Genomic DNA, 107,848 nt, shown 5'->3' with positions numbered 1-107,848 from the left:
CGCCCCAACCACCCTTCCTTTGGCGAGGAATTCCAATACCTATCGAATACCTATCTGATGGAGAAGCTATCGAAAAGTTAGAAATTAGCTAGAAAAGGAGAGTTCTTAAAAGAACTGGCCAATCAAGAGACGAAGAACCTAACAAAATGTCAATGCATGTGAGATGATACACATGTTTTCTAGAAACGAAATTGGAATGTGCAACTGCACGTACGAATCCTGATTACTAAAGTATCAATATGTACTTTATTATTAATTGTTCCTTCTTAAATAAATACTTGCATTATGACAGTGCCTAAACAAGACACTCGTACAAAACGAAGAAAGGATCCTGAAGATCCAACCAGAAATGTGCAACTGCACGTATGGACCTTGCATATTCGAATACTAATATGTATCTTAATATTAATCATTCCCACTTAAATTTACGCACACGTTTCGGTAATATTTCAGAAACGGCAGGAGAACGCCCTGTATACATTTGTACTTATGTATGTATATTCTAACGCAATCTGTAGAAACATGAAGAAATATGAGGGAATATTTTCTTCTTGGTGTCTTCGTCGATCCCACGATGTTTTTCCAAAAACAAAAACTCATATCCAATAAAATATATAACTCGTATAAAACAAATAAATATGAAAAGATATTTTCTTCTTGGTGTCTTTATTAATCCCACGATGTTTTCCTGAAACATAAATCAGACGATAAATAAAATTGTATGAAATATTTCTCTAAGAACGATCAAGATGGAATCCGTGTACCATTTCCAATTCGATTCTTCGATGATTATATGTATATTCTGTAACAAGAACTTGTTCGAACGATTAACAGCTGAAATGAATGTGTATTAATGAACATAGAAAAAAATAACTATAGACTGATGTAAAAGTGATATTATCAAATTAATATTTGAACTAAAGTTCAACGTTCCACGAGTAAAAATTTATATTAAAAAGTTTAAAAACATAAATATTACGTGAAATTGAAAGAAAAATTAAATTCGTCTCAGTGTTAAGACAAGTAGATTTTATTTTTCGTTTCGATTATCAAATAAAAAAATTTGTCAAGACGTATATATTGCATGAATTATATTTTACTGTATTGGAAACTAAATTAGGTTCGCAAAGAAAAAGCAATAACGAACGAAAATATCGATTCTACGCGGAAATGAACTCTCAATATGAAATATCCAATTTGCCATTTTGCATATCCTTTCGATACAAGCATTCTATTTTCCATCGATTAAAACAATGATCGCGAACAAACTTTGATTTATGCAAAGAATACAGAATATTTATAAAAAAATTCACTATTTATAAATAACAATTGAGTTCCAACGGTTATTATATCCCGTAAAAATTACCAACTCTAATAATGAATAATTAGTGATATAGATATCTATATAGCAATCGTAAATTCAATCTACAATAAAATTAATCATAATATAGAATTTTTAAATGCATCAGAAATCTGTGATTAAAATACATTCCCATACATTACAGATTTTAACACGTTACGAAGAATAAAACAATTGGTCTATTTACAACAGTATTTTGAAGCAGTATTTCTTTTGAGAATAAACTCATAATTGGAATAAACGTCCACTCGTCTGAAATTCAAACAACCCGTGAGTGGACCATTCGTTCTTTCGCAACGCTAATTTATAAAATAAAAAACTATACGCGAATGGTGCTTGTTATTCGTAAAATGAACCACACAGGGTTCTTTTATTAATTAAATCGCGTGCACCCATATTCGATCATGCGCAACACTAATTTTAATAACGATGTTGAGCCTTTCGAGGCTTTGCAGATCTCAGCTTGCTTCTTCATGATCGTTGGTGCAATGGCCAGCGTTTTGGCCGGCATTTGGGCATTGAATCGCAACTCTAATTAATAAAAAACGCGACAAGTCAAGATCGCAACGCTAATTTATAATATAAAAATTCCAAACGCGATTTCTAACGATAAAAGCAACCGCGAATGGTGATTATTCGCAACGCTACCCTGAAAAGTAAACGCGAAAAATAGTAATTCGCAACGCTAAGAGCAAACCGATCGGTTGATTCGCAACGCTATTCTTAAATAACGATAAAAGCAATCGCGTATGGAATTCGCCACGCTATCCTGAAAAGGAAACGCGAAAAATAGGAATTCGCAACTCTACGAGCAAACGCGATTATTGTATATTCGCGACTCTATCTTTGATGGAAATATATTTATGTTTCGCAACGCTAATGCAAATCGCGTTGCCCAAAAACGCTGGATCAGGTGCTGGCGTCTTCTTTTTAGTTGTAGCTAGAAAAACATACATGCACAAAATAAACTAACTACATCGAGCTACTTCAAACTACAATAGAGTGGCACATATGGGGATGAAGTTAGACGTTTTGAATATCGCAACACTACGGGGGCAACAACGCGATAAATCAACAATCGCAACGCTAATTTATAATAGAGAAAATTCCAAACGCGACTTGTAAGAATAAAAGCAACCGCGAATGGTGATTATTCGCAACGCTACCTTGAAAAGCAAACGCGAAAAATAGTGATTCGCTACTCTAATTCGCAATCGCGTTTACTAAAAATTCGCGACGCTATTTTTAAAGCAAACGCCCGGTTCCTAGGTTTGCGTAAAGACAATCGCGAATCGTGTTTATTCGCAACACTGATACATCAACGCGATAAATATTTGTTCGCGACTCTACGAGCAAACGCGAACATTGTATATTATTCGCAACTCTAACTTTAATCAGGGGTTAATAGTACATGTAAATGCACATGTACTGGGCCACAAAATAAACTAACTACTGCTAGTACTACAATCGGGGTAGAATTTGGGCATTGAAAATATCGCAACGCTAAATAAAAAATCGCACGATTGATCAAGATCGCAACGCTAATTTATAACATGAAAATTAGAAACGCGGTTGACATCCATTATAATATATGTATAAAAGAGTAAAAAAGCAACGCGAATCGTGATTGTTCGCAACGCTACCCTGAAAAGGAAACGCGAAAAATGATAATTCGCAACTCTACGAGCAATCGCGTTTATCGATAATTCGCAACGCTATTTTTAAGCAAACATTCGGTACCTAAGTACTGAAGCAAAAAACCAATCGCGTATCGTGTCAAGGCGCAACACTACCCTGAAAAGGAAACGCGAAAAATAGGAATTCGCAACTCTAAAAGCAAACGCGATTATTGGATATTCGCAACTCTATGTGTATCATAACCGCGAGTTATGGGGAGGGATGGCTGGCATGTATGGTGCAATCATGTACCATCGGGTACATGCATACGTGAGAAAGTCAGAAAAATAAAGTAACTACAACTACGGACGAGTTAAGTGAGAAAGTAGTAATAGGAATGACTTTCCATTCTCATCCGAGGATGAAGATGAAAAGCCATTTGTTGCAGCCCACTCTTGAGACAGTTTGTCAGGGCCTCTTCGGCTCATCGAGAGCCTTTTCTTTCTTCGGCGGTCCTGCCGATGCCTGAAACTTACGAAAGACCGGGCTCGAGATTTCGTGCGATACGTAGTCTTCCAACAATATACGAATCGTTGAAAGAGCAAACGTGGTCATCTCGAGGGGAACGAACGTTTCGAAAGGGACCTGATCACGACCGCGAGCGCGAGAGAGCGACTCGAAGAGTCGAAAATAAAGCCGAAACAAACAGCACAAGTGCGCAACACCGTTTGAATCAGCAACATTTCTACTCTCGAAATCGTAACTACAGAAACAGAACTGCCACGCGAAAACGCGCCTACCCGATCTACATATAACTAATGTGGACAGTCCTGCCCTGACCCTACCTACTTAGGTTTAAATACACACACACCAGACAATAAGTTACCTACTTACCTACCTAACCCTATATTTAAAAAATTGCAAAACTCAGTCTCTCAAACAAACACTCCACGGATTCTCATTCTGAATGTCCGGGCGCGACCTAAACTAGAGAGGACTCCCTCCGGGAGGGTTCCTCCGACACCCGGACACAACACTTCATTCACACTCTAATTGTGGACTTACTAGTTTCTGAGACTGACAAAGGCTAGTGATCTTTGCGTTCTTATATTATACATATAGATAAACGTTTGTATAGAACGTTTCAATATATGGAATATAGTCTTTAATAAAATCTATTGTATAGATGTATCATTCAAGATTGAAAAATATTAAGATTCAAATCCATTAAGATCAACGGTATTCAAATAAATGATAAATTGAAATTTGATATTATTATTGATAAAAATCTAATGTTATAAAATTCTGTATGTAAATTGCCACAACCTAACCACACACACACACACACACATGTGGACAGTACGTCGCGCACGATTCACTAGCCAATGTCAGTCGTCGATATGTCGTTGAATTGTTATAAATAAATTCATCGTGCCCCGTTGCCTTCGCTCGTGCAAATAGCACCTGGGCATGTGCATGAACTTAGGCAACGAACACGGAAAAATTAGTCTGAAAATCCTGACTAGAAAAACTGGTTAATAGCTAAACGGTATTTCGTATCTAATTGTTAGTTAAAATGACTCGACTTGTTATATGTAATATATCAATAATAAAATAGGATAATATTGAAAAATACTACTATTCGATAAAACTATTATAATTGAAATTGAATTATTTAAAATGAAAGACTCTACTTGAGATTTCATGATAAAAGAATTTACTTTAAAAATTGAAATGAATTCATTAAATTGTCAATAAAAATATTCAATTATCCTTGATCGATTCTGTCGTCAAAGTAAACTTTTTTAAAAGATGAAACTAGTATAAAATGCATGTTACTTTGACTCAAAAATCGACCTGTCGCGAAATGCCTTCTTGCACGTTAAATCGCATGATAAATATAATGTTTTCACATTATATTGATTCATTTTCTATTCGACCATACAACTCGTATAAAGTTAAGAATAATATTTCATATATTCTATAAAGATTGTATATTTGTAAAAATTTTATAATAATCATAATCTGTACTATTCATTTGTAACGTTAAGAAACGCGAGTGCAAGAAGACCCTAAAACCTGCTCTAAAAAATATAACAGTTGATGTTATTATAATATTCACTTAACTCGTGAAAAATAGCAAGTATACAACTGGGTCACCCGTGTTGATTCGGATCTTTCATCCTACAACATGGTTGGGGACCAGAGGAAACAAAATAGCATGCGACTTACCAGTGATGGACTTCAAGTCCTCGAAATCATGGTCCTGCTGGTTAGATTCAGGTCCAGAGACTGTAACAAAAATGCAAGAAAACAATTAGAATCGATTGTGAAAATTATAGAGATTTTTAATTAACAAATTTATTAGTATAAATTTATACTTACGTTGTTTGCTCGTGGAGCATCGGCCAATAGTCCTCTTCGGTGATGCACCGACTCTAATTCCGGTAACGAGGAGTTTAAATTTCAAATTGAAAAAATAATTAATTTGATTGGAAAATTAAATTAAATTAGATTACCGCGACCGAAGATTGAAATCGGCGAACAAATGATTCTATTATCGCGATTGAGAAAACAAGGAGAGCCACGATGCTCTGTAAGTAATTAAACACTGCTTCTATTCTCGCGTTTGCCTAACATCGCGAACGACAACGTGCTCGGGGTCACTTTGCCCCGAGAAACAAACTTGTTGCTACGCACGATCACCGAGTCTATACCGGCCGCATTGCGCGCGGCCAACAAATTGCCTGGAAAGAAAACAGCTGAAAAGAAAGGGACAGGAGACAAGAAAGAAACGCAACAAGCACACCTGTGCTTTGCCTATCGATTTTTCTTTTTCTTCTTACTAGAATTCGACAACGGAAACACTGCTTTACTTAGCACTGCTGTTGTATATAGTTTATCATGTAAAAGATCAATGCCACGAAGGCGAAATATTCCCAATCAATGAGAATTTCAACTTATAAATACTACATATATCACCAAGTTTCATAGTTAGAGTTGTAAGCATGATTATATTTATTTTATCGAACGTTAGAATATCCCGTAATTTTTTACGCAGTTACTACGTTTTCTTAAACTTGCATCGAAATATACATATATGCAAATTGCAATTACAACAATTCATAAAGAGATATAAACGATCAATTGAATAAATAATAGTCGAAAATATTTAATCGCGATCAGAATACAGTCTAATATAAACTATTGCAATTTATCGTTGATATCTACCGACGCCATTTTTCTATACTTCGATACATGTATATCGAAGTAGATAGAAAGTTTGTTAACTATTTTAATATTTTATCTTAACAATGACCGATCACAAAATTAAAATCATGCTTGCAACGGATAACTTAATAAAGCGATAAATATTAATATGGATGTAAATTTTTATTGTAATTATTTAAACGTTACCAATAATACCCTTCAAAAAATTTGTCGACTCGCCTGCCATCTGTTATGGTGTACTACTTTACGCGCCAATGAAATTTTCCATGGCGTCGAATTTCAATCAGAGACTGCAACAGAAATGAAATAGAAATTAAATCATAATTAAACAATAATTGATAATAACGAAGAGATATTAAAAGGTTTAGAAAGACGTGTATGTAGGTAAGTATGTACTTACCTCGTTGGTCGCGAAACGCCGACACGTCTTGGCAGGTTCCAACAAGTCTTATTATTTCTTAATTTCGAGTTCCAATAAGAGACTGTAACAGAAACGAAATACATAACGATGCATTAAAGTACGCAAACGATTATTAGAATTAAGTAATGATTAAATCGAAACCGTATTGCAAGAGATCGTAAGTAGTACATCATAATAGGCGAGCAGTAATAGTGGAAGTACATATAAAGAGGTTAGAAATACGCACCTTGGTCGCGAAACGCCGATACGTCTCGACACGTCTTGCTATGTTTATTTTCAAAGTATGAATGATGGCCGACCTCTGTGCTCGGCAACGCTCGCGAATTAGGCGGCGGGGTGGGGGAAGCTCCGATGTCTCGCGAAGCTTGTTGGTACATACATATTACGAACCCGATGGATGCCTGAAATAGAAACCGCGGATAGACTGATTTCAGCAAATTATTTACAACTTTAACTAGTCAAGGAAACGCGAATAATTCGTACTTTTAAACTCGTATGCATTTACACGTAGTACTTAAACTAATTCAGTGCCTAGTTTCTCAACTGACCGCCATCCATGAGAGGAGGCCGCTAAAATCAACTTGGAATTGTGAGGTCGGTATGGCAGTCAGATTCAGCCGCGAAACTCCTATAAGGTGAAAAGTCTGCTCGTATAAGTACCTCGTCCGTGGTGTAAGCTGTCAACTCGTATACCGTGTGTCTGGGTTCGAACGACAGACAATTCGTTACACAAGACGACGTAAGAGGGCAGCTCCAGATGGATCGCGAGTAAATTATTTGCGTCACGCGCACTACGGGGACACAGCTGAGCTAACGAGCAGACGTTATATTCAATTTAATTCTCTTGGGCTCTAAAGCCCCATAATTCTATCGATGTCACGCGCAACATTACCAACAACCTACAGAAACCGATCATAGTACAGGAATTCTTTTATTTTTTTACGGAATAAAAGCTATACGGCCCAAAGTATACAGAGCCCAAAGATTGAGTAATGAACCGATCAACCGATTAATAATTAAGCACAGCCGTTTCAAACACGAAAACTCGTTCGCAAAACTCGTTTAAATAGAATAATTCATAATTCGCGACGCTAATGACATACCGTTATCAATTCTTATTCGCGACACTAAGTATGTATGTACTCTAAAAGAAAACGCGAAAAATATTTATTCTTCTCGACTCTAACAGTAATCAATCATGATATATATGTAAGTACATATATTGATATTAGTCGCAACGCTATCCTAGAAGCAACCCCGATTAATATTCGTATTCCGTGACGCTAATAAAATCGCGTATTAAATAATACGCAATAGTAATTTTACTAACGCGGAAAGCCGATCCGTAACTGCGAGCGATTCGGAACATTTCGATAACAATAAATAAAAAGTACATACTCAATTAGTAGACGACGCGAAACCTGTCACTGTACCGCATCGCACCAGTTTCCAGAGGACGAATGAGGAGCAGGGAGCAGGTCCGGACACGTTTACAGCGCGAATTTAATGGGGAGAGGGCTCGGGGTATGGAGGTGTCTCGTCACATAGACAAACGTCTCGACTTTTCATGTGTACATATCTTCGAAAGAAAGGTTAACCCTTATATGTATCTCGAATAACTGAAAATAAATAAAATAAGAGGTATACCGGAGAAATAATTAATTACTTGATGATTTATTACCGTTATACTGTTGTGACGTGAGAATGCAAAGCAGCCAATTATTGGCGCTGCTTGACCATCGAATATCGATTTGTTTTGAGATACAGAAGTAACTAGATCGATTGAAATATATTAATTATAATGATAGAAACGTATGTGTAAATATTAACTTTCATCGTAAATTTCAATCAGTATCTCATATAAAAGTTTCTTTTCTTTCTATTAAATGTTCTAAAGATATTTGTTTTAATTCTCACTAGATTTTCATAGCAATCTTTTTCGACGAGGTGTCGATAACACTAAACTTGGCACAGTTATGGTAAGGAGTCTGGTACAGGCATAGACGAAATGTGGAGTAGACGTCAGACGCAATATTTTTTACGTAACACATGGATCAAGGCACAGACAATGCATACCAGTGACGGGTAAAGCAATACTTTTTCGTATCACACGGACAAGGAATTAAGGAATTCGTGTGGCCACCAGCTCCAAGGTGAAGTCGAGTGGCCGGCGACCGAGAATATAAACACAACCTAACCGAGCGTTCGGAAGACAACAAGCGTATCCGATTACTGACCCTGGCTTACGAATTCTAGCAATGGTAAGAATAAAATTACTTTTAAAACATATTATAGAATACATAAAAAAATAGGAACAAACGAGTAATAGACTGGAACTACATATACTTGATGGGAGTCAATATCCTACGATGTAAAGTACAAATATCGTGGGAAAAAAAATGTTTTTGTGTATTCTATACATATTTTTCATCTATTGTTGTTCAAGTCACACAAATTTACATCAAAAGCATTGATTAAAGTTTCGATGAAATATTAATATATTAATGTTTTGATGGTCAAGCAGCGCCAATGATTGGCTGCTTTGCATTCTGACGTCACAACAGTATAACGATAATAAATGATCAAGTAATTAATTATTTCTCCGGTATACCTCTATTTATTTTATTTATTTTCAGTTATTCGAGATATAATGGTGTTAACCTTTCTTTCGAAGATATACATATAGTACACATCATAAGTCGAGACGTTGGTCTACGTGACGAGACACCTCCCCATACCCGGCGCCCCCAAATTCGCGCTGTAAACGTGTCCGGACCTGCTCCCTGCTCCTCATTCGTCCTCTGGAAACTGGTGCGATGCGGTACAGTGACAGGTTTCGCGTCTACCTAATTGAGTATGTACTTTTTATTTATTGTTATCGAAATGTTCCGAATCGCTCGCAGTACTCATCGTTACTCTCAATTGTTAACAAGTATGTATCTATTAGAAATTGAACCGAAATTGGGAAAAAGCTCGAGTCCAGAGGATCCAGAGAACCTCTTGGATGACTTCGCTGCTGACTATGTTGCTGACTTCGCTGACGGCAGTAGCCTCGTCGTCTTACGAGGTGCTTACATTCTAGATTGGTGAGTCGCGTGCCAATTTTTATTCCTCTGATACCCGATCACGTCGTAGGACAAAAAGGTCCGAAAAAAGTGCGTAGGAATTTAAGGGTATGTCTATTCATAAAAAATGATTGTAATTGACCCCCGCAAGTGAAAGTAATTTTTTTAGAACGATTTGAAATTTTTCAATTTCGCCGAAAATTTCAGCATCTATCCCTGTTGATTTTTCTTAAAAATTCGTTTTTGATTTTTAATCAATTTGCTTGACTCGCTACGGAAATGTTGTTTAGTACTTTTTTGTAGGTACCCATGAATTCTACTTCCCCCCATCGTCCGTGAACCAAATTAATTGTTAGATGTATGTGAACAGACGCGGTATAGAAATAGACGAGTCGAGTAGTAGCGCAAAGTATCGAACAACATTTCCGATATTACGGTAGAATTGAAACGAAAAAGACATTTTAAAGAAAAATCGACAGGGGATAGGTGTTAAAATTTAGTCGGCGAAAAAGAAAAATTCAGAGGTGTCCCATGGAGGAAGCCGTTTCGCTTATTCGATCGGAATAATTGTCAGCTGTCCGTTTCGATGTTTATTTGCCGCTCGAACTCGACCAGTTTCGTTCGGGTCGCGGCATTTTTCCACCAAAGAAAAATCGCAAGAAAACTTTTTTTTCAGTCTCTCGGTATCCAAAAATCTCTTTCTCGTCCGTTTAGTTGTTTGAAAAACGTTAGCACTACGGTTCAAACAGCTATATGTACGATCGAGAAATTTCATAAATTTTTTACTATTTCTCGAGATACGTTTATACGTTTACGCGTCGCTAAAAATTCGATATTTTGCTTCGAAGAGCATCCGATTTTGGATGAAATGACTTGCAGATGAACGAACTTGCTTGTCGTTGCTCTCGTCCAAGTTGAAAAATATTGGCCGCTGCACGAAACAATGTCCAACCTTTTCTCGCAACTATTTCGCTTTCGTTTCCTATGTTTCCCGTCTAACATCCAAACGATCGAACGTATCGGAAAGAATTAGGATGAATAAAATGTCACGAGTAAGATAGGAAATGATCTCTTTATTAGGAATGTTTAAATTGTAATTTCTCGCGACACGTCGGTCGAAAGTACACGTAAGTTAGGACGGACACTTAGGTAGCTACATACGTGTCCGTTTCGATATTTTTGTCCGTATTAACTCAACGCCGGTGAAGATTTACCAGTTATTATATCTATCAATTTATCCAGCGTCATGTCCTTGAGGAGTTGGTTCAACTCGTTGATAACGAGCGGGCTGACGGTTTGCGAGAGTTGTTCTTGGTAGTCCTCGATCAGTTGTGGCGTTATATCGGAAACGATGCTGCTCACGAGTTTCGAGAGTTCTGCGTCGTTATTCAATCCGGTGATTTGAAACTGTACGAGAGAGAAAAAGGCAAAGCGTTGGGCAATCATGTTGTTGCTTCGTTCGAAAGATTAACGTTTCGGGAGTCATTCTACTTACTTGAAGTTGTTTCAAATGAACGTGCAAGCTCAGGTTTTTAACATACAATTTCCTCTCATCGTTTATGCTCAGTTTCACGTCTACCTTTACCGTAAGATCTTTACCTTGAACCCTGAAAATTACGTGAAACGAATCAATTCCACGCCTCTCTTTGACACGTAATTCTCCTGTTAGGTAGGTACATATTATTAACAGGATAGTCAGGATTCTCCGAGATATCGATCAAACGATCGAAACGCATTGTAACCGTAGAGGAGTCAGAGTTGGTTCGCGCGGTGTAGGCAAGCAAGCTAAGAACGCTTGTATTCGATGTTGGTAACGCTCCCTCCTCCCTCCAGTCACTAGGATACTACATTGCCATCCGTGGATCGACAGGGACGCGTACTCGATCGATTTAAACGTTTTCTTCTAACGTTTCTAAGTTTCGTTTCGTGTCTCTTTTGGTTTACGGTATAACAAGAAGCGTATATGTACATATTTCTACCGTTTGTTTGATCGTTCATGATGAACGGGAAAAGGATATACATACATACGTATGTACCTACTTGAGCGTAGAATGGAAGACCGGTAATTGGACGATGCGTTTAAATCATGTAATCGATAAATATTAAACTTACATAATAATTCCGTCTCCGTAGATGGATATTAAATCGGCGAGTTTTCCGTTTACGTTGTATTTGGTCATAAGATCGATCTCGTTCCACGTAAGACTGATGTTTGCTAGAAATCCAGCCAGCTTGAAGTCTCCCTGATTCACGGTATACGAGGATAAACCGTGCACGCGAAAATTATCCAACGCTCCTTTCAATCTGTTTACGAAAATAACCAACGATCGTGTTGATCCTTTTGGTAAATATCCTTTTTGTAAGTAGATACTGACCGAAACCCGTTGTCGCGTCGCGTCGCCTCGCGTCGCCTCGCGTCGCCTCGCGTCGCCTCGCGTCGCCTCGCGTCGCCTCGCGTCGCCTCGCGTCGCGTGCGCGTCGGCTACTTTTTCAAATACTTACTCGATCACTCCTTTCGCGTTCAAGTCCACGTTCACGTGCTCCTTTTGAAGAGGATCGAGAACGGGAATGCCCAAGTCTTGATTTCCGGTCTTCAGGGTATCCTTAAGTTTCTCAAGGAATCCAACAAGCATTCCACCTTTGGTGTCATAATCCTCGATGTCGATGCTCTCTTAAAGGATAAGAACCGTTAGGTTGATACGAGACCGAGCAACAAGTTCGATTCCGATGGAGAAAGAGACAACACTCACGTTCCCCATTGACTTCCCCGTGCATAAATGCATGGCAAGAGACCAAGATCAGTACCGCGGAGAGATGCATATTCCTGCGAAGCGAAACAAGGCACAGCTAGAAAATGCAAAGCTCGAAGCTCGAAGCTCGAAGCTCGAAGCTCGGTCTCCGGAATCGAATCGAATCGCTCGAGTAATCGATCGAAATTAAAAACTAGAAAGAGAAACGAGGAACGTGTTCGGAGACGTTCTTATATCCTCTGCGATTATTTTTTAAACCTTACATTCTCTTTCTTTTAGCGGCGTTATTTTTCTTCCCGAAATCTTTCTTCGCGGATAAAACGCTGGCCGGCAAATCGAACCTTGAAACTTTTCATTTCGCCCTAGTCTAATTAAACCGCGCGAGTTCCTTTCTACGTTACGGACCTTAACGAACTCTTACTTTTCGCGACTCAAATTTTCATACGTTTCGAACGATCATTTTTTTTTTTTATTAGATTCCTAGCCAAAATACGCTTATTTCCTAATCTCTATCGTTATCGTTCCCGTTCTTCTTCTAATTATAATCGTTATTAACAATTACAATCTTTGAATAAAAAGTACACGATATAAAATAAAATCCATCCATGTACATAAATACCGATGTGAGCGTAGACAAGTTGACAGGACGGTTTAAAATATAGTGAACCGTGTTTCGTTAGACCGGTGGGAGAAGAATTTGGTTTAAATATCAGCCCATAAATATAATACTTACGATTTCGATTATCGCAGAATGTTCGACCGAGTAAGTACTTACTGGGTTGCGTCGGTGATCGTCCGTTATATATCGTCCGGTATCGTTTTCTCGAACTTTGCAATCTCTTATCGGATTCCCTCTATCCAAGGTACGATCGTTTAATCGGATCGACGAAACAACGAGTCGTATCGATCCATCACGAGATCGTTTTGCCAGCACAGTTGCGTTCTTCGAATCGATCGTAAACCCCGATTTTTACGAACGTTCTCTTTCCGTTAGCAACGTATCCCGTTAGCTGTCAATTCTATCGGTCCTATTATTATTTATTTATTTATTTATTTATTTAATTATTTAGTTAGTTACGGATGAGCCAAGAGAGAGAAAAAAAAGGGAAATATAGAGAGTAAGAGAAATAAAAATGGAAAAGAAGAAATATGTAACGAGAGGATCGTAGGTGCGCGCAAAGAAATTTCTATTTTGGTATTTCGAACCAGTGAATTTTCTACGGGTTTCCTTAAATTACGTTTCTATGTTATCGGATAGGAATAAAGTCGAAAGATGTCCGGTAGATGTGAAATACCGATTTGTCTCGTTCGCGTAACGAGGGGTACGGTGCGGATCCCGTGCTCCAAGATAGTCTTTCTCTATTGATAGTGAAATCGCTGCACTCGGTTCACCAGGCCTCGCGATTAACTTTATTTCGTTTCGGAGTAGGTACTTTTTAACGCGCATATGCACACCAACAGCCAACTAGGACACGAATTTCACAAGATAATACAAGATAATAAATTCAGTTAGAAATCTTTAAAAACAATTGTCGTGTATTTTAAGAAATATAATCGAGTTCGATAGACAATCAAGATATTCGATCGCGAATTAATCGGGGCTCGGGTGGGTAGAATCGATCAAAGTGTTTTTCTTTATCAAGGTCCGTAAAGGAAGGAAATTTTACTCGACGAATCGATCATCCTCGCGAACAAATTTATATTCTATTTTCCGGCATTTTATTTCGATCTAGGCCGGATCGTTGTTGCTCGGTGGAAGGTAGTTTACCAGCGGACTAGATCTTGCGATCGTTTTTCTTGGTTGGTTGGTTGGTTGGTTGGTTGGTTGGTTGGTTGGTTGGTTGGTGAGGCGGGATGGTGGACGGGACGCGGAACCCGATCCTTGTAGTTTATTTGCTCCGAGGGTAGCATCCTGCTGGCGTCGCGTCGTGTCTATCTCGTTGCTCCGATTCTAGTTTTTCAATAACCGTCGTGTATTTACGCCGTCGACGATCGATACCATGCGGCGAATCTCATGGCCAGCGAAAATAGCCGTCTCGAAATTATGGAAATTCACGGTTCGTTGATTCGTGTTTGGATAACGACCGGTCACGCGTATCCTTTGGTAGCCGATCTATGCCCGTGCTCCGGAGCTACGCATCGCATCGATAACTCAAACTGTTCAGCAGGACCAAGCTGAATTTTTTGCTTCGCGAAATCAACGATCGATTCATTTGCCTGCGGACAAGTGTCTCGCACGAATAGAGAACCTCGTCACGGGCACGTTTTACATATTAAGGGAGCTGTTACGGACCCAACAACCAGATCACAGTAAAAATCGACTATATTTCACATTATCGATCCGCGTTCTATCGCTAATTTTCATTATATTTTTAGATGACAGTTTTCGTTCCGTTCGTAAAATAAACCAAAGAGTAATCTCTATTCAAGTTAAAGATTATAACAAGGTTAATTGTTTTATTTTGACTGGTAAAGCTCGAAACCTGTAAAATAATCTTTTATCGGTAGGTGAACGACTCTCCTACTCCCGTATTCTCTCCGCGTAGAAATTCTGTGGCAGGGGTGACATACATAAGTTTGGAGGTCGTTGGTTTCCAGCTATACGCCTGCATGAAATTCTCTTTCTCTACGACTTATCTTGTAATTAATTTGCCCGTCGAGGATGAGAAGGTTTACTACTGGTCAGGTAGTGGATACCACCGGGCATAAATCGACGAGCCAGCGGCATTCGAACGGAATTTCCAGCAACTGCGACAAACGAACGGGGGTCACTGCAGCCATCGGGGATATATGTATGTACATACGTATGTATATTTACATATGTACAACACCGTATGTTTTTTTTGTTGACGCGGCGTTCTAGAGCTGAAAGACTTATGACATAGTAGCCTTGAGCGATCGATTCGATGGTTTAGGGTCGAAGGAAAATGTTTCGACCGTTCGACGATGATGAATATTTGTGTTCTAGTAGGTTGAACACTGATAGAAATCTTTAGGAGCGAAAGACAGCGAACGAACACAACATGTATGTATCCAGGTTGATCGAGAAACGATTCGACGGTCGACGGTCGACGGTCGACGGTCGACGGTCGACGGTCGACGATTCTGGCGTCAAGGTAATTTCAAGGTTACGATGTTACATCTAGAAATCGTTAAGTAGAGAGCGAAGAAATTGAAAGGATAGGAAAGGAAAGACAGAGAGTTTTTGACAACTCCGATGGACGATTCGCGTGTATCTGTAGGTATCTGTAGGTATCTGTTTAGGTTTCGGGTGCTAGTTGCGATATGGTTGGTTCGATCGGTACGCCGCGACGCGACGCTATGGCAGAGTTTTCGTCGTTGAAAGAAGAAAAGAGAGAGAAGCTGGAGGAACGAGATGCAACGAAAGGAGAATAAGGGAGAGGAATAGGTTGGCGGATGATAGTGCGCAAGAAAGAAGGTGAACCAGGGGTGGGCCAGGAGCGTCGGAGAGGTGGGTGGACGTGCAGCAGCGGGGTAGTTGAGCCAAGGGTGAGAAGGAGGAACGTAGGGGCTAGAGGATCGAGAGGGGGATTGGCAGAGGGGAGAATGGGGGGTGGAGGTGGAGTAGAGCGAAGTTAAGAGGGGATGCCAGGCCAGTTCACCATTACTAGCTGCTGCTCGAATCGTCAGTGCGGCCTGAACGGTTAACCGGCCTACTTCTCTTTTTTCACGGTTATCGTCGTCTCCGATTCCTTCTCTTGTTCTTGTGATTTCCGTCGTCGTCGTCGTCGTCACGTTGTCACCGTCTTGGTTGCCCTCCAGCTTTTACCAGCAACGATCACGTTTCTAACTACACAGAGGAAAAGAGGAAAAGAGGAAAAGAGGAAAAGAGGGAAAGAGGGAAAGAGGGAAAGAGGGAAAGAGCGAAAGAGCTCTTTCCATAGCGAGAGAGGAATCGTCCGTGTCCATGGTCGGCTCGTGCCTCGGTGTGTTCGACTTGTCTCGATAACAAGCTCGAGAACCTGAGCCCGACCAACACCGTCCAACGAAGGATAACGAAAGCTGGAGAGAGAGAGTGAAGCCAAGGGCTGCCCGTTGTCAGGGTCGAGGAAAGCCGAGCGACGATCAGTTTCAACGCTCGGAGGGGAACCGCGCACGTTTCCGTGCCAACCTCGCCTCCTGGTACTCGTCGCCGTCGTCGAACTGGACACAGGAACGGAAGAGCTGGCGACGGTGTTTGTTCTCTTGGAAATTCGTAAGTTCCTCTTTCACGAACATTTATTCCCCTCGCGTCTGCTTACCGATCGAATCTGCGTCTCTCGGTAGTTCGCCCCGCGTACCTACTCGCCGCCGCTTCCCTGCTTCTCTACTCTCTATAGATATACATATTTTAATACTCGTAATAGAAGAGAAGAGTAATTGTTATTCACGTGTAACTGGTAGGATAACGAGCCAGGGTAGAAAAAGTGTTGGACGATCGAACGAGATCACGAGTAGTATAAATGGCGAGAGATCAAGAGTGGATTTCGGGTCTACTTAACTGTGGCGCGCGCGTCAGTTCCGGCCGGCACGGTTTTTCACGCGGTCGGTTCCTTGTGGAAAACGGTAGACACGGTAGACACGGTCGACACGGTCGACGGCCTATTTCTCTATCAGTTCCTGTTTAAAATATCATGCTCACAGGTTTGTTACGCGCGAGGCATTGGCTCGTAGTTGGCGTCCGATCGAGTAGCTCTTTGAAGCTGTTCGAGGGAGGACCTTGGCGCTCTTTCCCTCTTGTATCGGTGCGCATCGAGACGACGAGTCCGCTTTCCTCGTGGACGACGGTCCTCGCATCCGGGAACAGACGAGACACGAACCTCTGTCACGATGCACCGCTTAACCCTCGTGCAGCGAACTGTCTGTCGCAGACACTGTTCCTCTTCCGTCTTGTTTCAATGCGCACAGTTATCCCGCGGAGACACTCGTTTACCCTGCTAAATATGTACCTCCAATCGTCGAGCAATTACTTTACAACAGGACCACGACCAACCTTTCATCTTCTCTATTTCGCATTTTTATCCGATCACGGTTACAGACCCACCACACCTAACGGCCAAATATTCTTTCCTATTTTCTTTTCCCCTCCTTCTTATTTACTCCTATTTACTTGTTTCTCGATACCTTTTTAATGCTTCGACTAAAATAACAGTTACTTACGCGTTCGATGCCGCGTTTACTTACAATTAGGTACTACGTACATTTTACACGTAAAATTTCATCAAACTTTACGACGGAAAAATCGATCAAGTTGCTCCTCGTTATCTTCTTTCCCGCAATCTGTCTTCGAACAAACCTATTTTATTTTATTTACCACTTGGATTAGAACGGTCGATACCGCTTTCGGATGTAAGCCGAGGAAAGCGAGCAGACGTTTTGGCAACCTTGCAACTAGCTTCTTTTCGAGAAAATTGCGCACCGATATCGAGCTCGACGAAACGTCGGAACACTTTCCGCAAAGGACATTCTTTACGCCCGGAAACCTCCACCAGTAATTATCCAAATAACAACAACAACAACAATAATAATAATAATAATAATAATAATAATAATAATAATAACAATAATAATAATAATAGCAATCCTATCCTTTTCAATCGTCGTCTTTTCGCGAATACAATTGATAAACTTTCCCTAAAAGTAACTAGTTTTACTAGAACTCGCCATTAAATTAATCTGGCCCTTGTACGATTCGAGTTATCGTTTCTTACATACATGAAGAAAATTGTTGACCAATATATGTATGTATACTGAGGTCTGGGTTAGAAAAACATATAAAAATAATCGAAATATGTAATTAAATCAGCACCGAAAACACAGTTACAGTTACCGAATAATTACACGGTTACGTGTATACTTTTTTTTTTCTTTTTTTATTATTATTTAATTAGTTTGTATTTTTTGTTATAGCTGCGACTCGTTCGAGTCCCGGGAGTCGGCGAAAAGATTTATAAATGTTTCGTTTAATAGGGTCGTAGTGTTGTTCCATGGACAAAAATAGTCGAATCATTGGAAACGTGAGGATATTTAACAAGTTGCAGTCCGACCTATCGATGAATCGCACGGGCGTGAACGCGTTAAGGGAAAAAGCTCTGTATCGATCCAGCGAAGAGGCAGTAGAATACATATCGATATCGAGTAAAGATCGTTCCGCAACAGTCCTATTAGTACGCGTGAGTTACGGCGCAAAGCTATGCAGGATCTACGATAAGATCAGCGAACGGATATAGAGGAATATGTGGCACGGATTAACGGTGACTAGGCCTGCCAGCTTCGGCGATAAATTTCGATAGGCTTAAGCCCGCTGGATACACTCGAGATCGAAGATCGGATTTTCTTAGTCGAGGTCAACCGATAAATATCGTCGCATAGTCGTACACGGTGAAGGACGCTCCGTTCTTCGTGCCACTATCCAGTCATTTTATCGCTTAACCAACTATTCTAATCTCGTCTCTCGTCAATTCGAATCACTGTTTCAGAAAATATGTACTAGCCATTCTTTGTCCAGCCCTTTTTCAATTCCTTATTCAGAATCGGACATTCACTTTCAGTTTGCAACACGGAACTGTGCTTACTTTTATTCCAACAATTATTTATTCGTTTCAACAGAATGTTATAAAATGTCTGTAGATACGCGCGTGGAAATAAACCAAGGTATTGTGTGTCCGAACGTAAAAAGTTCATAGAATTTTATGATTTTTTCGACGATACTTTTTCGAGCATTGTTTAAAGAAAGCAGTTTATTCGAGCGCGAAAAAAGGAAAATTGATGTTGCCTTCTCGAGAAGGCAAATCGATTAGAGTAGCCGTGTTGAACTCGATGCCCAATTGGGCAAATTGCAGCGTGGTCGGATGGCGGCCGATGGGCGACGGGCGATGGGCGATGGGCGCGCAGGTTTTGCTTGCTACGACCGATAAACGCGAGAGCGCGAACAGGGCCATCGTTTCATGGTGTACGGTTAAATCTGTGAATGCGAGGTGCGCCTCTATCCCTGTATGTACTCGTTGCTTTCCTACTGCTCTGCAGTAACCCACCCCAACCAACGTGAGTCACGTCGCATGCCCACCACCGAGCCCGAACAACTTTTCTACCCTGACAAAACGTGCCAATGCCCGAATTCTGGCCAGTTGGCCCTGGCTGGATTATACCTATCGCGAGCTAGTTTCGTCGCTCGCACAGAGACCTACAAAAGCTCCGGGAGGATGCTTTGGAGAATGCTTTGCGCAAAAGATAGTCGACAAAATGCCCAAACTAGCATTTCATTCGAGAAAGATATTTCTTTTTTAATTTAGTCGATAAATTATCAAACTATTCGTACGAGTCGGACCAATGATAATACTAAAGTTTCCCAGTCTCGATCTACGAAGGATTTTCCGCTACCTTGTCGCTGTGCTCTGTCGCTGGCGTTTTAAATTACGCGAATCTGATAATATCAACAACTACTCTCTAGTAATGTACCATAGTTTTTTAAAATTGTTCCAATTTATAGACGCTTTAGGATTTCGTGTCAGTCTCCCCCTTGAGCGATCGTATCGTGATTGTTCACCCCGGTGGCCGAGAGAACGCGACGACGTGGCGAGGCTCGATCATCCCACGAAAGAGAAACGAATCGTCGAATTCGGTGATTGCGTTGGTTGAGTTATTGATCGGTAATCGACGAATCGATCGAGATCAGGACGCGCGCTATCGGATTTTTTCCCAATAATCGCTTTGGTCTCGTAAAGAGGAATAATGTATGTGTGTTGCAAATGTAAAAGCAAACACGCGATACAGTATTTGTCGAGTGAGTCTGCACCGGACCCACGGTTATTGCATCGTTAAGATAATTGGAGAAATGAAACGTAGCGTTACTTACGGATCGAATACCAAACGATGGACATTCGATGCGTTGAACCTATGGAATAACATTTCTTCCTCCCTTCTCTGTCCACTTTCTCGCACCGTCTCCGTGAATTCGCGTATTACAAAACGGCAAATTGAATGGTTAAACACGCGTCGCGTCCTCTAACATGTTTAGCATTCGGGAAACACGGCATGGCTCGTCGAGGGCTGAATAAAAAGAAAAAAAACAAAGAAAAACAATGAAAAGGTTGTACGCGTGAGAAAAGTAAAATTTACGTGCGCAGGGAGTTGGCTTTCCCCGTGGTTTCGCGAGCCCGAAGCTTTGTCGGATCAAGGATCGTGTGAAAAGGTCTGCAACGAGAGATCTCGCGTGTATGTTTACTTGGAAGCGACAGTGGAGAGAGAACGAGAAAAGTGTAGACGGTGAAGCAATGCGCAACGCGCAACGCGCGCGCAAAGTAAACGTTGGACACACACAGGTGGCCTTTGCTTTCGTTTGAACTCGCAATCAGTGCCGAACTAAAAATAGGAACCGTGACCTAACTACGCTCGATTCCACAATTATGCATTTCCTCCCGTTGTCCAGCTATTTTTCGCTTCCCGCGACCGAATCAATGCGCCGTTAATACAGCTGCCGTCTGTGTGTCGCGACTACGTCGTTCGGTCGCGCCGCGCCGCGCCGCGCCACGCCGCGCCACGCCGTTATACACCCTCACCATGTATGCATGTGTACACGCGTCGCTGAAAGTGAGATGAATTTCAGACGGGTCGAGGAAAACAGACTCGAGTCGTCTATCTCGTTATATCTACGTACATACATATACATAGATTTTTATTCGATTTATTTGCCACCGACGACGAACGACTCCAAGGAAACTGCTATTTTACAATTCTCCAATCACTCCAACTACCGCTCGAACCACAAAACATTGGGATATTATATCAAAGATTATAATAAACTAATTATGAAAAGCAAACACCATTATTAATTATACATATATATATATATATATGTGTTAGATAGTTTTCCGAGAACTAATAATAGATTTTATGCATAGAAATCACGTTTAATAGGTAAACTCTTTAAGATCGAGGCAGGGAATATACGCATGGTTAGGCTCGCGGTCAGGTAGCCTTAGGTAAAACGGTTATAAAAGCTATCGGAATGGAATCTGCCCTTCGTCCGAAGAGGTATTAAAAGATCGTGTATACATATATCAGTGGATAGGAATACAAAGACAGAAAAAACCATTGCCACCACGTTGCTGGTAAACTTCGGTTTAAATGAACCCCTTGCCTTATATCGTAATATCGGCTGAAACTCGATTCTCGTGCTTACGATTTACGAACCAAGCGTGAGAAATGCAAGTCGCATTCGAGACGCGGTTATGACCGAAACATGACAGAAAGAAGGGAATAGGGGGTAGGGAAAGTTGGAATAACAAAACGTAAACACTAGGTTATGCACGCGATCGTGTCAAAGAACGTGCTGAAAAAGAGCATCTTCTCTTCGCAAATTACTACCGTCACAGAGTGCACGCAAATTTTACTAAACTTTCCACAACGATCTCTTTATTTCTCTATATGTATATTTAATGTAAGTTCCGTTAAAAAATATCTATCGTGCTTGGCAAAAAGGAGATGGGATCACGATCGGTTCATATTTTGCTCGATGAATCGATGTTGTTTACGAATTTGTTCTTTATCGTGAATATGGTACGATCGTAAAAATGATCCGTCAAAGTCGGTGTCGATGCCGCAAAAATATCCTCGATGAAACGTTTCTCGATTCGTTTAAGTAGGCCCGGGCCTCGACTTCTACTCGATCGGCAAAAGTAGATTGGACCTTTGTTTCAGCGAATGAAAATATCAATGCTCCACTATCGACTCGAGTAGATTTGCAAGTTGAAATCGTAACGCAAGGATTTTGAATGGTTCGATGGTTGGTCGAACAATTACGATTCCTTTCGTTTCTTTCCGATTTCTTTCGATTCGCGCGCGTGTGTGTGCAAAGACACGCGATTTTTTGACGACCCGCGCCACACCGCACCGCACCGTATCGTTTTCTCGAGTCACGTTCGCGCGTTAATTAATTCTCGACCATTTCGATTAATCTTGGCAAACTTTTCGACAGACCTACCACCTTCTGATTTCACCTGACGGAAATAAATCGGAATTATGAAACTTTGCCGAGAATTACATCGAAGTTGCATTTAAATTCTATAGAGAATCTGTTCTGATAGACGTTGAATAAACTTAGGTAGTCGAATCGGTCGTTCATTGGGTCAGTCGTACAATTTTACATATGAGAAATTGTACGAAACGTCCACGCACCTACCTTACGATTCTCATTCGGATCGTTAAGTCTATAATAGGAATTGTGAAAAGAAACCGAGACCGATAGGATCGAATTTCTGTTGAGAATTTATCAGTTTTGAATTCGATGTTTGTTCGTGACGACCAGAGCGTTTCGATAACGATAATTTAGTCAAGGTCATCGATTAAATTTAACGTTATCGAACAAGTTCGACGCTACCCAACGAAGGAAGCGTATTTTCGAAACCGAACGGCAGCTTTTACTGTTGCTGTTGATGACCTTTGAAAAAGAAGTACATCTCGATATCGACAAGTGTCGAGATCAACGGTTCGATAAGATCGCTGGCCTTTATTCGCACGTCCCCGTTATCATCGTCTTCTATCTGCGCGCGTCTGCAATTTAAAGATGGTCGTGTCTTCTCCTTTTCTGCTCGCCCTTACACTCGATTCGCTGCCGAACCTTTAAACAGATTATCTCTCTTCGTTTCGAACAAAAAACAGAGTTATCGTTATTTCACTTCCGTTTTTTCCCCCCAACTCACCGAGGAAATTGAAAAAAAAATAAAAAAAAACAGTTGAAAAGATGGATTTCAACTCGAATAAAGAAACAGACTCGTATACGAAACTATTCCAACGCGCTTACATTTGTAACGTTCAACCAATGAAATATGTAACCGAGACATTTCTTATACATAATATAAGAAGGTGTAATTTTAAAGATAACGCACGGTAGTTTTGATTTATTTACTATTTTTTTAACGCGCCGAGTACCTAGAAACATCATTATTCGCTGAAAATATAGTTATACGAATCGAAACAAGTTCGAACATGCTTGATAGAATTTTGTCGAGGCATAAAAGTTTGTCATTATTTGGGCTCGTTTTCGGGCCGGTATACGGTTGATCGAACGAAACGTTGAAGGCGTGCGCGAGTACCGCGGTATTTTTCACGCAACAGACACCTCGTTGGGTCCAATAACTCGCAACGTTCTCGCGTCGTTGAGGACGACGTCAAGAACGACGTCAAGGACGACGTCAAGGACGACGTTGAGGAGGACGTTGAGGAGGACGTCGAGGAACGAAACAAACTGAAAAAAAGTAATTTCCTGTCGAGTGTAGGTGGGGATGGGAAAAAAGTGTCTGACGCACGAATTCACAGTAAGCGTATAAAGAAAGCGGTCGTCAATAATGAAAAGGTGGCAGACGATGGTGCGGCGGCGGTGGCGGTGGCGGTGGCGGTGGCGGTGGCGGTGGCGGTGGCGGTGGCGGTGGCGGTGGCGGCGACGCGAAACGGAAAGGTCGTGGCACGGTATAATATTCATAAAGCTTGTAGGCCAGCCCGAGAAATTGGACGGCGCCGCGACGAAAAAGTAAAACGAAACGAAGGGGCAGCCGATTTGCAAATTTCAAGTCGGACGTTCTACGTTGGAATAAAGATTAGAATTGTTCGTTGTATCATAGTTGACGTCTGTAGTATCTTGAAAACTCGTAACGCTTAATCGGCTATAATATTGGACAGTTTTTGAGAGAGGATTATCGAGCACGGAAACAGAGAAAAGGAAATAAAAAATTGAATAGTCGTCGATATGTGCGCGTAAGCGTGCAAGTTGAGAAATGGCCCGAGGATATTAGAGGGTCACGTTCCTTTCAGGAGAAAGCACCAGCACCGGCACAGCACCAGCACCAGCGACTGCGACTGCGACTGCGACTGCGACTGCGACTAGAACCGGCTGCCACCAACCCTCGCGGTCCTATTACGCCATCACATTCTCCAAGATCTCTATCTAACCGGGTTAATCTATCTTTTCCGTACGACTTACTCGTGACCCCTTCGCCTACACCGCCGGCGAATCAACCTGCCCCTTTTCTAGGGCTTTGTGTCAGTCGACACAGCCCCTAACTGTTTATATCATTCCGGTATATTCTGGCTGGAGCATCGCGTGACGAAAGCATCAGGCTTCCTCCAACTAGTAACTATACTCGCTACTCGATTGTTCTGCCGCGCCACGCCACGCCACGCCACGCCACGCCGCAATATAACCTATTCCGTGACATTATTTTGGCTCTGAAAACTCTCACGGTTCCATTCGTTCAACGCATATATCGAACGTTCGTACGATAGCTAAAAATTAAGACATCTTTCGAGATTAGATGTCTCGATTAGTTGGTTTTCGCAGCAAAATCCTGTCTTCAAATCAAACTCTTTAAACATATGAAATTTCATTTATTTCCATAGAGCCCGATTGCTTTTATTTTATTTTTCTTCCTTTTTATACATGTATAGGTATGTATAGGAAAATTGAAATAAATAAATGCGAAAAAATAGCACGGTATCAAGAGTGTTTCCACGATCACTCGCAGCCCTCTTCATTGTGTTACGTTTCTTCAATGTTCCGGCTGGGATCTTTTATCTCTTAGAGGGTGAGGCATTTTTTTATCACGACGTGCGTTTGTATTAGTATTTTTCAACCAAATGACCGTCGGTGGGTACCTTTTCCATCCTTTTGCAACAAATGATTTTCAAAGGCACCATCGAAACGCTCGATAGGAAAATACTGACGCAAACGTTCGCGGTTCATGGTCCTTGCTAATTCGTTACCGAACGTGTAAGCGATACAAAAGTTCCTTCTTCGCTACGTGCTGTAGACGCGAAAGCGTACCGAAAGTTTGTAAAATAGACTAGTGGAGAAGGAAAAGGCGAGTGGACACCAAGTCGGACATCGAGTGGACATGCCGCGACGATCGATGTTAGTTTAGGCTGTTGATTTTATTTCTGTTTTTTATTTCTTCAGCGTGTTGATAAACATTAGGCAAGTTTAAACATTGCGACGATTTTTCCATTCAAATCCTTTTTTAACGTACAAACTGTATCGTATTACGTATATGTTTTGTTTGCTTCCGTACAACTTGTGGTCCCTTGATTTCTTGCGCATGTCTTGGACATCGTGCAACTTGCGCGCACAGCAAACGTTCTTTTTTCCTAATAGAAATTGATCGAATCTTACCGAACGTTATCTTGTGCGCGAGTAAGTGGCATTTTTTCTTCGGGAATCGGAAAAGAAATCTTTTCTCGTATTCGTTCTTTGATGCGCGAGAGTTAAATCGAGGAAGAAAGAAACAAGCGTGTCTGACCACGAACGATTTTTCCTTGTACCGGAGCTGCATTGCGGCTGCAGCAGTTCCCGACGCGACGCGACGCGACGCGACGCGACGCGACGCATTGCCACCGTGCACTAGCGTCGAAAGGCTGCGTCGAACGCGATCACCCCGACAGTCCGCGCTCGATCGAATAGATTTCCTTTCTTCAAACCTTACAATTCGACGCGTCAACTTGTTTCACCACTCTTAAACAGTTTCGGGAACCAAGAATGTATGTATGCGTGTAGGATCTAGAAACTGATAATAACATTTTTCAAAGAGCATTCGATCGAGCGTTTACAGAGGAATATTTGTTTAGAAAATGTTGCAGAGGTACCTACTCGTAACCGTTAACGATTTCTATGAAGAAACGACGCGACGCGACGCGTGAAAAATAGTTTTCGCGAGGTCGCCGCCCATACCGAAGGTAAAAGAACCTCATCGACGCGGCGCGGCGTGGCGTGGCGTGGCGTGGCGTGGCGTGGCGTGGCGTGGCGTGGCATGGCGTGGCGTGGCGTGGCGTGGCGGTATTTTCGTTGACCATTCTCCCTGCTAAAAGTCTGATGTCTTGGCGGGATTTTGTATGCTCGGGGTCGTGAGCTTTTTCTCCAAGAAACAGGAAATGTTTATCAAGCGTGTTAACGTCCCGAGCATCAGCTCCAGGGAACTAGAGCTTTCAAGGAGCGAAGAGCTCTCCAGGAAGAAGAAGAAGAAGAAGAAGAAGAAGAAGAAGAGGAAGACCAACCGTGCTCGCGCTTCTTTGAGCACAAACCTGACGATTAACACTTGACTCATCCGAGTCGGGGTGTGTTCCAACAGCTTTTCAATCTGTAGAGCGGCTCGAGCTTCCCCGGAGACGCTTTGATATCGCGGAGAAACTTGAATCGCGAGCCAATAACTATAAACCATTCCCGGCAATCTATTTGCTTGCTTTACTCTTTCAGATTTCTTATCGAGACTTTCGGCTTTTCCGAATTATCGCTCGAGTCTAGTGAAAAAGTAAAGAAACCGGATCGTTTAAAGCGGAACTAAAAGCTAAGGGGGCCGGTTACTTGAAAATATATTCATGTTCTTGTTTTAGTTTACAAGAGAATCAATATCTTGATTAATATTTCTAGCAAAGGAGTATGCAACGGTATCGAAAACGACTCGAGCCTCGATGCGACGAGAAAGAGTCTCTTTGGGTTGTAAACGCGTTTCTTTTCCTCGATCTTTCAACGTTAGAACAGAGAACTCGTGATTAGCGGTTGCGGGTCATCGATCGATATCTCACGGAAGTCGGTAAATAACATTGGGTCAAGTATTCGCCGTTGTACGGGACGAAGCTTTTTCCTAGGTGTTATCGAGGGGCCTCGGAAAAATTCGGTCGAGCGTTCAACCGAACGATCGCGGTCGTTTCGCCACCACGGGGTACGTTTCCCATCGCCATCGCAATCGCAATCGCCATCGCAATCGTAATCGCAATCGTAATCGCAATCGTAATCGCAATCGTAATCGCAATCGTAATCGCAATCGTAATCGCAATCGTAATCGCAATCGTAATCGCAATACGTATCGTACTGCGTCCAAACATTTTTTCCAAATAAAACGCGATATTTAAACGTGGAAAGTAGCGCGCCGTTAGGGACTTTGTTCCGAGTGAAAAGTAATCGAGAGGAAAATATGTTTCTTAAAGAATAGAAAAGTTTTAGCCGTTTCAGGTTTGATCCGTGCATGGATCGATTTACGTAAATTGTGATTATTACCTAAGTCACGTACCAATATAAGAGTTTGGTTTATTTGGAGAAAAAAGTGAAACCGATCGATCGCAAAAGCGTATAGGAACATGCTAAGAGAAGAAAAGATTTGAAAAGGGAGACACGACGAGAATCGGATGGAAATTCAGTTGCGCGAAAGAACGGCCGGAGGCTGCGTTCTTCGTTTACCCGTCGACTTCGTTTCCGAATCTATCCGATACACCAGCGTTTCATACAAATTCGTACAACCTTTCTAACAATCTGAATTCGGTTTTTATTTAAATGTTCAGCGACGTATGTACATACCTTGTACCGTTGGATATTACGACCACTTTTCTCCAACAATTACCAATACATTTGTCAAGTTGTAAACAGTCGTTTGGAAACAGCGACGACCGAAACTGCGGAGCAAGGGCTAGAATCGTTGCAAATAAACATCCTCTCGGGAAGTATTAGAACGTTTGTTTTGTTCTTCCGACGGTGCGCAGTTCCCTCCGACGAACCTATTTATTTACTTTGCTTCGACGAAAACAAATTTCAGAGCATGGTTCTATGGTTATTTGTTCGGAAGTTCCAGCTCCGCTCGAACCACGGATAACCATAAATTGTCTAATTTGCTGGCGATCTTGCGGTCGATTTGGTCCGCGCAACGTTTTTCAGAATTTTGTGCGTCGCGTCGCGACACGACACGACGCCAATTGTATATTTCTATTCGAAGGCGTTGACGGTCAGGCGAAAATATGACGCAGGGCTTAAGGAGTCAGTCAATGCGAGAGTGTCTGAGGAAGTTTGAATGCCAAGGCAAGAGCGGACAGACCGGGGCATTAGCTTGCGAACCTCGGTCGTCGAAAGATTAAAACGTTTGAAAAAGCAACGCGAAGTTTGATTTTATCAAGTACGGCTCGCCTCTCCCTACACCATGAAACTCGAAATGATGCGTCACACCGTACCATGCCGTCGAACGAAACTCGATATGACTTTCCGTCGACGAGGATGGCGACACCTTGCCTCGTTATTATTTTAATATATGCCAGAGGTAGCTCGTAGTAGCGACAGTAACGAGCGTCGAAACGGTGTCGCGCGGTTTAAGAAGAGTAGAGAGACCTTTCGTTTTAACGACTTCCTAAAGGCAGTCCTCGGACATGGGTACAGGTTAGGTTAATATTTGGCTAGGTCGTACTAACCGGGTCAAGGATCTACCCATTTGCCGTATCCTCCTGATCCTTCGATGTCCTAGTCCGGAGTTTTTTTATTCGACTCGTCGAGGCTGAATTTCTCTGAAAAGGAAACTACGAGGTACAAGTTCCGAAGCAGCAGCCTCGACCTCGGCCGACAAGACCGTTTCCTCGATTGCTTTATACATCAGACAATAACCTCTACAAATATCTACGGGATACATTGACACGTGCACGCACGCACGCACGCACGCACGCACGCACGCACGCACGAGATGCGCTCTCGGTTGCGTTGTGAGTGTAGTGTGGTTTTGTGCGCGCGCCAGCCCATAAATGTGTTTGGCTGCACACCACGCAGAGTTGCACCGTGCTACGAATCTGCTGGTTTCTACTGCAGATACGTTGCGGTTCTTGCCTCTTTCTCTCTCTCTCTCTCTCTTTCCCTCTTGGTGTTGCTGTTGCCTTTGCCCGTTGCTCCTTGCACTATCTCTATCTTTCTTTCTCCGCGTATTACTCGCTCACCGGCCGAACGTGATACATTGTCCCTGCCAAATTCATGCATCGACCGAAAACTTGCTCGGCATTGCGAGGAAAACAACGAAGCCCTGGCCTCCGACTGTCCGATTACACCGACACGTGACACAGGATATTGCCGGCTGCCAGACTGGCACGTTTCTTTGCCTCCCTCTTCGCGCAGTGCTCCACTTTCACGGTAATCGCTACGAATCAAGATGAAATCGCGATTGTTGGCCATTTCTCCGACAACCCTACCTCTATACCTATCTCGTTCCGACCAATTTCTCTTCTTCGCTTATTTCGATCGATCATTTTATTTTATTACCTTCGAAATATCGAAATCTTCGATTTCTCGACAATTGTGTTTCTCGGGCGACGTCACACTGACGACCATACGATATTCAAACAATTATTTCGTAGATGGATTTACAAGTACATTGTAGATACTATCTCGGAACAGTACTAAATTGTTCGAAAGACGAACCAGTCCAAGCCCCTTCCCTTCCTATTGCGACCTACCGTGGACAAATATTTTTCATTTACATTTCCATTCTCGAATACTATTCAGCCGCGTTTACATTTATAACTTTTTAATCGGATTCGTGTCAAGCTGTGTTGTAGTACTTTGTCGATACGCCGTTAAAACAAATTATTCGCAACAGACACGCGGCACAGACATATCTTTAAAGTTTCCCATTAAATTTAAAACGGTTTCAAAAATTTCTATTCGTTTCTGGTTCGCCTTATAGATAAACCAGCAGCCCATTTTCGTCCGCCTGCTGTCTAATTCTAGATGTCTGTTCTACAAGTTCTTACTTTCCAACGCGATTACGGAAGCTCGATTAATCGAGTCGATTTTTCGCGCGATTATCGCCAGACGGCCCAACGTGTCTTCTCGTTGCTTACGCTGAAATACCATTTAAATTTTTACAAAACTATAACAGATAACTTGTATATTTATTTTCTTATCTTGAAAAAAGTTTGACTTTTACAACAGTTCTGTCAGCGTAAATAACCAATGACAAAGAAATTTTGATAAATCTTGTAGGGAAAATTGTTCCGCGCAGTGTTCAATCCTAATACCGAATAGATGTTACGCTATAATTGGCCAATTAAAATTTCAAATCGATAGTTAAGTTCGAGCGGAAAACTAGTGTCGGAGATAAAATTGATCAGTGAGTTGAAAAACCGGTGAACGTGACTAGCTTCGGTACCGATCAACATATGTATCTCTGACCACTTTGGGCAAACTCGTTGCTTGGAGCCGGTGACTTCGCAAACTGTTAAAGCATTAACTAGTGGCAAGCCCAGTGGCGATACCAATTCAAACGGTATAAATTTCGAAAAGATAGTGATTAAAAATTCTTCTGCCGACGCTTCGTGACTTTTCGTTACGAACTCTGAGCAAAACGGTCAATATAACGAGCGAGCCAGTTATTAAAACTGTTTTAAAATTTATTTTTTCCTTGGAATAGATTTCGTTTTCGCGTCGAAACAATTGTTGCACGTTTTTTCGATATTAAAATGTCTGTAAAGAAAAGAAGCGATCCTGAAAAGCGACGGAAAAAGCAAAGTTTCCATCGTGCCTGAAATCTCTGGCTCTGGTCTTCGTATACGAGAAAGGATTAACGACATCGCACGGGGATCGGTGCATCGAGGATAGAAAACGGGAAGATACATAAGTACGTATGTAGATCCGAGATGCTGAATAGCGACTAATTTCCGAGGCAACGAATTGAAAATTAATCCCGACAGATTGTTTGTCGCTGGTTTTATCGCGGTCGATTTTCTCATTACGTTGTGTCCGCGACTCGTCGTGGCTTACGTTGTTCGAAATATTGCTGACAAATTCATATCGTGTTCCACGAAGCACATTTACAGCCATATTGCGCATGCGCAATCCTTTTAATCCGGTAGTTGTAAATTGGTACGATACGAGACGACGAGTCGAGAGAAAACGAGACCCGAACAAACCATACACGTGGCATTAAAATTACATACGTAGAAGGTCGGAGCATGCGGGGAACTCGAACCGTGGTTAAAAAGTTTCTTCTCGAACGAATACCATTAATTAATAAATGACGATTTTTAACCTTACAGATCGTAGTATTACGCAACTTGTTTCACCCTTTCCTCGAATTTTAGTCGCGACGATCAAGATTTATCTCTCGATTCCTTCGAGGTTTTTCTCTCTAAGGATTTTCACAACAAACAGATTGTACCTTGAACGCGCCTATCAGACTGGAGGTTAATATTACCAGTGGTATCGAAGCAATTTCTTCATCCGATACTCGGCGTAATTACCTTGCGTTTGCTCGCTAGAGCTACCTAGAGATCCTAGAACGCAAGCAAATTGTCAACCGAGGCGTTTCGAAATCGGACGCTCGTTTCTCGTACCTGAGCCTGCGATCGAACGAATAGAGGTCGTAGCTAATTGAGCTTGCCGCGTAATTAGAGATGGGGTGTCGCATGGCGCAAAGCGGATGTTCGGTACGCGGAACTACCCTGCGAAAAAGCACACTACATACTCGTAGGTAGTGAAGACGCGCGACGCGTTCGGGACCGTTCGGGACCGTTCGGGACCGTACGGAACAATTGAATTTGTTTCCGTGTAATTCGTGCTCGGAGGAAACTCGAACTCCTCGCCTCTAATTAATTTACCGCTATCGCGCACTTTGGTCGAAAGTGTGCTCGAAGAATTCGACCTCGTGCCACCGAGGAGCGGAGAGGAGCAGAGCAGAGCAGAGCAGAGCAGAGCAGAGCAGAGCAGAGCAGAGCAGAGCAGAGCAGAGCAGAGCAGAGCAGAGCAGAGCAGAGCAGAGCAGAGCAGAGCAGAGCACGACCTTTTTTTCCCCGGCCACTGTACATCGCGTGCAGATTCGTCGAAACTGTACAAAACGAACAACTGAGAGAAACAAGATATTGTCGTGATAGAAAGAAAGAAATCCTGCCAATTCGACGCAATCTTTCGAGCTCTAATAATGCAAAGTTGCGTTGCGATTCTGCTAGACTATCTCACCCTCGACCGACCCGACCGTCACCGTGTTGCGCATCCCGTTCAACTATGGCGATTCACACGTGCACCATGCAACTTGTAAAACTCTACGACGCGTTTCTTTTTTCTCCAAAGCACCGAGAAAATAACTCTCGAAACATACAGTCGAGATAAGGTAGCTAAGATAGATTCGACAGAGAAGCTGTTTACGTTATCTCACGCTGCATGTTATTCTATACCAAAATTCCGACTATGAAATATCAATGAAAGGCAATTTTCATTTGGTCGATTCGTTCGATAATCGATTAAGAAATAGTCGTGCTGCAACGCGATAAGAAAGTGGTTTGATCGTGATTTATAGGAGAGAAAGAGCGGTAGAGGAGTAAGACGGTTGCACGAGGTGGTCCGGGAGCTGGGGGGTGGTGGTGACCTAGAGATGTCACTGGGTTAGCGTGCCCATGGGCCATCCATAACCCTGATATACCGGTGATACACATTCGGTTCTGTCCTGTCATAGGCTGGCATACAGCCCTGCAGATAAATACACCGATGCATCTACATACGGACGTTCCACGTTCCACTTATCCATTCTTGTATATGGTATCCTCGGGCTGCACACGCAAACCTTGATTCGCGGTATACGCGACGCGTATACTTTTACTCGTATAATCGACGTCAGGCTTTTTCAAACAGCTTTTTAGGATACGTCCAAGGTTGCGTCTCCGATACTCGAAACATCTCTACCAAGAATATTCAGCCATTCAGATATTATGTAGAATCGGTAATCTATCGGTAATATCGCCTCGATGCGCTTTTCGATTTATTATCCATTTAATTGTTCGAGCTTATAGATTTCACTTCTACTCGTGTACCTATTGTTAGTTGGGCTGATTTCGAGAACGTTCCTAAGTGGTTTCAACCATGTGCTTATTTGCGACATGACAAGCCGCGTGGATTGAAACGGCCTTGGACAAATTCGGAGCATTTCATCGGTGCTAAATTATCGTTTGGTTCAAACGAAAATTCCATTACGAAACGACTAAAGTTTACATTTAGTTTAAGTAGGTATCGCCTTTTTGAAAAATGTTTCGAGACGGGTTTCGGGATAGAGCGTACGTGTAGATTCGGTGAAAACCCGCCTGGCGACGCTACTCAACGAGGTCTGCGTAGAAAAATATGTATACATATGTACATACATATGTATGCCGATGATCCAGTCGAACGGCTGACGATCCCCTTCCCCTAACAAAATACCGTATTTTAAAATGTTTCCGTCCTCCTGTTCGCTTCCAGCGACCCGTGCATCTGCAGCGAGCTTTCTAACCGTATCCGAAACTCTGTACTATACCTATAGTAACCCACGTAATCGGGTTACTCAGGCACGATATGCACGATGACACGCAGAAACACGGTTTACCCGCTCTGGGAGCAAGTTGCAGAATCTTGGTCGAAACTATGCAGCGTTGGGCAAAAAGGCGGTCGACGAGCGGGCAACGACTACCTTTCTAATTCAAACTATGCACCGTTCATTACATTCCATTTTCTACAACGATCTTTCTACAATTGCGTTTCTCACAAAAATAGTTTTAACAACGAACCAACGATTATGAAATTTTCATAGATGTAAGATACGACGCAAACAATATTAGAAATGAAATTACACATGACATTTCATTACCAACGAGTAAGTTATTTCTAGCCCCTTGTTTTATACGTAACAAGGGGTATACCCGAACCGAGTAAACATAGTAAAAGTGTCTCGAAAGCAAATTGAATTTGGTATCTAGCAATCGATAGGCCTCTCGAAGAAAACATTTCTTGCCAACTTTCAACCACTGATACATCTTCCTAATAAAACACGCGGGCTGTAAACAATTAACTAAATTGTTCGTAATTGATCGTTCGTAAATAATGGAATTTTTGGATTGATTAAAACGGTACGTATAGAAAATTTATAAAGGAATAAATCTGATAAAAACGGTGAAATCGGTGAATTGGTAAATATATAGGAAAAATATAGAAAATTGTTTGGTCGATAAAAAATGGAAATTACAAAGTTATTTATTAATGTAAGATTTAAGAAAGAAACGTCACGCTGATAAGCTATTATTATCCATGTCTGCTTCTAATCCGTTCCATGAGGGTGTTAACCTGCTTTTTCCCAGTGCTCGAGGATGTCGATTCTTGGTTGGTACGGGTTACGCTAACGCTAAAAGCTGATAACCTGGATTTTCACTCGGGTTAGGCACTGGGTAGAATCTCCGATCCGCAGCAGTGCGATCACGTTTTTATCCGACCGGCAACGAACGTACAAAATTAAAAATGGACATTTGACCGAACTACGGCTCGCTTGAAATAAAAACGAGAATAACAGACGACGGAAATGTACAACTATTCTACCTTGTGATCCGAATTATTTAATTTATTTATTGAAAGCGTTCAAATCACACGTAAGTACAGTCGATGAAAAGAAACGCTATAAAAACGTTTGCAAAATATTGCGCGTCTATCGTAGCTACTCATCAGGTACGTACAAACGGACGGATAGAAATTTAAAATATGTACATCGATCGAGCTTTCTAATGTCGCGTAATCGAACGGACAACGTTACCGAACACACAGATAATCGCAGTTATGGTAGTCGCGCGTTCCAAACGTATTAAATAAAAAAAAACGATAGATTCGACTTAAAATTCCGGATCGGTAAACCGTATATGTAGACGAGATTCCGTTTCTTGTATAGCGATGAATCGACGCGACGCGACGCGACGCGACGCGACGCGACGGTCGCGAGGGAAATTTATTCGAACCGATAGGAAAACGTTCAACTAGAAACAGTTTCGTTTAAACCGTTTTTTTCGTGATCAACGGAGCGGAATAATAACTGGCATTCTAGCACCGGCAGCCAGGAACAATGATTCCCATTGCAGTTTTATTTAAAAGCCGCGACCGGCCAACCGGTGGACCAGCATTGTTATCGCGGATAACCAGTGAACCGCGAATTCGTCGCGTGTTTCAATGCTCGCTTTTTCTGGGGCAATGTTTAAAGACTCCTTATGTGCATTGTTCGAACGATGGAAAGGTTCCTCCTCCTCTCTAGGTTATCGGGAACGAGAAATATGCTCGCGAGTACAAGGCAGCACGGTCGCTTATACAAAAACTTAAATACGAATGTTTTCGAATACATACCTACGTCGATATTTAAGAAATCGAGAATAAGGAAATAACATGTTTTTCGCTCGCACCTTTGTTTACGAGAAAATCGACTTTGAGTATTGTATGTAGAAGAAGCGTGCATTACGGTACGACTTTGATACCGGTACAAGTAGAAAGAGAGCGATTAATGGTCGGACGCCTCAGAGAAATTCTATTAAATTCCACGCGTATCGACAACAATGAGACATTTTCAAACGAAATATTCGCAAAAACAAACCCTCGAACAAAAATATATTATTATATTTTTCCATCTGATTTTTAAACGTAGAATCATCCCTTGGCCGGCCGACCGGCCGCCGGTTCTACACGATCTATATGTATACATATAGAATATAATTCTTAATAATATCACCGATTTGGATTTTGATTATCGAATAAAGTTTGGAATTACCGTCGAAGCACGGGAGAGGGAGCAAGTTATTTCGTCCTGATTTCGAAGAAAGCAAGAAGAATTCTCGGATGAAAAATACGAAGGTTGGAAAACATCGGGTGTACGAGCCCATTGTTTCCCCAGTGAACAGTATTAATTTCACCGGGTACTCGGCGAGGGGAAGCCGCGAGGGGTTGGCAGGACAGCGAGCAGAATGGACGAACAGAAATTTCCGAGCATCATTGTATTCGCGGGCAAACAAACTCCGCGTAAGCAGATCGCGCGGAGAGAGAGGCAAATTGGGTGCACGAACTCGATAATTCGCTTCTACGCGGAATTCTCTTCTTTCCTCTCTCGAATCTTTCTTCTATCTTTCTGCTTGCAATACTTTTTCCTTTTATTTATCTTCCAACGTTTCTTCAAAATGACTCTCGATGGAAAAAACGTATGTACATATGTACGTCTAGACTCTTGTATCGGGAGAAACTCTTTCGAGTAAAACGTTTCTGCATCGTTCTCGTTGCTTACCTTCTTCCATCTATGTACTTGCTTGTAAAAATATCAGACGCTCGTCAATCTCGGGAAACTGCGAGGATGATCTATTATCTTTCCTCCGTTAATATCTCGACGATCCGACGTAAAACGGAAGCGACAAAATAATTATCGAGCTAAAGACTTGTCTGGCTTTTGGAGAAGAAGCGCGGGATACAAGGCTGGAAGCAAATATCTTGCTGGTGCGATCCAAATTCATTATCCACGTTCCCGCGAGGCGAAGCATGGCATGGCGTGGCATAGCGTGGCGTGGCGTGGCGTGGCGTGGCGTGTGGCGCGGATAAACGAGGTGCCGCACAAGCCAACGTCGAAATGAATTCCGAAAGTAGAGCGTACGCTTATTAGAAATTCCTGGATTACTCTAGTGTACGCGTGGACCCGGTTTATTTGGACGGCGCAAGTCGACCGAGAGAGAAATTCGCGTAGAACTTTTGGCCAATGGACCGGCTCGGCGGCGCGGCGGCGCGGCGGCGTGGCGCAAGCAATTCGGAAATACCAAACAGAGTGAAAGTAGAGTAACCAGGCCTATGCTCGAGCAGCTTAAGAACGAGATATATGTATATGGTTTCATTAAAGGCCGGATTCGGCGTCGAATTCGCATGCGTTTTCGCATTTTACGTGCTCGTTTCTTCTCTCGACCCCACCGACCTTTTTCCCTACCTCTTCGAGAGGCTATTCTTCTTCCAACTATTTATACAGAATATAATACATTATCCATTTTATCCATTGCTATCTCTCGTTATACCAACTGTACAAGTTTTAGCCATTTCTCTTCTTTCGTAATTCGTCGTTAACGTGGATTAATTAAAACCTAAATTTCACAACACTATTGCAACAACAACATATGGAAAGGTGGTTGTTGTTGGTGTTACGAGTAACTTGGATTATGATTTTTTAAATAGCATTATCTGTAATACTATTTAAAATGAAATTAGTGTGGCATTTAACGCGATCAGGGCCGAATAGATTACTCGTAAAATTGTGCGTTGAAAATTGGTCGGGGGTAACCGGGCAATCGAGTTCTACATATAGACGCTTCGGTAAAATCATATTCGATAAAATGTAATTATCTTAAAAAGAAGGCGTTATACAAACTAATTTTATTCTTCGCTTTCGACTTGTATTACAGTTGTACCATAAATAAAGGAACATTCTGGAGGAGAGATAAAGTAACCGTTTCGAATGTGGAATGCAAAACTGGCGATAATACGAGTCCTGCTATTTGAAAGGATTCGCTGGAAATAAATGAGAAATAATTGTCATCTCGGTTCTTAAAAGTTTGTTCTCGTTTCTCGTCCCGATATTCAAGATACACGTGAAACGAGACCAGGCTTTCAATTTCTTAGAGAGTCGTTGTCGAGCGCGCGCGGATATACATACATACAATATTCGTGGAAATATCTCGAGAAGAAATATTTTCCAAGAACGAACGGTTTTCCAAGAACGAGAACGACGGTTCTCCTAATGGCTCGAAGACAACACGAATAGAAAGGTCTTGTCCTCTGAAAAGACTTTCCTAAAGAAGGAAATCTTGTCTCCTTCTCGGTATTTACTTGCTCGATTCTTCGAGAACGCGTTCCGACGTCTACAACGCCGGATTAAATTTCTCGTTCCTTTTGTCCGATTCTCGTTGAATTCGGGTCAGGTATTCCCGCGACTCTGTTCTAGAAACGATCGAATCGAGAATCCCGAGAAAATCCCTCAACGAAACGATCCTTTCGTCGAAAGAACAAAATTACCCGGTTACTTAAATAGGGAAGATCGCGTCGGATCTATCGAGCAATCGAATTTTTCACTTACGCAACCCTAAAGTTGATCGTTGACTCGAATTGTTCCAGCCAAGCGATGATCCGTGAACTGGGAATGTAGACGGAAGGGTGGGGAAAGCGGATCTGCCCCTCGCAGGATCGAAGGAAGGATCCTCCACCTCCACCTCCACCTCCACCTCCACCTCCGCCATCATCTTCGTCGTTACCTCATCCTCGAACAATTTCAACCTCCGCAACCACTTGGACACTGTAAGTATCGGGGACCATCTTTTTACCATCTTTTCTCTTTTAATCGAAATTCAGATTAATCCGTCGAGATCGTTTACCGCTCTACGTCTACCGTTCCTCCCTCTTTCATCCGTTTCTTCGATATAATCCGATCGCTAGATTTCAATGTCCAACATTACAAACTTTTCTTTACAAATAAACGAGAATAATGTAATGGTACATTATTTCCGCTACTACAAATGATTCTACAAAGATCGATAAGAAAATATTAATAGTGAGTGCTGTAGGTATCGATAATGGTTATTTGTTAAATTACCTAACCAAAGTAGGTATCTAAGATGATAGGATAATGGTAGGAAACCGCTTGAAACGATGGATCGAATAGAGAGAAACTGTGAAAACAGTTTGCGCAAATATGTACGCTATTCGATTTTCTTTCCAACTTGCAACTATGTACTTTGTTACTTTGGTAATTTTAAATAGGAAACCGAGTTAGTATAACTGCTGTTATTTCACAAATAACTACCGTGGCGTTCAAACCAGTAACGAACAGGTACTCGAAGCAGGAAATGGCAGCCTAGCCTTGTCTTTGATGTAACGTACCAACTCGCGAAATGTAATTTAGCCGAAGCAACTGCTCGATCGAAACAACCATTTCGCTATACTTAATTCTGACCACTGTATCCACATATGTATGTATACATATACGTATACGTATAGCGTACATACCTGTTAGCACGTAATCGAAGAAACGTGCGTGCCTAACCGAACATTTTAAACTACGATTTACAATAGTCTTCCATCTACCATAGATAGATTATTATAGTGAAATTGTCAGATAATCAAGTGGAAAGAAATCGATTGAAAAATTGGCAGCTCTTTATCAAAAGAATTGTACCGCAAGCACTTTTCGAAGCGATTTCTCTTTCCGAACGTATGTATTTTGTTCGATCTCATATCTCGGCGTATCTGAAAATCTCCCCGAGTTGGAGAAATGGCGCGCTATCGCGTTATCGAATGAACGCGAATTAGCATGACCGAAGAAGAGAGAAGAGAGCCGCGAAAACAAGTAACTAATTGGTCCGGAGCAAGGAAGCGAATCGAACTCTGAAATGAAAGCAGTCGGTCTAATTGGGACTCTCTACCGTGTACTATTCGTCACATCGCGCCGCCAAGGGGAGTGGATGGAGTCAATTAATGTCGCGTCTCGAAATGTACACGGTGTCCGTTTCCAATAATAAGGTTCCGTTCAACAAGACTCGTGGAAAAAACCGCCAACTTACCGTTCTAATAAATTTCATCGCATTAAATCTTCGTTTAGAAATTGCATAAACTGTTTGATTTCGTTGCCCCTCTTACATCCACGATTCTAGAAACGATTTTCTCCATCGAACCAGCCAACTTGAACCTTTGCTTTCTTATATGTCGTCTACTATTTTTACTCTATCCCATTCGATACGTGTACGTTCCATAGATCTCTACGGTTCTTTTAAACATATCTATCTATACAGTTTCTTATACATACTATTTTTCCATATTCTTGTTCCACGTAACAGCATTTTTACCGCGTTAAGTATGATTACGAATTGGGTGTTGGATTAACTCTAGAAATAAATAAACAAAGACATAAATATTAACGCGTTTACTGGGTTTTTCGCGATATCATGTCACGCGGTCACGATTTCAAGTCATTACGATCAAGCGGAATGAAATCTCGAGCCGTACCGCGTCGCGCCGGGAGAATCCCAACGGGAGTAGCCAGTAGTCTATTCACCTTGTTTAATTGTCCGACTGGAATTCTCTTACTTGCCGTCCTGTTTTTACCTATTCAAAATTATGCCAACTAATTTTCCATTACTCTTATTATAATAATAAACCTTTATTTTATTTTATTTAATTTCATTTCATTTATAATATCTTAATCGATCGTTGTCTGCGATAGGAGGATAATCCTTCTGATAACCGAAACAAACGAACGAACAAATAAACATTTACTTGACCAAAGTTGCTTTCTAAATAGAATCACAATAGTTTTGTGTTGAATTTATCCGATCGGGAGAGAGAGAGGTTGATTAGCACGACTCGTAACGCGAAGAATGCTCCTGGAACGAGCATTTCGGCGAATACATATATCGTAAAGCAAACCGAAGCGAACCGAACGGAAGCGAACCGAACGGAAGCGAAGCGAAGCGGAGCAAAGCCAAGCGGTGGATCGCGTGGAAAGCGAGTCAGACGAGGGCGGGTATCGAGAGAAACACGGAAAGAGTCTGGCAAAGAGCATAAATAAACGAGAGGTATAGCTGTATCGATCAGCCAGGATGAACCGCGGCCGCGGGCCTCTGGGCCGCGTGGTTGCCAGCTTCGATGTCCGGTTGTCCCGAAGGAACGCGCAACTCGCGGAAAAAAACAGCTCGAAAAGAGCCCTCTGTAACTCCGCCAGTACCGCACCGCACCGCACCGCACCGCACCGCACCGCACCGCACCGCACCGCACCGCACCGCACCGCACCGCACCGCACCGCATCGCATCTCATCGTAACCACATCGCCCTCTTGCACTCTCTTTTCTTTGCCAGAGTATGCCCGCTAATTGAATTTCGTGGCAGAAACGAGTCTGACTAGCGTCGTCTTTTTCCATTCGGTGCTTCTTATTCGTCTGTGCTTAATATCGATAGAAGGAGTACACTGATCTTGAATAAAACCAGGAAACGATTACGAAAAACACATTCTTGTCTCGACAAAATTTCAATATAATATTAAGTAGACGGCTGCTTGTATCGTATTGATCGATTTTCATAAATTTCTTTGTTACGGTGGTCTACTTTTCTCGAAATATTTCATACGTATAGGTACATGTACTATAACTCACTGTAAACATCGATTGAAATCAATTTACGATACTTGCGTTACAGCCAACATCAACTTTATTCATCCGAAGAATCGTAATTTTACAGTACGATTGTACTATACAAACTATCGTTCAAAGCGATCCATGGTTCAATTTTGTGTCGTAGCAGTTACATTAAGTTTAAAAAAGTAAAAAGTGGTGGCTCTAATTGTAAAATCGACACGGCGCGATATCTCACTCGGAGAAGCCGTAATATAGAAAGCCATAAAGACATTAACCTTTTCGGTATAGCAACGCCGCTCCGCTCCGCGCCGGTCGAAAAGGACCTATGCGGTTCTGACGTACGATTCGCGAAACGTTTATGCGGTTCGATCGTTCGAGCTGCCAACAACACGTGCCAAACTAATAATACGTATTTCATTATTTGGGATATACATATTTATTCTTTTCAATATCATTTAATATTTTCGAGTAAAATAGCATAGGAACTGGAAAAAAATAAAACCTAATTTGTTTGTTTTTTTTTTTTAATTTTAAAATTTTTTACAAACAATGTTTATTTAACGATCGAATAGAGCCACGTTCGTTCAGACAGTTGATACGATTTTACAAAAAATGGTAATGATTAGACTTGAAATTCGTTGCACGCATCGATGTATTTTTTTGTTAGAAGAAAGAACAAGTGTCCGAGGTAGTGGAAACGGTTTGTTAACGCATCGCTTGCTACTTCGATAACGATAACGTACGTTCTACGATAAATGTTTTTCAAGAGCAGTTGCTTTCGCTTTTGTCCAACTACATAGTACATATGTACTTACATATGAAACTGAATTTTTTACGAAGCTCATACGTCGCCGACGCCGAAGAGTTTATCGGTCGTTGCATGATGCTGCCATCGCGACAAGTGGGACAACTACTACTAGCTGTTTGCAGTGACTTGATGTCGCGATCTCTGTATCTCTCTGTACCTCGATGAAAAGGCACCTCGCACCGTGTACTCGAAACTTGTTCTTTCTATATAGTATATGTATAACATATCGGTGTGAATGTGCATCGAAGGGAGTAGGGTTTTTAATTTTAATCGGGCCTGGGTAAGCGTGGCAGTGATCCTGGAGCAAACGGATCGCATTCGTAAAAGGAAACAGTGATTCTTCTCGACGAAAGCGTCGCACGATTGCGTGCGAGCTTCACTTTTGGTGAGTCTAACAATACCAAGAAAAACAAACGGAAAACTAATTGTATCGTAATTGCGTATGCAATATCGTTGAACGACATCGATGATTTTTCCAAATAATCGTCCGTTTTTTTCGCGGCACGATCTATCGTTTTTTCGAGTACAGTTTGAAAAGATCAGTCAGTTTCCTTTCCCGGTGAGTTAATTACCGAATAACCGACCGCTCGACGATAAATCATAATTCCCGACGACACTAATACCCTGTTGTAAAACGCTGTTCTCTCACGAACGCTTCCGCGTGTAACACCTCGTCTCGTTGCTACGTGCAATCGCGCGCGCCTGACCATCGCTTCACACAACCGAACACGTAGGAAATGACCAATCAACGCGGACCTTCGTATACATATAACTGTACGATATACATATGTATGTACGTATTTCCTTCTGACGTGTGAAAGATGCAGAGCACAGCACACAGCGCTAGTAATCGCTGTCCAATGAAACGATAACCGGAATTACGAACACTAGTACTTACGAGAAAGAAGATTTTTGCGACGAGAGAAGCGTGAAAAGGTGAAAGATAGAAACGCCTGGTTCGGAATATAAATTTCGAATATCGACGATGCGAGTAAACGTGTAACGTAATTATTGTTAGCAGAGAAATGTATATTTCATTTATTTCCGTAACGTTTTAAACCGATAGGAAAAATTCGTAAGGTTACGTTATCAACGACACGTTTAAAGAAACGAAAATCTCAATATTTTGTCCGTCAAGGTTTTAGGTAAGTACTCGTGCCGGCCAGTAAACAGGACTGTTTAACCGATCATATTTATCCAAACGAGAATTACTGTTCCAACCTTGCCGAAACAATTCGGAACATTATAGCGATTATGTACATATAATAGATGTGTGCTAGAACGACGTTTCGGTTATCAGGCTTACCTTGGGATTTGAACAAATTTATGAGAAAACGGATATCTTTCTATTTCTTTTCGATAGGTTCGCTCCTATAAAATCGCCAGCTCGTTGGTTAACCGTTAACGTACGAAGGTAAATTGTTTCGCAGAAACGAACGAGCGCATTAGCGAACGTAATCGAGAAAAAGCCAAACAATTTCTAAAACATACATATGTATATCGTTTCGTAAATATACGAAACTTGTTAAATATGGTAGATGAGATGTTGGAGGTGATGTTAGATATAGAGGATACGTAGGAGAGCGAAAGATGCTTCTAATTGGACGAATAAACGATGGAAACTTGATCGGTGAAAGCAATAGAACAACACGATACGAGCTAGACGTCCTCGAACAAAAGACAACACCACATTATCTCCAATTATGTAGTCGAATGGCGGGGCTCGAATCGATTGCAGACCGAGGCGCATCCCCGAGCCAACTTTGACCAAAGAAAGCAACAATCGTTTCCGAACGATCTGTTTGGTACAAAGAGCTTGCATCGGAACAAACCGTCGCCCCGCCGTCGCCCCGCCGTCGCCCCGCCGTCACCCCGCCGTCACCCCGCCGTCACCCCGCCGTCACCCCGCCGTCACCCCGCCGTCACCCCGCCGTCGCGTCGCGACACGTCGCGCGTTAAAGTGGCCCAAGTACTTACTTACTTACTTACTATCCGTTTGCCCGGAGTTATCTGCAAAGTGCTCGATTCTCAATGTGCATTTCAGTTATGTATTTCGAGACAGGCAGTTTCACCAAGAAAACAAAAACAATTACTTACCGTTCGAGACTGGCTTAGCAAGCTTTACGAATCTGGAGGTCCTTGATTCTCGGCATTTTACTCGAACCGTTATAGGACTAGACCGATCACGCAAATCTATCGTTTTCATCAAAATATATCGAGATATCAAAATCTTGATGTACATCGTTCTATACATATATTATACATATGTACATATGTGCGCGAATGGTAAGTATGAATTCGAATCGTAGAAATGACTAACTTTCAAAGTGGAAGATCATCCATCGAATGTATCGTTTTATGATTAAATTAAAATTAAGTACGTATAATATAGATAACGGATAAAAATATTAGATATTCGATAGAAACCGTTAAATAAGTACGAGTCACGCGATAGTCAGCAGCATCACTGCCGACCATCATCAAATCTGTAAAATATTTCGAAAAAATTGGTGACTACGGAAGACGCGTTAGGGAGAAAGGATGCAATGTAATACGGTGTTTCAGGCGAGGACACGATGCCGATAAACCAAAGTTCCTTGGCAAAATTCAAAGCCCTGATGGTGCTCAGCTTAACGGTGCTTATCCACCTGAACGTCTGCTGGTGTTCGCCGTCCCACAGGAGTAGACACCACGCGGACATGTCCCACGAGGATGCGAAAGGTTTCAGAACGAGCGAAGAACTACCGAGGCCGGCCGCCCTCAATTCGAACGACGATCCGTTGGTGGTCGAGACCAAGAAAGGCAAGGTCATGGGCAAGACCATGACTGCTACCACTGGAAAGGAGGTCGACGCCTGGTTCGGAATCCCTTACGCGCAGAAACCTCTCGGTAGGTTCAAACTACTCGATCTAATTAACCATTAAACGGAGACGGCGCGGCGCGGCGCGGCGCGGCGCAACGTGGCGCAACGTGGCGCAACGCGGCGCCGCGCCGCGCCGCGCCGTGCCGGAGTGTGTACCGGGGTGTACGCGTGTCGTTTCTCCGTTTCTCCGTTTCTCCGTTTCTCCGTTTCTCCGTTTCTCCGTTTCTCCGTTTCTCCATTTCTCCGTTTCTCCATTTCTCTCCTCTGTCCCGAATACCAACATTTCTTCCTCGAACGTTCTATACATACACCGATTACTTTAAAACGTTCGCGGACAATTCATCACGCTAATGGCTGAATATCTGCAAAACATCGAGGCCGAACCATACTTTTCCATTTATCCGACCCGGACGAAGTTAAATAGAAACCAATCGATACAAGTTAAAAACCTTTGTTATTTCTTATTAGGCAATTTTTCATAATATAGTATTATCGGTGAGTTAGTGGGATGTTGTTGATAAAAATAACACCAAAGACGGTCGTGTTTTAATCGGCAAAGCTTGTGCAACTCGATAAAAACCAATATAATGCCAATATATGTATGTAGATGGTAGGAGTACGTGTGAGGAACGAATCGAACGCAATGAGGGGGTTGGCTTCTGTTGCAGGACCTTTGAGATTTCGACATCCGAGACCGGCGGAGCGGTGGTCGGGGATTCTGAACGCCACGCAGCTACCAAATAGCTGCGTGCAGATTCTGGACACAGTGTTTGGCGACTTCTCAGGCGCGACTATGTGGAATCCAAACACTCCTCTGAGCGAAGATTGCCTTTACGTGAACGTGGCCGCGCCACGGCCTAGGCCTACCAATGCCGCTGTTATGGTATGGATATTCGGTGGTGAGTTCCAGCTGACACCTGTTTCGCTCGACCCATAGATGTGAGACTCGATTCTTACGAGAATTATCCGCGATCACTTAACAACGCGTTACTTACAACCTATAATAAATACACTAAATCCGATTTAATTAAGAACGCGGTTGAGAATATTAACGAAAGGTCGTTTCTCTTTCTATGTTTCTGAAATTCGCTCGTTCAGAGGAATCGTACGATGAACGCTATTTTCATCGGACCAAACCGGTTGGAAGTACCTTTTAAAATGGTTTTAAACTTTTCTGATCAACGTATACGATGTACATATACATAATACGTTGGCACGCGTTCCGTCTCTCGAATGGAGGAACAAGTTGTCATGGCATTAAAGATTCAAGTCGTGTCCGACCTGACTCACGCTCGAGAAAGGAATCTCGAGCAACCACCGATGTTCCTTTCGTTCCCATTATGAACGTTTCATCGCGCCGCACGATGATGTCGATGTCGATGTCGATGTCGATGTCGATGTCGATGTCGATGTCGATGTCGATGTCGGTTCGATTCTTTTTTCTTTTCTTTCACGCGTAAACGTACACACGATTATTTCCGTGGAAGAAAAGGCGGCATTAAATCCACCGAAAAAGTCTCTAAATGTCTTTGACGCGTTCACTCGCATTAATTTATCGCATAAATTTTTAGTCGAGAAATTTAGGCAAATAATGAATTATCGATTGGAATATATGTATGTATCGTCCAGAAGGTTCGTAAAATAAGCACCGTTCAAGAGTGACATTGAAAACCGGTAAAGAGAAATAGTGAGCGAGGAGACGAGACTGTCGCTTCGCGACGCGACATTAATTTACTCTCGATTGCTCGCATACACGGTCTATTTCGAAACCTTCCCTTCCCTCCCCTCCCCTCCCCTCCCCTCCCCTCCCCTCCCCTTCCCTTCTTCTCTTTTCCTCTTCTTCTCCAATTTTGTTCCTTCTTTACTCTTTTGAGAAGAAAAGGAGAAAGAGAGAAGGATAGTGTGTGTGTGTGTGTGTGTGTGTGTGTGTGTGTGTGTGTGTGTGTGTGTGAGAGTCGAGATGGAATCGCGCGACATCCTTGTAGGTGGATTTTACTCCGGATCGGCGACCCTCGATGTTTACGATCACAAAACCTTGGTGTCGGAGGAAAATGTGATTCTGGTCTCGATGCAATATCGAGTCGCCAGCCTGGGTTTCCTGTACTTTGGAACGTCGGACGTACCTGGGAATGCCGGTCTGTTCGATCAACTGATGGCCCTTGAGTGGGTCCGCGACAATATCGCTGCGTTTGGCGGAAATCCAGACAACGTGACCCTGTTCGGAGAGAGCGCGGGCGCCGTATCCGTTTCTATGCACCTACTTTCGCCTCTGTCAAGGTGCATACCTTTTTCTCCTTAGTCAGTTTACAGTCTTTTGCTCTTGCTTGCCAAATTGTCATTGCCTGATGATATGCCATTTCCGCTACCGATCATAAGCTTCGAGAGCTCTTGTAATTCGTAACGAGCTTGTAATTTCTTGTAACTTCCAATAGGAAAAAGAAAGAAGGTTTTTCGAAACGTATGAGCGGTAGTAGGGGTACACGTGTAACGATCAATGATCGGTCTCGATTCTCGGACGGTGGGCCGAGCTTGGACCAGAAACACCGACGCGATGCACATTGTTACGTTTCAGGCACCTGTTTAGCCAAGCCATCATGCAGTCCGGCTCTCCGACGGCACCATGGGCCATCATAAAACGCGACGAGTCGATAGTACGCGGCATCCGACTGGCAGAGGCTGTAGGCTGTCCCCACGATCGCGATAACCTGCGCGAGGTGATCGATTGCTTGCTGACCAAGGATCCGGTGAACCTGGTCAAGAACGAATGGGGCACCTTGGGCATCTGCGAGTTTCCCTTTGTGCCCGTTATCGACGGCGCTTTTCTCGACGAAACGCCTCAACGATCGCTGGCCACCGCCTCGTTCAAGAAAGCTAATATCATGATGGGCTCAAACACCGAGGAGGGTTTCTACTTTATCATTTACTATCTAACCGAGCTGTTCCGCATCGACGGCACCGAGGACGTAAAGGTCAGCAGGGACAAGTTCCTCACCGCCATTACCGAACTGAACCCGTACGTCAGCCATATCGGCCGTCAAGCGATCATCTACGAATACACCGATTGGCTTAGACCGGACGACCCGAACGCAAATCGCGACGCTTTGGACAAAATCGTCGGCGATTATCAATTCACCTGTAACGTAAACGAATTCGCTGCTCGATACGCCGACACAGGGAACGACGTTTACATGTACTATTACAAGCACAGGTGAGACCAGACGTTCTTACTCGACAATTAACTGGCTGGACCAAATCGTTTTTACCTATTTTGACCAAATTTTCTAGATCCGCGAACAATCCCTGGCCTAGATGGACCGGCGTAATGCACGCCGACGAAATCAGCTACATCTTTGGGGAGCCTTTGGATTCGTCGAAAGGCTACACGCCGGATGAAGTGGCCTTGTCCAAAAGGATGATGAGATATTGGGCAAACTTTGCGAAAACTGGGTGAGTCAAAGGAACAGTCAAACTCTTTTTTACGATCCATCGGAATCGAAGAAGAATAAGAGGATAATCGTTTTACGGTTCGATCGACGATCGTCGTATTTCCGATACCAACGGGAAATCATTTGTTCCGCGGCTAGCCCTCTCTTGCGCTGATCATCCATTTAAGGTGTCGAGAATGCGCGCGTGTCACGGCGAATCGTCGATCTCCACATACATATATGTATATTTCTAACGAATCGGTCACGATACACGATTCCTCGCGCATAAAAATAATAACTAACTGAACGGTTTGCTCGATTTCCCCGTTAGGGATCCAAATGTTGGCACCGACGTTGCATCGTACACCGCAGCTTACTGGCCGCCGCACACAGTCGCAAAAAAAGAATACCTCACCTTGGACACCAACAACTCGGAAGTCGGCAACGGGCCTAGAGTAAGGCAGTGTACTTTCTGGAAGAAATATCTTCCAGAACTTCTCACCGCTACAGGTGAGTAATTTTACTTGATATTTCGGCAAACGAAACACCATCCCGATCAATCTTTTCTTTAGCCTAACTTGTATTCGTTTAGGCCGAGTCAGGAGTGAAAATAATCCTTTCAAGACACGAACAAACATCTCAATGATCGCAAAGGTCTCGGTTGAACGATCAACACACACGTGAAATTGCATCCGCCTTGAGATTAGTTTAACGTGCAACATTTTTTTTCTCTTTTCGAGCAATTCCTTTCGGTTGAACTGGTAGGTACACGAAGCGCGGCTTTCGAGCCAGAGGCTTCTTCTTCGCAGATTTCTCGTCATCAAGGAGCCGTTTCCCAGCGTTAAGTGGAACGCTCCGCGAGGCACGGGACACTTGATACGAGCTTTGAATAAATGATGCAAACTCGAGAGAGCGGCGACGCGTCGTCGTGACTCAACTTCCCTTTCGACGACCGAGAACCATTAACACTTTCACGAGCAAACTAATTGCGCCCAACAATACGAAAACCGTTGGTCATCGCAATTTTTTCCCCCGACTGCGCGCAATGCCTTAGCGAAACCGAAACTTTTTAAAACCACGATAACCTACAATACCCTAGATCAATACTTTTAATTTCATTTCATTTCAAAGAAATTATGCCATAAATGATTCTGTTATGAAATACTCGACGAGAGTAGAAGCCGATGCGTTCGTTCCGATGCGTTCGTTCCGATGCGTTCGTTCCGATGCGTTCGTTCCGATGCGTTCGTTCCGATGCGTTCGTTCCGATGCGTCTACCGAATGGTCTGGCGAAGAGGGTCGTCGAAGCGAAAAGGGGATAATATCACGACCGGATAGAAACGGCGATGCAGCGGAAAATTGCTACCGTAACGCTGTCTATTCCCTTCTGTTCCCCCTTGCTCGGATTCTTTCTTTCAAATGATATCCATTGTGCCTGCAGCGAGTACCTATCTCGGTTTCTTTTTGTCAAGCTGTCAGAGATCTGTCCGTATGGATACGCGCGACGTATTACGTTCGGTTCGGCAGCCAAAAGACGACGCGACGCTATGCCATTTCCAGCCTAACCTTGGAAAGATTTCTTAACGAACCACAGTTACGACATCTCGTCTCCGTCTACGCTCTATCGAAGCTCGATCAATTAAGAAAATCAATCATCCCTTTTCATCACTTTCTCTTGTCTAACAACGTTCCGATCCTTCCTATGTACATACATGGTATATTTCTACTTTTAAATGTTACGTAACTGAAAATGATAAATCCTTGTTGTTGGAAGAACCTTGGACCACATTAGTTATAATATAATAGAAAAAGGCTCATCATTTTTTTTCTCAGCAATATGGAGAAAAGCCGGGCGTTTTAACACTATTTCAGAGCTAGGAAAGGTGTCGAAAGACACTTTTTTCAAGTTTTATCATTTTTCCTCGGTAACACGATATTGACGATATTATGTAATTTCCATAAACAGTTATTTCCATGAAAATAAAAAAGTTATGAAAAAGCAACGATAAGTCAGCATAAACCCGCGGTAGAAATAGCGTCGAGGCGGGTAGACGTTGGAATCGGTGCGCGGCATCCCGTTGAGGAAAACCAATTTAACGGCTCGCACCTAACCATGGTATTCTCTTGCAGTCCTGTCGAAATTCATTTACGACACTCGTTATATCCACGTTTATTCCACCGTATCTACCATTAACATTACCTCGTAAATCCAACTAAATGCGATGAATTGGTAAATATAAAATCGGTCGCGGAAACACGATTCGCGTGCACGTACCTGAAATTGAATAAAAATCTAAATACCGTTGCATCGCGTGTCAAGTTTTCCCGCGTGAAACGTCTTGACTCGATGATCGGACACGATTCGGTCAGCGCATACGCGTAAATTATTGAACGTGTAAGCAGAGTTAAATAAAAGGTATCCGCATATGCGGCAGATGCGGTGTATACGATCCTCTGGTCTGGCGCATCGGCACTGTAACTAGAACAACGATGTCGCGGCGGCATTGCTTTATAATTACGTCGGTGGGCTTCGAAAGGTTAACCGCACGGCAGTTAAGGCAGACGACAGAGCACCGGGACGTGTCGTTGTCACGAGCTTTAATGGCCCGTTTACACGGTAAACCATTGGCGTAACCACATACACACACTTCGACCGTGTTTCCCCTTGCCTCCTCCTCGTTCTACGACAGAGTGTAGAGAGAGACAATCGACGGATAGAATCGGCCAAAATTTACCCGCGACAGCGATCAAACGTTTCTCAGAAATCTGTCGAATTTAAAATACTCCGGAAATCGCATTTGCCCATCGAATTTTATTTAATCTCATTCCTTGTGCTAAACGATCAAAAACAAAGACACATTAGTCGGAGTTTTCACACACCTGGCTGACAGATTTAGCAAAGGCAAACATTGCTCGTAAACAATACCCATCGTATCATTTATGTACACTCTGGTGTACGTGTATCTCCCTTTCGCGACGAACCGTTTTACGTCGATCCCCTTATCTGCGACACTTTCCAATTACCTATAAATGTTATAGTATGTTCGGAGACATTCAAAGAAACAAAGTCGATCGCAGCAGTAGCAACGATACCCCAAAGCATTACGAACAGCCGCATTGCTACACCGTATATGTAATGCTATATTAACGACTCAACGGTGAAACACTAGTACATACGTATATGTAATTCGTAAACACTACGCACGCGTATTGATCGGAATGGGCAACATTTTCAGCATCGATTTGATCGATTCACGATCCCTTTAATGCCAAGCAAGCTTTTAGGGCAAGAACGCGCATTTACGTTGCGCAAATTTCAGCCGTAACGGTGAACGTAACCGCTCCACTGTCGCAACCATGACGTCGCATCGCGTCGCGTCGCGTCGCACCGCATCTAGAGCTAAATGCACCCTTTTCATCGGACGTGGTTCGTACAATACGTGAGGAACAAAACTGCTGTTGACACGGTGCAACGACAGGCCAGCGTGGTTCCCGTTCGAAACAGACACCGACTACGATTACATCCGCAATACCACAATTATCTTTCGCTAACGATATAAAGTCTCCTACATGTAGTACTTGTACTAGCTCCGCGTGGATTTCATTCTCTCTGGCACTGGCCAGAGTTTATTTCCCTGCTGCTGCTGCTGCTGCTGCTGCTGCTGCTGCTGCTGCTGCTGCTCAATATTCTACCAACGACCGTAACGAACGTAACCTCGGTAACGACGAGGACGAAGATGACATTGATATCCTCAGGCTGCAAGAATAACTCGTTATCGGTTGAAAATAGAGCAGCGTGTCCTCTGTGGTAACCGAAAAGATCGTTCAATTTGTTTGCCCGGTAATTCAGAACTAAAACTGCATTACGCACGTTGAGCGTATTTTCGATTCGTTATCAGATTCTGCCAAAAATAAGATAGAGCGCGTGTCGGGGAAATAGAACGATAAAACTCGTCGAGATCGTTGCTGTTCGTCAGGATCCGATCGATCGATCGTTCGATACTGTGTCTCGTTAGCAATTTTAGGTAAAACTATAATTCATAATAGGACAAGGACGTTTCAAGAAAGCGGTATTCTCCACCAGCATCGCCAACACTAACAGAGTACGCTCGATTTCCCGATCGATTGTAAAAGTTACCGGTGAACGGAAATGATAATCAAAATTGATCCATCTATCCCCACCTTCCCTCTCGTCCCTCTCGTCCCTCTCGTCCCTCTCCTCGTAGCAGCCGGCCCACTTCTCTCCAGATGTATTTTCGCTGAATTACTTTTCCCGGGTTGGCTGTCGTCGGATATCATCAGATCCCAGACAACTCTTTCGACCAGAAGAAACTTGCAGGCCGTAGACAATTGTAGCAAAGACAAATTGGGATTCTCTCCCGCAGAATGATCGACGACTACCCTACTTTACCCTACCCTATCCTCTCTTCTCCTTCTGCAACCGATTCGGAGAAGAACAGGAGGTAGCCTGGCACGGATCATTACGTTATTCATACATTTAAAAAGAATCTCGATGTCTTAAAGTACCGGTGAGGATATTTTAAAACTAATAACAATTATCGTGGAGAGTCACTCGTCGCAACACCTATCCAGGGGTGAAAGTATTAAGAAAGAACAAGTCTCCGTACCTCATAGCGTAATAGTTCTGCGTGAATATGTTAATACTCGAACAACGATTCTCGGTTAGATTATCTATTAAAACGCGTTTTCGGGAAATCTCGTAAATCGATGGATTTCGATTCTCGGTTGGCCAGCTTTTACTACCTTTTTCTAACATTCTATTGCTTTCTCAATCGTTTCGACTCTCATTCTCCTTTCTCTTATTATTTTATCTTACATTTTATTCGAAAGATTCGATTGATTGTTTGGTCAGTGAAGTTGGTATAGATATTGCGTTTTGTTGCGCGGTCATTATCTACCGTGATATTATAATTAGATTATTTAGTGCCTTTCGTAGACGCGGAGCATGCTCTTTTCTTTGCGATTTGCGATAAGGTAGATTCTTCTATTATTCATGGTGAAAGGGGATTCCCTATTTGCGATAAGGTAGATTCCTCTATTACTGATGGTGGAAAGAAATCGTTAACGCAGACGAGGTATACGAGTATGTAGACCTTACATCCAATGGATTTTTTCGGATCCACTTTTATGGGGGTTTAGATTTAGCCCCATTACCATTCTCGTGTCACTCGCAACATTACCAAAAGGTTATACAAATAAACAGAAGAGGTGTGTGAGACAGAAAATGTACACCACACATTATATTTTCGGTAAGGAATTTTTTTCTCGAAAATGCGTAGGATTTCGGGGGTATGTATATTCACCAAAAATCATTGTAATTAACCCCCACAGACGAAAATAATTTTTTCAGAACTATTTAAAATTTTTTTTTCGTTGAAAAATTTAGCCACCTACTACCTCCTCTCGATTTTTCTTACAAACTAGTTATTGATTTTTAATACATTTGTGTGACGCGCCACGGAAATGTAGTCTAATATCTTTTTGTAAATACCCATGAGCGAAATAAAGTTCAATGAAATATATTCGCTATTGTAGGAGTTATGGTCGTTTGAAAATTGAGTTTTTTAATCCCTACCATAGTCAACTCACATGTATTTGCGCACACGCTACAGCTGTCTGCCCCTAAATATGTACTAATTCAACGAATAGTTTTTCAACCGACCGCCACCCATAAGAAGAGGACGCTAAAATCACCTTTGAATTGTGAGGTCGGTATGGCAGTCAGATTGGGCCACGAAAATCCATAAAGTGAATGATTTACATCTATTCCCCTCTTCTGTGTCGTTAATTCTATGTATCGATGTAGTCGCGTCTTCGGTTGCTTCTTTATTTTCTGTACGCTGTTGCTTTCATGTTCGCCTTCCGAACAATGTTCGATAATCTGGTCTTTCTTTTTCCTATAGATTACAAATATTCTATAGCGTGTTTATTCGTGTGCGAGAATACCCACAAACTCCAATCTAATCTGCATATACACGATACTCTTTTAACAATTTCATTCTCCTACGATTAATAGAGAACCGATACAACGACGAAAAAGTAACATTTACGGAACCGATATTACAACCCTGATCGAAATAAATACGTTCAGTTTTCTCGGTTTTCTAATATGTACATAGTTACTATTATAACTATTTTTAATCTCTAATACGGAAACTATTTGAGACGGTGCATTCGCATGAAAAACGGGCCGCTCATCTTCGGTAGGTTTTTAATTTGTCATGTGCATCGCACGACCATGAACGTCCGTTGAGCGCTGTCCTGCTGGGAATCGCCGCGCAACCCGTTTTCCCGTCGCCCTGGCGACACATAATCAATCCCTATACTATCCGGTATATAGAAAGGCAACGCATCATTGTTTCCACGATCGCGGGCTCTGTGAACAGTAATTAATCGTAATTCGTATGTACAGATGTCGGACGCTGCCTGCGTACCGCGGCGCAGCGCTTTAGCTTGCGAACGCACCTTCAAACGAATCACCGATCGTACAAATAGGAACAATCCTACCTATCAAATTTATAACATATACGTTACGGAGTGTACCATTAATTCGTTGATTTAAGAAAGCTATGCGAAAACAAAACGATCTATGCCTACGATCGAATATATTATTCTCGATCATAGGGAAAATATATGTATTTTCGATTAAATTGTTTGTCTTTCGATGAAAATTCAATTACGCGTATCCTTGTCAAAAGTTTGATATTATATGTATAATACATATACATATATGGAGAGAGGGTGTGTGTGTGAGTGATCTCGCGAATGCGTAACAATAATAGTAAACATTCTTCGCTGAGTTGTTTCACTGGCTTCACTTTCAAGTCCATCAAGTTAATAACGTATAAAAGAATAGTGAAAGTGGGCTACCGCATCAAGGGTAGAACGGGAAAAGGACAACCAGATGCTCGAAAGAGAAACTAAGAAAAGGCAATAATTGAGAAGGGAAGAGAGCGTAAAAGGAGTAGCCCATCGAGGCGGGAGAAAATTTAATCGGCGCAGCGCGGCGCAGCGCGTTGATCGCGTTGATCGCGTCGATCGCGTCGATCGCGTCGATCGCGTCGATCGCGTCGATCGCGTCGATCGCGTCGGATTGGTGGGTACGAACACGGACACAGCGAAGAGTAGGGGTTCCGATCGCAGCATCTAGGAACGAAACGAACGAAGAGACGAGCAGGGTAAACGAGGGTGCGGGGCTGGAACTGGCAGGGTGGATCGATGCCACTGCCACCACTGCTGTTTCTACAGCACGTCCGTGCGCGCAAATATGCGCACGTGCTCATGCACCTATGCACGCGTGAGTCTGCTAATGAGACTGCCAAAATGCGCCAAGATGCGCCAAGATGCGCGGATGATAATTGCGCGATAATCGATCATCCGCTTCTAACGAGATTTTTCTTAACTCCGGCACGAACCCCCATCGATCGAACGCTATCAAATTTTTTTCACAATCTCTTTAACTTGCCTAGAAACTGAAGAAATGCCTAATTCTGTCTCGATCGCGGTGAATAACAGTAGGTATTCCGAGTAATCGTAGGTGTAGAAGGAAGTAAACGATAACGTTGTGAAACGAAACGGGGCTTGCAAGATCGGATCTAATTCACCTGGCGATTCAAGGTCACTAAAAAGGCTACATTTCACTGTTCTCTCTCTCTCTCTCACACACACACACACACACACACACACACACACACACACACACACACACTCCCTATCTTCGATAGAAACACGCGCTGTCTATCAAACGGGAAAGCACACTGACACGACTCAAAAGAACAAACCATAGCAGACGTGATTCGTGGCCAAACAATTAACCTTGAGCATTCAAGCCGCCTTTGACTCGACTATAATTTCGAGGAACAAGATGGTACGACGACTCATGATAAGTATGTAATACCATCATACGAGTAATCTCATGGAATCCGCATTGTGCACGTTGTGTATCCATGTATAGTGTATACATATACATATAGCAAGCTTTTGAAGAGTTTGCAAACAGCAGTTACAATTACAGTTGCAATTAGAACAACGACGTTACCGATAACCGCCATCTAAATACTTACGTAGAATCGCAACGTGTAACTTGCTGCCTGGTAACTTTTGCATAGCGGAATATACATATGTATGTGCAAGCGTGTACTGATTTCGAAAGGAAGATATTTTCTACAACAAACAAAGCATTATTTAACTTGATGAAAAAATTAGCATTTTCGCTATATATTAACGCTTCGTATTTGTCACGACTTGAATCTACATACGTTAAATTGATAATTGTACGAGGATTCGTCGTTATTTAGTTTAACAGTGACCGCGTTACGTGATCGATAATATCTACCAGCAACGATCCATCCCAAAGGCTACCTATTCCCTGAACGTTTCGCTCAGAGAGGTCAAAAGGAATATGTACTCGGCACTGCGCCAAAACAGTCAGAGGTCACAACGATTCTTTGGCTACGCGTATTCGTTTCTCGGCAGCCGATTTCGAATTTAAAGCTATCGTAATCTTCGATTGTCGCGGCAAAGTGAAATTATTCCTTCGGATATTGTAACAATAACATCTATCTATCTTATCATTTTTATATTTAGCCGAGTAAGCCAGTAGACGAAAGGAATAAACTTTACGTTTTCGTTATCTTACACTTGTCCTGTTATTTCCATTGTTAAAACATTTCACGGCTTGTGTGAAAAATATACGTGCGAGGGGATATTGACAATTTAATAAATCATAGGTAGAACGTACGTGAATAGAAACAATTTACAATGAGAAAAATATCATTTTTAAATTAGCTGATCAAGATATTATGGTAAAAAATCATAGTAAAAGTAAATCGAATTAAAAGTTTGATATGAAAAACGAGAAAACCTCGAGGCAAACCGACAACTAAAATTTCGTTCGTCTTTTGTTACAGCGAGACTAGAGCACGCTTCGAAAGATACGTGTAGCGGCAGCAGCGTAAACGCCGGCAATCATCCAGTGATAGTGATAGTGGGCTTGATGTTGATCGGCGGCTTGTTCAACCACAGAATCCAAGTTTTGCCAATCTTTGACGCCAGAGGCTTCGTCTAGCTCCTGCTGCAAGCTGTACGGACCGTTCTCGATCATTGACGAAGCAAAGATTGGTTGGAAAAAACGCGCGGTATGGACGAAGACGAGCACGGACGAGCACGGACGAGCACGGACGAGCACGGACGAGCACGGACGAGCACGATGTCAACAGTCGCCACGATGGTTTTAAAAACGGTGACAATGAGTCGACGGTACCGCTGATAACGAGACAAGAAGTAAACAAGAAAAGGAAAAGAAAAAGAAAAAGAAAAAACAGACATATCAATGCGGTCGATTGTGCTCGGTCGGGCGGGGACGCGATCGATAGGTCGAGTCCTTGGTTCGGTGGTGAGAAAAATTTCATTCGCGGATCAACAGATCTACGAAATCCTCTTTGAGGTAAAACGGTAGAAACTGTGCTTCGGACAAGGAAGAGACTCGAGGATTTTCCTCGGTCCACGTCTCATCGACAAGTGCTGCTCTATTTTTTATATTCTCGCCCTCTTTATTTTTCATTTATTTTCTTTTTTCTTTTCTCTTTTCTCTTTTCTCTTTCTCTTCTCTTTCTTTTTTTCTTTGTATTTCTTCTTTCTATTCCTGTTTCCTTTTCTTTACCCTGTCTGTTTACTTACGATCTAGAGTTTGAAAACTACGTTCGACGGCGTGGGTTATCCTGACTGCGGATAAAGGAAGAAAACCGAACGAACCCGAGGCTAGAAATTCGCGTTCCTGACGGAGTCTCGCTAACACGAATCGAGAGGTATCGAACTAAAAACGAGAGGGCTTGGAGTAAAACAATTTGTAGGATTTAATTGTCGCGAAGTCTGATGAAACAGGAACAGCCGATAAATCAGTGTCGAGTGTTCCCACCGGTCTACGTCGCCTCGCAGTCGCCTCGCAGTCGCCTCGCAGTCGCCTCGCAGTCCACTGCGTTACATCTCGAGCATCCTAACGCGACCTCTATGTACCTATCCGACCAACTCTAATTGCAACTACTCACGCAACAAACATAACACCACCGTCGTACTTCACTGTCCACCGCGTTTCCAAATTTATTTATCGCATATTTTTCCTTTTTCCTTTTTCCTTTTTCCTTTTTCCTTTTTTTCTTTAATCGGTTTGAAACGGATTGAATCGGATCGGATCATCAAAAAGCGACACTATATTCGTAGAAATTCTCTAATGCCGATTTCGTTTAAGCTTATTTTCTTTACTCTTCCGGTCTATGTATGGTGACTATAGTCGTAACTTCGAAATAATTCGTAGCGACCGAGCGTGAGCATAGCCAGGGGCCATAGGAAACATTATTGGCCGGATCGCTGCACGGTCCATTCCGAAATTATTAAGCACAGAATGCTTCGGAAGTAACGCTTTTTCCTCGGTAACGGGAACATTTTACCGAAATCGTTTAAACGAGAAAACATCCTCCGTTCCCTTCGCAAAGATGACATTAATTCTTATTCGTACGTATCCGTGTAAAAACATCAATCCCGTATATTCGGTTCAACGTATCCAGCTTTGAAGGTAACGCGAGACCGTCGAACACGAACAGCTCTCGTTCTTCTTATTCCCTGGGCAGAGAAAAAGATAGTTTTAGAAAATGTGGGAATCAGCATAAATGTTTTTTTCTCGAAAAAATACGTACGCGGAACGAAAATTATAGCCCACCTTAAGTAATTACATATACGTTTACAATACTAGTAATTAACTTCTTAACGAAACAACTTGCATATTCCTGTCTGTAACTGTACCATGATATTTACATATATTAGTATAAGAAATATTACATTTGCATTTGTCACGAAGCAAGACTCGCGTGAAATGGTCATTATTCGTTTTTAACTTGTCTCGCAGAGACGTTTAGGATCGAAAAATTGCCCAGTCTATAGGTTCGTTTTCTGCGAATGATAACAAGCAGCCTGTTAGAGTTGTATCGTCTGCTGCTATCGTTGAATCAATTTCAACTCCTCATACGTGGTAAATTACCGATCATCCGCATACGTATCGTCTACGTACGATACGCCGTACGAAAACCGTTATTCGTACATATTTTCATTTCTAACTCTGTCGAACGATCTTCAAAGAAGATGTTCAGTCTGAAACATCGAGATACATATGTAATTCGTTTATCGAGCGATTTTACGACTTCCGATCTAGCAGGAATGATCGATGCCCCCCCTCCCGCAACTACATATCCGAAGAAACGCGAGTCGCAATTCGATCTAGTGTATGGTTTCTGGTTACCTATACGTGCGCATGTTTGTAATGCGGTACAGTCGGTGCAGAGTAGATTCCATTCGTAAGTACATACATACATATACAAGTGGTAGAGACTTGAACGCGAGCCGCGGACGAACGTTGTCGCCCCTCGTTCAACCGCAACACCGAACGAATCTTTAAACGCATAACGCGTTTCTCGAAAATTCTCTATTCTTGAAAGTTTACCATAAATCAAGACGAAGCGAGTCGACGGTAAATTAACGAAATTAATCCAATTCCAATAGAATTCTAAACGCATTTCACTTGGTCGGCGATATCCATGCACCCTGGAATACTCGATCGATTCTGTCAACTAGATATTGCGCGTATCCTAATTATTTTTAAATCGAGTATCGTTTAAAAAAATTTCTTGGAAATCGCATCTATCTCGTGAGAGCCAACTAAATTTCCAATCGCGTTCAGAACATTGCCAGATTAATTTAACCTTACGAAACTTGAACGATTTACTCGTGAGAATAAATATTTACTCGTTTGCCTTATCCTTGGGTCGGTGATTGCGTCGCGTCACGGATACCATCCAAGATACGATCAGATATCATTTCACCGGGAACGTATGGAGGTGTACGAGACTGGTTCGTAAACGTTCAAGTGTACGCTATAAAATTTTACGGCGAAACGGCGAATAGAATTGGTTGGTTCGTGACAAGCCACGTAATACCAGCAGCCTCGTTGGTTCGTTTCAGGATGCGAGGCAGATCCGATCGGCGTTTAGACAGCCAGCAGAAAAAGTGCGAGTTGCGCTCGGATTCCCGTATTCTCGGATTCCCCTATTCCCCTATTCCCCTATTCCCCTATTCCCGTATTCCCGTATTCCCGTATTCCCGTATTCCCGTATTCCCGTATTCCCGTATTCCCGTATTCCCGTATTCCCGTATTCCCGGTGACTCGGTACAGGTGCAGTCGTTAGGAGGATCGTTGCGACATTTTTACGGAACAGAGGATGTAATAACCAAACACCGAGGAACAAACGGTCTCTGTCTGTCTTTTATTTTGCTAGAAACGTGTCCTCCGGCCGGAAGCCCCTCGTCTAGCTCTTCTAATTTTCAAAACATCTTTATTCGTCCGTAAAGATGTCAGAGTCCGTGACGGCGATCAACGGCTGAATACTAACGGCAGAGTTTCAAACAGATCCGCGAGCTGGACTTGTACGAGAATAAACCGGAATCCTATGGACGAAGAGAGGGAAAGAAGAGGATTTCGTGCGCACGAACACGACCGTGCCAAGTTAATTTCGATTAACCGTTAATTATTTCTAGCGACTAGTTCTCCAAGTAGCAAGACACGTGTCAAAGTACAATGATGATAAGAACGACGAAGCGCGCTATACATACTTACTTACCTACTGCTGCCGCTCAAAAGTCCTACGACATCTACTACTACTTTACGACGAAACATTCCTTCTATTTTCTATATTATGGTTCCGTATACATATGTAGATACTTGTTGTGCTTTGCATTTGAAATTTCGTTAACATTGCGTACATTTAACCAACTCTATTTCAGCAACCGTGGAACTAACGATATTTCACAATGAAATCTCTAAAAAAGAAATTAAGAAAGCAAGTCTGTCAAAACTAGTAGAGGCTGTAATTAAGAAACAAGGCGAGTATACTATAGATATACATATACGTACACATACTATATGAGAAAAAGGCTTAAATAGATTTTTATCTCTTCGACGAGCTTTCCAACCAACGATAACCTCGATCAGTTTTAACCAACCATTATGTACTTCTTACGTTGCTTCAAAACATTCATCCGCTAAACATAATACTGTATGGAATCCCATTAGAAGAACCATATACATACATACATAAGTACGTGTAGTATTTTCAGAATTACGCGTCACGTTGTTAAATTTCTACAACACTACCTTTGGAAACATTAGTAACGAAGGAAACCGATCGATCTTGTAGGTGATCCAACAGTGAACTATTCTATTCTCTCTATATGTATCTCTTTATTTTTAAGCATTTCCAATTCTTTCAGCATTACCTCGTAAACAAACTCGAATATTTTTACACGTTACTAACGCCACCGTCGCGCGTCACCGTAAAAATTATTAAATGTAACGTTTAATTAATATCAAATGTGTATAGGATTTGTTAGGGCGTCGGTACTCGATGTATCATGTATCCTTTAGACATGAATTTTTCGCAGTATAATTTCCACTGGCTTTGTTTATATGTATACTTTCTCTTTGTAAATATCATTTATACAGGTGACTCTTGAGAAATTACAAGATTTTAATTCAATCGATCATCGACACAATTTATGCAATTACCTGATACGTATTTTTTTTTTTTCTTTTTTTCTTTTTTTATCGTATAAAAGTCCGGCGACTTTCGTGCGGCGGGTAACGCATACATATAAAGAAACAAAAGATCCATCGAAAGATTTGATTCGATCGAACAAACATTCTCCTGTTGTAAGTACATACTTGGTTCCCTCTCGTCGTTCAACTAACAATAATTAATAATGTCACGAGACGAAGACGTTCAAGTAGGTCGATCTTATTTGTTAGTATTTCTTCTTAGCCCGTTCAATCGTCGCTACATATACGTACTTACACGTACCATGTATGTTGCACTACCTTTGCGCTTCCGCTTAAAACTTCCCATTGGATAGTGTTCATTTTGATCGTTTTGTTTGGTGGGTTTTTTCGGTGTTATAGGCGTCTCTTGCTTGGGGACTAGTTATCGTGAACCAGGAGCCGCATTTACTTGGTCGTCGACCGACTGGCTTGCTGGCTGTTTACCTTCTCTCTATTAGAGGGAGGTCAGGTGTGGAGACTCGCAGAGGGTACCCCCCGTTTCTTATTAAAGGTGTGAATTTTTTATTCGACCAAAATTTTCTTCGCTCTGTAAAAATCGTAGAGATAAATATTGTTCCGTCGTTGAAAGTACATACGTACATATGTATATGGTAGCTAGGTATAGTCAAGGGGACAGATTTTTCACTTAATTTTCACCGCTATTCTTCTTGGTTGTCGTCGTTGTTCGCTCGCGCGCGTTTCTTTCCTAGTTCCCACCGGTGTGTGTGTGTGTGTGTGTGTGTGTTCACAGAGAGGGAATAACGTGAAACTGCAACACACACACACACACACACACACATATTCCTAACCCTTTATTTCCGTTCTTACAAGTCGTGATAGACAGGTGAGATTCTACGTTTATTTTACGTTTATTTCGGATGTCGAACATGTTTCGACACGAATCGAGGATTTATATGTTGTGTTAACTAGAACTGGTAGATACGTATGCAGAGTGTTCGCGAGAATAATGAACAGCCGCGAATAAATGGAACAGAGTCGTCGATTGATTAGATTCCGAAGATGAAAGCTCGTAGAACGCTGCGTTTGCGGTTACGTGTTTATCTTGCCGCGTTAAATTCACTCCAATTACTTGGATGTATTATGTCTGATAACATTATACATACTATACGTATAAACATATATAGTGTGTATAGAGGTACATGTACATAGTTTAGAGATGGTACCTACCGTCGTGGTACGTTTCTACATATGTATATCTACATATGTATGTATATGAATGACTTGGTCACGCGTAACTCTTTATTGCGATTTATTCGCAATAAACGCAATAAACGATGAACGAAGCGGAAAAATAATTGTACCTCGATTGTTGTCGATTCAAGTGCGATCGATCCTACGACACGCGATCACATATGCACATCATCTACCAAAGGAAGAACAATAATAGCAAGAGCCTTGCTACCGCTACCGCTACCCTACCGTCGACCAAATCGCCGGCGGCCATGCGTCTAACCATCCATATACATATTCCCATGAACGTCGGTGATTGTTGGCAACTGGTCGACAGTGTCCAACAAGGGTTCTAGTCGTATGAGAATGGTTGCCGTTTGCTACAGCTTTTTCCGAACCTTTTACCTCTTCAATGTGAAAAGGTGACGATCGTGACTAAACAAGTATATCGACTCGTTTTGGTCGTAGAGCTGAGTTAAAACTTTATTATTTTTATCATCCGACTGGCAAAATAACTATCTACGATAAGATTATTCTGGACACTTTCCGGGGAAAGGAAAGAAATTAGTAACAGATACATCGAATTGGAGAAAAGTCTGGTCACATCGGACGATTAAAATTAATGGATCGATCGAATGGAAACGTTCGTCGAAACCAGCGAGTTAACGAACAGATATGTAAGTGACACTGCGTCTTAAAAATGATCGTTAAAAAGAAACGTTCCAAGTACCTATGTACGGTTAGACGCGATTGATCGTCGCCTTGGTTGGGAGAAGAACGAGCAAGCACAAGACGTAGTACATAGTTATTGTTTGTACGAATCGCCGCTTTATATTTATGGCGTTAGGTGTTTGTATCCCAGGCAAAGGTGTGACCGAAATACTGGATACATAAGTACGTATGTATTTTCTCACTTGTTGACAATTATTTGTCGCGCGTCGACTTCCTTGCCCGGTGGAGCAAATTTCCTCTACGGGCACGCATAAATTTTATCTCGATTTTCTTTTTTCTTTTTCTTTTTCTTTTGCTTTCTCTTGCTCCTTCTCTTTTTAAGAGAACATAGAGACTTGAAACCTGAAAAAATTCCATCGGATGCTGTTGGACGGATGTAAATGTTCTATCTGAAGGCTGTTTCGAAAGTAAACTGACTCTTTCGCTTTCGCTTCAATATTTATTCCGTTTCGCTCGCAGTAAACTCTAAAGAAACCGGTCGAATAAATAATTAAATAGAACGATGGTTAGCCTTCTTTTCCCAAATATACATTGTATGTACCTATATTACTCGAAGCGTTCAAGTTTAAAACAGGTCTAAGGGCAAACTAATTCCGATTTAGATACATACGTACAATAGTTAGCCGGATTTATTACAATTACGATTGGAAGAATTACGTCGGCTAGAACGTACTGCTTCTATTGATTTTTATTTTATATCCTTAGACCGTCTATATGTATACATACATATATGTATGTATATCTCTATAACTGGTAAACCTTTTAGGTAGAATTTTACCTCTGCAGTTATTTTCATTCTCGTTTCATTTATCGTCACTTTCAAATAATCTACATTGGTTTGTCAATCGCTAGGACTCCTTCTCGCAGAGATACTTACCGAGATAAATAGTGCCGTTAGAAACGGCTGAAATCCATCGATGATTTCCCAAACACGTGCTTTACGCTTTCTTCCTTTTCCACCTTTCGTCTATACAAGTTAAGCGCGAATACTTGAGGGATTGATTTAATCGTGAGACTCGAATAGAAATTTGTCGGAAATTGTACAACACATCGAATCAATGGTTCAAAAGTATAATCAGGTGGTGGGTGCGAGAAGAGACATCGACTCTAGCTGATCAGCAAAGGTTTTACAATGATTTATTAAAAGTCTGTAAAAAAGACTCTAAACGATCGTAGGTCGCGGACACCCGTAAGCGTCGAAACGAAACCGAGCGAAAGAAGAAACATCGACATCGTCGTGTGTCACCGATATACAGAACAATTCGCGATCCACCGTCCAAAATCATCTTTAATAATCTTAATCTGCGCAAACATTCTATCAAGTGGCCAAGACACACTGACAACGTACTCGCGCTACCGAGCGCGCTGATAAAGAAAACCGATAAATATAACTTGTTGGTACTTTTGACATTTTCAATCGTTGCTCGTTGCTCGTTGCTCGTTGATTACTGTAACGCGTAGGGCTGTAGCGGCATAAGATGTCTCGCGATACCGTAAATCGTTCGAAACGCGCGATCAATTTCTCGGCACAGTAGAGTGATGAAAATCGTGTAAATATCATACGCCCGAAATACGTGTACATACATATCTCGATAGAAAGAATAGAGACGATTGGAAAGAACAGCACCAGACTGTATTTACTACGTATGTACATAAGTAGGTACTTGTGTACGCGTTCGTTCTCGTGGATCGCGAATTAAGAGCATAGAAATTCTACGTTTACATACTATACATACATATATCGTACGATACCCCATAATCGACGCGATTTCGAGACGCAACTCGAATTCGTTAGAAAATAAAATAGACGCAAAGTTCGCTGAAAGCATCGAAAGGTAACAGGCTTTAGCGGAACGATCGTCCTTTTCTTTTTAATTCGTTTCTTCGTTAAAACGAGAAAAATTGATCTTACTTCTGTCAGTCGGATTGACAGGAAGTCGCTGGAAAAGTAGCCCGCAGGCCTAAATACACTTTAATTAACCATCAAAGAGATAAATAAATAAATAAATAAATAAATAAATAAATAAATAAATAAATAATTGATCGATCGGTCGATCGATCAATTAATTAATTATTCAAGCCGAACAGTTGATCGAATTCAATACGACGTATTCCTCGGGGGGGTGGAGGTGAGGATGGAGAGAGGAATCGGTTCCTTGTGTCGTCGTATTGGATAACGATCCTCGCGACGCGATCGGCTGTTAGAGGGCTGCGTTTTGCCCGATCTATTCCCACGTCGATACGATGCATGTTTCCTACTACATACATACCACCACCGTATCTGCAAATAAAGATACAAGGAAAGCTCGCGTTACATTTTTTAATCTTCCACGGCTTCCGGGTGTGAGTCGTGTTGCGGCCAACTTGTTCACAGTCCTGACCTCGGACCGATATTTATCTATACTATACGTTGTATAGTAATCCGATACATGCTACCGAACATAGTACCGAACAGCATCGGTATATGTAGATGATAGAGCATGTATACGTATGGTACATTACGATCATCTCGTAAGAACTGCGAGGTGCCAGGAATTTAGAGCGTTGCTTTTAAAGGAAAAAAGGTCTCGGACCGTACTTACGTCTACACTCTATGTACCTTCCTTCCAACGCATCGTCCTAACACTTGCTTTCCCGCGTCTCGTTACCCTAAACATACGCCCGCTGCGCCCCACCTATACACGGCATGCATCCGGAAACTTGAGCAAACTTTCAACCGAAAATCTACAATGCCGCAAAACTATTTATTAATATTCGAACCTAATCTTTCTTTATTTTTCGTCGAATCGAAATAACGGTCTAGGCATACTTACCAAAATAACATTCCCGAAAATCCTCGATCGTTGTACGTACCTACATATACTTACATATGTACATATGTATAATCGACAAGACGCGATTTCAGGCTGTAATTTCGAGAACAATTTTTCACAAGTAGTTTCGCAACACGACGCTAGTAAATACTCCGAATGTTCGCTCGACGAAATTCAATATAGCAACTGCGATTGGAAAATGTTTATGATTATCCTACGACATAGGGGAATCGCCGGAAAGCAAACGGAATGCAGCCGGCGTTCAAGCCGCAAAAATCATGCGAGATACAGACATATATAACTTTCCCAACGGCAAACCGATTATCTTAACATTACTTATACATGTTAATATAAATACAAAGTATAATTATTATTTATTAAATATCATTATTAACTATTATTATCATCATCATCATCATCATCACATCATCATCATCATCATCATCATCATCATCATCATCAATCATCATCATCATCATCATCATCAATCATCATCATCATCATCATCATCATCATCATCATCATCATCATCATCATCAATCATCATCATCATCATCATCATCATCATCATCATCATCATCATCATCATCATCATCATCATCATCATCATCATCATCATTATTATTATCATTTTCATTATCATTATCATTATTATTGTTGTTGTTGTTGTTATTATTATTATTATTATTATGATTATGATTATTAATCGGTAGTTACGTACATATTATACGAAGAAAAAAAATTTACTGCTTGTATATATTGAGAATATCATAATAAAAATAATGTACGAACTATAGTGTAATAAGTTCTGTTGATCACACATATCCCTTACGCGAGGAAACAATCTTTCATAATGGTCCAGGATTCGACAATTATACGACACGTTATCTATGTATCTCTGAATCGCAATTAATTTGTAAATTGGTAAATTAAAAAATAGTCAACCTAAATACTCCAAGAATTTAATTTTATCCGTATCTGTAAAAAATATATAATATTACGTCGCGTGCGAAAGATTAAGAAATATCCTGAAATCAAACAAAAGTGATAACCTTTTACATATGTATAAATTAATGTAACATATGTATGTATGTAAGTGCATGTATAAATGAATAAAAAATATTGTAATAGGAAGAACGCGCTTAATCAGATATTAACGATGAGAACGTCGAACAAATATTTCCGACATCGGATCGCGACTGAACTGCTGCACTACCTAATCATTATTTCTGCGATCGGCAGATTTCATTCTTTCGAAAATTATTTCTATCCCCGGCCTCGAAACCAGTCGAATATGAAAACCGACATGGTTGGAACAATCCAATAGTGAAACACGATACGGTCGATCCGGTACACTAGTATCCGAATATATGCAAAACAATCGAGATTGATCAGACTTTTTCATTTATCTATGTATATTCTGATAAATTACAATAACGGTTTTCTCGCTCGCAAGTATTAGAAATTAAGAGAAGAAATACATAATAGAATAAATAGGGTAAATATATCCGTTGTTATTCTGGACCGGGAAACATCTTGTATCGCAAACAGTCCAAGCAATCGGCACATCGATTCGAATCAAATTTTCTGCCCTGCTGCACAGCTTGTAGAAACTTACCCCGTACCAAGGTATGCGATCGTAGAAAATACCATCTTTATCGTCCTCGTGATCTTTTTTATAAACGTTATTACTTTCTTCGACCGTGGTCATACTGGAAATAGATTGATTGTTTGCGTCAGCGCAAACCCGCCGCGAGACCGACGCGAGTAATTCTGCACCACAGGTAACCACCGATGGTTACCGTTGAAAATCAAACAATCGGTGTCTTACAGCGTGCAGGCTCATGACGATCCCCGATCGGATACATATTCGCACTGATAATTAATCAACCTTGTCGTGCATTTCGAAATTATACAGAAAATAAAATAAATACAATGTATCGTACAAATCGAATCTAAAATATGTACATTATGCCGTTTATCTTGTAAACATTAAACATAAAGTCTCATCTTTATTTGCCAACAGTTCTTCTGTTGATACACCACGATGAAAATCAAGTTATTACGTAGCCGATGCTTCTTTAATTTCCAAATATTTCAATCGTAAAAAATAACTTATTTTTATTTATCAGAAATCTCATACCAAGACTTGTACAATGTTAAAGAGAGTACGTATTATTCGTAATCTTGAATCCAAGTACATATGTACTTTGTTTTATCCTTTAAAAGTACCCATTCGAGCAGCTTCGGTTATGAAATGTTTTCTCCTAGATTCATCTAGCTCGGCAAAATCTCGAGTCTGTATCACCGCACTCATATGTTTTAAAGCGAATTCAAAACAATATTCTTCCAGTTCCTGAAACACACAAATTACACGACAGACTTTTATAACATTACCAACTGCGATGCATTAAATATTACCTTAACGTTACAAGCAATGGCTGTACTGTACAGAGAGATCGCGTTTTTCACAGTAATTCCTTTCCTCATCATTTCCACGCAACATTTCTTTAACCGATTTTCGGAGTAAACGTTTGCCAAGTCCAACAGTTCTTTGGACAAAACAGCATATCGAAAACATAAATACATTATACGATATAACGAGAAATGTAGTCGAGTAGTCACCTTGGGCACCTTCAGGCTGTAAATCGATCTCGTCGGTATATAAATACTTTAAGAAAGCTCTGTACACATCATAGGAAAACTGATAATGTTCTATAACGCTAGAAAAAGAAAACATGTTGATCAAATAACAGTCATATATGTATATGTATGTACATACATCGAATCAGCCGATTCACCTTTCTTTCTCCTCCGCCGAGTATTCCTGAAACATTGTCCTAAAGTGTTGGCAACGTATTTTCAGCACAGCTTTGTGTACGTGAATAGCTTTTCCCCGCACTCGTATAATCAAATCACTGGTGGTCTTTGGAAATTACAACAGGAATGCGATCAAAGAAATGTTTCGCTGCTAACGGTGGAAACAAGTATTACGCGCAACAGATATGTTGTACATACTAAATCGTCGAATGCTCCTTTCAAACAATCCGTTATACTCGGTTCTTCTCCTTCGTCGCGAAGAACGAACGGTTGATGCATAACTCTGGGCCATGCAAAACTCGCAAGAGCATCGTGCAGGCAACATACTGGAAAAAGTATCGGTGTTGCGATACTTAGTCCTAAACATTGACCCCATATGAATATATGATTGCCCGATGTCGTTGCTACGCTTATGTGACTATAATGAGAAGTCGCTACATCCAATACTTTTTCCAGTTTCGGCATATCCAACTGAAAAAACCTTTATCGCTAAGAATTTATTAACGTAATTATTTCACATCGTTTTACCTTTACTGGATAGTTGGTTATCACTTTAACGTTATGACCTAGTTGCCCATGACTGTTTCCACCCCAAGTATAGAGAACTCCGTTGTTACTCAATGCCAGAGCGTGCGAGTAACCACAAACTACTTTTGCTACAATTTCACATAAACATTATTCATACTCTGGGCACATTTTTCATTCACGCGTTCAAAGATTAATCGACCAGTACTTATTACAATTCCAGAAAGCTGTGTGATTTTACATGGAACCGTTTGATTGATACAATTTCCAATTCCAAGCTCGCCAGCGGTATTGCAACCCCAACCATAAACCTCTCCTTTATTAGAAACTGCTATACTCGACGAGTGACCACAACTGATGAAAACGATCTTTTTCTCGGCTAACGCATAATTCACTCTTTTAGCTATTCTTTGATTCCCATCGACACTGCCATCTACTTGTCCACAGTTATTTCTACCCCATGCATACACCTAAGTACTCAATTATTATTATATACACACAAATACTCTGATTACTGTTCAAAACTAATCTGCCTTTGATCGAAAGTTTGCGTTTTACCGTTCCTTCGTCCGTTAATGCCAGATTATGATGACCTCCGCAAGCTATCGCCATGATAAATTTATCTTTTAAATTTGCTTCCACAAGAATTGGTGTTAGACCTAACGTGGTAGACCCGTTTCCCAGTTCATAGTAACTATTGTGTCCCCACGAATACACCTTTTGTACAATATGTCTTATTAATCGACGCAATACCATGTATTTCTTTAACCGTCGTAATACCAATTTGATAGAATATTCGACACCTAATGTGGCCAAAATACCTGCCCATCCATTGTAAGAGCCAAAACGTGCGGACCTTTGCCATACGCAAACGTTTTAATATCATTATCGCATAACTGTTCGATTTTCTTTGGACTTTGGATATTATCGGTATCGCCGGTCCCCAGACAGCCGTTTGTATTATTTCCTACCGCGTATACCATTTTATCTTTCGTTACGATTAAAGCTTCGTTACCTAAATTACCTGATTAATAAATGCCAATATTAGTTCACTTTAATTAAAACTCTATAGACGTCTATAGTTTCTCGAATATACAGATAATATAATGTTGGAAATAAGTAGCACCAAGGTATAAAGATTGAAATCAAAATGGTAATATTACCATATACGATAGCTATGCGGATGTTTGCAACAAACTTTGGTTCTAGCAAACTAAATATTGGCCACTTCTTTAAGTTCCGCAAAGACATTTCTGCGTTCCGGTCTGTGCTTTTAATAGAGAAATAATATAATACCTGTGTAATTTAAAGAGTTTTTCATTAAATCATTTAGAAAGCATATCTGCCACCCTTACAGTTCTCTTTTATTAATTAAATAGACTGCGATCATCTTTGTATTTTATAACAAGAACAACTTTAAAGCGCATACAATTGTCACACAATTGGCACAAACACAAATATCATTGCATAAAATGCGTTGTTTTATATTAAGATTTACTATACTTGACTAAGACTGATTTCTAACATAAATACCGGTAAACTGACATTTCATAAATATTAAGTTGGGACGTAAATTTATGTCGTTCTTTTCATATCTAAATTTTTAGTTGGCGTGTTTTGACAAAACTTCGTACACCATTCGAAAATTTCTTCTTTGCTCTACACACTTGTTGCCATCGATTTAATCCAATTTTTAGGGTTAAAAATCAAATACCAAGTCAACAGAACCAACCACATTCAACGTCCGCTTCTCTTAGCTTTCAATTAAATTTCGAAATAATCAATGCGAGCTGTATGTTCGACAAATGCATCACCTCGATCAAGTTATTCAATAAAATCAATCTGATCGGCGAAATGGTGTGATTGTTCGACATGTCGATGCCCATCTCCGCATCGCCGATGATACGATCAAATCCGCCATTTAAACGTTTAGTGGAGAAATTGTACCACACCACACCTACCATACTCTCCACATTTTACGAATAGGTCGTAAACAATAAAGGAAAATACATTATTGATCGTTTGTCGTTTTTATTTGAAATAGTGTTCACATATAGGCAAACCTGCTGAACATAACAAGCTTCATGAAAATAGTGATAAATATAATTCGTAGAAATCAATTACCATGGAACAATTACATAAAAAATAACTAGCAATTATCTATAAAGACGAATCGCGTTACAACAAGGAACAAGGTAATATTGTCGCGTATTTTAGCGGGGAATTTAAGATAAGAACGCGGGTTGGTGCCCGTGGAGCGCAGAACCGCTCTGCTTGTCGGAGTGTGGGAATTTTAATAAAACTAGACAAGAGAACTCTTTTGTTAGGTAAACTTCGTAGTTTATTTTACTGGTCCGAAGGCCGGTTAGAGACACAATGACAAGAAAAATCGTAGCATTTCGAAGTCTCCTCCGAGGTCCTCGCCGAAGTCGTTGGCCAAATCCTCCTAGTCCTCCCATAGATCCTCGTAGTCCAATCAGGGTGAAGGACGCATCAGATCCAAGCGGTAGGCCGTCCTTCCGATGCACACACGCCCCCGCGAATCGGCGTCTAACTTTCCCTCCGTCTTCGGGTGGTGGTGGGAACTCGGTGGAGTCGCGCTTTTCCGTTACACAGCGGGGTGCCTACGTGGGAAGAGAAAATAGGCTCTGCTCCGAGGATCGAGAGAACAACCCTTGAAGGAAATTTATGACTTCCTTAGCGTTGCCAACATTTCTGGAGTCGATCGACGCTCCTAAGAGACTAACAAAAGGACAAGGCCTTTTCAAGAGGTTACGTGACTTACAAGAAACTCGCGATTCGTTTCGGGGTCTGCTAATTGGTGTCCTCTTCCTGTTTTCGAGCTCTACCCAAGATCTTTCCCACGCGTGCCACCAGCATCGCGCATCCTTAACAATATTCTCTCAATCACGCATAACCATCCGCTTTTGAATTTCGCTCCTAATTTACCTATCGATTATTATATTTCTGGGGCTACGTTCGCGTGGTCACGCAACAATATCACAGATGAGGTATACGAGTACATATATGTGGTAATCTGGTAATATCTCTTCGAGTTTAACAGAACAGAACATTGTACAGCATCGCGCGTGAATTAAAAATAGCAGCAACAATAATATGCACCTACTGTAAAAATATAATTACAATACTTTGACTACTTTTATACAAAACTAGCATTTTTCAGCACTTTTATGCGTTACCCAAATTTTTCATGCAACACGATAGGGGAAATTAGAGAAAAAAGTCCAAATATAGGCTTTTAAACAAAATATACATATACTGATTTCTTTTGCTAAACTATCAGATGACCAATCGCAAATCGAATTTGGTTTAAAAACACTTTTAACTCTCTTATTTGGTTGTACTCGTTATAAAAACATCTTTATTCTTAGTATATTAGGTGTATTAATATTTGGAATTTATTTTTGTACAAAATATCTGAAATTTGCCGACACGTTCCATGTCACCTCGTTCGCTAGCACTGAAAAGAATGTTGTTCTTCTTCTGGGCTTAGGGAGCATTCAACACTTTGTTGGGACACAAAAACATTCTGTGCTTTTGTCGTTATATTTCCCTGCAACAATATAATTCCATTAATTAACTTTATCCTGCTATCTGTGTATATTAACGGATCATGCATACCTGAGTTACCGTCGTAGTCGAGTGGCTACCGCTTGACATACAAACGACCACCAATTTCGGTGCGCTGCTCTGTATATGTGTCTTTTGTTGACCGACATTGGTTTGAGCTATTTTAACTTGTTGCTGCTGCTGTTGCTGCTGCTGCTGCTGCTGCTGCTGCTGCTGCTGCTGTTGCGACTGAGATTGCTGTTGTTGTTGTTGCTGCTGTTGCTGCTGCTGCTGCTGCTGCTGCTGCTGAAGCGCACTGGTATTAATGTTTGAAGTGGTCGGTGTTTGTGATCGTGATTGCAAAATAACGAATTTTTGTCCACCGCTTGTAGTAGTTCCACCGGTAGTTCTACTTGTACCTAACATTATTGTACGTCCAGTTTGTTGTCCAGGGCTGGAACTTGTCACTGGAATGAAAAATGAAACTTTTACGTGTAACGCAAACAATATTACAGTTTTTATCTTCGATCTTATTTTCCGAGTATATTAAAACAGTCGCTTATGTCGCTTATAAAGCTTTGACACGTATTCATAGAATGTTCTACTGTCTCTTGAATATTTTTATTATCTATTTCCACCGTACGTAAGTAAGTACTTACGTATGTTTCTTTTCATTTTTTGTACAGATGCACATATACGTATATTTTTTGTTTTATGTACCAACGGGGATTTCCCCTTTATTGAATAAATAAATATATTACGTAACGACAGATAAAATTACCAGCTTGTACAATAGTTTTTCCGGCGCACGTGGGACCCTGTTGACTCGTTGTTAGAGACGTTGTCGTCGATGCAGTCGTTGCTAACGTTGCTGGCTGTGTACGAGCCTTTGCAACTGCTGCACATAATGCGGGGCCAATGTAACCATAATCCTGTTTGTAATCTTCCACGTAATCCGGCGGAGATCGGACAGTTTTCAAAACAGGAGCAACTGATTTCTATAAACCGCATCACATTTTGATAAACACGTCGTCACCCACGTAACGCGACAAAAATCTCGAATTGATAAAATATACATTATTTACCACGAGTAAGGTTTTTATATGACCTGCTCCATTTTTATCCACACTCGACAAACCTGGTCCTTCGATGCACGATTCGATACGTTCCGAAATCGATTTAATTTTAGGAATAACTAACGCCTTAATTACTTCCGGACCTAACTCGCATAATCCCTCGATCGCACCGTAAAGGGATGCCAATGGGGTCTGGAAAAGTATTTAATTGTTCTTGTATTGCGTCGCGGGTTTGTAATATTTTCTTCAGCCCAGTCCGTACCTGACTGTTTTTAGCCAATGCTTGGCTAAACATTCTGGTTACTCTGGTTTGTACGTTATTCGTAGAGGTATTGAAATTTTTACAAATTTGAGCCATAAGGCGCGAAGCGAAATCACGTAACGCCCAATGATTGTCACCCTCTGGTCTCATACATAATTGCCGCGACACTATACAAGTTGCGATAGACGGTATCAATTCATGCAACTGTAAATTAACACATAACATGGAAAACGTGAACGAACAAAATATTTTTTATACATTACGTAAAACAGAAAGACGAATACGTACGTATTTTTCTAGGTAAAGGCTAGGATTATCCAGAAGAGCTTTAACCATTCGCATAAGATAAATAAGAAGCGCAAGATGATTTTGTACTACATTAACGCGGACACCTTCCGCGATGAAGGTGCACATTCGCGCCAACATTTCATGTAAACCAGGATCAGCAGAAAGCGATTGAAGTGCCTCTGCTCTGCGTGCTTCGTCCGATCCAACACAAGCTTCCGTAATTTCTTTGTAATACAATTGTTGTTCGACGCTCAATTCGTGAGTCGCTAACTGCTTAACATGAACGGTTTCCACATTACGTAATTTCTGACTCTTTCCTCCGCCTCCTGGTTTTCCAACACCGATGTTTTGACTCTTGTTCGATAGTTTACTGGTTGGATCGACACTCTCTAGTTTTTGAACGTCTGTCGTGTAATTTGTCAAAATGTTAGCACCACGAAAAACTAGTCAATTATAGTCCAGTATCGTAATTTAAATTATTTACCTTTAGAGACCGGAGGCGGATTCTCTGGTATCGTCGGTTGAACACCGTCTATACAAAGCCAATGGGCACGCAGCGTAATTTCTAAAGGTAACTTGGGCCACGTTTGTCCACCAGACATAGATATAACTTCATTGAGATCAATTTCTTTTTCTTCTACAAAATGTAGTTCTCGACCACCGCCAGAAGCAAAACGGAACGGTACGTGATCCTTGGCAAAAAATCCATAAGTAGGTTCGATATTCTTAATTTTTAGGGCATGGTCTATATCATGGGTCGTCATACGCTGACGTTTGCCGTGTCTCATGAACTTGGCAGCATCCTAAAAATTGAACGTTAAAATCAGAAAAATTTTTTTGTACGTACAAATATAACACATCCGTTTAAAAATAAACAAACCTGTATAATTTCCTTGAGTCTGTAGCTTACGTCCTCGGCAAGATCTTTAGCAGCTTCGTCAGGGAAATTTCCAACACCTATACTTTCCGCAATTACTTTTATCGATTCCTGAGACAACGTAGTCCCATAAACGGACTCGCTTTCATTCATTCTAAGATTATTTTAATCGTTGCATTCCATACAACATTTTCGAAAAATTTACACCAAGCGAGTCTTCCTTTTCTTGCGTTTACAAATTTTATATTTACGTTATACTTTGCCCCTTAATCTTCATCGTCGTTAGTATTAAACGTGTACATACCGATTAGAAGCGAACTTTCTATACAATATACATATATTTATATACGGCTAAAATTCTTAATCCATGGCGTAACAATCAATTTTTCCCTTTCCTTCAAACCGAAAAGACTGCTATTTCAATAAGTGAAATCTATAATGTTGTGTGTATACTGTAACTGCATTCTTTAAAATCCTAATCTTAAATAAAACTCCAACAACGCAGTCGCTTCGCAACCATTTTTAACCGATCGTAACTACATATTCGTCATTTTGCTTTGTGGGGTCGAGACTTGTTGCAGTCTTGCCCATACTGCAGCTCATGGGACATACGCATGCAGCTTGTGTAAACTCGCCGTAAGGCTGCGCACGCAGCGCAGCATGGCGGAAGCGGGAGCGCGTCCAGTCGGTCGGGTCGGTCCAGCAGTTTCCAGGCTGGAAGTTCCAGGTTCCAGCATCTTTGCTTCACTTGCTATAAAAGACTTGCTAAAAGCCAAGACGCGTAACAGGTGTTATCTAGTAAACGTAGAAAGTGTGTATCTCCTCTTACAATATGTACAAGCCCCAAGCGTATACCACAGACGAGGTATACAATATGTATACATATGTCTATCAGCAATTTCATTTTTGGTCTCACTTCCTCTTGTGGTCATTTTTATAACCTGTTGACAACGTTGCGTGCGATAGGAAAATGGTAATGGGGGTAGAGCTCCAAAGAAATGGTCCCCAAAAATAAATTGAACAGAAAATAAACTTGTCGAGGCCGGTCAGGGTACGCGATAAGACGAAAGGTTCGAATCAGCACCGATTATATTTCTCCTTGTTTCCATCAGGAAAATCTCGTAAATCTACTTGGTAATACTTTCGTGATACATTGAAATTTACATGACAAAATATTTCGATCGATAGAATTACTTATGAATCTCATGATAGATCGAGAAACGGATAGTTCCATAATTATTGGCAATCATTTAATCGGAGATTTTTTGCTACTTTACATCTCTCGTTGCAAATCATTAGTATCGATGCATAAAATTAATTGAAAAATATCACATCGTATTGGTAATTGGTTAGGTAAAATTCCTCTCGCAATATTTTTAATGAAACTTTTGATCGTTTATTTTTACAAGTCAATTACAAGTTATTTACAAGTTATTAGTCAAGAAATTAAAATATAATTTTTCTAGAACTATTTCTTTAACATGATAATTTACAAATTGTAAAAACACGAAAAAAATACATATATACATATCGGCGCGGTGTCTGACTGCCGGCCATTCATTCGATCTGGAGTAGGAGTTGCGCGAATCTGGCTCCACTATGCGTTAGTCCCACGTTTCGTACACAATCTATACATTATTAAAGTCTGTATTCGTCAAACTTCTAAGAATCAAGTACGCCGTACCATAAATATTATTATCACAAGTTATGTTTTAAAAGCACCTGCTCGAGCAGCTTTAATTATAAAATTTTTTACTGTAGTTCCATCTAATTTAGCAAAATTTGGTGTCTGTACCACGGAAGTCATGCGACTCGAAGCAAATGTAAAAGAACATTCCTCTAATTCCTATAAATACATAACGTATCATATATTTTAACAATACTCGGAACTGCGACAAACAACGCATTAAACGTTTTTTACCTTCTCATTGTATTTAATGGCTGTGCTGTAGAAAAACATAACATTCATAACTGTCATTTCTTGTTTTATCATTTGTATACATCGTCTTTTTAGATGATCCTCGGAGTAAGCGTCTGCCAAGTGTAAAAGTTCTAATCGAAAGAAATAAAAACATAAATTTTCAAGGTATAAACGAATTTATGGGCACAGCATTCGTTAGACATTCGTTAAATAAACCTGACCTAAATCTTAAAATTCAAAATCAATTTCTTTTCAAAGGTATATTATTTGATTTTTTTTAAAATATATTCGAGTATGCAATGATCGCAAAAAGAACAGGTATGTTTTACGTATGATTCAAAAATATAAAAATAGATGGATTTCAAATATACCTGTTAGACTCAACAACGAGCGATATAGAGGAAAGTATTTACCTAGCTCGTTTCCTGGAGATAAGACAATTTCGTCGGTGTATAAATATTTCAAGAAAGCTTTATATACATCGTAGGAAAATTGTTCGTGTTTAATAATACTGAAATAAATAGTTGCATTTGTAAAAAAGGAAGAAGAAAAAATACATTTTGAAAAATGTAGACCTACTTTTGATTATTCTCTGTCCAGTGTTCTTGAAACATTGTCCTGAAGTAATGACAACGTATCTTCAAAATAGATTTGTGTACATGAATAACTTTTTCCTGTACTTGAATAGCGAGATCACTGGTGGCCTGCAACACACGGAAAATTTATCTTTGAAAAGTAGGAAAACACGAGTAAATATGTCGCTACATTAAAAAAATTCCTACTGGATCATCGAATGCCTCTTTCAAATCATCTATTAAATTTCCTTCCCAGGTGTTATCAAGAACTAGTGGTCGATGCATGACACTGGGCCATGCATAACGTACACAAGCGTCATGCAAACTTGTTTCATAAGTAAGTGTCGGGTGTTTGATACATTGTCCTAGACACTGGCCCCACATAAATACACGTTTACATTCTCCCATAGCTAAACTTATATTATTATAGGGCGAAGCTGCTATATCTGATATTCTTTCCGTTCCTAACAACTAAAATAATGTTTTATCAATTTCAGTTCATCAGACCTATATCGGTACAATATAAAATTTTACCTTGGTTGGAATCGCCACATTCGAATCCACGCCATTACCTAACTGTCCATAGCTATTCGACCCCCAAACATAAAGGATGCCCTTACTGCTTAATGCCATAGTATGTTTATATCCACAGACTACTTTCTCTAGAAGTACAAATAAATTTTATTAATACGTTCTACATAAATGAAATAATTTATGCGATCGAAAATAGATCTGATTCGATACTACCTATTTTAGTGGGAATCAGTCCTTGGACTATACACGGATATACTCGATCCTCATAATTTCCAACTCCTAACTGTCCAACACCATTGTCACCCCAACTATAAATCTCGCCATTTTCCGTGACCGCTACGCTGGACGAGTCACCGCAAGCGATGCGAACGATTCGGTCGTTAGCTAATGCGAAATTCACTTTTACGGGTACATCCTGATTAATTTTATTACCATTACCTACTTGCCCAGCGTCATTACGACCCCATGCGTACACCTAAATACAAGGATAGAGAATCCCTATTCGATGTTAAACGTACAATTAACATTACTTGAAATCTTTTACCGTACCTCTCCTTCGTTCGTTAGTGCTAAACAATGAGAATTTCCACAGGCTATATCCAAAACAAATTTTTCACTTAGATTTGTTCGCACGAGCGTCGGTTTCGAATTTATAGCGATAGAAACGTAAGCTTCATAGCAATTATCATTATTCAATTTAGACCAATCGTTACATCCCCACGAATACACCTTTCGTGTAATACGTCTTATTAATTTTTAACGCCAAAAATTCGTAAGTTTCATATAAGTACCTGTCCATTCACCGTCAGGGCTAAAACATGAGGACGTCTGCCATACGCAAAGGTTTGAATACCAATTCCGCATAATTCTTTAACTTCTTTTGGGTACAGCGTATCATGATTATCATTAATTCCAAGACACCCATACGAGTTATACCCTACGGCATATACCATTTTATCCTTCGTTACGATTAAAGCTTCGTTACCAAAGGTGCCTATTTCGTGAAAATAAACATTGTTACGCATCACTTAAAATTTAACGAACATCGACGTTTTTTCAGATATACGAGTATGTTATATTACCAAACACAGCTATCATTCTGACGTTCGAAGTAAACGATGGATCTAAGAAAGTTAAAATTGGCCAGTTTCTCACGTTGTACGATATCATTTTTACGTTTCAAATGAAATTTTCAGGTTTAATTTGTTTCGTTCGTTTCTGCTAGAATTAAGGATCACGGTGGTACAATAGGCGACCGGATATAACGATTCCCGTAAAACAGTGGGTCATGACCGTAGTCCTTCACACTTTTAACAATCAGTGTCGGAGAGACGCTTTTTGTAAGCTAGGGATCCCAGAGTGTTTGCAAAATGGACAAACAAGACCTTGACGTAACTCTTGGCCACGCAATACACGAGCCGCCATCTACTATACCACCGTAGTCGGACTCGAAATTCGAATTGTTCGATGCTTCGAGGGCGATCAACGATCAGGCTTTTCTTAGCAACCTTGCGTGCGAGTTAGTGCACAATTATAGTGGAGCGAGAAGGAGAAAGGTGAGTTGAGTTGAGACGACGCAGTCCGCGCAGTCCGCGCAGTCCGCGCAGTAATCCGCTAATTCCGCAGCGGTGTTACACACTTACACCGGTTTGGTTTTGTCGCGACGCTCGGCTCGCCTTGTAGTTATTCCCGTTCCTCGTGCCGCTCTACTATGATCGTATTCTTACACTGTGTAACGCTCTGATAATAATACGTTGTAGTATTCGGTATTATTAAGTAAAAGAAATCGAAGGTAACAATCATTCGTGAAAGTAATTTTACGTAGATTTTTAGGTTATGAATAAATATTATTGTTTACCATCTCAGACCAAGTTTATGCTCAGACCGAAAATGGATGTCTTGGGCATGTTTAGTGCAAATGGCACGTTCGAAAGAAAAATGTTGAGACCTCCGACAAGCCGGAGTCACGTACCAAAGGATATGTCTTTGTTAGACGCACAGTTAAATACAACTGCAAAAACTATAAAGAAAGGAACAGATTACGTTGTAGAATATGTGGAAAAAGAGGAAAAGGAGCTTTTAGAGGTATATTGTTTAGATGAAAAAGTATAGTCGATTTTATTAAAGTTTCTTCCGATTTTAGTTGGCAAAGTATTGCAAAGTAGGAAATGAGAATAATTTCGAAGCAGTATCGCAAGGTACGGTTTCCATGCAAAATGAAAATAACGAAAAGGCAGTTAAGATTTACGAGACCTATAATTTTAACAATTGCCGAAAGACAAATTTAACAATTACTTCCGAAAGAGATAGAATAGTATCTATGATCGAAACTAATTCGGTCGTAGTTATTCAAGGGCCGACGGGTTCCGGGAAGACTACGCAGGTACCACAGTTTATTCTGGATTCCTGCTATAGACAAAGACTTCATTGCAATATCATAGGTATCTTTGGTGTATACATATAGTATTATTATATCAACAGAATAATGTTTAATGTTTAATTAAAGTTTTTCTATCTTTAATTGCTTGATAGTGACGCAGCCTAGACGTATCGCTGCAATCAGCATCGCGAAACAAGTTAGTCGAGAAAGAAATTGGCCATTAGGTACCCTGGTCGGATACCAAGTTGGTCTGATAAATCATACGTGTGAAGAAACCCGTTTAAATTATTGCACTACCGGTGTACTTTTACATAAATTGATTAATTCGAAAAACATGTTGGATTATACGCACATCATACTGGACGAGGTCCACGAGAGGGACCAAGATATGGATTTCCTTCTGCTCGTTGTCCGAAAGTTATTACGTACAAATTCGAGTTCGGTAAAAGTTATTCTAATGTCCGCTACATTCGAAGTGGAAAGATTTGCCAAGTATTTTTCTTCTCCCGTGAGAAACGAACTCGTACCTGCACCTATTGTCGATATCCCAAAGAAGAATTATTTTAACGTAGTCGTATATTATCTTTGCCAAATGAGCGGATTAGGTCCGTTACCCGAAGTCTCCGATACGGAACCAACAGTTTCGAAAAGAATGATTGAATTTTGTGTTAATCTTATAAAAATTCTTGACGATATAGACATGAAAGCCGACGATGCGAATGTTAATTTGGACACAAACGTTTACGAAAGACACGTGATTCTTGTATTTTTACCTGGAATTAATGAAATTGAAGAGACCTATAATTTATTAACGCTACCAAGATACGAAAAAACAAAATGGAACATAACGATTTTGCATTCATTGATTACAAACGAAGAACAACAACAAATATTTGTAAAACCACCGTGCGGTTATCGTCGTATTATCTTATCTACGAATATTGCTGAAAGTAGTATCACCGTTCCGGACGTGAAATATGTAATCGATTTCTGTCTAACGAAACAACTTGTTGTAAATCCGAACACTAATATCCAATGCTTGGAGCTTAGATGGGCAAGCAAAGTAAATTGCGAACAAAGAGCAGGCCGTGCCGGTCGTGTAATGGACGGCAGAGTGTACAGACTGGTGCCACAATCATTTTACGAGAGTGTGCTGCCCCGAGAAGTATCTCCCGAAATGTTGCGGGCACCGCTATCAAATCTGATATTACAATCAAAATTACTAGACATGGGAGAACCCAAAGCCATTTTAGCACTTTCTCTCGATCCACCGGATCTCGAAAATTTGGAAAGTACAGTATTGTTATTAAAAGAAGCAGGCGCATTGATCGACAAGAGCAACGAAATACAACGTCACGATGGAGAACTAACAGATCTTGGTCGGATCATGGCCAATTTGCCATTAGATATTCACGTAACAAAATTAATTATGTTGGGTCATGTGTTTAGCGTGTTGAAAGATACGATTATTATCGCAGCTAGTCTAACCGTAAAAGATATGTTCCACAGTTCCTTCAGACAGAAATTATTGTCATATAATTATAGATTCACTTGGGCGAATCGGTCTTGGAGCGATTGCATAGCTTTCCTGACCGTGTACAAGGTATGGGTCGGCGAAAAGACCAGTCGAAGTATAACCAGCGACGCTGCAGAAAAGAAATGGGCGACGAAAAATTTTTTACAGATAAGAGTGTTACGCGAAATCAAAGCTCTGGTGTCAGAATTAACCAGTAGATTGGAAAGACTGGGTATACGAGAAAGTGCCGGTGTCAATAAAGTTGTTTGGAAAGAAACGGAACGTTCGGTTGTTTTAAAAATCGCAATTGCCGGTGCATTTTACCCGAACTACTTTATCAAACATGGACCCAAAGAAGAAGCCGATGAACAGGTCGGAGTGAAATTATTAGGCGGTTTGGATCCATCCAACACCGTTTATATACAAGGATGGCCTTTAAAACAACCTGGAATTTTGTACGCTCGCAGAATCGAAAATATTTTTAAAAAAAATGTGACATCGAACGTTGAAAAAATCAAAGTATCTTTCGATTCTTCCTCTCGAATATACGTTCAGTTTATCGAAAGAAGAATGTCGAAAAACGAAAACGACGATACATTGAGAAATATATCGTCGTCCGTTTACAAAGCCATTAGAATGAGACAGTGTAATATTCCCTTAGAGATACCTATTTTGAACGATCACGTAGCCGTTCGACGAGTCGAGGAAATGAACTTGAAGGAAACATCGTTTTTCACTCGTGAAAAGTTTATGAAAGACAGCATCAGACCTCGGTTACCGGCTTTACGAGAGTCTCGCATTCCTGTAGCAGTTCAAAACGTACGGATGATTTGAAAATAAATTTCACTTTAATGTTTGTTTCGTATCGTTAAATAATAACTCGAATTTTCAGGTTATCGATCCTGGCTGTTTTTGGATACAAATTCGTGACTATAAAGTAAAAGGAGAACTAGAGAGAATACAATCGGTTATCAAAAGAACGAAACACTACTTGCATCAACTCGCTACAGCTCCAGAAATCGGTTCGCTTGTAATCGCACCGTACGAACAAAATAATTGCACGCTATATTGTCGCGCGGTAGTGAAAAGTCATATAACATATCCAGAAATATTGGTACAAGTATTTTGTATCGATTATGGTTATTCGACCGAATGTCGGTTACGCGATTTAATACGTCTCGACTGTGACAGTGATATCGCGAATATTCCGGCACTAGCCATCGAATGCGTATTGGCGAACGTCCGATCGTCCGTAGCGTACAATTCGCGCGACAGTTGGCCCGCAACCGCGTGCGATTTCTTCCAGACGTTGATCAATAAGCCTGGTTTACTATTCGGTGATATCTATTCCGTCGTTAACGGTGTCGTCGCATTGGAATTAATCCATAGACGCAAAGACGAAGAAGAAGAGATCATTATAAATAAATGTCTGATCGACGAAGGGTTTGCGAAAAATAAAGAAGAAAACTGTTTTTCACAGTTTAATCATAATTTACGATCGCAAGAATCGAACTTGTCGGACGAACAGTGTCGGCAGTATGAAAAATTACAACACGATATACCGGACGTTTACCCGGAACCCCCCGATAGTTCCGAATGTTATACGACGATAAATTTGCGAGGGCCATTTTCACCGTTGGAAATTGAATTGAAACATCTCGTTACGGCCGCGAGAGACAAGACAGCACGCATAGCTATAAATTCTGTGAACTCTGTTCTGCTGGACACCGATTTGGAAGATCCAAATCAGCGACTTTTAGTAGCAACATCGGTTTCCCAGAATGTACACGGCAATAAATTGACGCTATACAATACAACGTTAATGCCGCGTCTTCCAGGCTTGACAGCCTTGATCACATTGATTTTCACTCCGTGTATGGAATTACGACGCAACACATTAGGAACTCGTTACGTTGGTGCTTTATGCGGTTTGGGATTCGATCCTGTTACAAAAGAAAGCATTTTCCCGGAGCATGACATACAACTTGAATTCGACGCCGAAATTACCATCGAGGATCTACAATACGTGAGGATATTTCTTAAAGCATGCCTTTCCTTTTCTTTACACGCGTATCGATAATATTCTTCTTTTATGGCCTTGTCAGGTGAACAGACTACGTCATTGGATGAATATCGGAATGCAAATTAATCATCACCCTGAAATCAACGATAACAGGGAAGAAAACAGTATCTGTCAAAATAGAATAAAAGATGCGTTATTAAAACTGATCGAAAAGCCAAGAAAATCTCAAAGCTCGGAATTAATTCAGAATTTTAATAGATGGAATCTATACGACGAGTCTTTGCATTTACTACCTGGTAGACTGTTTATGATCGCTAATAACATATATAGGTTACACAACGCATTGGAATTGGAAGAAATGACTCCGGAGCTAGAAATGACGGAACACCTGAGAACCTTACGATCTTTAATAACCGAGTAAGTAAATTATTAAAATCGTGTATCACGTGTGTCGGGTTCATTGTTCTCAATTAATGCATATTTTGTTTTTAATGCAACAGAGACCCAAGAAAACCTGAGAATGCTAACATTCCTTGCAAACTGTGCGAAATTACGTTAAACAATATTGTCGAGCTTCGCGGTCATTTGTTCACAGCGCAACATAAGGAAAAAGAAGAACGATTAAGAATTCAAGTTTGAAACGATACGATACGACGATGCAGTACGACGCGTACAGTGCCAAAGACAGTATTAATATTTAGTATATAATATTTTATAGAGTCGAGAAACGTGCGATTCGCAATAAAGTTTTGTTACGTTTATTTTTTTATATGTATATCATGTTTGGTGAAAATAATAAATCATTATGCACAAGGTAACGGTACGTTTTCTTTTTAATTTTGATATTCAATTAACGATTTCGTTGTCTAATTTTACAAATTTGTTATAATCGACGTTGTTTCGTCGATCGCATAACATCCGTTGCGCGCGTGTGTGTGTGTGTGTGTGTGTTTATTAAAAAATAAAAGAAAAAAAAAGATATATATGTATATGTATAAATAAAAATAGCGATATATAATAGCTACTATCAACTACTGCTAACTACTACGATTACGGATCGGGGTTAACATCACATAATAAATGAATTTTGTACAATGGTTGCGCGTGGCGCTGATAATTGAAACGTGTTTCGATACCGTAGTACGCTCGTTACTGTAGAATAGAAATTGTATATACAAATAACGCGTTTAGTTGGATTAAGCAAACGTCGATCAGTGTTCTAAACTTCTCTTTGTAGATATCTTGTTCCCGGTTGAGTGTACAACAATCGTCCAGGAATGTTAGCACCAGAAGCACTGACGTAAGTACCTGGCGGCGGTGGCGGGTATGGAACAGGCGGTGGTTGTGGCGCTCTGACTGGATATCCTGACGTAATTCCTCCCGTTTTTGCACCCTTTTATGCGATTACTCTTAGGAATGTTATATCATGTAAATACGATAATATAAATGTCCAATAAATACCTGCGGTGGTTGTTGAATCGGAATAGCTCCACCGTGAACGGTAACGTGGCTACTGGGCCGTAAATAAAATTTATCTTCCGCGTAAGCACCTTTGTGTTCCAACGTGTGTAAACTCGTCACGTAAGCTAACGCATGGAGAATTATTGTAACGGTTTTGTAATTCGAACTGTATAAAAGTAAAATATTTATATGGAAATTTGTTTAATATACCAGTTTGATGCGTTGACAACGTTGCTCTGTTTCCAGAGAGATACACAGATTTAGCAGGCTCAGGATCCCGCGACGATTGCGAGGTCGACGCGGAGTAACCATACATACTTTGACCCGTAGGTGCAGAGTAAAAATTGGAAGCAGAGTATTGATTATTTTCTGTAAAAAAAAAAAAAAAAAAAAAAAATAAAAAACAAGCAACGATGAAATTAACAGCGGGGAAAAATGCGTACGCTATCGATAACGGCTCTTGAAAGCACAAGTATGGAAATTAAAGGTTTATTCACTCACTGTTCCAAAGAACGGCTCGAGAATCTCCAGATCTTCTAGCTGCTTCCTCGGATTCTACGGAAACAAATATCTACGTTTAATACCAATTTTCAAAGTTCTTTCTTTACGAATACATTACTTTCGGCATAAAAGTACAATTGCCATACGCCCGTGTACGTACTGGAAGGCGGAGGATTGTAGCTCGGGATCGACGGTGAAGGCTTATATCCATAACCGGTATGATAGGGGGAGGCTGTCGGAGGCGGCGAAGGACTATGCGTTCTCTTTAACAGCCCCTGATAAAACGTACAATTGTAAAGTAATATAATCATTAGCATAAAGAAAGAACATATACTTACGCTGGATAACAAAGTATGAGTCGGCGCGCCAACCGCAACTTTGTAAAGAGGACTACTGCTTCGTGGTAACGGGAGAAATACTTGCGGATGCACTACTCTAGGACCAGTTCCAGGATAACCCCCTACCGCCGTTAAAACTTCGGAACATACGCTGCATAACGTAAATATCAGATAGATATACATCATCGAAGCTTATACGTAATCTTTTTTTAAAAAACGTTATACAAACTTTGTTTCTTTGATCAATTGTCGTCTTCTATCGTCTTCGTTTAAAACTTTTTTTAATTGCAGGAACAACTGATGTTTCTCATCTTTTAATTGCGACAGCTCGTTTTCCAGATTCGATATTTGTTCTCTAGTTTCGCCTAAAGTCATTACGTCTTGTTTCTGTTGGCGTTCTCTCTCTTTTCTTAATCGTTCCTCCTCTGCATCTGCTTCTTGTTCTATGCGTTCACGATAAAATAAAAACCGTTGAATAACAATTTCAATATCCTTTTATAACAGCATGGTAAGAAACTCTTTCTCCTTTAATACGGTATATATTTTCGGTGAATAAATAAAAAAAACTGAAACTGAAACATTCGATACGCATCAACTTAAACGTAATGCACAAAAGAGGTTACCTTGTTTCTTTCGTTGTCGTTCTCTCGTAATGTGGGCTTTTAACGCCTGTCGCATCTGTTCGCTACGCTGAGGAGGGCCGACAATTACCGCCGGCATTTTTTAACCGATATTTCTTTAATTTTAACACGACAGAAGTCTGAAAAGTTGAAACCACTTTGGTACGGTCCGACGTCGTACGTTGAAACACGCTATGCCGATATTATGCATCGAGGCACGCAACTAGCTCCGACGCACCGTCGACGTGGATAAACTTGTGTTAACTATCTTTCTGTTAAAGATATAAATTAAATATGGTAAAACGGGCCGTATAATAAAACCGAAATTAAACTTTTCCAAATAACTAAACCAATGCCTAGAGCCAAATCCCCTAGTACACCGTGGCCACTATTTCGGCGACTGGCATCGGCGGGAGTGTAGGGTGTTGCGCGTCCGGCGGCGAATTTCCGATCCTCCGTAGGGAATTCGGCGGGGAACGCTGCCCGTGGAGTGCTAAGGCACTCTGCTCCTTGGACGCGGGAGTTTCAAACGAAGATCGCTAGATAAGGAAAATAATAAATGGATACAACGATTTGAACACACGTAAATAGAACTTTAATTATTCAATAAAAGAATATAAAACAAAACAACCAAGATTTCGCAGGAATCTTGTAACCCTTTCGTACACTTCCGCTCTCTTAATTCAAGATTGCTTCTCTCGTTGCCGATTCAACTCTATTAACTAACTCAAAATAATACAAGTACGATCTCGCTTAAGTTACAATGATACGTCCGTTCACTTTCGATCTCCGGATTCAAGTGAAGTCGCTCTGCCGTTCGGTCGAGGCCCAGCCCACACGTAGGCCCCTCCAGATCGTCCTTTCCTTTATTCGGCCCGGGCGCAAAACTCTCGCACGCGCGTTCCTCGGCACACCCCCGATCCCTCGAGAACGGTCCACTGTAGCACGTGGCCGTTATCGGCTTTCCCACGCAGCCCGTTTCCGGCTATCGATAGCGCACGGCCCAAGTTCCAGGAATTACACACTTAGGAGAAGGGATCAAAGGGGAGCTCACGACGATCTAAACATCCGTCTCCAATAAATTATTGGCTAATCTATTTCCCGAAGTGAAATCATTAACCTCTTTTAATCCGTAGAATTGGCGCGGGCTCCACCCTGTCTCCCTTTCCTATTACATTCGTGTAATCTATTCAAACCTCGCGCCCCCCAGAGCTTCTGCTACACGGCGCCAGGCGACGACCACAACAAGGGAGCATGAGTAACTCCCTAGTTACTCCCGCAGATGGCGCGATTGGCGCCGATGCCAACCGTTGAGAGAGGCCGGGATGCTATAGGGAATTTGTCCCTAGGTACTCCCTGGGGCCTCGAGAGACAAGAGAGAATCAGAGGAGGTCTTCCCCGAGCAAGCCTGAGAGACGGTCCAATAATATTATGTGTTTTGATGTATTCATGTATCACTGTTACGTTAATGATTTCAGTTAGTGCATCATTAAAGAATACCCGTGTAAGCCGAGGTAAGATTTTTGGAATTAAATTTATTTTTAATCAGAATTTAGTGATTCGAAGGAATGGTTTCTACCATAAAATGCTCATAAAAGCTGTTAAATTTCTTTATCGATTTACCCCATGTATAATGTTTTTCGAAGAATCCACCAAACTTTTTGATGCAATCCGAGTTACGGACGTACGCGACGCCGAGGGTGGTATCGCCACCAGAAGATTCTTTAGCGGAAAGGTAAACTTAAATAAAGTGCGAATAGAAAATGTTAATACTAATTACAAAAATGATCGCTAATTGTTCCGAACATATGTATTTTAGAGAAAGTCTCATCGATCATTTACAGCAAGAAAATAGTCGCCAGAGACAAGAATCGCATCGTCTACCGATGGATCATCAACGAATCACGGAAGAGCTTCAGAGTCTTGTCATGCAACTTGAGTCGGGTTTGCTTATTAAGGTAAAAACGTTTTAATTAATCATTAACATTATGGTTTAGAAAAACAGTCTATGTAACAAGTTGTTTTTATTTTTTAGCGCAATGAAATTGAAGAAGAAAAACAGGTAAATGAGGACTCTCTAAAACAAAAAGCAGACACGATGGCGAAAGTTGATGAAAGCGAAGGTTGGTGCATACATACGCGTACATTTATATCGCAATCTAATATAACTTGTCTGTTATGTTTTTGTAGAAAAGTATAAAGTTTTGGAAGAGAAATTTGAGAAATTGAAAGATGTATATGGAAAATGAAGAGAAGAAGATATCAGTTTAATCAGGAAGGTAGGAATATTGTAATTTTCATAGTTTTTAATATCATAAGAAAATATTGATGCTCGTTACGTGTATCCTCGTATGTAACAGAAAGCCGAAGTGGAGAAACAAATTGGGTTATTAAAAATGTGAGAAGAAAAATCGGAACGTCGAACCGTTTTTAGCGGAACGCCGACTGGACGAGTTAATAGAAGGTGAAGATATAACTGAACAGGAAGCTCGAAAAGCTATCGAAGGACAAGAGGATTTGGACGATATAAAAGAAGAAGTAAATACCACGAAAGGTGAAAATTTGGTTAATACCTTTCTTTTACTAGATTTACGGTTATATTTTATTTTTATTTCGTTCCGGTAAAAGTGTAATATTTTAGGCGTTGATTGGCAAAAATGATTTTATAACTTGTAAAAAAACGGCTTTAGGGTCAAAATAGACCCGCAGAACAGGGTCAAAACAGACCCGTAGAAAGGGGTCAAAGCAGACCCGTAGAACAGGGTCAAAGCAGACCCGCAGAACAGGGTCAAAGCAGACCCGCAGAACAGGGTCGAAGCAAACCCGCAGAACAGGGTCAAAACAGACCCGTAGAACAGGGTCAAAGCAGACCCGTAGAACAGGGTCCAAGCAGACCCGCAGAGCAGGGTCGAAACAGACCCGCAGAACAGGGGCAAAACAGACCCGTAGAACAGGGTCACAATAGACCCGTAGAACAGGGTCACAATAGACCCGTAGAACAGGGTCGCAATAGACCCGTAGAAGAGGGTCAAAACAGACCCACAGAACAGGGTCAAAACAGACCCGTAGAACAGGGTCAAAAGAGACCCGTTGTAAGGGGTCAGAACAGACCCGTAGAATAGAATAGACCCGCAGAACAGGGTCAAAATAGACCCGTTGTAAAGGGTCAAAACAGACCCGTAGAATAGAATAGACCCGCAGAACAGGGTCAAAAGAGACCCGTTGTAAAGGGTCAGAACAGACCCGTAGAATAGAATAGACCCGCAGAACAGGGTCAAAATAGACCCGTTGTAAAGGGTCAAAACAGACCCGTAGAATAGAATAGACCCGCAGAACAGGGTCAAAAGAGACCCGTTGTAAAGGGTCAGAACAGACCCGTAGAATAGAATAGACCCGCAGAACAGGGTCAAAAGAGACCCATTGTAAAGGGTCAAAACAGACCCGTAGAGTAGGGTCAAAATTGACCCGAGACTAACTAACTACTTCCTGATTTCTTATCTAAAATAGTCACTTTTGGATATCAGGTAATATCAGATTTTGTAAATCAGGTAATGAAGTAACATAATTAAATCGAAATCAAGGGATAAAATAATAGTAAAACAGTGAAATCACACAACAGGATGTAACCAGGAAAAGATAGTAGTAGTAGTAGAAATAGTATCTGCAATCGGCCGTATATAAATGTAACAAATAGACTACGATATAATACAAGTCACATTTATTTTCTCTCATTAAGATTCAGGCCAGGATTCTTTATCGTTATACAGTTTACTGATATGGAAACGCTTTCGTCTTTCTCACTAATAAAATATTATATAATATAATAATAGCATATACTTAACACTCCATAGTTTTACAGTTATACTCCACAGCTTAGGGCTCTTTCTACATTTACATGTACTTGTCACTAAAGATACGGGATATGCTAAAACAAACACCACTCTACAGTCTAGTCTATTTCATCTTACCTTATTTTATTCTATTTCAATATTTCTTCTAGTCTTTCTTATTTTTCATTTTATTGTACTTTATTTTATATATTTTACTATACAGTTTCCCCTATTTTTATTTTATACTTTATTTTTAAGTAAACCTGATACTATAACAAAATTGGTAGTACCTTTTCTTTCATCTATTTTGATTTTATGTTTACATATTATATTTGAATTCATGCTGGAGCAGATGAATCATCTTCCAAACTTGTGCTGCTGTCACTATACCTATCTCTTCTTCCTGTAGCCTCCATTGCAGCTATAATCTCCTTGCATGGAGACATACACTCCATTTTCCTCGAGTTTAAAGAACAGGGTCAAAACAGACCCGTAGAATAGAATAGACCCGCAGAACAGGGTCAAAACAGACCCGCAGAACAGGGTCAAAACAGACCCGCAGAACAGGGTCAAAACAGACCCGTAGAAAAGGGTCAAAATAGACCCGAGACTAAATAACTATTTCCTGATTTCTTATCTATTTTTATTTCGTTCCGGTAGAAGTGTAATATTTTAGGCGTTGATTGGGAAAAATGATTTTCTAACTTGTAAAAAAACGGCTTTAGAAGGCGATCTACATGATTTATTAGCGGAGAAAGAAGAATTAGATTTAAAGATGGAAAAATTGGAAGTTGAAGGTGAACGGTGCCGTAATGAAAGGAATATGCATGCCGATACCATGTTGTATGAATTATTGCGTAAGTATTTAAATTTATTCGATAATAAAATGGTGAATGGTTTATGTTGATATCTCTGATAGAAAGGTGTATTTTTATTTCAGTAAATTGCATCTCCGAAGCAGAAGATATTATCGAATATTCATTAAACGGTATCGATAATCCAGCGATGTCAGACCTAACTTGTACTCCTCAATACTCATTAAAAGTGCAATACACGTTGCATATGTTTTGGGTCTTTATTCAATACATGGAAAATCTACATGAAACACATCTATTGATATTGCATCGGGCGATAGTAAGTTACGAAAGTTAAAAAATGTAGAAAAAAAAAAATGAAGAAAGTCATATATATTATTTTGAATTTTATCGTGTTGTAGAATCGACCGACGAATGTAAACAGTTGGGAGTTGGAAGTTTGGTAGAGGCAGAATTGTTAAGTATGGATAAAGCAATAGAAGAAGCTGGTAATCGAATACAGGTAATCGCATATTACATTTTAGTGTAATATATAAATTGTTTTTATCCATGGTTATGACATATTTTATGATCAGGACATGGTGGAGAAATCTCGCGCTGGTGATTCCGGGTTAAAATTAGAAGTGAACGGAAAAATGTTAGATTCATGTACAGAATTAATGGAAGAAGGAAAGGTACGTCGCTTATTTTGACCGTTAATATTTAATTTATGAATATTAAATATGGAAAGAGATTTTGAACCGTAGGGCACAGCCTCTGGAACCGAATTCTAGAAACGTAACCATCAATGGTCCGAAGGGCTGATATCAGCAGCGAAGGCGGTTGCATTTGGTGGTAATCTTTTATTGTAAGTGTAGAGGATTTATTTCGGTTTTTGTTTGTTATTAAACCGTAAAATTTGTTTACGCGTGTAGAGAAGCAGAGTAAAAGCAATAACTTGGCTGCACTCTCAGAGGCATCGAGAGACGTAACACAAGCAACTGGAAGTGTTGTTGCAATTGCTAAAAACTGTGGCCATCTTGTGGAAGAGAATGGTAATTGTAGTTACTACTCGTTATACACTATTTGTATAACGATGATAAAGAAAATAAGCGTTAAAGTTGTTAAGTATTAGAAAGAGTGAATATTTTTAACGATTTACAGATGGAGGCACAAGTTGATGTTTTGGAATCGGAAGAAGCTTTGGAGACTGAAAGATTACGTTTAGCTGCTTTACGCCGCTATCATTATCAACTGGAAGGTGAAGAAGAATGATCGGTACGTATTACCGAAGAATATTAAATAATAGACTTTTTGGTTTTGAAATAATTCGATTGAAATTAAGAATCAAAAGAAATGACAATGTTTCATCGACATGAAGCAGTATCGAAGAAAATGTTTAGAAATGGAAAGTAAAGAGATTCCATTATAAAATAATATATTACGAGAACAGATTTATGTAGGTTGTCCAAAATGAATTATTGTAATCGAATGGCTACACAAAAGTTACCGTTGAAAATGTAACTGTACCTTTTCTTTAAATGGAAACGTACATTTTTTTTTTTTGACTGCACCAGTCGATGTAGTTTCTTATGTTGTACATAAAAGTACCAACATACTTATGCCCTGAACTTATTCGTTAGGAAGTTATCGAAGATAAATAAACTTGTAAAGTTGCAGTAAGAACGTATGGTTGAGTTATTAGAAAAGTAATGAAATAATGTGGTTTTTCATAAATTAGAATTTACATTTGTCCTTTGTTTAAAGTGTATCCTCATCTGGGAAAAGTAGTTGTTATGTAATCGACCTATCATTTATTTGCTGAAATCGAGAGACAAGTCAGGAAAAAATGAGATCTTTAAACGTTGAAATTCGCAAGTTGCATCTTTTTTGTGTTTTTTATTGTCATAGTCATATCAGTATTGTAGTAAAGTAGCGATACATGCATGTGTATCGGAAGTTATGAGACGATTTAACTAGTACATATATGTGGTGTCACCTCCCATGCTCGCCACCAGAGGGCCACCAGATGGGTCGCGCTCTCACAAGTGTTCGAGCGAGCCTCCGTTAGTATATATACACTCGGCGAACGACTTTCTATCCGGGCGTCGGGCTACGGGCGTCGGTTAGGTCGTGGGGGTATTGTCGCGGGGGTTAGGTCGAGCTTACGTTGGGGGGGTTTCGTCGCGGTTAGGTCGCGGATAGGGGCGTATAGGTCGCGGGATAGGGTCCCCCGGTGTAGCAACGCAACCTTCGATCTCTGGAGTCCAGGCTCCGGGTGTTAGAATTGATCCGGAGAGGGCTACAGAGATCGAAGGTCCGGTGTTAAACCGGCTCGGTGGGGGGAGGGGGCGTAGCTCGTGCGATATTTCGCCTGACCTTGAAATATCAGTCGTTCTCAAAGTACTTGAAATTGAAATTAAAATTAAAATTTTTTTTTTTTCATAAGAGTGATCGTAAATTTAAAAGAAAAGAAAAAAAGAATCGTGAAAAGTATGGCATAATCGTATAATAAATAAATGTAATAAATAAATGAAATGCTAAAAGGCCATGTGCGTAGGTGAAGATCATGAAACAATAAATACAGATGAATAATTTAACGGAGTGAATAAAAAAAATGGTGAGATAGAGATAGAGATTTAAATGAAATAAAGGATTTTAAACAGATGGGGATAACATGGAAGTTGAAATAGTAGAAATTATGAAAAAACCGGTAAAAAGTAGTGTACAATAATCTAAAACTGGTAGATGGAAATGCTAATGGACCCGTAAATAAAATAAAATACAAATATAAATAAAAGTAAAGTAAAAGTAATAATTAAATAGCCATCTTACAGAATACATTGTAATTGTTTTTATCGTCGGAACAGTAACAGTAAAAGTTGTGGCGGCCAAAGCACCACAAGCACCAACATAGAACCATTTCGATTTTGATGAAACTTATACAGCAGCCAAAAATAATCGACACGTATTTTTTTTTAGCTCGAGTTTAAGGCTAACTTTGATTTTAATGAAGCACTGTAGGCTTACACTACTTCTAGAGGACAAAATCGGGAAAAATACAAGAATACCAATTTCGTTGAAAAGTTATTAAAAAATTAAATTACAAAATTTCAAATCCTCCAGGAAAAAATTATTTTCGATTGCGGGAGTCAATTACAATCATTTTTGGTGAATAGACCCTCGAAATCCTAACCATTTTCGAGAAAAAAATTCCTAATCGAAAATGTAATGCGAGGCCAGAAATGTTTCCCCGAAATTTCATGCGTATCTTTAAAACGTCATAACTCCTGAACGGATTGGACGATTTTAATGTTTAAAGAAACAAACTACGCGTATTTTAGCGAATAATATGTAGAAATGACAAAAATATTCGAAAAGTTTATCCTTGACCCCGTAAAGTGACAAAAACCCCATAAAAATGGTCCAATTTTCAAACCGCCATAACTCCTACAATAGTGAATATATTTCAATGAAACTTTTTTCTGAAGTAGAGCTCATAAGAAAAGTATTAGACAAAATTTCCGTAGGGCCTCAAACAAATTTGTTAAAAATGAAAAACGAATTTCTATAAAAAATCGACAGGGGGGGCTGCCTCATTTTTCAACAAAATTAAAAAATTTCAAATCTTTCAAAAAAAATTATTTTCGAATACGGGGGGCAATTATCATATTTGGTGAATAGACATGCCCCCGAAATCTTAGCCATTTCGGGGAAAAAAATTCAGTGCGGGCGGAACTTTAAACGTTAATAATTTCTTAACGAAGCCTCCACCAACAAATTGCTATTCTTGCATTTTTCCCGATTTTCCCGACTAGAAGTAGTGCAAGCCTACAGTGCTTCATTAAAATCAAAGTTAGAACAGGGTCAAAACAGACCCATAGAGGAGGGTCAAAACAGACCCGCAGAACAGGGTCAAAAAAGACCCATAGAGGAGGGTCGAAATAGACCCGTAGGCAGCATAGATCAGTGTCTGTCTGTAGTGGTAGCATATACATATGACGGTTATGGTTCTTCTTATAGAATAGACTAAATACAGTATAAAATGCTAGCTGAGAACTTGTATGTAAATGATAGCCACTTGATAAATAAAATACAAATAAATAAGTAAATAAATAGATGAAATGAAATAAATAAACCAATAAAATATAAAATAAATAACCGGCTAATAGGTAAATAAATAGATAGATTGCACACGCGCGAGCCTAAAAGCCGTTGTCGTCGCCTCTGACCGTCTTTTCTGTTTTCGAAGGTACGGTGGCGATGATCGTACCAGAGAGTCGAGCAACACTAAAATTGTGCGGACCGGAACATAGCGGAGTCATTACCTTCCCGATCCCACGTAAGTAAAAACAAATGAGACGAAATAAAATAAATACATAGATAGATAGGATAAAATAGAATAAATGAAGTAAAATAAAATAAACTGTACACGACAATAATCTTATGATAAGGTACCCAGATGTGGTAACTGGTACCTCCACCGGATAACACACCGGCAGCGGAAGTCGCTGCATAGCAAGGCCAGGGTCGGTAACTTATCGTCAGTAGACGCCCCACATGGGAACATGACTCCACATCGACCGTCGATCTTCGCAAGCTCTGTGGATACTTACCCTTCCCCGGTGCTGCTCTCGCTAGACGGTACACCACCATCAGGTAACATGTGCAAGGGATAATATAATATAATTACAATAAATGAGAATAACATAGAAATAAAATGGAATGGAAATGAAACTAAGCAGAATAAGCTAAAATAAAATAAAAGTGGAAGGACGATACAGCAAAATGTATGAAATAAATAAGTAAATGTAATAAGTGTATGTAAGTAACTAGTTTAGTGGATACGTTAATGAGATACTAGATGATATGCAAGCAAGTAAAACTGAATAAATAGGCAGTTAAGCACGTATGCCAGGTATATAAGTACCGACATAAATGTATAAATATATGTAAAGAAAGTGTACTAATGATTTGCGCTCTCGTAGGAAAGGAAGTAACCGGTGAAAGATGACGAATAGATGGAGAGGGAGAGAGAGAGAGAAATAGAACACGTGCGAAGACAAACGTTAAGCGAGAGCAGAATCGGAAATAAAGTAAAATACATAACAATAATTACAATAGTTGAGAGAGAATAGACTTATATTGTCGGTAATATTAAGTTGTAATTAGTAAATAGTGTATATAATGTACATCAATAACCTTATATATTTATAAATAGATAAGTCTACATAAACGTATGTATAAATATAGATGTCAAAATAGACCCATACGGCAGGGTCAAAATAGACCCTTAGAGCAGGGTCACAATAGACCCGTAGAATAGAATAGACCCGCAGAACAGGGTCAAAACAGACCCTTAGAACAGGGTCAAAACAGACCCGCAGAACAGGGTCAAAATAGACCCGTAGGACAGGGTCACAATAGACCCATAGGATAGGGTCAAAATAGACCCGAGACTTTTGGATATCATTTTTTGATCGTAAAATACGAAAGTGCTTACTTGTACAGTGTCATGCGCTCTCTCGAGATATATCGATGAGAGTGCATAAGTTATACGAGTGGTCGCTAGAATGATCTACAACTACGATCTTAAATTAAGCATACGACACTCGAGATCTCCGAAATGTAGAATTATTAATTTCGTAATATCACATGTGTGACGCGAAGGTCTGGGTGGATATTGTCCGTACTTACCCTGCAGACAGCTAATGATAGTAATGTAATGACACTACAATTACCATGTACTGTGATAATCAAAGCGGATTCACGTAGCGAAAAACAATGTATTTCACCGCCGTAGGAAACATATAGACATTAAGTATCACTATGTTAGAGAGTTGGAGGAAAACGGCGAAATAAGTATATATTACCTAAGCACGAGTGAAATGACAGCGGATGTATTCATCAATAGCCAAAGTGAATTTATGTAATTATGTATTAAGTTGAAAAGAGCGTGAGGAATAAAAGCGTGCGAGATGTATGACTGTTTCCTCGAATGTGTGTGTGTGAGGTAAGTAAAGTAAGGTATGATATATGATATGATATAATACATAGACTGATGTATGTTTGTAGATGCAAACTAAGCTGGTGAGAGAATGGATTAAAATATGTACAGTATTAGAAGAAGATTGTAAAAAATAGGGAATAGAGACTGTGAGAGATAAAATAGATATGCGATGTGGTAATATAACTCCAGTCCCATAAAATATGTGATGATATTTTATATATATATGAAAAATGTAAGATAATAGCAGAGTAGATACTATATACGCTGAAATGTAAGATGTAATGAATGAAATTTTGCAATAAAAGTAAGTGTGAGTAATAGAAAGTAGCATGTAAGGGGGTAATCTGTAAAATAAAGAGAGAAAAGGAAATAGGGAAGTAGGGACAGAATGTGGAAGTATAGAAAAAAAAATATATATAGTAAAATAAAATGAAATGTATCTGGATAAAAATAGCATGCCAGTAACTAATAAAATAAGAGTAAAAGTATAAATATTTTACAGCGAGAAAGTATGGCCCGTATATAATACCATACATATATGTATATATAAGTTATAAAAGTACTTGTAGCAATTGTAGACGTGAAAATAAGAGTGAAAATGCAGATGCTAGAACACCCTGTGCGTATAGTGTGTATGTAAAATTTGTCCGTGCAGCAGAACCATGAATAGATGGAGTATGGTATATTGTAAGCAATTAAAATAATTTAAAATAACTAAGTAATGAATAATATAATAATAAATAGAAATGAAATAAATAAATACACTAGATAAAGTAAAAGACAGACAGGTAGATAGAAACAAGGTGCGATAAGATTGTAAAGAGATATTGTTCCAAGTAAAATGTACTACCACGTGTAAATATATTTATAAGGATGATAAAACTGTGGATGTAATAACCGAGAAAAGGTAAAGAACTCAATATCTATGTACATAGGTGAAATGGAAAAGGCCGATGGGATAACCTGTAATATATGAGAAGGAGTACATGAAATCTTTAGAAGTATTAATGAAACTGAAAACCAGAAAGGCGTGTAGAATACGATAATATAAAACGAGTGTCCGAAGTACCATCAGGGTAGTAATAATATAGTTATGTTAAATGTTATAATAAATTATAGAGTAGAATTGCAGGAGCCACCTATGAATAGGAAGGTAGTTTGAATATGTTTAAGATATAATATAATAATAGGTAAGAAAGAAAGTATATAAAGAATGCACATGGATGATGAATGTAAAGAAATGAAAACTTGTAAGTATAAAGTATAAAGGTATGAACTAATAATCAAATAAACTTCGTAGATTGAGCGTAGTAATAACAGAAAGGGAGAAATGAGAAGAAATAAAAATAAAAAGGAATAAGTAGATGACTAAACCCAAAGTATTGTAAATAAATACATAATGGGAAGTTATATAGCATAATGTATATGGGGTATAGTATAGTAACCGTAAATGAAGGCATCTGTGCATAAAACATAAGTAAATAATACTGATAATAAGATGAATGAATAGATAGGACAAATGAGTAAATGAATACATGAATACATGAATAAATAAGTAAGTGTATAGCGATACATAAATTAGTAAACAAATAAGTATGTTAAAGAATACATTTTACCGAGGTTCATCACAGTCTTACCAAAAGGCCAAGATACATGAATTAGTAAATAAATGAATATACAGAGTGGCGAAAGTTTTATCACCTAATAGACAAACTAAAGCAATAGAAAATGAGAAAATGAAATAGACAAAAGTAAAATTAAAGCAAAAGTAGAAAGTACAAAATAAAAATAAAATATAAAAACTATGAAAATACCATACAATAACGCACAAAGCCATAGTATCGGGACCCAGTTGAAAGATCATGAGGCGTAAGGCCAGTCGGAACTAAATAGGCTGAGTAATAATACGGCGGTATATAATCATAGTATATAGTAGTCGCCTATATCTATGGTTATGGAATGGAATAATATCCTGTAACAATGCTAGCTCAGAACTAAACTAAAAACTTGTATATAAATGATAGCCACCAGATAAATAAAACTGGTAAGTAGGATGTAAATATAAATATATGTATACATAAGTAACCGAAACGAAAGATGTAATAATAAGTATGGAATTATAAATATGTGATGACATTGTATATATATATATGCAAAATGTAAGAGTAATAAATGAAATTTTGCATAAGTAATGAAAGTAAGTGTGTGATTAATAGACAGTAGCATAAAAGAAGAGGAATGTAAGAGGGTAATCTGTAAAGAGAGAAAAGGAAATACGGAAGTAAAGAAATAAATAATGCAAGGATACATGACTAAATAAGGATGTGTGTAGATACAGACATAATAAAGTAAGCGAATAAATAAATAAATGTGGGAGGGTATAGACGGAAACAGGACGTTGTCAGGAGCCCGAAACAAACCCTCCCAGTCTTAATATCGATGATATATATTTTAAATAAATGGTATATATTAGTCGGGCCGCATGTACGTGACAATCCTCGTCACAGTCACTGTTTCATGACCTGGCCTGCTTGTAAAGGGCCCGTTAGCCACCTACATAAGCAAATAAATAAATAAGTAAACTTGATAGATAAATAAAATACAGAGAATATGTAGTAACGGAAAACAACAAAACATATCCCAAACACAACAAACAAGAGTCCCTGTCTCGTTCGTGTGCAAGTGTCCCGTGTGCAAGTGTCCCGTGTGCAAGTGTCCCGTGTGCAAGTGTCCCGTGTGCAAGTGTCCCGTGTGCAAGTGTCCCGTGTGCAAGTGTCCCGTGTGCAAGTGTCCCGTGTGCAAGTGTCCCGTGTGCAAGTGTCCCGTGTGCAAGTGTCCCGTGTGCAAGTGTCCCGTGTGCAAGTGTCCCGTGTGCAAGTGTCCCGTGTGCAAGTGTCCCGTGTGCAAGTGTCCCGTGTGCAAGTGTCCCGTGTGCAAGTGTCCCGTGTGCAAGTGTCCCGTGTGCAAGTGTCCCGTGTGCAAGTGTCCCGTGTGCAAGTGTCCCGTGTGCAAGTGTCCCGTGTGCAAGTGTCCCGTGTGCAAGTGTCCCGTGTGCAAGTGTCCCGTGTGCAAGTGTCCCGTGTGCAAGTGTCCCGTGTGCAAGTGTCCCGTGTGCAAGTGTCCCGTGTGCAAGTGTCCCGTGTGCAAGTGTCCCGTGTGCAAGTGTCCCGTGTGCAAGTGTCCCGTGTGCAAGTGTCCCGTGTGCAAGTGTCCCGTGTGCAAGTGTCCCGTGTGTAAGGTCCGGGTTAGGTCCGGGTTAGGTCCGGGTTAGGTCCGGGTTAGGTCCGGGTTAGGTCCGGGTTAGGTCCGGGTTAGGTCCGGGTTAGGTCCGGGTTAGGTCCGGGTTAGGTCCGGGTTAGGTCCGGGTTAGGTCCGGGTTAGGTCCGGGTTAGGTCCGGGTTAGGTCCGGGTTAGGTCCGGGTTAGGTCCGGGTTAGGTCCGGGTTAGGTCCGGGTTAGGTCCGGGTTAGGTCTGGGTTAGGTCTGGGTTAGGTCTGGGTTAGGTCTGGGTTAGGTCTGGGTTAGGTCTGGGTTAGGTCTGGGTTAGGTCTGGGTTAGGTCTGGGTTAGGTCTGGGTTAGGTCTGGGTTAGGTCTGGGTTAGGTCTGGGTTAGGTCTGGGTTAGGTCTGGGTTAGGTCTGGGTTAGGTCTGGGTTAGGTCTGGGTTAGGTCTGGGTTAGGTCTGGGTTAGGTCTGGGTTAGGTCTGGGTTAGGTCTGGGTTAGGTCTGGGTTAGGTCTGGGTTAGGTCTGGGTTAGGTCTGGGTTAGGTCTGGGTTAGGTCTGGGTTAGGTCTGGGTTAGGTCTGGGTTAGGTCTGGGTTAGGTCTGGGTTAGGTCTGGGTTAGGTCTGGGTTAGGTCTGGGTTAGGTCTGGGTTAGGTCTGGGTTAGGTCTGGGTTAGGTCTGGGTTAGGTCTGGGTTAGGTCTGGGTTAGGTCTGGGTTAGGTCTGGGTTAGGTCTGGGTTAGGTCTGGGTTAGGTCTGGGTTAGGTCTGGGTTAGGTCTGGGTTAGGTCTGGGTTAGGTCTGGGTTAGGTCTGGGTTAGGTCTGGGTTAGGTCTGGGTTAGGTCTGGGTTAGGTCTGGGTTAGGTCTGGGTTAGGTCTGGGTTAGGTCTGGGTTAGGTCTGGGTTAGGTCTGGGTTAGGTCTGGGTTAGGTCTGGGTTAGGTCTGGGTTAGGTCTGGGTTAGGTCTGGGTTAGGTCTGGGTTAGGTCTGGGTTAGGTCTGGGTTAGGTCTGGGTTAGGTCTGGGTTAGGTCTGGGTTAGGTCTGGGTTAGGTCTGGGTTAGGTCTGGGTTAGGTCTGGGTTAGGTCTGGGTTAGGTCTGGGTTAGGTCGGGTTAGGTCTGGGTTAGGTCTGGGTTAGGTCTGGGTTAGGTCTGGGTTAGGTCTGGGTTAGGTCTGGGTTAGGTCTGGGTTAGGTCTGGGTTAGGTCTGGGTTAGGTCTGGGTTAGGTCTGGGTTAGGTCTGGGTTAGGTCTGGGTTAGGTCTGGGTTAGGTCTGGGTTAGGTCTGGGTTAGGTCTGGGTTAGGTCTGGGTTAGGTCTGGGTTAGGTCTGGGTTAGGTCTGGGTTAGGTCTGGGTTAGGTCTGGGTTAGGTCTGGGTTAGGTCTGGGTTAGGTCTGGGTTAGGTCTGGGTTAGGTCTGGGTTAGGTCTGGGTTAGGTCTGGGTTAGGTCTGGGTTAGGTCTGGGTTAGGTCTGGGTTAGGTCTGGGTTAGGTCTGGGTTAGGTCTGGGTTAGGTCTGGGTTAGGTCTGGGTTAGGTCTGGGTTAGGTCTGGGTTAGGTCTGGGTTAGGTCTGGGTTAGGTCTGGGTTAGGTCTGGGTTAGGTCTGGGTTAGGTCTGGGTTAGGTCTGGGTTAGGTCTGGGTTAGGTTGGGTTAGGTCTGGGTTAGGTCTGGGTTAGGTCTGGGTTAGGTCTGGGTTAGGTCTGGGTTAGGTCTGGGTTAGGTCTGGGTTAGGTCTGGGTTAGGTCTGGGTTAGGTCTGGGTTAGGTCTGGGTTAGGTCTGGGTTAGGTCTGGGTTAGGTCTGGGTTAGGTCTGGGTTAGGTCTGGGTTAGGTCTGGGTTAGGTCTGGGTTAGGTCTGGGTTAGGTCTGGGTTAGGTCTGGGTTAGGTCTGGGTTAGGTCTGGGTTAGGTCTGGGTTAGGTCTGGGTTAGGTCTGGGTTAGGTCTGGGTTAGGTCTGGGTTAGGTCTGGGTTAGGTCTGGGTTAGGTCTGGGTTAGGTCTGGGTTAGGTATGGGTTAGGTCTGGGTTAGGTCTGGGTTAGGTCTGGGTTAGGTCTGGGTTAGGTCTGGGTTAGGTCTGGGTTAGGTCTGGGTTAGGTCTGGGTTAGGTCTGGGTTAGGTCTGGGTTAGGTCTGGGTTAGGTCTGGGTTAGGTCTGGGTTAGGTCTGGGTTAGGTCTGGGTTAGGTCTGGGTTAGGTCTGGGTTAGGTCTGGGTTAGGTCTGGGTTAGGTCTGGGTTAGGTCTGGGTTAGGTCTGGGTTAGGTCTGGGTTAGGTCTGGGTTAGGTCTGGGTTAGGTCTGGGTTAGGTCTGGGTTAGGTCTGGGTTAGGTCTGGGTTAGGTCTGGGTTAGGTCTGGGTTAGGTCTGGGTTAGGTCTGGGTTAGGTCTGGGTTAGGTCTGGGTTAGGTCTGGGTTAGGTCTGGGTTAGGTCTGGGTTAGGTCTGGGTTAGGTCTGGGTTAGGTCTGGGTTAGGTCTGGGTTAGGTCTGGGTTAGGTCTGGGTTAGGTCTGGGTTAGGTCTGGGTTAGGTCTGGGTTAGGTCTGGGTTAGGTCTGGGTTAGGTCTGGGTTAGGTCTGGGTTAGGTCTGGGTTAGGTCTGGGTTAGGTCTGGGTTAGGTCTGGGTTAGGTCTGGGTTAGGTCTGGGTTAGGTCTGGGTTAGGTCTGGGTTAGGTCTGGGTTAGGTCTGGGTTAGGTCTGGGTTAGGTCTGGGTTAGGTCTGGGTTAGGTCTGGGTTAGGTCTGGGTTAGGTCTGGGTTAGGTCTGGGTTAGGTCTGGGTTAGGTCTGGGTTAGGTCTGGGTTAGGTCTGGGTTAGGTCTGGGTTAGGTCTGGGTTAGGTCTGGGTTAGGTCTGGGTTAGGTATGGGTTAGGTCTGGGTTAGGTCTGGGTTAGGTCTGGGTTAGGTCTGGGTTAGGTCTGGGTTAGGTCTGGGTTAGGTCTGGGTTAGGTCTGGGTTAGGTCTGGGTTAGGTCTGGGTTAGGTCTGGGTTAGGTCTGGGTTAGGTCTGGGTTAGGTCTGGGTTAGGTCTGGGTTAGGTCGGGTTAGGTCTGGGTTAGGTCTGGGTTAGGTCTGGGTTAGGTCTGGGTTAGGTCTGGGTTAGGTCTGGGTTAGGTCTGGGTTAGGTCTGGGTTAGGTCTGGGTTAGGTCTGGGTTAGGTCTGGGTTAGGTCTGGGTTAGGTCTGGGTTAGGTCTGGGTTAGGTCTGGGTTAGGTCTGGGTTAGGTCTGGGTTAGGTCTGGGTTAGGTCTGGGTTAGGTCTGGGTTAGGTCTGGGTTAGGTCTGGGTTAGGTCTGGGTTAGGTCTGGGTTAGGTCTGGGTTAGGTCTGGGTTAGGTCTGGGTTAGGTCTGGGTTAGGTCTGGGTTAGGTCTGGGTTAGGTCTGGGTTAGGTCTGGGTTAGGTCTGGGTTAGGTCTGGGTTAGGTCTGGGTTAGGTCTGGGTTAGGTCTGGGTTAGGTCTGGGTTAGGTCTGGGTTAGGTCTGGGTTAGGTCTGGGTTAGGTCTGGGTTAGGTCTGGGTTAGGTCTGGGTTAGGTCTGGGTTAGGTCTGGGTTAGGTCTGGGTTAGGTCTGGGTTAGGTCTGGGTTAGGTCTGGGTTAGGTCTGGGTTAGGTCTGGGTTAGGTCTGGGTTAGGTCTGGGTTAGGTCTGGGTTAGGTCTGGGTTAGGTCTGGGTTAGGTCTGGGTTAGGTCTGGGTTAGGTCTGGGTTAGGTCTGGGTTAGGTCTGGGTTAGGTCTGGGTTAGGTCTGGGTTAGGTCTGGGTTAGGTCTGGGTTAGGTCTGGGTTAGGTCTGGGTTAGGTCTGGGTTAGGTCTGGGTTAGGTCTGGGTTAGGTCTGGGTTAGGTCTGGGTTAGGTCTGGGTTAGGTCTGGGTTAGGTCTGGGTTAGGTCTGGGTTAGGTCTGGGTTAGGTCTGGGTTAGGTCTGGGTTAGGTCTGGGTTAGGTCTGGGTTAGGTCTGGGTTAGGTCTGCACTCCCGTCCATAAGTCACCGGACACTTACTCGTTTTCAGCAAAAGAATGATTAAAACACAGATACAACTCTCTAGCTTGATTTTATTGTTAATCTTGTAATATTTAGGTATTTTACGATAAAGAAGTAGTGGAGAAATGTCAAATATCTTACCGAAATGTCTTATATTTTCTTTTCGTCAATATATCCGCCGCGTGCGGCTATCACTGCTTGGACTAGTCGTGGCATCCTGTCGAGTAATTTTTTTAATATTTCTGGATTTATTGTTGTCCAACTTTTTTGTAATAGTTCCCATAAATGCTTTTTTGATTTTGGACACACTTTGCGTACGTTTCTGTCTATTTCTTCCCATAATTTCTCTATTGGATTAAGATCGGGTGATTGCGGAGGCCATACCATAATTTTCAATTCATGATTATTTTCTAGGTCTTTTAAATAATTTGCACAAATTTTTGCGGTGTGTTTGGGATCATTGTCCTGCATAAATATAAAGTTTCGTCCTATTAAGCGTTTTCCAGACGGCACTGCATGGTCATGTAAAATTTGCAAATATTGTTCTTTCTTTAATATTCCCTCGATTTGCACTAAATCGCCAGTTTGATTTGCCCCAAAACAACCCCATACCATTACAGACTGACCCCCATGCTTAACGGTTGGTACAATACAATCGGGAATTAATTTTTCACTTTGTTTCCTACGCACATGGATTCGTCGTTTTGTACCAAACACCTCAAACTTCGACTCATCGGTCCACAACACCTTTTCCCAATCTTCAGCAGTGTAATCTTTATGTAATTTTGCCCACTGCAGCCTTTTTCTCTTATTTTGAGTCCTTAATAACGGTTTTTTAACTGCAACACACCCGCGAAGCCCTGCTTGCAAAAGACGCCGCTTAACTGTTGTCGTACCAATTGGATCCTCTCGATCTTTGTTAACTTCTGCCGCAATTTCTGTTGATGTCATCCTCCTGTTTCGTTTACTTAACGTTTGTATATAGCGGTCTTCATTTTCTGTTGTTTTTTTGGGCCGTCCAGTTCATTTTTTATATTCAAAAGTATTAGTCTCTGTTAATTTTTTCACTGTATCATCCACTGTTGATTTCGGAATTTTAGTTTTTATTGCAATTTCCCGCACAGAATAGCCTTCTTTAGCAAGAGTAATAATACTCGAACGCTTTTGAATGGATAATTCTTTTCTAGAACTGCTCATACTGATCACATGCACTGTCAAACTTGAAATGAAGAAGAAACAGCGACTTCGCCTTCGCAGCTCCATGCTTATCTCTGTTGAGTCTAGAACTCCTCTCAAAGTGTTTATAAACTCTTTACAATGTTCCCAATATAGTCCTTTGATGGTTTTGAACGTCCAAAGCGAACAATTTATCCCAACATGTACCGAATGGAAATGTAACGAAATAAGTGTTTATGCATGCAGTTCCTTTTTTAAACTTTTATTTAAATAACAAATATTTATTTCTATTTTTATATACCGAAATTATCGTAAAATACCTAAATATTACAAGATTAACAATAAAATCAAGCTAGAGAGTTATATCTGTGTTTTAATCATTCTTTTGCTGAAAACGAGTAAGTGTCCGGTGACTTATGGACGGGAGTGTACATCCTCACGGGTAGCCTGAGGCGAATCGCAAACGAACGACAACGCGTCGATTGTGCGGCCATCGTTGCTCGCGCGACTAACGACGACCAGCCGATGATGCTGCGAGTTTATCGCATCGATTTCATCGAGCAACCGATGGACGCTGCCCCGCGTTCGTTCGTAAATAAATAATATACGTACTCATACGGCTAGCCTGAGAGAAGACGAATGATCGCAAACGACAACGCGTCGATTGTGCGGCCATCGTTGTTGCTCGCGCGACTAACGACGACCAGCCGATGATGCTGCGAGTTTATCGCATCGATTTCATCGAGCAACCGATGGACGCTGCCGCGTGTGCGTTCGTCCGATTGCGCGTGAAGTTACTGTTCGGAACCAAGAATATACGGGTGTATTATACCACCCGTTGGTCGCAGCCACGCCCAAAGGCTTTTGAATGTACTGTACGCCCGGCCGTCGAACGACGGGTTTCCGTCATTCAGAAAAGAAAA

The 107,848-nt window shown here is 41.1% G+C and overlaps 6 protein-coding genes and 1 pseudogene across 13 annotated transcripts; 3 read left to right on the top strand and 4 right to left on the bottom strand.

Annotated features, from left to right (window-relative positions):
* Positions 1-9,621: 9,621 nt before the first annotated feature.
* LOC122404845 (acetylcholinesterase-like) lies at positions 9,622-58,971 on the top strand. Of its 5 annotated transcripts, none has more exons than XM_043409123.1 (9): positions 9,622-9,715; positions 38,138-38,317; positions 44,519-44,842; positions 45,485-45,715; positions 46,802-47,093; positions 47,389-48,024; positions 48,102-48,263; positions 48,573-48,751; positions 57,172-58,971. In XM_043409123.1, the coding sequence occupies exons 3-9, from the start codon at positions 44,530-44,532 to the stop codon at positions 57,327-57,329; spliced, it is 1,971 nt and encodes a 656-aa protein (XP_043265058.1). In that variant the 5' UTR covers positions 9,622-9,715; positions 38,138-38,317; positions 44,519-44,529; the 3' UTR covers positions 57,330-58,971. The 5 variants fall into 5 exon arrangements, 4 of the variants coding, with proteins under 4 accessions (XP_043265058.1, XP_043265057.1, XP_043265059.1 ...); XM_043409122.1 differs by lacking the exon at positions 9,622-9,715 and adding an exon at positions 16,123-16,660; XR_006259723.1 differs by lacking the exons at positions 9,622-9,715; positions 38,138-38,317 and adding an exon at positions 44,157-44,239 and having other exon boundaries at positions 57,172-57,520; positions 57,948-58,971.
* Positions 10,883-12,512, bottom strand: LOC122404732. Its single transcript, XM_043408954.1, has 5 exons — positions 12,445-12,512; positions 12,197-12,365; positions 11,807-11,998; positions 11,190-11,301; positions 10,883-11,101 (listed from the first exon to the last, which is right to left on the bottom strand). Exons 1-5 carry the CDS (start codon positions 12,467-12,469, stop codon positions 10,883-10,885), a joined length of 717 nt encoding a protein of 238 aa, XP_043264889.1. The 5' UTR covers positions 12,470-12,512.
* A 9,686-nt stretch (positions 58,972-68,657) lies between the features above and the next one.
* LOC122404731 lies at positions 68,658-80,551 on the bottom strand. The gene is made up of 28 exons (XM_043408953.1): positions 80,168-80,551; positions 79,877-80,079; positions 79,635-79,814; positions 79,299-79,560; positions 79,086-79,213; positions 78,759-79,022; positions 78,556-78,680; positions 78,390-78,487; positions 77,977-78,107; positions 77,768-77,901; positions 76,668-76,820; positions 76,059-76,209; positions 75,663-75,981; positions 75,179-75,582; positions 74,891-75,094; positions 74,638-74,820; positions 74,334-74,550; positions 71,797-71,939; positions 71,146-71,278; positions 70,804-71,006; positions 70,541-70,699; positions 70,191-70,452; positions 69,986-70,113; positions 69,656-69,928; positions 69,439-69,563; positions 69,263-69,360; positions 69,059-69,189; positions 68,658-68,993 (listed from the first exon to the last, which is right to left on the bottom strand). Exons 1-28 carry the CDS (start codon positions 80,253-80,255, stop codon positions 68,853-68,855), a joined length of 5,040 nt encoding a protein of 1,679 aa, XP_043264888.1. The 5' UTR covers positions 80,256-80,551; the 3' UTR covers positions 68,658-68,852.
* Positions 73,344-76,238, bottom strand: LOC122404912 (transcription initiation factor TFIID subunit 6-like). Its single transcript, XM_043409287.1, is given in 8 exon segments — positions 73,344-73,556; positions 73,625-74,019; positions 74,334-74,550; positions 74,638-74,820; positions 74,891-75,094; positions 75,179-75,582; positions 75,663-75,981; positions 76,059-76,238. Coding segments are annotated over 8 exon segments (2,001 nt in total). The 3' UTR covers positions 73,344-73,457.
* Positions 80,552-80,729: 178 nt separating the features above from the next.
* LOC122404911 (probable ATP-dependent RNA helicase spindle-E) lies at positions 80,730-86,938 on the top strand. Of its 4 annotated transcripts, XR_006259729.1 has the most exons (8): positions 80,733-81,170; positions 81,229-81,526; positions 81,618-83,800; positions 83,874-85,007; positions 85,087-85,421; positions 85,505-85,687; positions 86,242-86,304; positions 86,796-86,938. XR_006259729.1 is itself a non-coding variant. In XM_043409285.1 (7 exons), exons 2-7 carry the CDS (start codon positions 80,961-80,963, stop codon positions 85,641-85,643), a joined length of 4,299 nt encoding a protein of 1,432 aa, XP_043265220.1. In that variant the 5' UTR covers positions 80,730-80,877; positions 80,952-80,960; the 3' UTR covers positions 85,644-85,761. The 4 variants fall into 4 exon arrangements, 3 of the variants coding, with proteins under 3 accessions (XP_043265220.1, XP_043265219.1, XP_043265221.1); XM_043409285.1 differs by lacking the exons at positions 86,242-86,304; positions 86,796-86,938 and having other exon boundaries at positions 80,730-80,877; positions 80,952-81,170; positions 85,505-85,761; XM_043409284.1 differs by lacking the exons at positions 86,242-86,304; positions 86,796-86,938 and having other exon boundaries at positions 85,505-85,761.
* On the bottom strand, positions 85,956-88,290 carry LOC122404913 (G protein pathway suppressor 2). The gene is made up of 8 exons (XM_043409288.1): positions 87,928-88,290; positions 87,534-87,747; positions 87,305-87,455; positions 87,127-87,241; positions 86,967-87,020; positions 86,676-86,834; positions 86,466-86,590; positions 85,956-86,397 (listed from the first exon to the last, which is right to left on the bottom strand). Exons 1-8 carry the CDS (start codon positions 88,022-88,024, stop codon positions 86,224-86,226), a joined length of 1,089 nt encoding a protein of 362 aa, XP_043265223.1. The 5' UTR covers positions 88,025-88,290; the 3' UTR covers positions 85,956-86,223.
* Positions 88,291-89,392: 1,102 nt separating this feature from the next.
* On the top strand, positions 89,393-97,099 carry LOC122404523 (annotated as a pseudogene).
* The last annotated feature ends 10,749 nt before the right edge of the window (positions 97,100-107,848 follow it).

The sequence above is a fragment of the Colletes gigas genome, unplaced genomic scaffold, assembly GCF_013123115.1.
Source record: "Colletes gigas isolate AHSC1104 unplaced genomic scaffold, ASM1312311v1 Colletes_gigas_Sc00003, whole genome shotgun sequence".
Taxonomy (NCBI): Eukaryota; Metazoa; Arthropoda; class Insecta; order Hymenoptera; family Colletidae; genus Colletes; species Colletes gigas.
This window is presented reverse-complemented; position numbering and strand designations above follow the sequence as displayed.

What these genes read in the sequence shown, in the direction of transcription:
- LOC122404732 (XM_043408954.1), bottom strand. Translation starts at nt 12,469, where the DNA reads ATGCACGGGGAAGTCAATGGGGAAC. An exon ending in CGGGGAAGTCAATGGGGAAC is followed by an intron (nt 12,366 to 12,444) that starts GTGAGTGTTGTC and finishes TTATCCTTTAAG; the next exon opens with AGAGCATCGACATCGAGGAT. An exon ending in AACGCGAAAGGAGTGATCGA is followed by an intron (nt 11,999 to 12,196) that starts GTAAGTATTTGA and finishes TTTCGTAAACAG; the next exon opens with ATTGAAAGGAGCGTTGGATA.
- LOC122404845 (XM_043409121.1), top strand. Translation starts at nt 44,188, where the DNA reads ATGTACATCGTTCTATACATATATTATACATATGTACATATGTGCGCG. An exon ending in TGTACATATGTGCGCGAATG is followed by an intron (nt 44,240 to 44,518) that starts GTAAGTATGAAT and finishes ACGGTGTTTCAG; the next exon opens with GCGAGGACACGATGCCGATA. An exon ending in TTACGCGCAGAAACCTCTCG is followed by an intron (nt 44,843 to 45,484) that starts GTAGGTTCAAAC and finishes CTTCTGTTGCAG; the next exon opens with GACCTTTGAGATTTCGACAT.
- LOC122404731 (XM_043408953.1), bottom strand. Translation starts at nt 80,255, where the DNA reads ATGATATCGTACAACGTGAGAAACTGGCCAATTTTAACTTTCTTAGAT. An exon ending in ATGTGGCGATTCCAACCAAG is followed by an intron (nt 79,023 to 79,085) that starts GTAAAATTTTAT and finishes ACATTATTTTAG; the next exon opens with TTGTTAGGAACGGAAAGAAT. An exon ending in GACTCAAGGAAATTATACAG is followed by an intron (nt 75,982 to 76,058) that starts GTTTGTTTATTT and finishes TTCAATTTTTAG; the next exon opens with GATGCTGCCAAGTTCATGAG.
- LOC122404911 (XM_043409284.1), top strand. Translation starts at nt 80,922, where the DNA reads ATGAATAAATATTATTGTTTACCATCTCAGACCAAGTTTATGCTCAGA. An exon ending in TTCCTGTAGCAGTTCAAAAC is followed by an intron (nt 83,801 to 83,873) that starts GTACGGATGATT and finishes TCGAATTTTCAG; the next exon opens with GTTATCGATCCTGGCTGTTT. An exon ending in TTACGATCTTTAATAACCGA is followed by an intron (nt 85,422 to 85,504) that starts GTAAGTAAATTA and finishes TTAATGCAACAG; the next exon opens with AGACCCAAGAAAACCTGAGA.
- LOC122404913 (XM_043409288.1), bottom strand. Translation starts at nt 88,024, where the DNA reads ATGCCGGCGGTAATTGTCGGCCCTCCTCAGCGTAGCGAACAGATGCGA. An exon ending in CAATTGATCAAAGAAACAAA is followed by an intron (nt 87,456 to 87,533) that starts GTTTGTATAACG and finishes TACGTTATGCAG; the next exon opens with CGTATGTTCCGAAGTTTTAA. An exon ending in CGATTCAACAACCACCGCAG is followed by an intron (nt 86,398 to 86,465) that starts GTATTTATTGGA and finishes ATCGCATAAAAG; the next exon opens with GGTGCAAAAACGGGAGGAAT.